The sequence below is a fragment of the Delphinus delphis genome, chromosome 12, assembly GCF_949987515.2.
Source record: "Delphinus delphis chromosome 12, mDelDel1.2, whole genome shotgun sequence".
NCBI lineage: Eukaryota > Metazoa > Chordata > Mammalia > Artiodactyla > Delphinidae > Delphinus > Delphinus delphis.
The window spans coordinates 81,807,494-81,942,397 of record NC_082694.2 but is presented as its reverse complement, the minus strand read 5'-3'; the positions used below and the strand labels follow the sequence as shown (position 1 = coordinate 81,942,397).

The 134,904-nt window shown below is 49.0% G+C and overlaps 2 protein-coding genes and 1 pseudogene across 2 annotated transcripts in view; 2 read left to right on the top strand and 1 right to left on the bottom strand.

Annotated features, from left to right (window-relative positions):
* Positions 1-22,651: 22,651 nt before the first annotated feature.
* LOC132434753 (guanine nucleotide exchange factor subunit RIC1-like) lies at positions 22,652-26,518 on the top strand (annotated as a pseudogene).
* A 29,668-nt stretch (positions 26,519-56,186) lies between these two features.
* Positions 56,187-124,780, top strand: GREB1 (growth regulating estrogen receptor binding 1). Its single transcript, XM_060027637.1, has 32 exons — positions 56,187-56,343; positions 61,231-61,350; positions 63,750-63,926; positions 69,302-69,484; positions 71,721-71,864; positions 73,212-73,340; positions 77,012-77,125; positions 77,564-77,707; positions 80,315-80,500; positions 83,345-83,695; positions 84,770-84,898; positions 85,617-85,745; positions 86,390-86,587; positions 87,344-87,524; positions 89,256-89,451; positions 90,895-91,031; positions 96,437-96,776; positions 98,583-98,698; positions 100,001-100,200; positions 102,336-102,425; positions 105,195-105,808; positions 108,516-108,618; positions 110,876-111,034; positions 112,317-112,459; positions 114,646-114,807; positions 117,047-117,251; positions 118,131-118,305; positions 119,950-120,168; positions 121,359-121,494; positions 122,701-122,901; positions 123,334-123,472; positions 124,617-124,780. The coding sequence occupies exons 1-32, from the start codon at positions 56,187-56,189 to the stop codon at positions 124,778-124,780; spliced, it is 5,841 nt and encodes a 1,946-aa protein (XP_059883620.1).
* A 9,254-nt stretch (positions 124,781-134,034) lies between these two features.
* Positions 134,035-134,904, bottom strand: part of NTSR2 (neurotensin receptor 2) — a 9,553-nt gene continuing 8,683 nt past the window's right edge. The window contains 1 exon segment of the mRNA XM_060027636.1: positions 134,035-134,904. This exon segment is cut by the window's right edge and continues 351 nt beyond it. The gene's annotated coding sequence lies outside the window, so the exon portion shown is untranslated.

Genomic DNA, 134,904 nt, shown 5'->3' with positions numbered 1-134,904 from the left:
CTGCGCGCCACAACTAGAGAGAGAAAACCCACACGCCACAACTAGAGAGAAGCCCTCATGCTGCAATGAAGATCCCGCGTGCCGCAAATAAGACCCGACACAGCCAAAAAATAAATAAATTAAAAAAAAAAAGGAAATCCTACTGGAAATTGTGCATTTACCCATCATCGAGTTCGATAAGTCAGTACAATGTCAGGTTCTTCCCTTTGTGCAGAATGAGACCAATGGTGGAGTGACTGTGAGATCTTTTGTTGATCAGGAACTCTGATTGATAGTTACAGATCTTGACTCAAAAAGATTTGGGAAAGAAATGATTAGATAAAATGTTTCTGAACTGAAGTATATGTAGGCAATTTTCATTAAAAACGAAAAAAAGAAAAGGTCGAGAACCACTTCATGGGACACACCACATTTGTCATTACATATTTATTTGTTTGATGTCTTATCTCCCCCGTGGCACATGGTAAGTGCTGTGAAGGGTCAAGTCTGCTTTACTCACCGTCCTGCCCCGGCACCCAGGACAATGGCTGGTCAATAGTATGTGTTTAGTAAATATTTGAGGAATGAATGAGCTTTGTTCTTTAGGGAACTTACAGAACTCTGGACAGAGCCAAGCCTAATACTGGTAGAAACAATTAGAGAACAATTAAGGGTTCTATTTTGAGGTCTTGACTACAGTGTAGGAGAATTTGAGCCAAAAGTTCAGTTAGTTTTATATTTGTCACATAAAAGTATCTATTATGTGCTTAGCAGTATCTTGGCCTCTGGGGAGAAGTATGGAAGGCAATACAAGAAAAGAGTAAAACAAGGAGCTCGTGCTAATACGACTATTTCATTGGTTGGTAACTACCTTGCATTCCAGTGCTTTCAGGCATAAGAGTTAGCCAAATAATAATAATTATTAGAGCCACCGCAATCCTTGGGCATCTACCACGTAAAAAGTATTTTATGAGAATCGCCTAAATATCTGTTCCCTGACATGAGCTTATTGGTAAATTTTGAAATTTTGTATTTTAACAAAATAAAAGCTCATTGATACCTTCATTTGTAAAAATTAAAAACGAGGTTAGAAAGTTGTTTCCAAAATTTAAACATCTGCAGACATCATGGTCTGTAAAGGTAACACGAGTTTTAGCATCATTTATTTAATACATACCTATCTATTGAGTATGTACCATGTGCCAAGTACTTGTCTAAGTGCTGGAGATACAGCAGTGAACAAATCAGGCAATTCCTGCCCTCCTGGAACTTACATTCTAGCGGTAAGATTGGCAGTGAACCTCTGTGCTGTAAGTGATTTTCATTTTCATAGAAAATGTGGTAAAGATTCTGTTATCTAAGATCACAATCTGGCCATCTATAAGCTGTAATATGTTACAATCCATGGAGACCAAGCAGACAGGTGTGGGCATTCCTGCTAACCCCTCTGAGCTGTGAGATGCCCACTCTTTCCTCCTGATACCTTTCCTACCCTATGTGACACATGCATTGGGGGTGGGGAGTGCCAGGGTCAATCCATTACCAAGGCGTAAAGTATTTATGATTTTTAAAGTAAGATGCATAATAAGAAAGATCCAATATTGCCTTCTTGCACTGCCCTGTATTAGCTTGGGCTGTCATAACAAAATACCATAGACCAAGCAGCTTAAGCAGCAGAAATTTATTTCTCACAATTCTGGAGGCTAGAAATTCAAGATCAAGTTTCTGGTTGATTTGGTTTCTGGTGAAAAGCTCTCTTCCTGGCTTGCAGGTGGCCACATTCTTGCTGTATCCTCACATGGCCATTCCTCACCTCCTCCCATAGGAGTGTGGAGAGAGGGAGAGAGAGAGAGAAAGAGAAAGAGAGACGGAGCCTTCTACTGTCTCTTGTAATAAGGACATTAACTCTGTTGATCAGGGCCCCACCCTTATGACCTCACTTACAACACACTGGGAGTTAGGGCTTCAACATACGAACTTTGGGGGGACACAAGTCTTCAGTCTATGGCACACTCCAAAGATTGCCCCCTTAGGTGAGCATTCTCAGTTTTGGAGCCTGCAGTTTTAGGGTTGGTTTGCAAGAGCACACAGGGGCTCCCAGCACTGGTTTGGGGGGTTTAGAGGAGGAACGAGACTCTTCTTCTGAAGTGTGTGAGGCTGGAGCACACATAGGTGACACCATTATTGTCGGTAATCTTTTTTGTACCTGGCAGGGAGACTGAGTGTGTATACCCCTGTGCAACCCCAGGGCAACACATGACAGGGTACTTACCTGTAGGTGTTTGTGGGTTGTTGGTAGACAGTTCTGGACTGGAGACAGCACACAAAAATTGCTAAGTCCTTCAGAGGGCAAGTTCTTCTGGATTTGAGCCATCAGATGAATTCCCTGCCATGCTAATAAGATCTACCACCATTATTCACACATTTCTTAAATGTCCTGGTTTATTTTGATGTTGAAGGCACACGTATAGACCACCCTTTACAAAGGATTCCGTTTGGCCCTCTCTGCTTCTGGCTTGACAAAGGATTCTGTTCATTTCCTGTGCCTCTGCTTCCTGCTGACATTCTTGTCTTCTGTTAGACTTGAATGTGACTCAATTTAGGAGTAATATATCACGAGACCCATCTGGACCTTGGATTTACTAGGGCTTCCTTGCTCTTTGGAATCCATCATTCCCATGTTTTAGATTGAGAAGGTGTCACAGAACTGGTCAATCGCAAAAGTGGGACCTGATCCTCAAACTCTATCTCCTAGGTAGTGAGGGATGATCTGTGTGCATTTCTGTGCCTTTCTCTTCACCCACATTCACTCTGAAGGTGATTCTGCAGGTGGCCATTCTATTGCATTGCTTTTGCAGTTTTGCCACCCAAGGGTGAGCCTGTGAGTCAGGGGTTAGAAATAAGAAAATGGAAGCCCAAAGAGGAAACCTGGGAACAGATTTGAGTAGCTAATTCTGGCGCATCTAGTAAGATTTAAAAATTAAATACCATTTAACTACTTGAAGGCATTTGAATAACAGGGTCCTGCAAAGTTAGTGACCTTCATTATAGGCTCCACTGAGTTTGGTTGTATTTTCACATTGTAAGAGTTTCACAGAGTTTTCATTTTAGTAGTGTAAATTTTTTCAGTTGTGATAGGAATATAACTTTGCAGTTATTTAGTTAGGTACATGGAAGTAAAACCCAGTTCCTCCTCTCTTATGATTTTGAGTGGAGTAAAGGCAATGGGAACTAACATTTCATGGCTGTTCTGGCCAGGTTCTGAGTTGGACTGATAGCACCTATGAGGTGTAGCTATTATCATTTCCATTTTATATGTGGGAAAAGCAAAGTCCAGAGAAGTTCAGGAACTTGATCCAGGTCATGTAGAGGTGAGATGCTGTACCAGATGTGAAGGCACATCTGTCTGACCACAAAGCTATACAACTGTGAAGCCAAATCTTAGCCCCACGCAAAAAGTCTCTGTCCATTCTGTCACCTGTCCAAACTGTCATCTGTTTCAAATTAATTCCTACTTGTACTTTTCATTTGTCTGTCATTCAGTCTCCCTTCTCTTAGCCCTGACCCCAGGGCTGGTCAGAGTAACAGCCATATCTCAGGATAAACATTCTGCCTTTATCCTTTCTATCATCTTCCCTGTTTCTTTCTGAGAACCTGCATTTTTTCACAGGCTTTTATGGGGTGTTAGCCTAAAAGAAAATCTTCATTTGGCCCTCTCTTTTGCTAAGATATTTGTTGGTTTTGTCCAGAGAATTAGGCATTATGATTTCTGTAGCTCTAAGATACCTTTGCCTGACTGTGTCCAGGATGCTGGCTTGATTTTACTTTCATCTTCTAATTACAATCTTTCTTCTGTTCATTCATGGCTGTTCACAGCATCTCTTAGACGCGAGTAGAGGAGAGAGATTCTTGGTTGAACAGAAAACCAGAACTACTATGAGCTCACATCTCTGAAGTTTAAATTGTCTTCCCAAAATGTTAGTTTGAGAGCAAATTCAGTCAGTGTGCTTGATCAATAACTCCATATTAAATGCTCACTGTGTCACTGTACATCGTATTGCATTAGGTGTGGCAAGGGACACCCAGGGGCAGTGCGGACCTTGCTTTCAAGGGGTAGTTTGTAAACTATAGACATATGAAGTATTGCTGCTATCCTTACTAATGGCTACAGACATGATACAAGTTTAGAAAAAGTAGTATTTGGGCTGGTGTGTTTGTGGACAGAGAGGAAGTGAATCTGATTGACAGCAGATGAGAGGAGAAAGGAGCAGGTAGACTTTGACCTAAGCTCGGTTATCTTACATGGGCCATATCACTAATCCTTACTCAGTGAGGTGGAGGGTTGGACCCATTGTAGACATGAGGACATGAAGGTGTGGAAAAGCCAGTGGACTTGCTCAAGGTTACATGGGCAACAAGTGGTGGAAAATCCATTTTTATCTGACTCCAAAGTGGGAGTGAGGCCTGCACAGAGCCAGGCTGATGAGATGGGCTTGTGTATGTGTGTGGGGTGTGGCCTGAGGGCACCCCAACACCAAGCCACTTCCCCCGACTTCTTACCACACAGACTGCAAAGACTTTAGCGTTTTAAGATACCTTCAGGATTCTTGGGTCCCACCCAGACCTTATGAATTAGAATCTTTGATGCATCTGCATTTCAAAAGCCCTCCAAGGGAGTCTTATGCATGCTGCAGGGTAAGAAGCACTGCTCTGTGGAGCTGCTCTCTCACTGCCCTGGCAAGAGGCCACTGGAAGGGCTCTTTGGTCTAGAAAGCTGGAGTCCATCCTGACACAGCTTCCTTAGTCAGACTTGCCTTTAGATGATGATGATCCTGCATCTGTTTACATGGCAGTGACCTGAGTGGTTAAGCTAATGAGAGTGTACTTAAGAGCTGGTATCTGGAGTCATGCAGACCCAGGGTCACATGTGGACTCGGCTATACTTGGGCAAGTGACCTAATCTTCTCTAGGTCTGTTTCTTCATCTATAAAATGGGGTCAGTGATAATAAACACCTAGTAGAGCAGTGGCAAGAATTCAGCGTGTTCCATGTCAGGTGTTAGAATATTGCCTTCTACATAGAAAGAGCCCAAACGCCTTCCCCTCCCCCTCCTTCTCCTGCTACTATTACTACTCCTCCCCATCTCCCACCACTTCTTCCCCTTCCTCGCCATCGTGATGACGATGATGATATTATCACCCACATCCTGTCTCTGGGTCTTAACACAGTGGTGCTCACTTCCCACCGCTGTCCACACCTCTTGCTCAGTTCCTACGGTGATGATGCCGGGTCATCCTGTGACCTCTAGGCTCCCCCCATGTGACACGGATCCACTTGATGGGGAACTGGGCCTGTACCATCGTCTGCTCATCTCACTTATTTTTCTTTAGCGCTGCTGCCTGTGAGCGGTGTTCTTTGAGCGTCGTAACTGGGAAGCAGTTGGTAGTTTCGCACAACTGGCTGCCGTGGTTTGTGAAGCTCCTACGTCGTGCCAGCATTTCACATCATCCCTGAGCCTCAGCACAGCCTCAGGATGTAGAGTCTGTGATACACATTCTACAGCTATGTAAACTGACGCCCAGAGGATTACCTGCTGGGAAGCACCATAGGAGATTGCTATTTTTGTAGATCGAAATAGTATAATGGCCACTTCGAATGGTTTAACCTAATACTTTCATCATACCGCATAAATGTTTTTCACACACTAAAAGAATGGTCCTGGGAGTTCCCTGGCGGTCCAGTGCTTAGGACTTGGCGCTTTCACTGCCGAGGGCCCGGGTTCAATTCCTGACGGGGAACTAAGATCCTACAAGCCATGCGGCTCGGCCAAAAAGGATATTTTCTTATTTCTTCTAACCAGAATATTACCTGAAAGGACACATTAAAAAAATTGTGGTCATGCACTTTTCCAAGCATTTCACAATGTAACTCAGTCCTCACAACAGCCTTATGAGGTGGGTGCTGTTATCGGCGCCCTCATCTTACAGATGCGGAGCCGAGGCACAGAGACGTTAAGGAGCTTGTCCAAGGCCACACGCCAAGAGGTGGAGAGACACAACATGGACACAAGCAGTCTGGGCCCGGAGCCTGGGCTCTAAGCCTCCTGAATCTTGGGGTAAGGGGCTTTTTCTCGAGTGAGCAGCATTTTTGCTGCTGTGGACTTTGGACAAGTGGGGGCAGGAAGGGCACGGGCCTCTGTGAGCACCTCTGTGAACCTGTGTTAGGTGCTCTGTGTACCCTCTCACCTAACTTTAGCAGGAGACTTGTGATGTTTTCCTCACCTCCCATTCTACAGGTGAGGAAAACCAGCTGGATTTCAAGCCTCCTGGTGTCTGACTGCAGAGCTCTGTCTGTCCTTATGCTGGGTGCTGCTTCCCTCTCCTTTCACTCCTCCTGTGGTGGAATTACCGCTGCGACCGTTGTCAGGAATCCGGTTTCTCAACCTCCTGCTCTTTGCTCTGTTGAGACCCAGCCCTGGCCACTGCGCTGCTCTTAACTCTCAGACTGGGATTCGGGTCGCCAATGGGGTCTTCTTTAAATGATTGGATCATCATGGTAGGGCACAAAAGTGCCTTGTTGGGATTTTATACGGATTTGGGTTCATTTACACGGGTGAAAATGAATAGAATCAGACAGGGCCCTTGGACGTGCCCTTCTAATCCCCATTAACACTGGATAAAGCCTGCAAATTCCCAGAGAGATTTCTCACGTGGAGACAATGGTAAGAAGCAGCAGTGCGTCTTCTCCAGCCTGTGGCCACACTCGAATGTCTTACTAACAAAGCAGGTGGTCTGGACAAGAGCTTTTTCTCCTGCTCAGGTAGCAGTGTTATGGCAACTTGCTAGCAAGACTATCTTTTGAAAAATGCTGAGAGATATTATTTATTTTTAATTAACATTTTAATTTTGAGGTATTTATAGATTCACATGCAGTTGTAAGAAATAATACAGAGCTCTCATGTGCCTTCTACTCAGTTTCTCCCAAGGGTAATATCTTGAAACTCTATAGTACGATATCACAACACTGATACAGTCAAGATACAGAATTGTTCCATCACCACAACCATCCCTCATGCTGCTTTTGCGGAGACATGGCTGCTTCCCTTTCACTCCTGCCATCCCCTATCCCTGCCCCCTGGCAATCACTGCTCTGTCCTCTAGTTCTATAATTTTGTTGATTCAAGGATGTTATATAAAGAGAATTATATAGAATGTGATCTCCTGAGATTGTCCCTCCCCACACCCCGCCCCAGCATAATTCCCTGGAGATTCATCTAAGTTCTTTTGAGTATTAATAATTCATTTCTTTTAAATTGGTGCAATCACTATGGAAAACAGTATGGAGGGTCCTCAGAAAAGCTAAAAATAGAGCTGCCGTGTGAGCCAGCAATCCCACTTCTGGGCATATACCTGGACAAAGCTACAATTCAAAAAGATACATGCACCTCTATGTTCACAGCAGTGCTATTCACATTAGCCAAAACATGGGAACAACCTAAATGCCTGTCAGCAGATGAATGGATAAAGAAGATGTGGTACTTATATACAATGGAATACTACTCAGCCATAAAAAAGCATGAAATAATGCCATTTGCATCAACATGCATGGATGGACCTAGAGGTTATCATACTAAGTGAAGTAAGTCAGAAAGAGAAAGACAAATACCATGTGATATTACTTATATGTGGAATCTAAAATATGACACAAATGAATCTATCTATGAAACAGACTCACAGACATAGAGAACAGACTTGTGATTGCCAAGGGGAAGGGGGGTGGGGGAGGGATGGACTGGGAGTTTGGGATTAGTTGATGCAAATTATTATATATAGAATGGATAAACAACAAGGTGTCCTACTATATAACACAGGGAACTATATTCAATATCCTGTGATAAACCATAATGGAAAAGAATATGAAAAAGAATGTATATATATGTATAACTAAATCACTTTGCTGTACAGCAGAAATTAACGTTGTAAATTAACCATTCTTGAATAAAATAAATTCAAAAAAATAACATTCCTTTTTATTGTTGAGCTGTATTCCAAGCTGTGGCTGGGCCACAGTGTAACCATTAACGTGTTGAAGAATATGAAAATTGTTTCTGGTTTTTGACTATTATGAATAAAGCTGGTGTTGACATTTGTGTACAGGGTTTTGTGTAAACATAAGTTTTAATTCCTATAGTATAAATATCCAGGAGTGCAATGGCTGGATCTTATGGTAGTTGAATGTCTAATTTTATAAGAACCTGCAAAACAGTTTTCCAGAGTATCTGTACCATTTTACACTCCTACCAGCAATGCATGAAGATCCGGTTTCTCTGCATTCTTGACAACATTTGGTATTGTCACTATTTTCTCTTTTAGACATTCTGATGGATGTATAGTGATATCTCATGGTGGGTTTAATTTGTATTTTCCTATTGGGCTAATGAAGCTGAACATCTTTTCCTGACTTACGTGCTTTCTGTTTATCCTCTTTGGCAAAATATCTCTTTTATGTCTCTTGCCCATTTTCTAATTGGATTTTTTTTAACTGTTGAGTTTAAGAGTTAAAAAAGTATTACAGGTGCTAGTCTTTTGTTGGATATGTGGTTCGCAAATATCTTCTTCCATTCTGTAGTTTGTCTTGTCTTTTCTTAACAGGGTCTTTTGCAGAGCAAAACTTTTAAATTTTGGTGAAATCCAGTGTGTCAACTTATCAATTTTTAAGGATTGTGCTTTTGGTGTCAAATCTAAAAACGTTTTGCCTAGCCCTAGATCATGAAGATTTTTGACTCTTCTTGGTTGTTTTTTTTTTTCCTAGAAGTTTTATAGTTTCGTTTTACATGTAAGTCTGTGATCCATTTTGAGTTGATTTTTGTATAAGGTGCAAAGGTTTAGGTTAAGATTCATTTCTTTGCCTACGGGTATCCAATTGTTCCAGCACCGTTTGTTGAAAAAGCTCTTTCTCCTCCATCGAGCTGCATTTGCAATGATTTCTTCTAAGATTTTAAGAACTGATATATTTGCCTTTTTCTTATCGAGGCAGATAGACTGGGCCACATAAGCGCCTACGGTTTGTACAATAAATTTGAGTTGCTCGTGTAGCTAATTATAGTCAGGCCATCCACAAGGGCATTTCAGCTGAGGGACCCTGGGGGTCAGGACTTGATGGCAGCTGTGGAGGAGTGAGAGTCAGGGCCCCGGGGACTCTGGATGGGAGGCTGAGCTTCTCCGGAGTTTTGCTGCTGCTGGGCAGCTGGGCCGCTTCCTATTCCAGGCAGGGGTGGTGACACCGGGTGTTCTGGGTCGGCCTGGGGCACGCTGACCTGCTGGTGGACTTGACCTTGTGGAAGGCACGGGCATGACCGGGTTAGGTTCCCACTTCGTCTCACCCGTCATCTGCAGCCCTGCCTGATCCCTGGTGATCTCAGCTGTCAGCTCCTGTGAGGTTTCCCCAACCCCGACCCCCAGTGCAGCCTCCAGCAGCTGGCGGTTTCAAAACTTGTATCTAGAACACGCAGGACTCCAGTGCCATCTTGGGAGTGTGGGTTTGCACTGAAAAATTTGTGATTATTTTTAAATGTTTTCTATTACACACAGGTGTTCACTAGAGAAAAAACTAGATAGCACAGTTCAGCAAAACTTATCTGTAATCCCCATACCCTGAGATAATCCCTGTGAACACAAAATTATTAATTTTGAAAGGAAGATTTTTTTTTTTTTTCTCATTTCTTTCACCAGCTGGACCATCAAGACACAAAGCTGGTTTGGAAAAAAAAGAAAAGAAAAAAAGAAATTGTTCTCTCATTGGCTGCATCTGGAGAGAGGTTTTGGCACTGCGGAGCGTGCCGCAGATGTGGCCTGTGTGTGTGAGGGCACAGGTCAGCACTGGCAAATGCAACTTCACCCAAAGGTGGGGTACCAAGGCCGGTGGGACCAGTGCTGCCAGAATGATCTTTTGTGTCCGCTGCTCAGCTGTCCAGGATCATGGCTGCGGACATCAAAGACATGTCTAAACACTGTTATCTGGCCCTATCCTTTGCCCTGACTGTGGAAGGGGTCTCCCCACAGGGAGCCCTGGAGAGCAGAGCCCCTGCCTTCCGTCCCACTATTAATTCCACGTAAGAGTGGATCAGTAGTATTTGCATTAGCCATGGACCTCCGTCTCTCTGTTTTGTTCTGAGAAAAAATTTGTTGACTTACCTAATTAAAAGCTTAAAAAGCATTTTCTTTACATTTCTTTACGTTATGTGTGTTAATTGTAGAAAAGTTATAAAACACAGAAAAATACAAAACCCCAAACTATAATTCCTCCACCTAGAAATAACCATTGTTTGCCTTTTAGGAAGTTCTTGTCTTTTTCATGTTCACATACAATAGAAATTTTACAAAAAAATGCTATCCTCCTGTACGTAGTTTCCCCGTAGGTGTGCTAGGCCTCGTCAACCATGTCATTGCTGCAAACATTCTACTGCACAAATTTTGATATCTGCAGAGTTCTATCATATATCATTTTTACACAATTTCTTTACATTTTAGAATTGTGGCTTAAAAATATTAAGATGGTATTGTTACCTTTTCTGCTTAGCAAACAATTCTTATTGTAGCAACTAAAACATTGTGTATACAATTACCTGCTTTTGTTTACTGTAGGAACTTTGTAAAGGTATGTTCAAGTAATAGATTGTTACTTTGCTAGTTCAAATGGTTCTGGCTGCTTGGGATAAGGGAACCACTGAGACTGACTCAGTTTTGCTGAACAAAGAGTGGATGCTTGACATCTTTACAGCAGGGAATGGATTCTGGTCAGACTTCTGAACACATGGGCACCTCTGTGGGGGAAAGGCTCACAAGGGGAACAGCAGATCGGTCCCCGGTGCATTTTCCTAGGCCAGCTTTTGGCTAAGAAACATTAAGAGAGAAAGTGTAGAGAGTGCTGGCAAAGTAGTTTGATTTCGGTGTTAGCCTGCGATGTAAATGTAACAGATCATGAGATACCATTTTACTCCACATTTTCATCTATGATGTGACTTGGCCGTGATGCCGGGCTCAGGTTTTTGGTCCCATCTTAGAGTCCTCGGTCAAGCGCTGTGCCAGGCTCTTTGTCCTGACCACACTGCATGTCATCGCCTGTTCACCTGCACCTTCCCTGCATGGATTACCCAGATTTTGAAGGCAGGAAACCAGGCTCCATCACTCGGGCACCCATGGGACCCCAGCTGAGTGCTGCAGCCTCCTGGCCAGTGAACATGTTCAACCCCTTTAATTCAGTGGTGTGCCCTAAGACTTTGCAGTTATTCACATAGGTCCCAAGCTCTTTTGAGTATATTGCCGTGGTGGTGGTGGGAGCTGAGAGGCAAAAGGATGTGACTGAGAGGACGGCATCTTGTTTCCACCATGGGATTCTTTCCGTGATGGGATGTGAAGAATTTTAGACAGGTTTCCTGAATTACTGTTACCCAGTTCATTACTAAGGGAAGGTGTTTTAGATACTATTTTATATTATACTTTTACCAAAGGAAAAGATAATTTTGAGATGCTTCTTGTTAGGTTTGCTTTATTTTGTTTTCAGGAACCATAATTTTTTTTTTTTGGCCATGCTGTGTGGCTTGTGGGATCTTAGGTCCCCGACCAGGGGTCAAACCCGGGCCCTCGGCAGTGAGAGTGCAGAGTTCTAACCCTTGGACTGCCAGGGAATTCCCAGGAATCATACTCTTAGGGTTCCCTTTCTATTTATGTTTGGGCGGAACTGATTTTTTTTTTTTTTTTTTTTTCCACTCATTAGAGCCTGGATTTCCTTGTAAGTTTACAGAACCAGTACAACTTGGCGCCTCCCTCAGTTCAGCTGTTTGCTCCTTTATTAGTGAATCTGAATAAAGGCAATAATAACAAATAGGATGAACATATTTACTGGCCACAAACATTGTATCAGGTACTTCATCTGTATCTCCATCTACTTTATGTATCGTTTCATCTGTAGCACTTCATAGAGTGAAGGCTTATAGGGGGTTCTGTAGGGCTTAGAGAAGGGCTGCATGATTTAATGCTCCAGCAAGCCCGCGGAGGTAAGTTTTATTGTCTTCAGAGTTGAGGACTAGAGGCTGAGAAAGCCCCAAGGACAGGGTCATGCAGCTTGAAGGGGTCAACTGGGATTCAAACTGAAGTCTATGCAGCCTCAAGGCTGTGTTGGTGCCACTGGCTTGGTCAGTTTCTGGGGCGGGGGGCGCGCAGGCTTCATAGACAGAGCTGGAAAAGGAGGGGCAGTGGCGCTGACTGATACAAGAGCTTTCCAGAGGGTTAAGGGACCACCTTGTGGTGGTAGGGGCCTCATCTCAGCCCCCAGCTTGGATAGAGGTTTCACACATGCCCGAGGTCAGAGATGACCTCCCAGCGCAGACACCCTTGTAGTTCTAAGGCTGTTGGACGATGTCATTTACTGTTTTATTGATTTCCTCAGAAATTCTCGTGAGGTACTTCTGTGGGGAAAAAATAATTAAAAAAAAAAAAAAAAAAAGGGCTACTTCCTAACCTTAGTAATTCCTGATGTGGTAGAAACAGACTCATCAGCCAGCCAGAACTGTTAGTGCAGCAGCAGCTGCTACTTATTATCTTAAAATTCTCTTTAGATCTTGATATACTTTAGTGGAATGACAATATTTCTTTCCAACTTTTAATTTTGATACAGTATTCTTTTTGCAGTGATGTAACAAAAACGTTTCCAAATCTCTGTATTATATATAATGAGTTTAGAGAAAGGCACACATTCACCAAGATCACGATCAATAATAGACACGGCACCAGAATATTGATTTTGTCCTTGAGGAAATCCAATAATAACAAATCGATGAATTATAACACATGATGAAAGTGGTTGAACTCACCTGTAAACAGACATTGGGAGGAAAGCAGTAGTAACGTATGCTACTAATAACTATTCAATTGGGGGAGATGATGATGTTTAGTGTTGGCAGACACTCAGGGGTGGTGCAAGGGGGCAGAGAGACAGAGCAATTTACCTGTAGTTCTGTGATGAAGAAGTGACAGGCTGGCATCAAAGCTGCCACGTTTGCTTATTGCTACAACAATTATTTATTGAACGCCCGCCGTGTGTCAGGCACCGGGGACAGACTGGTGAGCCAACCCCTCCCTGCCCGTGGCTCCTGTGTGTATGGCTGTTCAGCTGAGCTGGGGGAGACAGACTTTATCACACGATCCCTGAATGAATGAGGAGGGATGCACTCAGATAGGAAGAAAGTTCCAGAGAGCAGAGAGCAAAGAAACGTGACCTAGATTGGAACTTGATCTGAAGAGGACTTGGCAATAACTGCAGGACCAGGGGGTGTGGTGGTGGGTCTGGAGGAGGTTTGCCCTGACCCAGGAAGCAGTGCGAGCATTGCAGGGCTCAGCCCCCGCGGCCCGTGCCTGCGATGGAGGCAGTGGGGTGGATGTCTGGAGGGCAGAGGTGTGCAGCCTGGGGGGCAGGTGGGGACCTGCCCAGAAAACCTTTGGGCGTTTGTTAAAGATGAGAGAGCTTAACCACGGAGCGATGGGAAGCTGCTGCCGGGGCTTCAGGCGCTGGGGCGGGCCTGGGGAGCCGTGGCCGGGTCGGTGGGCTGTCCCCCGACTCTGTGTCCTTTGCGAGATGCCTCTGGAAACTTGACGTTCTCCACGAAGCTTTCTTTGAGGCCTTTGAATGTGACAGCAGATGGAGCTGAAGGGGCTGGGGGGCGTCTAGCCTTCAGTTTTCTGAGCTGGCCTCCAGGTGGTCTTCCAGGGGACCTCCAGTGGAGATTTAGCCACAGGGTTTGGGACTCAGCGGTGAGCTTTTTCAGACAGTAGCCATGATCGGTATTTCCACCGTGTGTTTCCTCTATTGCAAGCCCTGTAACATCGCGAGAATTTGAGGCACTGAGGACCGTTGACGGGGTGATGCCCTCTTGCTTGTCCACACCCTCCCCGTGTGAAAGTCCAGCAGAGTCCCGGGCTTCCAAGAAACTTCCCCTATGTTTGCAGATATTCACTGATCTCTCTTTTCTACTCTGTTTGAAGCTTATTGTCCACCCGATGATTTGGGGGAAAGGTAGCATTAAGTGTAACCGCATCAACACAAGTGAGCCCTAGGTCTTTGATGGCAGGGGAGGAAGGATTTACTCTGCACTTCCCAGCTCAGCACACCTGGGACCCGAAGCACCTGGCAAGCGTCTGTTGTGTTATACAGCTGGAGAGAAGCCAGCACCTGCTTCTTCCTTCGCTTTCCTCAACTCCAGGTCTCCTGGCTTCAGCTTCTGTGATGAGTCAGAGGACCAAATCAGAGGGTCTGGCATTCATAGATGCTGCAACTAGATTCAGATTTTCTCATTTTCCATCCAGTTCGACAAGAGAGGGAGCCTCTTTCCTCCCTGTCTTCTTCCTTCCCTCTGTTGTGTGTGTGTGTGTGTGATGGGTAGGGGGAGGTGGGGGGACATCTGTAGAGTCTCTGAAAGCGGGCAGTCTGGCTCCCCCTCCCATGAGCAGAGGCGAATGGAACAGGGGTTCACATCATTCACTTCCTGAATCCTGTTCCCAGGTGAGTTTCAGGGCCTTCATCTCTGGGCACAGACATCTCAAGATGGATGGATAATTAGAAGATATACATCTGTGCCCTCACCTTTGGGGTCACTTGGTAGATTAAATTCATTTAATCCTGAAAAGGTCAAGTAGGAGAGGCGTATTTGCCCACACATAAGGGCCCTCCTTTCTCCACAAGCCTGGGATGGCTGTGGTGTGTTTAAAAAGAAATTTAGAAATGTCCTTGTATATATGAACATGTGCCATGTACATCATATACATGGAAGAAGCTATTTTCTGAAAGTATAACATGAACATGTGTGCTGTGGATGTTCTTATATGTTTGTTTCCCTAAAGTGGCAGGGATGGGAAGCAGGCCTTAGGCAAGATTTAGTCACTGACTTCCTTGGGCTTCCCAGGGAAGCTCTTTGGATGGGATTTCCTCACCTGGAAAACTAGGAGATGGGACGAGGTAATGTCGGTCCCGTTCAGCGATACCATCCCCCGTGGCCTGGGAGCGTTGTTTCTAACCATGATGCATTCTTCCCTCAGTCTTTGCTTGAGTGAAGATGCTGGGATTTCCTATCCTTTGGAAGGGAGCCGGCTGTGTAAGCAGGTGGTGAACAAGCGGCTGAGCCAGGGAGGGAACTGCCGGGCTGTGTGCAGATGGCTTCCCTGGGGACTGAGCCTGTGTTAATGGCCTAAGGGGAACCAGCCACACTTTCTCATCAGTAAGGCCAATGATGACGGCCCCTCCGGCCCATGAATCTAAGCTTCTCTTCCCATGATTGATGGCAGGCCTTTTTGCACATCCTCCCCAGATCTGTGGTGTTTTGTTAATTAGGTTATGAGAAACCTACTGTGGCCAAGGGAGGACGTTAGGGCGTTGTGTGGTGTATTTATTATTTTTCCAGTAGACCAGATGCCTTTGCAATTAGTTAGGAATTGGTGGTGGCTTTCCCCAAAGTAAACAGATAGAAATAATCGTATAGTTCTCCCTCTCTTTCCTTTATTCATTTATTAAAAGTTCGTTATGCTTAGATGCTGTGACGTGTGCTGGGAGGAAAGAAAGAATGTGGCCTGGGGCTTGCAGCTTGGCTGGTAGGAGAAGGGGGCAAAGTACCATAAAGGGTAATGTGCAGATGCGGGGGTAAGAAGGAGCCCTTTTGGGTGAAAATGTCTCAAAGAGCTTCGTGGAGAAAGGTCACCTGAGTTAATACTTTAAAGAGATGTACTCTTGGGTTATGTGAAGGGGAAAGGACATTCCTGGTGGAGGTCCAATTTTTTAAAAAAAATTACGTGTTAACTGAATATCTTCAGTTTAGTTTACAGCCAGTGTTAACAGTGCTGAAGTCCTCTGGGGTCTCATTTTCCATACAAAGGAGGCGGTTGGACTTGGAGATGATGAAGGTGTCATCTCAGAGCAGGTGGCTGTCCTGAGACAGAGCAGGTAGAACGAGGAGGGGAAGACTAGCCCTGCTGCTGCCGCTGCCACTCCCAGCTCCTGGTGTTTGGTTCCCGATGTGAGCCAGGCATGGCTCTGAGCACCTGCCGATCGCTGTTTCTATTCCTAACAAAAAACTTGAGACAGGCCTTTATCAGCCCTATTTTCCAGGAGAGGTAAGGGAAACCTGGAGAGGTTAAGTCACTGGCTCGAGGACACAGAGTATGTGCAGCAGGTCTGAATCCAGGGCTCCTGACTCTGCATCCTTTGCATGGGTGTGGACTGTTCCAATATTCCAGACACACGGCCGTGCGTTGTGGTGGAATGTGCTGGGGATGTAACACTTTGGTTTTCAGAGCTTTAAGGATCAGAGAGTCACCCCCAGTAGACAGTAGTCTTTTTATTTTTATTTATTTTTGTTATTTATTTATTATTTTTGGCTGCGTTGGGTCTTCACTGCTGTACGTGAGCTTTCTCTAGTTGTGGCGAGCGGGGGCTGCTCTTCGTTGCGGTGAGCGGGCTTCTCATCGCGGTGGCTTCTCTTGTGGCAGAGCACGGGCTCTAGGCGCGCGGGCTTCAGTATTTGCAGCACTTGGGCTCGGTAGTTGTGGCTCACAGGCTTAGTTGCTCCACGGCACATGGGATCTTCCCGGACCAGGGACCAAACCCGTGTCGCCTGCATTGGCAGGCGGATTCTTAACCACTGCGCCACCAGGGAAGTCCCTATTTTTTATTTTTGAAGTATAATTGATTAACAATGTTTGTTCAGCAAAGTGGTCCAGTTATATATATATATATATATATATATACACACACACACACACACACATATGTATATATCTATTCTTTTTCACATTCTTTTCCATTATAGATTATTACAATGTATTGAATACAGTTCCCTGTGCTATACAGTAGATCCTTGTCACTTATCTATTTTACATATAGTAGTATCTGTTAATCCCAAACTCCCCCCAGCCATTGTCTTAAATGCAAAGTCTTTTTGTCACTTTATATGTCTTGTGTGAATTAGATATACTGATTTTGATACAAAATTACACATTAATTAATAATTCATTGAATCAAGAAATTAAAAATATACGATACCAGTTTTGCTGAGTAGGTCATATAACAAGCATTGACATTTCCTCTTGATGAGTCCATAGTAACCACAAAACCATAGTCATAGCAGCAAAGTGACTGTCTCTTCTGTTCTAGGTGCTAGATCAGGTGCCTTACATTTGATATTAAGAAACAATGATGGTGAGTATACATACCGTGTTTTACTATTTTAAAGAAGTTGCCCAGAACTTGCTGTTCTGTGAAGTGGGCATCATGATTTCTGATCCAGGAGTCCCCGGGCATGGAGCTCCCATCTCTACAGGCAGGGGCCCTGCTTCTCCAAGTCCCTCCCGCCTCTGAGGGCTGGGTCGAGCCCCACATCAGCAGTGGTCCACACCGAACCTGTCCTTTGGCTGCCTCCACTTGAGGCCGGGGTCCTGAGACCACGGAACTGTTGACTTGTTGCCGCGGTCGTCATGCTGGCCTTGGAGTGGGCAGGAAAAGGCTATTTTCTCCTTTCTGAAATTCTTCTAAGTGGGGACTCTGGCCCTTTAATTCTTTTCATTAAGTCATCTAAACCAGGGCTGTATTGCTTTCCAATAACGTATTGAAGAAATTATCCCAGGAGGGCACTGTAGTCTGGAAAACACAAAACCATGTATGAGAGATGTTTTCAGAGACTCCTGGACGGCTTCTAGGCCATTTCTCCAGTGGTGAAGGTTTGCCCTCTTCTCCAGCAAGTGGAGGGGGGAGGAGAGAGAGGGATAAAGAGAGAGAATGACCACAAGCAGGCTCCCCCAGGCTGCCTCACTGTCCCCATTGTCCCAAGTCCCAGGCCTGCTCTCCTAGTCCACCTTCCACCCCTAGATCTTCCTTCTCCAGAGATTCTTGGCGGTCAGAATTTCTCTTTCCTTTGGGAGGGAAAACCCCACTCCCTACAACCAGGGTTGTTGGCCTTGCCCCCAGCTGCCTCTCCCCACTCCCTGCATGGGAATGTTTCCCAGAGTCTTTGTTTTCCAGCAAACAACAGCACCCCACGGGCTCTTCAGCAGAAGAGGCTTTCTGAGCTGGTCTCCCCTCTGTCCTTCACCTTGCCTGGGGAAGACTTGTTTTCCCATCCTCCCTAACATCTTTGATGGCCACTCCCACTTTTGTGCGCCTGAACAAGAACACACAATCCTTCCAGGAACAAACAGTCATTTTCTAGGACAGTGTAGACTAAACCCGTATTTAGAATGGAAGAAAACAAAACAAAATAACAAAACATCCTTTCAAAGCCAACATAAACTATAGAGATTTGGCTTCAGCGTGTTGAAGACCATTTCTTTTCTAGATCTACACCATTTTACACCATCATTTGCCAGGTCAATCTTTCTGCTAACTGTTGCCCACCCAAAATGTCCTTTGAGGCTGTCTTCTGTACCCAGAGACTCTCTGCCTGAAAGGCAAATCCAAACTTTTTCCCTTTCCCTTTGATTTGCCAGAAATGACCATTTCCCTTAAGTCCAAAGTTTCAGGGCCAAATCTGCTTTTTCTCCTTTTCCACCTTTTATTATGGAATTTTTTTTTTTTTAATGTTGAGCCTTCTTTTAATTTATTTATTTTTATTTTTGGCTGTGTTGGGTCTTCATTTCTGTGCGAGGGCTTTCTCTAGTTGCGGCGAGCGGGGGCCACTCTTCATAGTGGTGCGTGGGCCTCTCACTGTCGTGGCCTCTCCCGTTGCAGAGCACAGGCTCCGGACGCACAGGCTCAGCAGCCATGGCTCACGGGCCCAGCTGCTCCACGGCATGTGAGATCTTCCCAGACCAGGGCTCGAACCCGTGTCCCCTGCATTAGCAGGCGGATTCTCAACCACTGCGCCACCAGGGAAGCCCTGGAAAATTTTAAACATACACAAAAGAAACAAGAATATTATAATGAACCCCTACATACAGTCTGGCCTCCGTATCCTCAGATTCCACATTCCTAGGATTCAACCAAGCGTGGACTGAAAATATTTGGGAAAAAAAATTCCAGAAAGCTCCAAAATGCAAAGCTAGATTTTGCTGCTCCGGCAACTATTTCCATAGTACTTACATCGTATTAGGACTATAAGTAACCTAGAGATGACTTAAAGCATTTGGGAGGATGTGCGTAGGTTACATGCATGGATTATGCCATTTTGTATGAGGGACCTGTGGATTTTGGTATCTGACAGGGGTCCTGGAACCAATCCCCTCTGCATACCAAGGGACAATTGTATGCATTTCCCACCTTAAAAAATTAGCAACACATGGACAATTTTGTTTTGTCAATCCTACTAACAGTTTTCTTTTCCCTGCTGGATTATTTTTACGCAAATCCCAGATAAACTGTTTCACCCAAAAATATTTTTGTGTGTCATCTCGAAAGGTATTCTCTTTTCAAGAAACCGTTATCCCACTGAAATAAAAAATTAACAGTAGTTCCCTATTATCCCAAATATCCGGTTAGTACTCAGTTTCCCCTGATGTTTCATTGACCTGCTTTTGCAGTTGATTTGTTTGTTGGAATCAGGATCCAGATGAGGTCCATGTGTTGCGTTTTATTGATAAGTCTCTTAGGACTCTTGATTGATAACAGTTTTTCCTTTTTCCTTGCCATTTATTTGTTGAAAGCAGCAGGTCACTGACCTTTTGCATTTCCCTTCTTTCTGGATTTTGCTGATTGCATCACTGGGCTGCTGTCTAGTATGTAACTTTGTCCCTGTATAATCAGTAAATGGGTGGCTTGATATAGATGCTCGATCAGATTCAGGTTCAGTGTTTGGCCGGAGGTGTCCGAGTGATGGTGTGTACCTTACGTCGCGTCTCGCTGGGAGGCACGTCGCGTCTGAGCGTCCCCCTTTCTGACGTTAGGGTTGGCCAGTGGGTTCAGGGATTGCCAGCCTCATCTACCCATTTATAAATTCCCCATCAGCCTTTCAGCGTGGGATTTAGCCACAAGTGACAGTCACTGCCAGTTCATGAGGGACTGCAAAATGATGATACGCTAATTTGGAATTCCTTCTTCATTTATTTGCTGGAATTCTTTTAGAAAGGACTCTTCATCATCAGCTGCTTGGCTACCCTGAAATACAGATCACACAGGAAAGGCAGCAGGAGTGCTTAGCTCTTCAACTACCGGTTTTCTGGATAATGAGTTGGTTCCCTAGTGTCCTCCAAAGCCGACCAATGAGTATTTTTTTACTATTGTTATGAAGGTATTGGCTTTTTAGCATTTTCAGTGGGCTCAGTTCTGAGAAGTAATTATTCTTTCTGGTGCTCAAATTGCCCTCCTCTGGCCAACGGCCCAGGTATGGGGCTCACCTCCCCACAGCAGTCTCTCTGAGAGCAAGGCTTCTCCCTGGTGGATGGCCTTGGGAGCGAGATTTCAATGAAGGGGCAGCAGCAGATCACCCTCTCTTCCCATCAAACATTTTTCCAGGGGTCAAAGCTTTTTTAACGTTACCCCATCATCCCCATCTGAGCTGAGGCTCATGGAAGTGAAGTTCTCCCCAAGATGACCTAGCCAGTAAAGGTGGAACTGGGACTCCAACCCAGAAAATCAGGGAGGGAATGAGAACAGGTGGGGGGATGGTGTTCCAGGTGCAGGGGAAAGATAGGGAAAGACAGGAGGGTGAATTCAGGGCAAGGCCAGCTAAAAGAGGGGCACATTGAGTGTGGAGTGGAAATGGCAAGAGCAGCTAGATCTCGGGAGAACCTGGATGCCTTTCTGAGGAGGGATCAGACAAAATCTCTAGGCGACTTGGGTGGCGGAGGGGCAGCTGGGGGTTCACACAGGTGAGCGTCTCCTCAGTCTTACCTGTGCTCCTAATACTCTCCCCTGTGGTGCTTCCTCCCCCGTATCCATTGTCTCCTCTGCTTCCTGAGCTTCTTGGGAACAGGACCCATTCCTAGTTAAACAGTGAGCCCACACCTGTCCTGAAGCAGACTCTCCTCGTAGATGCCCCAAGACACTTAGATAAGTATTCTCAGCTCCAAGCTGGGGTAACAACCATAGTCGCTTCTCTTAGCATTGTTGTGGAGATCAAATGAGCTAATACACCTCAGGTAGTGGCCCGGCACTGGTCCGTAGTGAGGACCTCCATAGACGTGGCCTCTGTTGCCGTCAGTGAGACTTTTCTCCCTGCCCGTCACTTTGGCACCTGTGTTCCTAGAAGAACAATCTTGCTTCAGCCTCCCTCGCTCTCTGTCACCAGGGAATTTCTAGCCTGCAGCTGGTGGAATTTCCATGGCACAAGGCGATGGAGTTGTACGTGAAAACAGGGTCAGAAGTGTAAAGGCTTTTTTTTTTTCTTCTAAATTGAGGTGAACTTTATATGACATAAGGTGGACCCTTTTTTTTTTTTTTTTAAGGTGGACCCTTTTTCAAGTGAAGGGTTTACTGGCATTCAGTACCTTCATTTGAAAAAGGGCTCTTTGCCTCTGCCATCTCTAGCAACAGCGTCTTTAAATTCTTTTATTTTCATTTTTAGAAGTTTTGGGAGGGACGCAAATGCTACATTTCTATGGATCAGAATGAAACTTTTGTATTTTTTTTGGCTGCGCTGGGTCTTAGCTGGGGCACGCGGGATCTTTTAGTTGCGGCACGTATGCGGGATCCAATTCCCCGACCAGGGATCGAACCCGGGCACCCCCTGCCTTGGGAGCGCGGAGTCTTAGCAACTAGATTACCAGAGAAGTCCCCAAACTTTCGTATTTTTGATATTTTTTCTACCCACTGTTTTTTCCACCTCGGGTGGCCGACCGACCTTTGCTTTGCGACCTCCATTTTGAATAACATTCTGTCCACGTTACAAGGCTTTTAGGCCACGCCCCACCCCACCCGAGGCACTCCGTCGACTCCTGGCTCCTGTGGAAGAGCTCATTTCTTAGAACCATCCTTCAGATAAGTAGAACTCGAAAAAAGAAACTATCATTTTTTATGGGGCTGAAGTGGAATTTTTTTAAAAAAATGAAAGAAGCAACTCTCCCTATAAATACAAATTGATTCACTCAACAAATATTTATTGAGTGCTTACTATGGGCTAAGCCCTGGGCATTTAGCGATGCATTAAACAGATGTGACTCCTGCCAGGATTTTCTTGGCGACACCAGGGCACGGGGAGATTTGCTGGGTTCCTAAGGCTTTAGAACAAAATTAGTCTTGAGCTTCTAGGCCCCAGGATTGTATTGGGTTGGCCAAAAAGTTCGTTCAGGTTTTTCTGCAAGATGCTGGCAGTCCACTAGCTTGTCCTCTGTTGTGTATATATTCACTACGTTGCTGTCATTTTTTAGATTCCACATAGAAGTGATATCATATGGGGGTCTGTCTTTCTGTCAGACTTATTTCTCTTAGCATAATCCTTCTTTTTTCTTGGGGGGTGGTGTTGAGAATTCCATTGTGTGCTGGGGGGAGGGGGGAGGAGGGGGGAGGTGAGGTGGGTGGAAGGGAGGCGTCGCATCTTCTTTATCCAGGGCATGCTTATTTGTGTTCCTGGAGGGAGATATTTATCTTTCTTTTTCCTCTCCATGGAGATCACGGTGGGGGCATACGTAAATAGGCATATGGAAAAAACGATTCTTTGTTCTTTCCCAAAATAAATACTGGGGAAAGTAGAGGCAAAACCGGAATGATCTTTTTGGCCAACCCAATAGAAGAGCCCCTAGTTTTGATGGGAGGCACAGTGAGGTGAGAGTCAATAACCTGGGTCGGGTTGTTTGTTCCATCAGCTGTCATAGGAGCAATGTATCTACCCCTGAACCTCTTTCCTTATGTGATCAGTGACCCGACGTTGGATCTGAAGGGTCCTCTCGAGAACAGAATGAAAGAAATGCTTCTTCCGAACAACTCCCCAGACATTTTGCACAGTTTAGCTAGTTTTATGCTTTACTTGAGCGAATATGATTTAAGTTTTATACACAAAGATAATAGGGTCAAAATGACCCTCCTTCAGTTGCTGGGGCAGCTTGGGTAAAGGAGCCCAGGGACTGTGGGAAGATGGCTGTGGGTTCTTTCATCACCCCATCTGCCTGGGAACGGACTTTTTGATAAAGTCAGGACTTCTCTGTTCTTGAGCGGAAAGGAAAAGTTTAAAAATAATAGGCTTAATTGGACCTGATTGTTTTCCTGTTTGTTTTTCATAAATGAGACTGTGTAGGTAGGCAGGGTATGGTTCCAGAAAGCTCTGCAGATTCATCAAATCTTTTTTTTTTTTTTTTTTTTTTTGGCGGTACGCGGGCCTCTCACTGTTGTGGCCCCTCCCGTTGCGGAGCACAGGCTCCGGACGCGCAGGCTCAGCGGCCATGGCTCACGGGCCCAGCCGCTCCGCGGCACGTGGGATCCTCCCGGACCGGGGCACGAACCCGCGTCCCCCGCATCGGCAGGCGGACTCTCAACCACTGCGCCACCAGGGAAGCCCCCATCAAATCTTTTAAAAAAAAAATATGCTTGTGTCATTTTTCTTTGATTTCTTATATCCTAAAGTTTTGCTAAGTTATATGGTTGCAATTTACAGCTTCATATATAGGATTAAATTTTTTTATTGGAGTATATTTGATTTACAGTGTAGTGTTAGTTTCAGGTATATTTTTTTCTGTTTAATTTCCCAAGGAAGGCTATTTTTCCCCCCATCCTTGGGTTCGATTAGGGACCCACAGCTTGTCTCCCTGACAGAGTGCTGGGTCTCTTTAGCTTGGTCCCAGTGTGAGAAGAGTAAGGGCCTCTATGTCACCTTTGAGGGATTTCGGTCCCAGAATTGAAGGATGGCCTTCTCAGGGAAGGAAGTTTTAGGTAGCTTGGCCATTGGGACTAAATTTTCTGGGAGCAACATTCAGGATCTCTGCCACAAATTGGACTCTCTGAGTCCCTAGCACAGACCTGGGTTCCTAGGGAACCTCTTAGTCACCCTTCAAGGCCCACTTCCTTCAGGACGCCTTGCCTGGTCCCCTTGGCTGATAGAATTTTCTCGCTTTTCTGAACTTCTGTAGCCCTGGGTTGGAGTTTTGTTCGGATTCACCAGAAACCTAAATTAATAGGAACATGCTATTTCCCAAGAATTCCAATTCATTGAGGGTTCTTGGTCTTGCTTTACAAAAATAGGAACAGTGGCTTCTCTGTAGTACTTCACACGTATTTAGCTTTTATGAAATAAAGCAGTGTATCTGAAGTAACTTCCCAGGCCTGGCTCTTCTTGGTACTGAGTGTGACGTGTTGGCGGGCATTCTGGCTTGGTATGTCCCGCTGCACTCGTGTGGGCTACAGCAGGACTGGTGGCAGCGGCACATTTGTGGTTTCATTCAGCCAGTATTTTCTGATTAGTAGCCTGTGTCAGGTACTGAACTGTGCTCGGGGGCTGAAGAGCCGAATGGGTTCTGGTCTCCGCGCTTAGGAGCTCATAGACTAGAGCGGGGAAGACACGTCTCCTTCTAACCCTGACAGAACAGGAGTGAGAATAACTCTGGAAGGTCCAGTTGGATCAGTGGGGATGGGTGGAGGAAGGAATATTTCTGATCGGGGGCCTGAGCCAGATGGTGTAGAGTTGGATCTATACGACCAAAGACGATGGGGAATGAATGGTGTCTCCAAATCCCAGGACACAGGTGATAAGCAGTGGACACTGAGAGCCACATGTGTGTGTGCTGCCTGCCGGGCCAGGCTTGTCTACCACAGGTGTCATGTAATCTTTTCATCAATCCTACTGTGTAGCTGTTACCATGTTAACCTATTTTGTATTAGGGAAGCCTGAGAATTAGAGAAAAGAAGTTATTTTCCCAAGTTATCTACTGCTTTGTTGAGCTTATAATTCACCAGCTGGAGACTCTGACTCCAAATCTTACACCCGTCCAGTGGGTGTCCACCTCTTTGCTCACATACCACGGCCATATTTCTATTATCAAATGTCAGCGTTGTGTCTTCAGATGTATGTGCTGTTTAACTGCTTTTTCCAGGAGGGGGTTGGCCCACAGAAATGCTCGTCAAGGAAAAGGGAAGGGGTATTGATTGATTGCACGGAGCTCGTTAGAGGGGAAGAACCGGAATGAACTCTTTGGAGATTTCAGTTTTGCCAAAGGAAGCCCCTGAAGTTTTGAGAAATCAGGGGCCGAATACAGTGACCAAGAGACACTAGTGTATCTTTCAAGACTCAATCTGTACAACCGATCACTATGCTGAGACCATTGCTCCTTCCCTTTGTGATAGCACTTAACATGTATTGATTTAGTAATATGGCATTTTGCCCTATTGGGTTGTGAGTTCCTTTGAAGTTGAGAGGTGCCATCCATCTCTATGAGTCCAGTGCCTAGCACTGTGCTTGGCACAGAGTAGGTACTTAAGAGCTGCTTGTTGAATCTATCCATCTACCCACTCAACCATCCATCCAACCATCCATCCATCCATTTGTTCATCATCCATACATCTACCAATCCATCCATCCGTCCATCCATCCATCCATCCATCCATCTACCATCCATCGATCCATTCATCCCATCCAGCCAGCCAGCCAGCCACCTATCTACCCACCCACTCACCTGTTCATCCGTCTGCCTCTCCATTGTCCGTCCATCCACTCACCCATCCACCCATCCATCCATCCACTCACCCATCCACCCATCCATCCATCCACTCACCCATCCACCCATCCATCCATCCACTCACCCATCCACCCATCCATCCATCCACTCACCCATCCACCCGTCCATCCATCCACTCACCCATCCACCCATCCATCCATCCACTCACCCATCCACCCATCCATCCATCCACTCACCCATCCACCCATCCATCCATCCACTCACACATCCACCCATCCATCCATCCACTCACCCGTCCACCCATCCATCCATCCACTCACCCGTCCACCCATCCATCCATCCACTCACCCATCCATCCATCCACTCACACATCCATCCATCCATCGTCTATCTATCCATCCATCCATCCACTCATCCACTTATTTATCCATCCATTCACTGACCTATCCACACATCCATCCATCTGCCCATCCACCCATCAGTCCATGTACCCATCTACCTACCCACACAGCCATCCATTCAACTGCCCATCCATCCATCCATCCATCCATCCATCCATCCACCCATCCATCCACTTATCCTTCCATTCACTGACCCATACACCAATCCACTCGCTCACTCAGTCCTCCATTAGGTATTCTCTGAAGAGTACAATGTGCCTGGTATTATGGCCAGTGCTGAGGTAACAAGAGATTGAGTCGGATACAGATCATGCTCTCAAAGAGCTCAAGAGTTTAAGGATAATGAGAAGAAAATGTGGCAAGTAGGGAAAAAAATGACTGAATGAAGACCATATCATCTCCAAGCCTGGGACTTTCCAAGAAGATAATAGGTTGCTTCTTTATCTTAAATGACATAGATATGAACGAGGCAACCTCTCCCTCTCTATCCCTCTTCCTTTGTATCTCAGCCCCTGTGAGGTTTTCTCCGGCACCATCTGGGCCCTTGCTCTGCTGGAAGCCCTTTGAGACATGAGGATCTCCATAGGAGCTCCGTGCAGAGGGCAGGGCAGGGGCCACTGATCTGGAGGCTTCAAGGTGGCCGTATCGCCATCCCCTCCTGTGTCTCCCCGACAGGAATGCTGCCTAAAAGGACAGAGCAGATGTTCTCTGGACAGAGTGATCATTCATCAGCCCCTCCTCTGGGGACAGGGGGTGACAGCACATTTATCTGAGAGCAGAGGCGAAATGCTCTGACATTATTCTTTTTTTTTTTTTTTTTGTGGTACGCGGGCCTCTCACTGTTGTGGCCTCTCCCATTGCGGAGCACAGGATCCGGACATGCAGGCTCAGTGGCCATGGCTCATGGGCCCAGCCGCTCCATGGCATGTGGGATCTTCCCAGACCGGGGCACGAACCCGTGTCCCCTGCATCGGCAGGCGGACTCTCAACCACTGCGCCACCAGGGAAGCCCTCTGACATTATTCTTGATTCATCCATCCTACTAGCGTTTTGTGAAACACTTCAGACTCCTGAGGGGCAGAGGGCATTTGCTCACCTTCTCCAGCCTTTGTGATCGAGAGGCCACGTGGAGATCTTAGTTAACCTCGCAGGACCATGCATCGGGTACGCTTTGGAACACAGCCCCAGAGAAGCCTAGACAGAGCTCAGTGGTCTATTATTTTCAAACTACCCTGGCAAATCCGTCACCTGGGCATTTTAGGTGGAAACGCGGGGTGACCTATCTTGCGGAACTTGGTGGGTTTCCTGACAACAGCACGACCAGTGCTGGCTGTTTTCAGACTCGGGTGTCCCACTCCCTGCTGGTGTCCCTGGCTGCGTGCTGTCCACAACGAACTCCTCATGGCCTCCCTGTCCCGGCTTCTCCTGAATGCGCTGACTCCGTCCCCAGAACCTGGGTGTCTTTCCTTGCCTCCACCATGGGTGGGTGCGGCGTGCCGTAGATGTCCCTGTCATCCTCTGTGCATGCCTTTTGGGGAGGGACCCGCTCTCTCTCTCCCTGTGACTGCTCTGGGGCAGGTCCTCGGTCTCTCTTCTCTGGTCAGGTCTCCGTGGTGGGTCACATTCCCACCACTGCACCCCCAGTGCATCCAGAACACGAGTCCAGTCTCATCACTCGTGGCCTTCAAGCCCTGCTGTGCTCTTCCGTCGGGACTCAGGGGCTGATGCCACCTTCCTCTCCTTACCCAGCTTCCAGCTGCAGTGGATGCAGCATCAGGCAGACGGAGACCAGAGTCTCACCTTCATTTCTGCCGGGGCTGTTGGCCTGTCTGTTTAAGGTGGGAGCCGAAGGCCTGGCTGATTCTCCCTGCCCGCTCCGCCCCTGGCCAGAGCTTGGAGTGGGTGGCTCCGCGTAAGGGAGGGCCTCACATTGGGGGCATCCAGGAAGCTGTGTCTCGGCAGTAGACCACGTGCCTGCTCTTTCCAGTTCTGCTCACCCTCTGCATCTCTTGGTTCAAACGTACAAGAGAGAGATTTGGCCCAGTTACTCCTTTTGAGTCATTCCATGCCAGTTCCTTCTCCCCACTCTGCAGGGGAGGTGGAGTCTCTTATTTGAAATGGGAATCCTACAGCAAAGGCAGGACAGGAGACCCCCTTCTTTTGGGAGCTTGGTCAATAGAATCTGAAAAGTCCTCCTGGTGAAGGTAAGGTTTAAGCCATTGCTATGGACTGAATTTCTGTGTTCCCCGAAATTCGTATGTTGAAACCTAACCACGATGTGATGGTATTGTGGTGGGAACTTTGGGGGGAAATTGGGGCGTGAGGGTGGAGTTTTTTTTTTTTTTTACATCTTTATTGAAGTATAATTGCTTTACAATGGTGTGTTATTTTCTGCTTTATAACAAAGTGAATCAGTTATACATATACATATGTTCCCATATCTCTTCCCTCTTGTGTCTCCCTCCCTCCCACCCTCCCTATCCCACCCCAGGGTGGAGCTTTCATGAAGGGGATTAGTGCCCTTATAAAGGAGACCCCAGAGAGCTCCCTTGTCCCTTCTGCTGTATGAGGACACAGTGAGAAGATGGAAGTCTGCAACCTAGACAAGAGCTCTCACCAGAGCCCAGCCCTGCTGGCACCCTGAGCTTGGACTCCCAGCCTCCGGAGCTGACAGCAGTAAATTGATTGTTTATAAACCACCCGATCTGTGGCTTTTTTGTTACAGGAGCCTGAGTGGACTAACACGGTCACTGTACCAGCTTCCCTGGGCTGCCGTAACAGGGTACCACGGACCGAGTGGCTTAAAACACAAAAATGCGGTATCTCTGGAAGTCCAGTTTCAGGGTGGTGCCTGAGTTCCCTCTGGAGCACTAGGGAAGGATCTGTTCCAGGCCCCACTTCTAGCTTCTGGTAATTCCTCGGCTTGTGACGGCATAACTCCAGTCTTAACACGGTATTCTCCGTGTGTGCATGTCTGTGTCCAAATTTCCCCTTTTATAAGGACACCAGTCAGATTACACCAGGGACTCCTCTCCTCCAGAATGACCTCATCTTGACGAATTACATCTGCAATAACCCTATTTCCTAATAAGGTCACATTCTGAGGCGCTGAGGGTTATGGATTTTAGAAGACACGTTCATCTCATGACAGTTACCTTCTTGACCTGAAAGGTGCTTAGGACTTTAATAGGCAGTGACATGGAAGAAGGGCCTTCCTGGGGTGGGGCGTGGACATCAGGGGCAAAAGCACAGAGGTGGGAGGGGTGCTTCTTCTCTTTCTCCCAAGGCAGTCAACCACCTTGTACTTGATCTGCGGTTCACTTCATCCTGCTGAGAAGCTTGTCCCTGGGGTAAACTTGGGCATCGTAATTACATATATTACTTCAGATTTACGGGTCTTCGCCCTGCCTCCTCAGCTGGACCTAAGGACCTCCCCAGATTGCATGCGGGCGGTGTAAACAGGGTTGGAAACATGGTAATTGAGTGACCCACCCGTTCACCGATAGGAGATGCTCGGCTTCAACTTGGATTTTGCGTTGGCTCCACATTCCGAATTGACCGTCTCTGGTGATCAAACCAAGAGGATATAATCAAATGCCCATGCTACTGGGAGCAGAATTTTTTAGGAGCGATGCCGGCATAGTTGAGATAATTTGCCTGAATGGAGAGTGAGCCGGTCAGTGGAGCTGTTCACTCGTTGTGGGCTGTGGACAGACATGGTGGGCCGCGCCCTGCCCCTCGCCCTCAGAGAGGATACATGTGGCTCTGGGCATGGCCCTGTGTGCCTACTGTGTTCTCTTCCCAGCCTCCTGGGCTCCTGTGGCCATGAGTTCCCACTTTTCTCCCAGGACCCCGGGTCTGTGACACCTGTCGCTTTGCCCTGTTTTTCCTGCTCTTGTCAGCCTGGTGAGCACACACTCATCTTTCACCCCTTTCACCGGCGCGTCCTCATGGCAGTTTTCCCTGTAAACTGGGCTTGATGTGGGACTCAGGCAGTCCACCTCTTGGGGGTCCCTGGAACATTTCTGAGTTTTAGCTCCTCACCTGTAGAATAATCTCCATTGTAGCACTTTCCTCAGGTGGCCCCTCCACCTGTCCCAGCAGGGCTCCCTCTGTCCTCCTGGGGGCCCCAGGCTACTGTCACAGGCATCACCAAGGCAACATGTGTTTTGGAACAGCATGGAGCCCTTTACTAAGACATTATACGGAATTATAGCATATTCGCTCGTCCATTTTTTAAAGTCTGTTCTTCAAGAAATTATCAGATTAGGGCTTCCCTGGTGGCGCAGTGGTTGAGAGTCCGCCTGCCGATGCAGGGGACGCGGGTTCGTGCCCCGGTCCGGGAAGATCCCACATGCCGTGGAGCGGCTGGGCCCGTGAGCCATGGCCGCTGAGCCTGCGCGTCTGGAGTCTGTGCTCCGCAACGGGAGAGGCCACAACAGTGAGAGGCCCGCGTACCGCAAAAAAAAAAAAAAAAAAAAAAGAAATGATCAGATTAACAAAAATCTATGCATATACGATGTTTTTCTTTTCTGGCTTATGACTGACGTCGTTCAGTAGGTGAGTGACTTTTCCAACACGTCCCTCTTGTGCTTGCAAACACTTTTCCACTTGCTTCTCCTTTTGGAAGTCCCCAAAACGTCATGGCTCCCTGAAAACTCTTAAAAAATACCTATAAGAGAGCATTTTATTGGAAACTTTCAGGCATTTGGAAAATATGCTATTGTAAATGAACGGTCCGGACATGTCCATTTTGTGAATTTTTTTTAAACTGACGGTGGAGCAGGTGTGCCAGAGTATGGAGTCAGTTACACCCTTGGTTCTACTGTCATTTCCTGTGTGTTCCTGTTGTGGCCAGGCTCAGCTTCTCTATCTGTGAAAAAGGGTGACAATGATTATAAAAAAAAGCCACCTTCCCAACTCAGTTATTGAAGACTAAATTAAAGTGCTTGGTGGGGACTTCGCTGGTGGTGCAGTGGTTAAGATTCCAAGCTCCCAATGCAGGGGGCCCAGGTTTGATCCCTGGTCAGGGAACTAGAGCCCACATGCATGCCGCAACTAAGGAGCCCATGTGCCGCAACTAAGGAGCCCGCCTGCCGCAACTAAGACCCGGCACAACCAAATAAATAAATAAATATTTAATAAATAAATAAGTAAAGTCAGAATGATAAAATAGCACCATTAAAAAAAAAAAACAAAGCGAAAGTTCTTGGTAGTTTATTATCACCCAGTATAAGTTGGCTTCCTGCCTTTATAGTCATTGTTCAAAGGGATCTTCCCACATACTCGTCTTGTTTTATATGTTAGTCTCACTCTTGTGCAGGCCTAGATCCTCTTGTTTTAATGTGCTAATGTAATTCTTGTTTCTGTTACATTTAACAACTGGTAGCAAAACACTGAGGAGTAATTAAAAGCTGCTGGGAACTTCTCGGGGACCCAGAGAGTTTTCCTAGGAGTAAATGTTTTTCTTTTCCTTGCCTGTGGGCATTTTACTAGAGAAAGTGATTTAGTGCTTTTTCTTCAAGAGCAAAGGAAAAAAAGGAACCCAGTCACTCTAACAAAATGGTACATGCATATTTAATCACTGGCAATGGCCCTCTTTTATCTCCTGCAAACAGGGGTAGAGGACCTGCCCAGGAAGCAGGGGGCCTCTTTCCAGGTAGGTGTGTCATGTCAAGGTCATCAGGAACCGGAGAGTCCGGTTAGGTGGGAGTTTATGACTTTACAGTCATTGAGAGTTGGAAATGAACACTTAAAAATAAATTCAGGGTAGGAGAAAGTCACGCTCATTTAAAGGTAAATTTGGATCCTCCGGGTAAGCGATGATGCTTTCCTTTCTTTTCAGTAGGATGAAGTCTCTGTTCTTTCTGGGGCCTCATTTGTGCCTCAGACATTGAGTTGAGAGTTTCAGAAGTCCAGGGTTAGGGCATCGGACAGGGTGAGGTTTGTCCGCGCTGCGGTTGGGAAGTGGCAGGGGTGTTGATTAATGCACGTCATCTATCCAGTCCGCCCTCTGACCGGTGTCCTTTATTTCACCAAGGCTAAAACCTACGGAAACAACTCACCTTAGAGGTGATCTGAAGCTCTGCCTGGCTCGGTACCCAGACGTCTGGGTGGAGAAGAACAGTGGCAGAATCTCACCCAGCTCCTCAGGCTGGTGTCCAGTACCCAAAAGTTAAACTGGACCAGAGGAAAGGTGGAGAGACCACAGGCTTGGGAGCATGATCGATCTGCATTCAGATGCCACCTGTGCCTCTTACTGGTGTGTGTCCTGGGGCAAGACATCCGTCTCTCTGGCCCTCGTGTTTCCTCTCCTGCTGGTCTCATGGGACTGCATGAGGATGAAGTGAAGTGATGTGTCAAATGCCCAGCAGAAGGGTCCTCTGGGGGCGGTTCGTGTGCCCGCCTTACCAGGTGGGTAATCGATACTTAAAGCGGCCGCCTCTGCAGGCTTGCAAACTAGCACTGTGATAGTTTTGCATTTGCCTTGCAGCACCATATCCTGTCTGAACATCCTCTTCTCCCCAGAAGGTCAGCATGACCTCATTGTCTGGGACAGATTTGGCCTTGCCCTGCTTTGGTCTTATCACTACTTTTCATGCTGTGCTTTCCAAAACACATCACACATCTTCTTGTCAGTGGCTGAACAGACGCTGGACTGATTGCAGCCCGTGGCAGACAGTTCTGTCCATCCCTTTCCTTATTCCTGACTAATGGAACCCTGATTTTGTTCAGGATAGCAAAGTGCCTGGCTAAAAACCCAATTTCTCAGGCTCCATTGCAGTGTAGGTGGCCCTAAGGCCAAGTTCCAGCCAGTGTTTTATAAGCAGAAATCTGTTGGGTGGGACTTCTGGGAAAACAGTTGTTTTCCTGGTGAAGAAACCCTGCTCCTTTTATCTTTTGCTTTTCTCCCTTCTTCCAGTCTGGACTGTGAACTTCAGTGGCTGCCTTCCAAGGCAGAAGGATCTCTGGTATTGAATGTCATTGTCAGAAGGCCACCCCGGGCTCTGGACTAGCTCCCTGCGGGCTTCTAGTTACATGGGAAGAGTGAGCTCCTCTTGGGTTGGGCCACTGTGGTTGGGTTTCTGTAACAGGCAATGAAGTAGTGTGATGGGTATGTGAGGTGCTTCCCTGAGTTCACACTGACATGACTCTGTCCATGTAAATGTGTTTCATGTGACCTTTTTTAAAGTTGTCCTGGTCACATTCTCTTACTGTGACTCTTTCCTTCTGGAATGACATACCCTAAAGGTTTACTCGGGCTTCTTTCATTAGCCATTTGGCAAAGACACAGGAGGCTGTGTTCATACGGAAACCCTGTCTCTAGTGCTGAGAGGAAGCACGAGCTGTGGTACAGCCACCTCTCCTCAGGCCAGGACTGCCCAGCCAGACACAGACCAGCCCCTTAGGATGTGGCATGAGATGGAGGCCTGGCACCAAGTCACATAGAGGGTCAGACACTTGCCAGGGTTTTATCGAAGACTCACTTTTATCAGTGCCGACTTAGTTTGTTCTAGTGAAAAGAAGATCCATGGAGGGCTTGAGTTCATGTGGATTAATTACTAATGTAACTCTAGTTTTATGAATGGTTTTAAGCACTGTCCTTCACTCCTCCTCATCTTCGCCACCTTTCTTTCTTTCTTTACATCCTATGGCGTTTTATGACACCACATGACTCTTTTATTTATTTATTTATTTATTTTTGGCTGCATTGGGTCTTTGTTGCTGTGCGTTGGCTTTTCTGTAGTTGCAGTGAGAGGGGGCTACTCTTCATTGCAGTGGGCGGGCTTCTCATTGCGGTGGCTTCTCTTGTTGCGGAGCAGGGGCTCTAGGAGCACGGGCTTCAGTAGTTGCGGCACGCGGGCTCAGTAGTTGTGGCGCACGGGCTTAGTTGCTCCGCGGCATGTGGGATCTTCCCGGACCAGGGCTCGAACCCGTGTCCCCCGCATTGGCAGGCGGATTCTTAACCACTGCGCCACCAGGGAAGCCCCCGACACCACATGACTCTAAGCTTTCTTCCTTTATGTCACAAGTTCCTTTAATAGGAGAATAAGAGAGAGAACATAATGTAGTAGAAAGATCATGAGTTTTGGATATCAGGAAACCTGCATTAAAATCTGAGCTTTACTTACTAGCTATGCGATCTTGGTTAATGTCTACAAGCCTTAGTTTTCTCATTAGTAAGGTAAGAATTTTAGTGGAGATTAAATAAGATACTGTACGTCAAATACTAATGGCAGTCTTATTCTCCGCAGCTGCCCACTCCTTCCTCCTTATCTTATTCTTGGGAGGCAATAACTTTCAATCCTTTTAACTGATTCTTTTAGTAATTCTCTTGCCATTTCTAAAGAACATACTTTGCTACTTCTCGATTCTTGAATTTTAAATAATATCTATTAACTTCCCAATGTGGAAGAGAAGGTTTTGCCCTCTTGCATATATGCCTCATTCTTCCCATACAGATACACACATCTTGCCCTCTATTCCTATATAGTTATTTATAGTGTTTGATAGCTCAATTCAATGTATGCAGGGATATGGCCACGTAAACAGTTTGACGGCTGAGCCAGGTATGTACTACTCTTAGTTTTATGTTTTTCCTACATAGCTTTTGTTTTCCCTAAAATTAGCCATTACTTATTTTTTGGAATGCATTTATGACTGTTTATCTGGTGATCAGTGTAAAATGGGGAAGTGATAAATAGTAGTAGACATATTATGAGAAAAGAAGAGACGTGCCACTTTTTCAGGCGAAAGGTCTCCCCTCCCCCATTAAAGTCTTAAATCAATTTCTACGGCGGGACCTCATATAAATGATATTGTGACACAGTGGACTTAATTTGATAGCAGATGCCAAAGCCAGTTCCATATGGCCGTTTTCCACGATGGTGTTGAGAAAAAGCCAAAGTTACAATGTCACAGTGCAACTCTGGGAAGATGACTCCATGAGGGACCGAGTTAATCCGGTTGAAAATGTCTTGTGGTGAAACTTGATCCAAGAGTAAACTTGGGCACCTGGTGGGTTGGATGGACGGCGTGTCTCCTGACCTATCTTTTCTGCTGGTCAGCCTCTCTAAATAGCAAGACTGCACTCATTCATTCAGTTAGACAGCCAGACATGGACTGGGCTCTGGAGAGTCTGTAATCAACAAAACGGATGTGGTCTTTGCTCTCATGGAGTTCATGGTCTTGTGGGAAGACAGATACTGCAACGTGCAGTGTTGGTATCATGAGTGTTGTGAAAGAAAAAGGCAGGATGTGTCACCTAATCCCAATTCCATCAGTAGTTGAACAGAGTCTGCCCCCTTGATCGTTCTGCTGATAAGGTTTCCCCAAATCCCTTAGTTTCCCTTTTCCTTTAACTTTTTTGAAGGCTTATATCTTTTCTGCATTGACAGGCAAACAGCTATTGAGTAGAGTAAACCCACAAGATTTCAGAATCAGTCTTCTTTCTCAGGCTATAAAGTCAACCTTCATCCAATCCAAAACTTGCTCAGAGAAATAGTGCAGCAGAGATGGGGTTGGACACGCCTGTTCTGGCTGTGCACACTGGGAAAGGGCCCTGAATTCATTGAGTGTGCTGCTGTGTCTGAGGACTGGATCACAAAAATCCAGGGGTCACTACTCTGGTAGAACAGAAGAATGATGACTTTTCAAGGTTGCAGACCTGTCACTTTACATCAAAGTTAATGAGTGGCAGAAATCTCTTTCAAATCCATCCATAAAAGGCAGGAATTTATAAAATGCAAGCACCCTAGTTGAAAGTAGCCGAATTATTTGTTTGGATTAAATGTCCTATTCCTTGCTTTTAAAATGATATACGTTTCTTATTATAAGGCAGAAGGTTGGACTGGGTGATAGTTTTAAGTACCCTCCAACTGTAAAACCTGTGATCATAGAATATTTTATTTAGTTCTTTGCCAAGCAATGCTCTGTCTGCAAGCATTAAGTGCTACTAAGTCTGTATTTTTGGGAGAAATCCTTAACACCAATACTCATATGAAATTATATGCGTTTGTCAAATTTCACCTTTTTCTTTGCTAGCTATAGATATTTATTCTAAAAGAATGACCAGATAGCTTCTTTTAGATCGGAAGTAATTAGATTCAGTAATTCGATTGGATGAAGAATTAGCCCTTGGCAATTTTTTTCAACTGGCTTGGACCATTCTCAACATTCCTCAAATGTGACTTTGGTCACTAGAAGTACAGAATTGTCTTGCAGTATAGTTATTACCTTCAAAAATAATCAGAAGACTCTAAGTATCTTTATTTTCTCCTACTTTATATGTTTGTTTTGCAGTGACTTTGAAAATTCCCGTTTGCCAAGATTCAGAAGATCTTTTTCATTTGAAAATAAAGGGAAGAAACTCTAAAAAATAATGAAATGGCCAAATCTGTATTAAACCTGTGAAGATGGAAGAGTTCCCTTCCCTTACCAGGGAAAACATCCACTGTTCACATTTCAGTGTATTTCCTTCCAGTCTTTTTTCTATGCATCTTAAAACCTGCAGCTGTAGTAGGTACTAAGGATGTAATAGACTTTCTCTGCTTTCTATCATTTTTTTCATGCTTTTTGTCATTTAAATGTGTCATATTAAGTATGTAAGGAACTCTCTTGCTAATGGGTCAACATTAGCCAGAATGAAGTGGGAGAGGTTCATTGACTCCTGGAGAGTTTAGCAACCATCAGATATTTAGGGTCATTCATTCTCTTTTTTCTTACTGCCTATAGGAGCACCTCATCAATAACTACTCTCATGGTTGTTATTTTGTGCTAGGAGCTTGGGAAACAGATGGGCAGGATAGGTTTCCAGGAGCTCCACCATGAAAATTATTCTTGTGTCTAGGAAAGTTAAAGATGGAGCATTAATGGCTTCCTCGACGGGGGCCTGCTTCTGAAAGGCAGAGCTGATCGTGTCCTGACTCCGAGCAAAAGCCACAAAGGAGCTATCTTTTCCTAAGTCTTTAGTTTTTGTTTTAAGGTTCACCACAGACTTTAGCAGTGAAAAAAAAAAAAGTGCAGTAACTGGGTCAGAATGACCTAGAACCAACCAAAATACTTCTAATTACTGCGGCAGACAATGATGAATCATACCTAAGCTCGCTTGCCGCCTTTGCAGTCATATGTGCTCATCATCAGACTCATTGTTTCGTCGCCAGTGGAACATTTGCTCCAGCCTGTTTGGGTCTGTAGGAGGAGAGGAGTTTGCGGATCTTCCCAGCGTAGGATCTGCTCGGCTGCACTCGTACGGCAGGGAGGGGTCTTCACGTTATAAGGGTTTAAGCTCCCTCAGAGCAGGGCTATGGCTTAGTCATTTTCATCATGGTGATACCAATGAAAGCTACCATTTTTGAGCACCGATTGTGTGCTAGACAGTGTAAAACGTGCCTTATGGTCCTTGTGTCATTTAAGCCTTCCAACAATCTTATGATATAGGTATTATTATCCTCATTTTGCTGAGAAAATAGGCTCTGGAAAATTAAGTCACTCAAATACCCAGTGTATGTAAGGTAGGCACCCGGCAAATGTTGAGTGAGTGAATGAATGATTACTCCAAGCTAATGGAGGGGAAAGGCAGAGTACGAGCCACAAACTTGAGATTGTGTACCACCCAGTTATTCGCTTTTGCAAGTTTTAACCTCCAAATTTGAGTAGCAGTGGGGGAGGTGAGAGGATTTCAATGTAGGCAAATAAGATAAGACATGGATGAGGGAATAAGTTTGTGATCAGCAAGAAGATCAGCTTGACCAGGACAAAAAAAAAAGAGAAAGAGAAGGAAAAACACTGAAGTGTCAGCCACCGTGCTAAATACTTTACTACATTATCTTATTTGAAACTCACAAAACCCCTTTGAAGTAAGCCTTGTTAATCTCCATTTATGGGGGAGGACACGAGCTTAGAGAGTTTAGGAGCTGCCTGAGGTCACACAGCAACAGGCAGGTGAGGGGCCGGGATGGGAACCCAGGCACCAGCTCCATAGCTGCTTCCCCATAAACAAAAGCCAGGAATGGAGATTTCATTAATTATGCTTGAATTTTATTTTGTATTTGATGGAGAGAAAAAACCCATATGATATACAAATTTCTTTTATACTGACAAAACCCAGCAACTGGCTCTACCCCAGGAAGAGATTCCAGTTCAGTCAGTGCAGGGAAAAGGCCAAGCAGCTGATGAAAGTTTTGGGGTTGCCAGAAAGAATGAGCTTGGCGTGACTGGTGTGCAATTAAGTGGTGGTGACCAAATTTTCCAAATCAGAATCGGCATGCCATGCTCTTTGTTTTCCCCCCAACTCCGCCACACCCCACATATCAGAGGAACTCCTGAAAATGTAGTTGGAATGCAGAAACACAGTCATATGGTCAGTTCTGAAATAATGAGACATATGTTTCTAAAAATCACTGAATCATGAAAAGTCGCACAATAAAAACCACAGGATTTGTGGGAAAGATGGGATTATAGGCACAGGACTCAAAAAAATTTCATCAATGACATATTGGAAAAAAAAAGGTAAACGCCTAATAGAAAAGGGAAGCACAGTTTTACATATAAGAAATGGTTAAGAAATACACAAATGGTGCAATAAATATGGAACTTTACCTAGAAGTGCAAGATAAATGGAGTTTTGTGTGGAAATGGGCATTGGAAGGGTTGCAGCTGTGAGTTACTGTGAAGTAGAGGAAGGAGGGAGATGTGGAATCATATGGAAAGTTCTAACACCAGCTGTGGATGGGCGTGGCTTGTAATACATGCAGAGATTGGAGGTGGCTGGTAGGTGTTCGAGGTGTGTGGTTCTGTGTATTCCTAAGCAGCTCACTTCAGCCGGGCACCTTTTTTCTGCATTCACCTTAGTGTTTCTTGCAGAGGAAATCACACCTAAGGGCACACAAAATTCACAAAATATTAATCCGTTGGTATTTGTGGTTTAAAAACAAGTGTCATAGCAGAACTGACAGTGTATAGGACAACCTAGCAGAATATACAGACTCTTACATATCTAAATGTGTGTGGCTTCCATACCTGTAGCTTTTCCACTCAGCTCTCCAGTTAGGGTCCCTACTAGAGACTAAATGTATGTGTCCCTCCCAAATTCATATGTTGAAACCTGTCCTCCAATGTGATGGTATTGGGAGGTGGGGCCTCTGGGAGGTGATTAGGTCATGAGGGTGGAGCCCTAAGGAATGGGATTAGTGCCCTTTTATTTATTTGTTTTTATTTTTGGCTGCATTGGGTCTTCCTTGCTGCGCGGGCTTTCTCCAGTTGTGGCGAGCGGGCGCTACTCTTTGTTGCGGTGTGCGGGCTTCTCATTGCGGTGGCTTCTCTTGTTGCGGAGCATGGGCTCTAGGTGCGTGGGCTTCAGTAGTTGCAGCACACGGGCTCAGTAGTTTTAGCACGTGGGCTCGGTAGTTGTGGCACATGGGCTTAGTTGCTCCGCGGCATGTGGGATCTTCCCAGAGCAGGGATTGAACCCGTGTACCCTGCATTGGCAGGTGTAGATCTTGGCAGATTCTTAACCACTGCACCACCAGGGAAGTCTGGATTAGTGCCCTTTTAAAAGAGACCCCAGAGAGCTCTCTTGTCCCTTCTGCCACAGGGAGAAGATGGTCCATCCATGAACCAAGAAATGGGCTCTCACCAGATACCAGATCTGCTGGCACCTTGGTCTTGGACTTCCCAGCCTCCAGAACTGGAGAAATAAATGTTTGCTGTCTGAGCCATCCAGTCTGTGGTATTTTTGTTACAGCAGCCTGAGTGAACTAAGGCTGTCCGTCAGCTCTGAAGCAGAGGATGGACTGGGTCATCTCTAAAAACTCTTCCTCTGTGACGTTTGGGTCGCTCAGTGAATGGACTGGGTGACACAGTGTGGCCCCCCAGTCTCTCAGAGGATAATAATTAGAGTTTTTTAAAAAATTCTTTATGTATCCTTGTTTCTTTCTCAGGTTGCTTTAGTATCTTTCCTTCTCCTGGATGTTCTTGTCATGCTTCAGTCCTTCTTCAGATGCCAGGTGACCCTTGGATTTTCATGTGGGTTTAAGAAAGAGCAAGGCGGCCGGGAGTTTTGCGTCCGTGGGTGGAGCTTGTGGACTGGCAGGTGTTGCTTTCTGGGTGCTCAGGACAGCATCAGCTTGTGTTTTGGAGCCCTCGAAATGCCAGGCTGTGTCTCTGTTCGTGGCCCTAGTTCTCCTCTGTTGATTCAATTTAATTGATTTCATGTGTTTTGCCAGTGGTGCACACTTGAGTCCTGGAACTCTGCATGTGGCCGTCGGGTGGGAGGTGGAGGGGTCAAGTGCTCTGTACAGAGTATTTCAAAGAAGTCCCCTGTTTTCAACTAACACATGCCAGAGGCCCGAGTCTGGGTTTCTGTAGGGCCAACCGGCTTCCTCTAGTTACTTGCCTTGTATTAGCCACAAGTCCTCTCTTTAGTCTGGTTTCGGGAGTTTCGTTAAACCTGAACAAAGACAGAAGTGCTCAGGTCTGTTTAGGGAGGTCAGGTCCATCACACAACAGAAGAGGTGTTTGAACTAGGTTTTGAAGGATGAATAGAAGTTCATATCATGAATGGGGGGTAAGGGCTTTCCAGGCAGAGAGAACACACAGCACGTGCAAAGCACTGGAGGCATGAGCAATCAGCCTCGGGCAGTACCAACCCCTCACAGTCTGTACCAGTAAAGCAGATCTAAAGTGATCTGAAAAACTCTCAGGGAAACATTTTGTAAAAGACAAGGCCTGGGCTTCCCTGGTGGCGCAGTGGTTGCGAGTCTGCCTGCCGATTCAGGGACATGGGTTCGTGCCCCGGTCCGGGAAGATCCCACATGCCATGGAGCGGCTGGGCCCGTGAGCCATGGCCGCTGAGCCTGCGCATCCGGAGCCTGTGCTCCGCAACGGGAGAGGCCACAACAGTGAGAGACCTGCGTACCGCAAAAAAAAAAAAAAAAAGCCAAGGCCTATTTGTTTGTTAATGGTAGTTATCACAGTCTCCAGGACACTTTGTTGGACAGGTAGAGACTTTTTGCTTTTTGAAGGTCATCACTTCGGGCCTTTGTGGTCACAGAGAAAAAGCCAACACAGTTGGCTGCTGGTACAGTGAATCTGTCCATGCTTGCCACATGTAAGGTGGAAGGGACTTGGCCGGGGGGTGGTGGGGGAGAACAGCATTTGGTATGGAACAGAAGAGAGTGAGATAGATATATATGGCAAGGAGATATATTGTCATTGAGCATAGATTTGCAGATGTAAATTCAGTAGGAAGACTCACACCACAAACACCATCAGACCTGCCACCGGGGCGAGCTCTGTCTCCTGTGCAGGCACCCCAATGTTATTTTCACATCCGAAGCCTATTTTGACAGCAATGGGAAAGCACGGTCAGTTCAAAGGTATTGTAATACAGGCCTGGTGAAGGCAGTTCCTTCTTTGCTAATTTTCTCCTCGTGATGATGATAATTTATGTCAATTTTAAATTAGCAAACTATGGAAAAGATTAAAGGAGCATTAAAAAATCTTGAATTCTTTCACTTAGAGGCAACCACTGTAGACTTCTTTTTTAATCTCTTTTAAGCATTTTATTTATTTATTTACAGGCTGAAAGCTTAGCAATGATAATAGTTGTTACTATTCTCATGGCCTACATAGTAAGTATTATATATGTACCATTCACTGTTCTAAGTACCCTCTGCATGTTCATTCATGGAATCCACACAACAACACTAAGAAACGGGTACTTTTATCCCTTTTATCAGATCGGGGAAACTGAGGCACATAAAGGTTAGGTAAGTTGCTCAGGGTCAGATGTCCAGTAAGTCAGGATTCAAACCCAAGCCTGGGCCAGACCCAAGATCTATCTCTCTTGACGGATCTCTATATAATGAGAGATCATGTACCAACACATTGTATTACATGTATGTGTGTACATGTGCTCCTCGCTTTATATTTCTATAAAAATTTAAAATCTTTTTCTTGCTGCATGCTGTACCCTAAGGATATCCATATCGTTTAAAAACTTCACGCACAGGGCTTCCCTGGTGGCGCAGTGGTTGAGAGTCCGCCTGCCGATGCAGGGGACATGGGTTCGAGCCCTGGTCCGGGAAGATCCCACATGCTGCGGAGCGACTAGGCCCGTGAGCCACAGCTACTGAGCCTGCGCATCTGGAGCCTGTGCTCCGCGACAAGAGAGGCCGCGATAGTGAGAGGCCCGCGCACCGCGATGAAGAGTGGCCCCCGCTTGCCACAACTAGAGAAAGCCCTCACACAGAAACGATGACCCAACACAGCCATAAATAAATAAATAAATAATAATTAAAAAAAAAAGTTCCAATTTCAACCGTCAGCTACTCTTACAAATTCCCACAATCAGAAAGAACAAAAAAACAAAAAAACCAAACTTCATGCACAAAGCCACATGCATGTGGATATCAGATATTATATTTTGGATAAAAAGTTCCAGTTTCAACCGTCAGCTACTCTTACAAATTCCCACAATCAGAAAAAACAAAAAAACAAACTTCATGCACAAAGCCACATGCATGTGGATAATGCATGTGCATTAAACCTCCCTTTCCTGTTGGACATTTCTGTGGTGTCCAGTTTCCCACCATTACAGACAGTGCTCTGAGCGGTGGACGGTGATAGGCACTCCATGCAGGGTCACCCCCTCTCCAGTCCCCAAGCGTCCTCAGACCTGAGCTGCCACCGCCCCGCCATGAGCGAAGCCACGCCAGGCTTTGCTTCGACTCCTGCAGCCTCATTCAAGCAGAGCCACCAGGGGGCGCGGCCCTGCCCGTCTGTGAAGGCCTGGGGGCAGGTGGGGTTTCCCCTCGCCTTGCTAGGGAGATGGGGCTCAGCCTGGGGAGGAGTAGGTCCGAGACATGGGGCTCTTCCTTCCACCGCATGGTGGTATTGAGGACGGGGACTCGAAACAGCTGCGAACTCTCTTTGCTGACTGGGGCACCAACAAGAATAATCCAGTCCTTTGGGCCTTGGCACAAAAGGCAGATGACGTGGATCTCCCTGGGTCCTACCCATGTCCTCTTGGTGGGCAAGTAAAAGACCGTGGAAAGAAGATAAAAATCAAAGTTAAAGGGATTTAGCGCAAATGAAGGGGGCTCCCATGATTTCTTGTCTTCCCTTTTTCGGTTAGGATTTGAGCACGATTCCCGGATTTCCAAATGTTAGTTGCAACAGGAATGTGTAGGAAGGTCCCGACAAGAGCTGGTGTTTTCATGATTTCCAGCATGGTAGAAATGACTTAAATACAATAAGTTTAAGAACTAGCCGCTGTGACTCTCAGGGGACTTCTCCTGGCCGGGTTGTGTTCCTTGCTATTCACAGAGGTGGTTGTTTGGAGGGCCACGTGCTTCTCGGGGTCAGTGCCACACCCGCGGTCCTCCCGTGGCCAAGCGGGCTGCCCGATTCCCATGGCAAAGCCCGTGCTCTTCCCTGACCCTTTGTTCTCTGCGCAGGAGGACACGGTTCCAGGCCAAGTACAAAACTTTCATGTTTGAAAAGACACGGTTTAACTGCTGGTGGTTAGACTGACAGATTGGTATGTACCTGCGTGGTGAGCACTTTGACCCAGTAAAACGCTTCAGCGCTAAGAAGATGGAAAACCATGGCATTTGCCATCTGACCCAGCAGGAGCCTGGGGCAGAGGGAGCTCAACTTGGAAAGTCTGCTGCTGGCTTTTTTTTTTTTCCCTCCTGGTTGTTGTCGTAGCCTCGGGAGCAGATACTGCCTTTGAAACCTTTCCCCTGGCTGGCTTGACTGCCTCTGCCTCTGCCTCCCAGGGCAGGGGCCAGGGAGCCAGGGTGTCAGGCTGACCGAGCGCTTGGCACTGTTCTTGGGGGCATTAAGGGCTCCCTGCACGATCAGAGGCACAGCCCGGGAGGCAGGGGCTCAGCAAGCGCTCGCCCTTCGCTGGGCTCAGCCTGTTTCTGGCTGGTTGCTTTCTGGTTGCCCGAAATGACCAGCTTCTTGTAAGGTACGGTGTGTTCGATGTTGGGAGCGGAGCACCGCTTTGGGGGGTTGGAGAGGTTGGCGTTGGCGTTCTGGCTGATGATAGAGGTGGCACTGGCCCGTGTCAAGCGGAATAATGGCAAAGCATTTGCCTTTTCAGTAAGCCGAGTGAATCCACTTAATGAACTCATTTCCTGATTTTGCTGTTGAAAATGGTATCTAAAGGGGTTAGAACTAATTAGTTTTGCACAAGGCAGACACCAAGCAGAAGCGAGTCTAGTTGTAAATGATGTGCTAAGGAAATACTCTCTGGAGCCTGCCTGGTGGGTTCTGGAGAGGTTTTTCCATAGTTTCTTCTTCCCTGAAAATCTTCCCTGGCTTTATTCAGAAGCTGCTTCTCTCCCATTCAGTTCTCCCTGCAACTGGGGGTGGGGACATCGTGCTTGCTTTGTCGTTCCATTCCAGAGAGCTTAAGGGTGGTCCCAGAGGAAGGCGTCATCTGACCTTGTGTGGACAGATGTCTGGGTGGCATATGGTGCTCTGGTGGCTGAGACAGGACAGTCCCGGTTAGAGAGACAAGCAGATTAGATAGAAGTCAAGCCCTTAGCCCGGCTTTTCAGCATTTCGTCATTAAACAGCACCTGTGGAGTTTATGAGTTCCTCCGGGGAAAATCTCAGAAATCTACATTAGAATGCTGTTTCCTGCCGAGAGGACCTCAAAGAGTTTGTAGGAGACCATCCTGCCGTCTGAATACGTTTATGGTCACATCATATATTCTTCCTCGTCTCCCAAAGCATCACAGCCATTCCTCATACGCGAGGGCCCACCGTGCCGCGGGAGGTACAGGAGGAGGTTGGAAATGCAGCCTTGAGAGGGCTTTGCTTTTGTTCTGTTTTCCGAAACTTTGGTCTCATAAGAAATAAATCACCATACTTGTGTGTCGGCTGAAGGATTCTTAACTTTTGCTGTAGCGATGTGGGAGAAGGAAGGAACAGGGGTTAGTGGCAGCTCAGATCTGAGCTGGAATTTGGGGCATTGGTGGTTACCTTCCGGGAGGCCCTGAGGTCAGCAGGGATTCCGGGGGAGGGCTGTCTCCGGAGAGGGTCAGGTGGGAGGGTCTGAGGACCACAGGTGTGTTTTGGATGTGATTCAGAATGGAGGCAGATGGCAAAGGGAGGGGAAGAGAGATCTGGCGGGGGCTGTGCATGGGTCTTCTCTTTCATGGACTTGAACTCCGGCTTTGACTCCAGGGCATGGACGCTTTCTTCTCTGCCCTCGGTCACCTCTCCAGGCGAGGCTGAGAGGAGACAGAGGACAAAGACAAGTGGGTACCAGCCCCATTTTGCACGTAGCTCAGCGGATGCTTGTGAGGGAACAGATGGCAAGCCAGGGGATGGCTGGAGGGTCCTGAGCACCCGGTGCGCGGGGCGCCTCAGACCTCCCACGGCCCCTGTCCTTCTGCATTGCGATGGTGACACCACCGACTTCCTCCTCTTCCCAAAGCCCAGTCTCCCCTCTTCCTCAGCCTCCACATGAGCCAGTCTTTGTGTCCTCCTTGAGTCTCAGTGCACTGCAATATTCTCCTATACTCCTTAGGAAGCCTAGGGAATCTCTCTCACGGTCTGATCCAGCCGTTTTAAAGTCCTTGCCTGACTCTACAGGGTTCAATCTGAATGTGTGTTCACAGGGCTTAGTCTAGACTGGCCCTCATCACCCTCCTAACCTGCCCCCCCTGCCCCCTGCCATGCTCCAGCATCTGGAAGGACCTGTGTTCCCCAATCACATGTGGGTGTCACCCCCGGGTCAAGCCTGGGTGTGTTGCCCACCTCCTGCCCGAATGCCCTTTCTTGTATTCAGCTGGCAAACCTGTGCTTATCCCCCAGATTCAGCTCTTCTGGGAGTTACCCTGAGATTGACTTGAGATAGAACCTTCCATGCCCATCTCTGTTTCCTTTGGAGCTGCCCTCTTGCCTAAATCCCTGCTAAGGCAACGGTCACACTGCCTTGTTGACCTGCACTTCCTCCCTACCTGTGAGTTTCTCCAGGTCAGGGACTCTGTGTCTTTCACTTTCAGCCTTAGCTCCAAGTAGGAATGAAATATTACTGCCTTGTCTCCAAATTAGACTATTTAAGCATTTAACCTGAGGGCAAAACCGTGAATCTAAGAGGAAGGTTCACTGTTTCTCATGAAGCAGAGAACAGGCTCGGAGTTGTCGATGTGTGGCTTAGGACAGACCTAGCTGTATGAACTTGGTTCTGAGACCTTGAAGGCCTCCAGCTGTGTCTTCTCTTGGAGCCCGGGGTGGCCCGGGTGGAGGGCGAGCGGGGTCCCTGGCCGCCTGGGGTAATGAGCCAAGTCAACGGCTGATCCTTTGCCATATCTGCTCCGAAGAAACTGTTCTGGGCTCCATGGGGATGAGTGAGCTTGGCGGCTTCATCCAGCAGTTCAGGCCCCCGAGGAGGGAGGGAAATGCAGACACACCCTGTGTGGCTTTAGGGGGAGAAACCCGGAGCCCAGTGAGGTGTGTGCAGAGCGCTGGGGGTGGAGGAGAGGAAGCCATGAACGTTGGCCTCCGTGTGAGCCCAGGGAAGAACAGGCACAAACAGGGCCCGCGGGGTAGCAGAGTGTTCATGAGGAAAGAACAGAAGTGCACATCTTGAACTTCGATGCTCACGGGAAGGGCTCCCCTCTGACCCTGCTTGGGATGGAAAACAGGTGAGTTCAGGTAATACCTGGGGCAGGGAGGCATTAGCTAATACACTTTCTGGAACTGGAACAGCGATGGCATCCTGGGGTCCGAAATGAAAACCTCAGGTGCGTCTACTTGGTACACCTGGGCCTTCTGAGTCCCCATGTGATGCTTTCACACAGGACCACGCTCCGTTTCTTTGCCGTCCTCACTATAACCTTGAACAGGTGGTCTCCCTCTCCCTTTCCGTCTCCCTCTGCCTCCTTTTAGGAGTTATTATCCGGGACCTGCAGTATTTATGGGAAATAAAGAAGTGACTACAATAGTTTCTGTTGTCAAGCGGCTTCAAGTCTTGAGAGAAAGGGGGATAAGCCGTGTGGAAATGCCATCTACTTGCATAGGCACATTGCAATTGGTGTACCCCTAAAGGAAGCCAGTTTAATTATTGCTATCGGAGTACAGTGAGTCAAGTTAAGTCAAGATCTCTGGTTAGCATCTAGAAATTAGAATTAGGATCAGTTAATTCCAATTTAAGAGAGAAAACTAGAGTTTATTAACACCTACCATGTGCCAACAACTCTATATATGTTAGTTCACTTAACCCTCATTACAACTCTGGGAGGTGGTTCGTATTATACTCATTTTACAAGTGAAGAAATGGAGGTTCAGAGAGGTTAGGTAACTTGCCCAAGGCCACACAGCTCAAAAGAAGCATAGTCATAAATGAAGCCCCTGGTGGCCTTATTCCAAAGTACATGCTTTTTACTACCCAGCAGGCAGATTATGAACGCTTTTGCATTTGAAAAATTGTTTGAAGTTGGTGAAGTCCAACTTTCCTGAGGGGTTTATTATCTTATAACTCAAAGGGACCTGCAGCGTCCTCTCTGAGAGTCTTCCTGGTTTTGATCTAAGTCGATACCATGACTGAGAAACCAAGAGCTTGCCCCCAGCACATCACTGGCCTCAGTCTCCACACACAGAGGGACCCAGCCAACGATGTGCGCCTCTGGACGTCTGGAGGAAACGGGATGGGGGTGAGGATCCGTCTACGGGTTAGCAGAGATCCCTCTGGGGGAGGGGAAGAGCCGGCTCTGTTGGGTGAACAGCAGGGGGAGGTGGCAGCTTTATTTTTATGAGCAGAATGGCCAGTGCGCAGCAGCCAGGGATACGCAGAGCTGGGCGGCATCCTTCGGAAGCGAGTTCCAGCCATTCCAGGAACCAATAACTGTTGTTGACAGATGCGAGCTCTGGGCTTAAGCAGAGGTGCCTCCTTACCTGACCGATAAAAGGCAAAGCTGAAGGTGCTCAGAAAGGAACAGGAAAGTCTTTGTGGACCCAGAGTTTAGCTGGACACAGAGCTCTTCAGGGTTCCCAGTGAGTGTCAGTGAGCTTTTTAAGTGAAATGGATTTTCTGTCTCTTGGGCAAAACTTTTGATATTCTTTTTTTTTTTTTTTTTTTGCCACACTGCGTGGCTTGTGGGATCTTAGCTCCCCGACCAGGGTTGGAACCTGTGCCCCCTGCAGTGGAAGCACGGAGTCCTAACCACTGGACTGCCAGGGTATTCCCCAAAACTTTTGATAGTCTATTCTTTAAAAAAAAGAAAGAAAAAGGAAAAAGGTCACTTCAAGGAGAGGCCGGAACGAGAATGTTTTTCTTTGAAAGGGCTGGAGTCTGGTTTAATCCCTGCTTTAATCTCCAGGAAAGGGCCAGTCGGGCTGTCGGGGAGGCGGACACTGTCCAGGCCCCGGCGGGCCGGCCCGCTGATTATTTGTGTGTTCTGCCTGTCTCGTGAAGCAGCAGTGAGCCTGCTCGCCTTCCTCCCTCGGGGAGACCTGTCTTCACGTAGCATTTTTAGAACGCTCTTGGTTTTCTTTGTCTGGCTAGAAATGTACCTTTTCTTTTTTGCCGTACGCGGGCCTCTCACTGTTGTGGCCTCTCCCGTTGCGGAGCACAGCCTCCGGACGCGCAGACTCAGCGGCCATGGCTCATGGGCCCAGCCGCTCCGCGGCATGTGGGATCTTCCCGGACCGGGGCACGAACCCGTGTCCCCTGCATCGGCAGGCGGACTCTCAACCACTGCGCCACCAGGGAAGCCCTAGAAATGTACCTTTTTAAATGGGGCTTTTCATTTGCTGATGCTGTGTTTTCTTGTCATGGCAGCCCCCCTCTTGGTAAAGTACCACTAAGGAAGAACCTAAGGCAGTCCTCTTCTAACCAAAAGTTTTGGCATGGCCGGACAAGTGAACACCGTTAAAAAAACAAAAACAAAAAACAAGAACTTTAGAAAATGCTCCCTTTTCTGAAGTCACCGACGTCATTGAAAGCAAAGATTCCCTTGCTTTGGGCCATTATTCGACATTCTAAAATTGTCCCAAATGTGAGACCTTGCACAAGTCACTTAATCTCATCCTGCCTCAGTTTCCTAATATATAAAATGAGAACCATGCTATGTGCATTTTAGGGCCATGGTGAAAATGAAATAAATGATAAATGTAAACTAAGAACGGTGTCTGCACAAAGTGGCCCTCGTAAGTGATGACTATTATTTTGATTATTACGTAAAATGTTCTTGGGGTTTCTGTTGCTAAAGGAAATAATAACGATGTGAAGACGATCGATGCTTTTAAACCCCAGACACAGTCTCTTCACCTGCAAAATGAAGACAATAGTACTTTTGTCACAGAACTGCTGGCACAAAGGAGATACTAAACAAATATTGGTTTCCTTATTCTTTCATTCAAACTCGGGTCGCCCCTCATATGTATGTATATATCTGTCTATTGATGCATAAATTGCATACATGGACCGCTGTATATTATTTACATTATAAAACATACACTGAAAAATAATATAATGGTTAGGTAAAATAGATATGAACAGAGGTTTTTATATTTTTTTTTGTTCACTTTGGATGTAATGCTGTACTATGTATGTAAGTACTATAATAGGGACTTTATAAGGTCGGTCATGTGGTTCAGTGAGTATAGGTAGAACCTTCTCCTATGAATATGAACCTCCTATGAACCTTCTCCTATGAATAATTGCAGCATTAATTGCTGTGTAATAATTGCTGTGTAATAATTGCAGTAATAATAATTACTCCCAGAGTACCAGCGAGAACACTTAGCCTGGGAGGATGTCCAACTTTGGGTGTGTGTGCATGCTTTGTGTCGTGAGGCCGACCCTCCAGTGCCATCCTCTAGAAGTTTTGAGGAATACCATAGCATTCTGTAAAATTGGGAAATGTCTTGATGCGACTGGAAAAAAACACTAGAAGGTAATGGTAATACAAGTTTATAACCTTTAAACCGAGGATGTCTGAGATTTTTCAATTCTACTAGTTTAAACTTCTTAAATACTACTTGTCATGGAAGAGATTCTTGGAGATGGGCTTTTAATTCCAGACCAGGCACTAGCTGTGTGTCATTAGACAGGTCTCCCAACCTCCCTGAGCCTTAGTTTCTTCATCTGTAAAATAAGGATACAAGTAGGGAGAGAAATAATGACCAGAAAGGATTGTTGCTAGGATTAAATTCAGTGATGCTTGTGGAGATGCTTAGCAGGGTGGCCTGCCTTTGCTGTAGGTCTGTAGTTCACCAAGATCTTCAGTTGCTCTCCTACTGAGGTGCTGTGTGATGTCCATCATCCATTATAAAAATGGAAATGCATAAAGCCTGCATTTCATTAATTTTTAAAAATGTAACCTTCAGCTTTTAATAAACGTAAAAATGCATACAGTCTAAAAAGTTAAATGTTATAAGCTTTAAAATGAAAAACAGTGATCTCCTTCTCACCTATTTCCACTCCAATGCCTGCTACGTAGAGGCAACCATCTCTTAATTCTTTCTTTTCTTTAATTTTCTGGAATTTACCTCTTTATTTACAAGTAATAACTGATGTTGCACTTTCTTGATTATTCCGAGACCATCTTTTCATTCTTACCGTGGAATGAGAATTGAGGGTTCTCACACCTCTTTCCTCCTCCCCACCAAACGTGTGTGTATCCATCTTTTTCCTTTCCCCATCTTCCAAAATAGTTATAGGCACACCTTGGAGATATTTCAGGTTCAGTTCCAGGCCACTGCAATAAAGTGAATCACATGAATTTTTGGTTTCTTAGTGCATATAAAAGTTATGTTTATACTGTAGTCTATTAGGTGTGCAATAGCATTTTGTTTAAAAAATGTATGTATCCCAATTAAAAAGTACTTTATTGCTAAAAAATGAGAACCATCATCTGAGCCTTCAGTGAGTCAAAATCTTTTTGCTGGCGGAGGGTTGGAAATATTGTGAGAATTACCAAAATGTGACACAGAGACAGGAAGTGAGCAAATGCTGTTTTTATTTTTATTTCTTTATTGAAGTATAGTTAATGTACAGTGTTGTTTCAAGTGTACAGCAAAGTGATTCAGTTATACATATTTATATATATATCTATTCTTTTCAGATTCTTTTCCATCATAGGTTATTATGAGATATTGACTAGAGTTCCCTGTGCTCTGCAGTAGGTCCTTGTTATTTGTCTCTTTTATATACAGTAGTGTGTGTATGTTAATCCCAAGCTCCTAATTTATCTCCACCAGGCCTCCTGCCTCTGGGTCTTCCCTCCAATTTTGTTCCAAACATCCCTGTCCAGCTGACCTGCTTAAAATATCACCTTTAGCAACATAAATCCCTAGTTCTGAAGCTTCAGGGCTGTTGCCTCCTAAAACAATGTCTAATTTTTACCCTCAGTTTTCGTTTTTTTCCTGTTGTGGTGCCACCTTTACTACTCATCAAATGCACTTATTTTCTTTTTCTAGAGCATGTGTATATTCGTGGAGCTTTCTTGCCTGTGTACCCTCCTGTTTCTTTCCCAAATGTTAGTCCCAATTTTTGGCTCAAAATATCCTACTCTTCCTTTTTGGCCCACTTTGGGTACCAGCCCCTTTGGACCGCCTGAGTTCTCACTGATTCTCCCCAAGACCCCTGCCCCCACCTTACGTTGTAGGAATTATGGACTATAGCACTTTTTTGTCCCTTGTCACTTCTGATTTGAAGTTCTTATCTTTTCACACCTGTTCAGATTTAGCTAGAAATGAATGGTCGTGCACTGACTACCAGGTGCTCTGCTAGGCACTTTCACACTCTGTGTCTTCTGCTCTCTGTGATGACCAGTGAGTCCTTCAAAGAGCCCATTTTACAGATGAGAATACCGAGGCCCGGTGAGCCACACATGCTCTCTCTGTCTACTATACCAGGCTCCTGTGCATTAAGGTGAAGGCCGTGGTCTGACCGTCGTCGCTGTGGGGATGGGCGCTGCTTCAGATTCTGTGGTTGAAGAGCGTCACACACCAGCATTGGGAGGGGCTGGGCCAGGCCTTGGAAGGCAGGCAGCAGAGTGTGACGTGTCAGGGTGGGAAAGGAATCCCCGCGGTTTGCAGACTTGAGTAACTGCAGCAGGAGATGAGCAAAGGGGCCGAACCCAGGGAGCGAGTGGCAGAACCCAGTCCGGGAGGTCACAGGTGTCGCCCTGGATCCACGAGGCTTTGGGGAGGAGTTTGGCTTTGGTGTTTTGACCCTGAGCGAGGCTGTCCGCTCTCTGGCTCTTTAGTTCCCCGTGTGACAGTTATGGGATCCCAGCACGCCAGCGGGCCTCCATCCCAGCCTGCTCTGTCTGCCCTCTGAGCCCTGACTCCTCACTGGCAGGTGGTCTTGTCAGTGAGCTGGGGCATTGCCAGGTGTAGGTAGGAATTTTCCACACCATTTGATTGCGGTCCAGTAGGACTAACAGAAAGGGCCAGAGCATTGTCGTACGATTCTCAGTTTCCTTCCCCATCTCCAGTTACCAGCATTTACTCAGGATTTCAAATGCCTCATTAGATCGGGAGTGGGGTCATTGTCTCTCTCACTTTTTGCTTCTAGACATTAAAGCTTTGATGTTTGCTTAAGGTTGTAAAATACAATTTCCATTTTTTTTTTTTTGTTTTTTTTTTTTGCGGGACGCGGGCCTCTCACCGCTGTGGCCTCTCCCGTTGTGGAGCACAGGCTCCGGACGCGCAGGCTCAGCGGCCATGGCTCATGGGCCCAGCCGCTCCGTGGCATGTGGGATCTTCCTGGACCAGGGCTCGAACCCGTGTCCCCTGCATCGGCGGGCAGACTCTCAACCACTGCGCCACCAGGGAAGCCCACAATTTCCATTTTTTTGAGTGTGAGCGCTCTTCTGTCTATGCCCTTGTCCCTTTTGTGTTTCTCCTTCCCTCCTACCCTCCTTCCCTCCCCTTCCCCTCTCCTTCCCCCAACCCCGAATTCTGTTTTCTTCCAACAAGAGTTCTTTCAGGTTACTTATCATCTCTGAGACTAGGATTTGCCATCTTTATGATGGGCTTCGTAATATCCCTCACACGGCTACCAAGTGTATTGAGCAGGGGGCCTGGCACACGGGAGCCGGACAATATTAGTTTTCTTTCGTCCTCTTTCCTGCTCTGTCCACACCAGGCATTGCTCTGCCTTAACCGCTGGAGCCCTCTGGGCTCAGGGTGCCAATCCGCTGCCAGGTGAGCGGCCCAGGACCTTGGGAAGGGAGGGTCTGGATGCCCCGAGCATTTCTTTCAACCGTTGAGCATCATTCTGCAGGGGCTCCAGGTAAAATGGGCCAGAAGTAGAGCTGCTTTCTGTGTGCGTTAAGCTCTTCAGACAAAGATCTATAGAAACAGGAGGCATTCGTGATGTTATTAATTGGCGGCAGCTTTCCATGGACCACCCTGAATGGAAACAGACACAGGCGTCCCCACATGTGGCCCGTAATCCCTCATTTACGTACTGAAGGAGGCTGCGGGTCAAGAGAAAAGGCAGAGGGCCTGGGAGCCTCTTCTGACTCAGGCTATTAGGTGGCTCCAGCCGCTCCCCTCTCTCTTTCAGGAGCGCTTTCTTTTTGTTCGTGCTAATTCCTGAAGCAATCCTCCCACCAGCTCATTTCCCCAGGCTGTAAGCAGGGGCTGACCGAGGGGAGGCCCTGTGCTCAGGAATTATTGCCCCAAGCAGGAAGTGTTTAATGGTTTCCATTTACTTTTAGTTGGAAGAAGGAAGCCTGAACCTTTCTTACAACAGAGGCAGAAAATCAACCTGACGACACCCCCATTTTACCCTCAGGAGGGAAACCAGAGCTCCTCAGGGCACCAACGGTCCCATCTTGAAATTGCTTAGCCACCTACGAACAAGAACAAGGGGAATTTCTTATATACGTCTTAAGTCAGAGTGATGTGTAAGGAGGTGCCTGGGATGTGAAGCCAGTCTCACAACTTGTGTGACCGAGTGTGTGTCACCGTAATGAAGCAGGAAGCCAGTGTCCTGTGGTCATGTCGGGGATGGCATCTGTGCTTTTTTTTTTTGGCTGCAACTTGCGGGATCTTAGTTTCCCGACCGGGGATTGAACCTGGGCCCTCTGCAGTGGAAGCGTGGAGTCCTAACCTCTGGACCACCAGGGAAATCCCCACCTTGTTCTATTTTGAAGTCAAATGGCACTTTGGACATTAACAGTAGAGGAGGCATGAAATATATGAGGATGTAGAAAAGTTGAATAGTCTACTTTCATACCTTGAAGAGAGTTTAATCTTTTCTCATATGACAGCATATTTGTAAAAATGCATCTGGCACCTGTCAAAAAGAAACCCTTAACAAATTTTAAAAGTCGAGTTTTTAAAGGCCACAGTTGTGATTATCCAATAAAAATTAGAAATAAATAATATAAGGCTAATCCTTCTTCCTCCCAAATTCAGACTATTTAGAAATTAAACCTATGTTCCTGGATAATTATAGGATCAAAAAGGGACTCAAAAGGGAGATCATAAACTGTCTAAAGGGGAACACTTTACACTAAACCTAGGGGCCACAGCACAAGAGGCGCCCAGAGGAAAATGTATAGCCCTAAATATCTTCCTTATCAAAGCAGTAAGATGGAAAATAAAGATGATGATGAAGGAGTCATTTTTAGACGTTTGGTAAAAGTACAGCAAATTAAACCAAAAGGAAAGACAAAAAGGGAGATCTAAACCAAAAACGAAATGAAATAGAAACTAAACAGAAAACGTTAGGAAGGAATATACATTTAAATGCCCGTTCTTAGGAAGCACTAAATACAGGGGTTTAACCGTATGTCTGATCCCAGAGAAATGTCTTAGCAAATACCTGAACCTTCACTCAATGGAATGCGATGCAGCCATTAAACTGCTTCTGACAGCATTTGTAAGAGGTTTGGATGAAATGTTTATGTCAGATGAAAAGAGCAGAATCAAAAATTGTATCATAAAGGGATTATTACCATGTGGATACAGTCTCCCAGCTCCCTCCTGTGCCCCAGAGAATTAAGTCTGGAAAGAATACATCAAAGTATCAGAGAGAATGGAGTATTGACGCGTGCTTAACACAGAGGAATGGTAAAGACGTTGCGCTGACGGAAGGAAGGACCACATACTGTATGATTCTGTTAATATGTCTAGTAGACATAACGTAAATTAGTGGCTGCCTATGGCTGGAGGATTGGGGACTTAGGGGTGACAGCCAAAGGGTATGAGATTTCTTTCGGGGGTGATGACGGTGTTCTAAGATCAATTGTGTGATGGTTGTGCCACATGGGAATATACTGAAAACCATTGAGTTGTACCTTTTTTTAAAAAATTGAGGCGTCGTTGATTTACCATGTATTAGTTTCTGGTGTACAGCAAAGTGATTCAGTTATACATATATATCTTCTTTTTTGTATTCTTTTCCATTATAGGTTATTACAAGATATAGAATATAGTTCCCTGTGCTATACCGTAGGACCTTATTGTTTATCTCTTTTACATATAGCGGATGAATGGGGTGTTATGTGAATTAGATCTTAAGCTGCTACCAAAAAAAAAAAATAATCACAGTGTTTATCTTGGGGGGATGGACATAGTGATTTTCCTCCTGCTTTTCCACCCTCTTGTGTAATTTCCAGATTTCCAGATGTAATTCTGCATCGCTTGTCTAGTGGAAACATAATAAACTAAAAACATTTTAGAGGAAATGTTCATAATTGGCCTTTTAGCAGAGGAGGCAATGAGGGGAAATCTGTTTGCTAGCCTTCCTCCTGAGAAGGTGAGGGGAGGCCGAGTCCCGTAATCCTGAAACTGGGGACTGGTGGTCATGGGTCGCTGCATTGTCAGCCGCCGTCACACACATAAAGTGGCACAGGGCTATTCTTCTTCAAGTCAGGGAAAAGAAAGCGTCATTTGTCTGGGGTCTCTCAAAAGCAGGATCACCACTCAGGGAAAAGCTGGGGGTCTGTGAAACCTGCAGATGACTAAGAGCCAGTTTCTAGTAAGATCTCCTAAGAGGTGTCAGACTCTGCTCTCTGAGTGCTAAATTAGAGAAAGCTGTTACTTATATAACTTCCTGTAATTGCCCGGCAGTAGCCGTAGCTGAGAGCCGTCTGCTCCTCCTTTTGGCTAAGCCGGGGATACGCGGCCCTCTCCCCTCCTTGCAGCGGGGATCCTTTCTACCTTTGGGCTTCATGCTCGGGGTCAGGCTTTTTAACTGAAACTGAAATGCCATTTTAAACAGAAGACTGCTTCGTCTCTCTTGGAGATGGGAAACTCTTACGCTGGACAGCTGAAGACGACGCGGTTTGAGGAGGTCCTGCACAACTCCATCGAGGCCTCTCTGCGCTCCAACAGCCTGGTACCCAGGCCCGTCTTCTCCCAGTTGTACCTGGAAGCGGAGCAGCAGCTTTCCGCCCTAGAAGGTAGGAGATGCGTTCCTGCCTTTCTTTTACCGTGTGTGAGAATGTTAGCAGTGGGACTGGAAACTCTTTCCTCTTCTGAGGAAACTGTAGAAACTGTTAGGTCTGGAAGAACAGAATTATTAGAAAAGAGAAAGGTGCACGTGCGTCCCATCCTTACTTGGCTAAAACTAAGGTCAGTTTCAGCCATAAAGTTGCAAGGAATAAAATGGTTCATTGGACTAGCAGGAGAAAGAAAGCCATGCCAGCCTGTTCTGAATTGGTTGTTACTTACACTCTTATTAAAAGGTTTGATGGTTCACTTGGATAAGTAAGACATTTTAACATGCTTGGGACCCTCAGTTATATATTTTTTCTCTTTGTGATTCGTGGCCATATCTTTTTTTTTTTTTTTTTCTTTGGCGGTACGCGGGCTTCCCACTGTTGTGGCCTCTCCCGTTGCGGAGCACAGGCTCCGGACGCGCAGGCTCAGCAGCCACGGCTCACGGGCCCAGCCGCTCCGCGGCATGTGGGATCTTCCCGGACCGGGGCACGAGCCCATGTCCCCTGCATCGGCAGGCGGACTCTCAACAGCTGCGCCACCAGGGAAGCCTGTGGCCATATCTTTGCAAGGCAGCGTAGTTTTTCTTTGTGATAGCAGTTACAAGAGCTCTCTAGAAACTGTTAAAAACCAAGAACAAACCCTTATAGATTTAACGTGTGCTAGGAATAAATTATCTTCAGGCATGGGGTTAAGTTTAGGGTTTACTTAATTATCCAGAGAATAAACTGGTTGTATTTTGCAATCTTTCGTTTGTTTGTTTTGTAGTCGTGTATTTTCATGTCAAAAGTAACCCACAGCAATCCGAAGTATGAGAGTTATTGCTAAAGGAAGTTCTTTTTGTCACTTTGTCTTTCACGTGAAGTTACCTGCACGCTTCTCTTAGCTTTTGAAGTGAAAGAGGGCTGTGGTTTAAAACAAAAGTTAACAAATTAACGAAGCATGCAGTATGCCGGGTCCTGTCTTGGGGTGGTCATGTGTGTGTGTGTGCAGGGTGAGGATGGTGGGCTGGGGACGGTTGCACATAAGGGAAAATGAGGCTCAGAGGTCCTCGTGTGATGTCTGAAAGTCCCTTTTTCTAGCAGGGAGGCATTTCTCGTGTCACTATTTAAAACGTCCTTACAAAATTAACCTTGCAAATAGCGATCGCTAAGGACCTAAAGGAACTGGATCTGGGTCTGGGAGAAAGTAGATTGTGATCCAAAGCACGAATTAGGAAGCCCGAGAATTCTCTGGTATTCAAGTCGAAAGTACCAAGGTTTTCCGGCACAGGAAGCATTACTGTGACCTTGGGGGCATTTGAGAAATTACTGGGGGATCTCTTGTAGATTGTGTGTTTTCAGCTAGCTGAAAGACTTCTGTGAAATATATATCAAATGCTCATCCTTAACTTCTTGTAGTATTGAAAGGCTTTGCTGCTAATGATAAGTGAACAATCTAATGATAGATAATTTAGTACATTCGAATGGCACCTTAAAATCAACAAAGTGCTTCTACCTCCACCAGTAATTAAATCCCATGATTTGGGAAGATGGAAGATGGATTTGACGTTTTGAAGGATGTTGGCCTGGGGACAGGCGGGGAGAAAGCCCTGGAGTTTCCCAGTCAGCTTTTCCTGGGGTTGAAGCTCTCCATAGACAACCTTTGCTGGCCTCTGAACGGGAGACTGCATCCCGAACATTGCCTCCTTGGGATGCCCTCATCTGCCCTCATCATGTGTTGCTTTCCAGGGACAGCTTAGAGGCTTGCGCGGCCCGGGCCCCCCATGTTGAGTGCCGCAGGCTCCCTGCCAGCTGGCAGCCGGCTTGGTCGGCCCCTCACGTTGGTATGAAAACCAGAGCCAGCCCTCTCTATGATTTTCCCATCTGTCTGGCAAACAGCGTAGAGGAATCCTCCGAGACTTTGTTTCTCTAGTACTGGGAGGATGGAGGAGGCGGTTGGTGAAAAGGGGGAGACTCTTGTCGATTTGCTAAATGTCTCCATCAACCAAGCACTGGGCTTGAGCCCCTGGTTTCTGCCTCATAGAACGTGGTGCAGAGGGCTTGTTTTGTCAGTCTGTCTCTCTGTCAGGTCTCTTATCTTAACTGCTGTCCTTCCTCAGACAGCAACATTAAGGATGCTTTTAATGACCAGGGTGCTGGTACCCCAAAACACCCCTTGATCTGTTAACATTTTCTGTATTTGTGAGGGCGATTCAGAGGGCCCTTGTTACTTTGTTCTACGTATTAGGGGTATTACCCCCTCCTTCTAGGGGAGAAATCTTTTACGTATTATTTGTTTTTTAAAGGAAGGCCAACCAAACAAAACAAATACAACCCCAGTATTTGGGGATAAGTATTTATTTATTAAATAAGATGCAGGTACATTCCTGTAATCCTACCCACTCAGAATGTCATACGGTTTCTTCTCATGGAAAGAAAACAAAATTTACTCTAATCATTAAAACACATGCCCTCGTCCTCTATGGGGTGCAGTGCAGCCGTGGAACCCCTGGATTCCTGTGGTTGAGTTTTAAGGTCCTGAGCTCCCAGTCCAGTTGGTTTTGTCTAAGGCCATTTTAAAGCTCTCATCCTGCCAGGAGACCTTGGTAAACAGTCTGGTTTAGTCTGGCCCCGGTTAGGAAGTCTCCTTGGGCTTGTTGCTGGCTGAAGGATCCCATCAAAGACCCTGGAATGTCTGATGTAGACCTTTGACCTTTAATCCTGCTTTCTTAGCAGCCACGGGATTTTGAGCCCTTTCTTTGACTTGCAGAGGCTTAAGACCCTCTCCTTTCATTCTCTCGGACAGTCTGGATTCCTGTTCTTTTCGGTGGAGCAGAGTAACGTGCAGACATTCCTGTGTGTGCCCTCAGAGCGCCGAAGTCCCCGGCTTCTCCTTTTCACTCTAATTGTTGGTGCTTTGCTGTACCCCCACCCCCTCCCCCGAGCCCCTGGAGCTGAGTCTCTGGCTTACAGACTAGTCTTGATTTTGCAGACAGCCTTCTAAGCCACCTACTCCATAGACGGCCAGAGGATGGTTTGGGCCCCTGTGAGGACCCGAGCGGCATGGCTGGCATCTGGGGTCTGGGCGTGACTCCACCTTCTGCTGAAACCGTCCCTGCCTGCATTTAACGGCAGGAAGGAAGCGGCTGAAGGAGGCTCTGCATTTTTCCCCTCCAACGCCCTTTTGTGTTTTTCCCGGGTAAGCTTTTCACAGTCTCCCCGCCACCTCTGTGTCCTCTCGTCCTGGAGGGATGGAGACACTAGGAATTCTTGCTCACTTCCTGCCGTGACCTTCCCAAGGTCATGGGCCTGGGCCGGCCTAAGATGTTAGTTTCTTCTGCCTCTTGTCCTTCCGGCACCTTTCAAATGGTGACCACCCTGAGGTTATGCTCCCAGCACCCTGTACTGATTAAATCACACCTGGAATGTTCTGTGCAACTCTGAGAGCCACATATCCCCACATAGACTGTCACAGCTCAAAGTGACCTTCTGTGACCCCCGCATTTTAAAGATGCAAGATCTGACGCACAGAGAGGTTAAGTAACTTTTCTGTGGCCACACAGACAATGGCAGACCCAAGGACTAAAACTCGAGTTCCCAGATTTCTAGTCGATCTTTTTCTGCTGCGCACAATTTCATCGTTAACCTAAAGCCACGTAACCCACTGGATGGATGGAGAGTGTGAGAGCCAGCTAAGATGAGAGTAGGATTGGCAGCAAAGGGGTCAGCACTAGAGGAGGATACGGAGAAACCAAAAAGGAAGAAGCATCTGTCTCCCGGCCTAGGGTATCTAAGGATGCTTGTAACGACCCTATTCCACGAGGAAATCTGGATCCTATTTCTTAAATGACATTTAAAGATAGAAGGATTTTTTTACCCAAAGAAGTTAAAAGAAGTTAGAAGGAGTTTGTAAATTCATTGATGTGAAACCCTCTTTCTCTAGCAGGCTGGGTAAATAAGGTATAACTGTGTGTGCTCAGACCAGTTGGGAAGTAGTTTCCTGCACGAGGCATTCTGCTAGGTGCCTGGGTTACAGAATACGGGCTGGGCCCACACTCTCCAGGAACTGAGAGCCTGTGGAGAAGACCAGCTCTTTCATTGCTGTGATGAAGCTCACACACAGGGGGAGTGGGATTTTCCTGGCCAATTCCTGGCTCTCCTGGCTCTCCTGGCCGTTTCCACACTTGCCATTACTCCTAAAATACTATTTCACTTAAAAAAAGTTTCTTAAAGTCGCTTGGCCTGTTCTGGGATGGCTTCTTTTGGTGAGTGGGGTAAATTCGGGTGTTCGCATTTCCGGTTTGTATACATCCAGTCTTCCCTTGGGGATAAATAAATGTAAACGTTGTTCCCACCGGACTTTGGGTTCTAAAGCAAGCGATGCAGTTAGTGGCAAGAATGGCAGCTTGGGTGTCGGGTGTAACTGGGAACATACCGGCTGTGCTGCTTAACGGTTTGTTGAACCACTGGGTCTCTCTGAACCTCAGTTTCCTTAGCTGTAAAATGGTCCTTATGTTACACCGTGGTTCCTCTCACACAGATGTTTTTGGAGAGCCTGCTCTGTGCAGGCTGCATGCTCAGTTCTTGTCGACAGCTATGTCCGCGCTGAGCCCTGCTGCTCGTGCACACGTGTGTGGCTCTGGGGGCTGGGAGGTGACGTGGACCTGCGTTTGAAGTCACAAGGCCAGGCTTGGAGCCAGAGTCTGTGACCTTGGGAAGGACTTCCGGCCTGAGTGAGTCTTGGCCTTCGCCGCGAGTAAAGGAGGGTGGTAATGCCCTCCTTAAATCGTGTGTCTGTGAGGCCTGGTTAATTACTAGCTGCCGAGACCCGCTGTGGACTTACTCATTGCTCTCCTTTCCCACGTCTAGGTGGAAGCCGAGTGGAAAATGAGGAAGAGGAAGAGGAAGGGGAAGGGGGGCTGGAACAGAACTGTCCCCCAAACCCCTACCAGATGCAGCCCCCGCCCGAAGGATGTTGCACTACGGACGGTGAGATGCCCGCCAGGCTGCGTGCTGAGGGGCCCCGAGGTGTGACCGTGCCCGCGTCGCCAGCAGGCCGTGGCCCGGCGGGCCCTCGCGTCCCGGCGGCACTGGCTACGCCACGTGGGGCCCTGTCACTCTTCGGACAGCCCCACCGTTACAAACGCATTCCGATCCAAAAGTTAATTTTTCTCCATCGGCCGTTTAGAAACCAGAATATCCCAGCTGAGGTCAGCGTCCACCGTGTATTTATATCAGCACTGATGAGTAGGCGTAATCTTTCACATCTGTGGCTGCTTTACCGTTGAAAAAGCAGATCAATACGTTATCTCAGGAACTCTGCACCGTCCGTGAGGTTATCCTCATTTTGCTGTTGAGGAGCGAGGCTTGGAGATGCCGGGCGCGGTGGCACCTTTGTTCAGGGATGGGAGCCTGTGCTCTGCGCTTGAGGGTCTTGGAGTGCACTTCTGGTCTGCTGCTCCCCCGCCTGGCAAAGTCACTGAGCAGTTGGAAGTTCACCTGACCTGTCACCATACCAGTCAAGGAGTGTCACTACTTAGTTGGTCAGTTAATTGAGTAAAATAAGTATTGAGGCCCTGCTCTGAAAATATGGAGATAAAAGGTCCAAGAGCTCCCAGTGTAGCAAAGCTATGTGAGCAGACCCTCTGCATGCAGTGTAGAAAGTGCTGGGAGGTTGGGGTGGTCTGGGCCAGCAGGGGTCCGTGGGAGCACGGGAGAGGCTTCTGGTGCCGGTAGAGCGTTTGGGGAAAGGCCTCCTGGAGGAGCTGGCCCTTCCTATGGGTTTTGGAGTGTCAGCAGGAGTTAGCCAGGAGACCGAGAGGGCTGGGGGAGAGGGATATTCCCGACAGGAACAGCAGGTGCAAAGGCTTAGAGGAGGGGGAACACGGCCCATCTGGGGAACTGCTACTAGTTTATGTAGGTAGGGGCCTGAGGGGTGGCCAGGCAGGGCTTGGATGAGTGATGAGACCGGCCGTGGAGGCCCCATGCACCCTGCCTGGGGGCCTGGACTTGACCTTGTGCGCGATGGCCGGCAGGGGAGGGAGTCAGCCCTCCCTGGGACTGCTCTTCCAGGAAAAGGGCAACAGATAACAGTAGCTCTTTGTGATATAGGACTTCTAGTGTCCAAGAGCTAAAAGGCCGCCTAATTAAATAAGAGAATGGCAAACTCTCTGGTGGTCACCACCATGATTTTCAAAGAATTTCCAGGTGGACACAGTGAACATGGACTGCCCACGACCTTTTTTCCTCCAGCTCTTCAGAAGGAAGCGGCTGCTGTGCAGAATGGGAGGGGCCTGGGTCATGGAGGTAAAGACCTGCTGGGCCCTTGACCTCACCTGTGGGAACTGGTTTGACGTCCCCAAGACAACGCAGGGGGGCCGCCCCAAGCTCCGTCCTGACCCCCCTCCCAGCAGCTTTGAGCAGATGACTTGACCTCTCAAATGACAAGTTTCCAGGGCTTCTCCCACCTGGTGCTGTACAGAGTGGGTGCCTCTTACTGCTTCGCCCAGGGGCAGATGCGAGAACTCGGAACTAGTGCCTTGTGAATGGTAAAGCAGGTACACCAGAGGAGAGGCTTCTTAAAGTACCACAGAGTTTTGCAGGGAAGGCCTTGGGGTCATCAGGGTTCACGTTAACTCTCATCGTCCCTGTCGATAACTAAAGATGGAAAAGCCACAGGGCATCCGGCTCCGCATGCCTTCCGGGAGGGAGATTCCCAGAAAGGGCCCCTCCAAATAAATCTCAGCTGTTTCCCTCTTCTCCATTTTTTTCCTAAATATTTTTGGACACTTAAGTTTTAAATAGGAAATATATTTTAAAGCTCTGAAATATGAAAGGTTCGTGTGTATAGAGTGAAAGTCTCCCTCTGCTGATGAGGCCCCTGTGAGGCCACCAGCGTCAGCCGGTCCTCAGCCTGTATTCCTGCCATGTGCCCCTGCCTCGTACACATAAAATATAGGGTGGAGAAGACATCGACTCACTCACAGTCCCGTATGGATTTATCTTGTCTACGTTTTAATTTACCGTCACTGGTCTACCCTTCTTTCCTGCTGGGCTTCATTTTACATGAATGTGTATTATACGGTGACACCGATAGTCAGAAAAGCAGCATGTGGTTAAGTGTCATGAGTAATGAATTAATTTAATGTTTTAAATTTTTTATTCTTCCTAATCACTTTATTGTTGTGAATGGTTGTAACTGGCAAGTGAAAAGCATGTAAGGGTAATGTACTTAAGAGTGTTCTCAGAATTAATTTGCAAGTCAGCCGGGTCCAGCGGCACGGTGGTCGCTGACAAGACCAAACTGTTGTCACCCCTTTGCCTGCGTGGATCCTGGCTCTGTGGGAACCACTCGCTGGGCAGCGTGTGAGCCTGTCCGTCCCTCCTAGGGTTCTGCCAGGCAGGGAAGGACCTGCGTCTCGTCTCCATCTCCAGCGAGCCCATCGATGTCCCCGCGGGCTTCCTCCTGGTGGGCGCCAAGTCCCCCAGCCTGCCGGACCATCTCCTGGTGTGTGCCGTTGACAAGAGGTTCTTGCCGGATGACGATGGACACAACGCCCTTCTTGGTAAGTTGCTCCTCTGCTCTTCTCTGCGGCTCCGGCCGCCTGGCGGGTGGGCACAAGGAGAGCTGTTGGTCCCCTTGGGGGACAGGCCACCTTTGAAACTCTTCATCAGCATGTCACACAGCCCTGTTTATTCATCACTCTGGGCTATTTCTTTGTGGAATGGAATGCAAAGGAGAGTTACTTTTAAAACCTGACTACCTTCCTGTAGAAAACCCATCAGCACTCATTCTTCTTGTACACGTATTCGTCAGACCTTTCCAAAGTGCCTACTGTGTCAGAATTGCGATCCAAACCCTGTCCTAGATGCTCTCGGAAGCCAGCAGACACGAGGCAGGGTGAGAGGAAGGCCGAGCGCGTGGCCCTGCCTCCTGGACGGTCACGTCCTGAGGGACGCCCGGGCACCCTCTACCGTTCTCTCCTTCGCTCTACCTTTCACCAGCCCGTCATTCTTATCCTGGCTTAACAGGTGTGCTTGGACCTGTTAATGCACTTGCCCAAGGGCGCACAGGTAAAGGAACAGAGTCAGGATTCAAACTCAGGTCTCCCTGGTTCCAGATGGTACCCTCTAACTACCACGCCCCACCCCGTACCTGGTCGAGGTCAGCCTAGGGAAGCCGTGGCTTTGATCTTTGGACCACCGCTGGCCCAGAGGGTCCCAGCTGCAGTGCAGAGTCGAGACCAAGCCTTATGAAGCCCGGCTCCCCTTTGCTCGGACTTCTGTTGAGCTCCTTCTGTGTGCCTGGCCCTGTGCTCAGCTCACTCCCCCATTAGTGGAGCAAAATCAGGGGAGACGTGAGGTTTGGACCGAGAGCCCAGCAAGCTGGCTTCCCCTGCTCCCCAGTTCCTTCTGCGCTTCCCACGTGTACAAACATTTAAACCTCACTTTTGTGCTTGATACGGCCCCCCAAAGCTGGGTAGGTAAACGCACCGCAGTGGATATTTATTGAGGAGGTATTATGTCTGAAGCTCTGTGCAAAGGACCAGAGGGTGGAGGTGGGGAGGGGAGAGTGAGGATCGACCCAGAGAAGAAACAGAAGTGGTTCCTGCCACGAGGGCCGCAGGGACACAGTGGTGTGTAAACTCTGAAACACAGCAGACGAACGCTCACTGGAGGGATGGACATGGCTCTGGGGCAAGGACCAGGGGGAGAAAAAGTTGTGGCCAGTACTCCCTTAAGGCAGGTCCATGGGCTTATCGTAACTGGTTTTTGTTTTTTTAAAATTTTTATTGGAGTATAGTTGATTTACAATGTTGTATTAGTTTCAGGTGTACAGCAGAGTGAATCAGTTATATACATATATCCACTCTTTTTTTGTGTGTTTTAGATTCTTAAGGTGGGGGAGGGATAAATTGGGAGATTGGGACTGACATATACACACTACCACATATAAAATAGATAACTAATAAGGACCTGCTGTATAGCACAGGGAACTCTACTCAGTACTCTGAAATGGCCTGTATCGTAACTGGTTTGTTTCTTTTTTAAATTGGAGTATCATTGCTTTACAATGTTGCGTTAGTTCCTGCTGTACAATGAAGTGAATCAGCTCTATGTGTATATATATCCCCTCCCTCTGGGACCTCCCTCCCCCCGGCCCATCCCACCCAGCTAGGTCATCACAGAGCACCGAGCTGAACTCCCTGTGCCCTACAGCAGCTTCCCACTAGCTATATACCCTACCATGTGTAAAACAGATATCGTAACTAGTTTTTGAAAGCAAGAATAATCCAGAAAATTCACTCTACCAAGGAAGCTCACGGAGTCATTGCGTCTCAGATTCAATTTGCTTATTGAGGCCGCTTAGGACAAAATGAGTGGGGAAGATGGCCTGGTGACTTGGTTCGTGTTTGATCTGGCCACGGCTGGGGGTTTGCCTGAATGAATTCCTCCCCTTTGTGACTGTAAAGGAATTGCCAGGGTAGTAAATCAAGGAGGCTCTGGGTCTCGAAATGTGGAGACAAGAATCTTTCAGTTCATTCACCACCAGCCCAGGAACAACTTCAGCCCCTCAGGCGGGGAGCTTAGAGGAAGTGGGGTCTTTGTTAATTGCTTGCCAAGAAGCCATCGGAGGTGGGTGACAAGGGCCGGCTGGTAATAACCGATGCTTTCTTCTTTGAAAACAACTTTATGCTCTCAGCTTGCACACTTAGCGCTGTTTAGGTTTCCTGCAATTAACCCTGATGGCTGCACAGGACAAGGTGGCCCTGCAGCCCTCTGGGGGCCGGGGCTCAGTGCTTTTTAGTGACCTATGAAGTGGAGGCTGTGGAATATCTTGGGGGAAGCCACAGCTTGAGGTGCCTCTCCCCACCCCGTAATTTATAATGAAGGGAGCGTTGTTTTAGTGAGTTTGAATCAACTGTGAGGGATTTGGTCTGAGAAAGTGAGAAAATGAAAACCTAGATGGGTGTTTCAGTTTTTTGATAGTAATTCATCGAAATTGGCTGATAGCTAAGACATAGGAGAAGAAAACATCTAGCTAGATTGTTCATTTCTGCGATGGGAGTAAACAAGCTCTTTGTGCATCTAGAACGCAAATAATTAAGCATTTATGGAATGTATAACCCCAAACTGAAGGTGAACTTTAAATTCAACCCAGGGCCCCAAAGCCAAGTGGGACCTGGTCCTTCCTGGGAGCTCAGGGCCTGTGGGAAGACACGGGCCAACCAGGACTCAGCTCGGAGATCGCACCCACGGCCACAGAAATCTCTGTGCAGCAGGTCCCAGCCTAGGGCTTAAGGCGCTAGAGGATCCCGAAGGATGTGCCAAGCCCCAGGGATGGGAGAGTATCTCAGAGTATGTGGTGATGGAGTTGAGTCATGATAAATGGGTGGATTGCCAGTGGGAGAAAGACAGCAGCAGCAGCAGCAACAAAGGAACCTGACAGCGGCTACTTTCCTGAGCGCTTCTCATGTGTGAGAAACTGTTCTAGTTAAAATGAGGCAGGTGAGTGAGGTGTTACTACCTAGCATTTAGATATGAAGAAAAAGAGCCACGGACAATAGAACGAGGTATGCCTGTCCTTACTATCCTGGTAGGACCAGGGTTTCCACTTTTATTTCTGAACCGCAAGGAGGAGCCCCTTCTCATCTGTGGCTCCCCTCCCGGCTTCTGGAATGGAGCCGTGGTCCCACAGTCCACAGTTCTCATAGGACAAAAGGCCTGTAGCTATTTAGCTATTTCTGGAAAGGGATGGCGGTGCTGGCCTTGGTGAAGCGCTCCGAGCGTCCTTGGTTTTGCAGTTCTGCTTCTTGTTCATCATCTTTTGAACCCTCAGGGTCAGAATCCCTTCCGGGGAGCGTGGAAGTTTTCTCAGGGCCTCATTCTTAGACGACAGTTGAGCTGTTTATCTCAAGGTGCCCAGGTTGGAGACCAAAGAATAAATAAAAACATTAGATTATAAAGTTAGAAAACATTAGAAACATTAGAACGTTAGAAAACAAAAGCCTGTCAAAATGTATGCGGAGATGCTAAGTGTGCACTTGGATAGTTATCTTGTTTCCTGTCTCCTGTTCCTTCCAGATATTTGCTGCCTCTCCTGTGTCAGGCACTAGTTTGGATATACACACTTACACACACTTACACACACAGACATGGCCCACGCCTCCCCACAGACATACCGTGCTCCCGGTCCTTTGGAAGCGTGGGGATATTTATGGGGGAAAATACACAAATGTCAGTAACTCTGACACTAAGGAAGAAGGTATGAGAACTGTCAGCAATATAAAGTCCAGTTGGGAATTCGGCATAGTAGTGGGAGGAGAGGGAGATAAAGCAGGAGACGAGGCTGGAGGGCATTGGGGGCAGCCTTGAAGGCCGTGCTTCTGGGTCTGCACTCCATTCTCATGCTAGAATCCACACGTCACTCTCTAGATCTACACACTGGACAACTACTTAGCCTCTCTGGCTCTCATTTCCCAAAAGAAGGTTTTGCTGTCCTGACGGACTGGTGGTCGTGTCAGTTAAGCTGAGTGCCCTGTTTGGGTGACAGTGAATGGCAGGAAGGCTGTTGGTTTTCTCTGCATGGTAGTTTCCTCCCTGTCCCTTTAACAACACGTAAACATAGAGCATGGTGCCGGCATTTCTTTGGTACCTTACCTGTTTCTCTGGTACACAGGGGGCAGGAGTTTGGAAGGATAAACTAACCTGTGCCTGCCTTTTAGACCAAGAGATTTGTCTTTATTTCTAGGGCCTTTTAAGGAATATTAAATTTGCTTCAAATCGGTCAGAGAACCCAGAAGGTTTCTGTAATGTAGATGTCTTCTTTCTCTGTGGAGAGATGTTTTGAACCTTCACAAACTAATGTTATTTTGGACAGTAGCCAGAGGCCTCAGAATTATCCCCTTTAAAGGCAGAGCTTATGCACAGAACCCCACGGTCCTCCTGGCCTGAGTTGAAATGCCCTTTGTAAACTTGTCAGCCAGAGCATACGATAAAATAAGTTAGTCTCAGCTTCAGGGTCTCTCCCGCCGAAGAACCTTGCTCCTTAGAAACCAGACGTACCAGTGGGCGAAGCAAGGTCACAGGGAAGACCTTTGTGAGATAGTGAAGTTAAACCAGAAGGGTCACCAGATAGAAAACCTAAATCATCACATTTCTCTGGTATTAACCAACAGTTCTGTTGAGTCCGGTTTGAATAGACTTTACAGTATGTAAAGGTCTTTCAAGCACGTTCTCTGGATTTTAATAGTTCATGGGAGGTGGTTTTGTCATTGCCTCTATAAAGCCAGCCTTCCCAGAGCCTCAGAGCTGAACTCTGTCATCTCCCAGAAAGGCCCCCTCTGGCTTCAGGCAGCAGGATGCTGACATAGACCACCACGTTTTAGCCGAGTGTCTCCACTCCGTGGCTGTTGGGGCCATAGATTTCACTCACCACCACCCTGGCCTTGCATGGTGGAGCTCTTGATTTCTCCTCTGCAACTCGTGGGATCAACTCACTTGATTCCTGGAGGGAACTTTGGACTCTGAAGAGGACTCCCAATGCATCTAGTCTCAGGGGTCTGATTGCTTTGAGATTCTGCGACTGGCCAGCCCTGAAGGAGATGCGGACGCAGCAAATCATTGCAGGTGCCCGGTCAGCGTAGACAGTTGAATGGGACAGTTCTTGTCCTGTGCCGTAGGACGCAGAGGCTTTAAATGTGCTCCTAAGCGAGTTCAGTCTTCCAGGCTTGCCTGGGCTCAGCTCTACGATGAGTCCACTTGGTCCTCCTGTTGGCATCAAGGTCATCTTGACCCCTGTCAGCAGGAGCTGACAGGGACCTTTGCCCCGTGGACTTCCCTACTGGTGTGGTATAGGATGTGAATGCCTAGTGGCCGATGTGTCACTTGGAGGGACTTTGGTGTAAGATGGGGATGGTCATGGTTTTTTCCTCCCCAGGTTTCTCTGGGAATTGCGTTGGCTGTGGGAAGAAAGGCTTCTGTTACTTCACAGAGTTCTCCAGCCACATGAACCTGAAGGTGACCACCCAGCCCAAGAAGCAGAAACACTTGAAATATTACCTGATCCGCAACGCACAAGGGGCTCTGACCAAAGGGCCTCTCATTTGCTGGAAAGGCTCAGGTGAGCAGGGGGTGGGGTGTGAGAAGGGGACGCCTCCAAGCGAGCCAGGGGCCTGTCGGCACGACTCTGGGCCGACACTGCTCTGCAGTAGACGCGGTTTCGGGCAACACGTCAGCCCTGTGAAATTTTTTTTGTTTCGAATTTTATTTTTTTATACAGCACGTTCTTATTAGTTATTTTATACATTTTAGTGTATATATGTCGATCCCAGTCTCCCAATTCATCCCATCGCCCCTCCGCCTGCTTTCCCCCCTTGGTGTCCATACGTTTGTTCTCTACATCTGTGTCTCTATTTCTACCCTGCAAAACGGTTCATCTGTACCATTTTTCTAGATTCCGCATATGTGTTAATATACGATATTTGTTTTTCTCTTTCTGACTTACTTCACTCTGTATGACAGTCTCTAGGTCCATCCACGTCTCTACAAATGCCCCAATTTCGTTCCTTTTTATGGCTGAGTAATATTCCATTGTATATATGTGCCACATCTTCTTTATCCATTCGTCTGTCGACGGGCATCTAGGTTGTTTCCATGTCCTGGCTATTGCAAATAGTGCTGCAATGAACATTGGGGTGCAAGTGTCTTTTTGAGTTATGGTTTCCTCTGGGTAGATGCCCAGTGGTGGGATTGCTGGGTCATATGGTAATTCTACTTTTAGTTTTTTAAGGACCCTCCATACGGCACTGCACGATTCCGCAGCATCCCTGGCCCCCACCCACGGGATGCCAGTGGCTCTCTGCACTCATGACGATCAACGGTGTCTCCAGACATTGCCAAATATCCCCTGGGGGACAGAACCACCCCCGGCTGAGAACCTTGCCCCAGATACTTGCCACAAGGAGGCACAGCACAGTGTTGGCCCTGTGTCAGCTTTACTGTACTATAAACTAGATGCTACAGTCCTGGGAAATTACAGCGCGACTTTGCACTACGGGCGTCTAGTTTATAGCATCGGCCTAATTGTATGGGAGCTTTCAAAGCTGACACAGGGCCAACACTGTGCTGTGTCTTCTTGTGGCAAGTATTTGGGGCAAGGTTCTCAGCCGGGGGTGGTTCTGTCCCCCAGGGGATATTTGGCAATGTCTGGAGACACTGTTGATCATCATGAGTGCAGAGAGCCACTGGCATCTCGTGGGTGGGGGTCAGGGATGCTGCTGGATCGTGCAGTGCCTGGGGCAGCACCCCTCCAAAGAATTGTGCAACCCAGAGTCAATGGCGCTGAAGTTGAGAAACCCTGACTTAGAGAAAACTCAGCTCAAATAGGCCCCCTTCCTGCTCCACAGCCTGTTAACCGTGAAGAGAAAGACCAGCTTCCTGGTGCTGGTGCTTGCAGAAGTGAGTGGGCTCCCGCTTTAGGAATGGGCCACACTCCGCCCTTCTCTCTCTCTCCGTATTCTCATGGCTGCAGTCAGATTATAGGGGCAGAGGGGCTAGATTTCCCAGGCCCAGGTACTCTCTGAGATCCCCCCCCATCCCCTCACAAACGGCTGGGGAGGGACGTGTCCTAGGAGCGGTCTCCGTGAGGTGCCCGGGAGAACCAGACTGTTGTCCCTCACCTGTCTGCGTAGGTTCACTCTGGTCACCTGGAATCTCCCAGCCAGCTTCTGCAAGTAGGGCAGAGGGCTTCAGGAGGGGCTGGCTCTGGACGTTCTTCCCCTGTCCCCTCCCATCACTCCTCTCCCCGCCCCACTCCTGTTCTTGCATGGCTCAGTAAATATTTCTTGAGCTCCTACTGCATACATGCCTGTCATTTTCTACGTCCTGGGGAGGCAGTGGTTCTTCCCCTTGTGGGACCAGATAAGAGCCTTTGATCACTTGCTGTGACCAAGTACTCCTGGGGGTTAATCTTCCGGACAGAGAGTGATTTAGGGCTGGAGGATGGTATTAGCTGTTCCATTACCTTTGAGTAAAGCTCTGTTCTTCCCTTGGACTTGAAGGGCGGTGATGGAAGGTTTCGTTTGTATCATGAGTTCCTGTCTGTTTCCCAAATGGTCGCTATTGTTCCTGCTCCTGGCAGAAGAGCTGTCCCTCTGCTGGATCCCCTGCCTTTGGCACCGAGCCTGGGGCATGTCACATCCCCTCCTTCCCCGGACGAAGAGACTAGGATGGGCTTGGCACCATTGTGGTCATCTCTGTAGCTGGCTCTCCTACAGGACAGCTTCCGGTCTAGGAAGTCATCTCACGCTGCTGGGGAGGAGCAGTGGCTGGTTTTCACGTGTGCATCTTCCCCACAGAGCTCAGAAGCCGGCAGGCATCCGCCAGTGCGTGTTCCAGCTCTCTGTTCCCACCGCTGGAGAGCTCTGGGCTGCCAGCTCCCTTCCCCAGCGAGCCTGGTCCTGGGACGACCCCGAGCATCCCGCTGGGAGCACCGCAGGCAGGTGAGATGATGGAGCAGCGCCGGACGTGCCGGGAGTGGGCTTTAGTTTCCCCAATGTTCTGACTTGGAAATTGAGGCACAAAGATGCTCGCATAGGATCTCACGGGCAGTAGGATTTGATACAGGCATTTCTGGTTCATGAACTTGGCATTTGCCATGACAAACAGACCTGATAAGCACGACAGCTGTTACCAAGGAGATAGCAGCCTCCTTCCCAAGGCCTCTGGTGGCTTGGTGGTCGTTATTCCTCCTGCCCAGGGGCTGTGCCGAGGGGAACCGGGCCCTTGCCCCGTGTGACTCGTAATCCACAGCGAAGAGGCTGCACCTGGGCTGGGAACACACTGTCCTCCGGAGGCACGGTGTCCCCCGGTCCACGTGGTGTCTGCTGTTGTCCTCACTGTGCCCGGGCCGCCTGGGGCCTGTCACACCTTGGCAGCTGGAGGGATCACTGCTTTTGTCGTCAGAACACCTTGGTGAGTTCCAGCGCTGCTGCCTCCTAGCCAGGTGACTTGGGGCCACTCATTTTAACTCTTTGAATCTCCGTCTCCTCATCCGTACAGATGGAGAAAATCTTTTCTGTCTAATCTGCAGGGTGATCGTAAGAATTGAGTACGATGATAGTAATAGCAGATACTTTGTGCTTATGACCTTCTGTTAACGCATGTCGTCCTCACAGTGGCTCTGTGATTACCTCCATTGTCTAGATGAGAACAATGGGAGGTGACGTAAGTTAAGGAAGGTTGCACAGCAAGTACGCAGCAGAGCTGGGGCTCAGACACGGGCTGTCTGGCTTCGGAACCCACCCTTAACCCCTCACCATGCCGCCTCAACACAGGAGATGTTTTGTGCTACTCCTGAGTCTGGAGTGCCTTCCAGATCATTCTGGCTGATGTGGGTGACTTACAAGACCACAGCCCCCGATGGCCCCCAGAATTCTCCTCGGGCCCGGGGAGCCCCAGGCCCTGTGGGCAGCTTGGATCTGGGCGATGGCAAACCTGCCTGCTTTCCTGAGCATGTTTGACATGCCCCTGAACTCAGGAGGGTGAGCGAGAAGGTGGAAGGAGGGTGGAGCAGATGCAGCGGTGCTCCCGGAATCCAGGGGCCCCGCTGGCCCTTCTCTCACCAGGCGTGCTCAGTAACGCATGCGCAGGAGTGTGTGTGCCTGTGTGTGCCTGTCCGTGTGTGTCTGTGCTTTCTCCGGGGGGGGCAGAATCACTCTGGCAAGAGCTCCGACTCCCGACGGGCCGCATCAGTGAAAGGCTAATTTGTAAAATGGAGGAAGAGTCATCTCCTGCTTGCTGGGCTCACAGAGTGCCCCGCTCTCTCCCCTCTTTCTCTCTGCTGTCAGGACCAGCCCACGATCATGCGTCGCTAACCACAGCCGTGGGTCCGGCTGTTTTCAACGGCAAAGACTCCCTGAAGCACCAGCTGCTGGTGAAGCACAGCCTGTCCACCGCGCCGCGTCCCTCGGCCTTAGGTAGCCTTGCCTGTCCTGTTCGGGGGCCTTACTCTGCTCTGGGTCAAGACGGTGGCGGGGTGGGAGGATGGGGGAGCCCCCGTGCCGAGGCCCCCGAGCCTCCTGGAATTGGGGGGCTTGGAAGGAGAGTCAGGCCAGGTCAGCAGGTGCCTCCTGAGTCCATGGGGCTGTGCTCAGGCCCTGGCGCCGGGGGGGCCCTGGCTTCGGCCCCCGACTTGGGTGGTGGGTGTGTCTGCCCAGCACAGTGGGAGCCCCGTATGGGCGGGTGACCTGTTGCATTGTGGGCCGCCCACCATGAGGGCTGGAGAGTTCTGGAGAAATGGGGCCACGTGGTGTCATGGGAAGATAGGGGCTCCAGAATCAGATGAACAAGAATTCAAAACCCAGCTCTGTCAGGGGATCAAGTCTCCTGGCTAAACATTCCCTCATCAGGAGATGAGAATTCTGCTCTGCGGGCAGTTGGAGGTTAGATGAGGTGCTGTATGGAAATTCAGGGCACAACTGGCAGCTCACTAAGGGGCGCCATTATCGCCACCTGCATCAACACCATCACTGAGCTGGTCTTTTCAGGGAGGGCTTCCTGGCGGAGGTGACAGCTGAGTTGCAGCTGACAGTTGGGGAAGCATTAATTAGAGATCGTATGGGAGGAAGTGAGGAAGAGGGATGAGGCGGTGAGGGTCCGAGTGAGAAAAGCGAGTGAAGGGGTGAAGTGGGCCTCCTGCTGGAGCAGAGGCTGTGGGTTGAGGAAGGGTCGGAGCGGTCCGGGGACCCCACATTCAGTGCTCTCCCTCCGTGCTTACCTGGAGCCATTTAATAGGCCAGTCTTACGTCTCTCCTCCCTCCTGCGTGCACACAGCTGAGTGGAACATTAGGACCCGAGAGCTTCACCGGAAGAGGGCCCAGAAACCGTCTAGTCCAACCTGTCTTACAGAGAAGGAAAGTGTGGCCCAGAGAGACACCAGCCTGCATGCTAGGCCTCCCTGCTTCCGCGACACGGCTGGCGGAGGACTCCCCTGGTGCGGGAATTGTCTCCCTCTTAGTTGAAGGAACGATATCTTTTCTGACTTGGATCTGAGCTTTCGTAGTCCTGACCAGAGTGTCCATTCTGGAGTCAAATCCCTGTAACTTCCCCAGTGTGAGGAACCCCAGGCAGGCACCCGCTTTTCCTCCCAAGACTGTTTCTTCTCGGCTAGGTGCTAAATTGAGGGCGACCAGTGGCTGAGGACTGAGCCTCTGGGGACGGTGACGGGAGACTGTGCTGCTGGTACCTCCCCTCCCTGCACTGAGGCCTGGGTGCGTCCACCCCGGACAGCAGGGACAGAGGACATCCTTCGGCCTGGGCCCTGTGAGTTTGGCTCTGTGGACCCAACCGGAGGCTCCTTCTGTGGTGAATGAATGTGTTTCCTTGGAGGGGCATGAGAAATAGAGCCCCAGTTCCCTAGCGTGGTGCTGGAAACTTCCGGAATCTGGCCCCAACCAACCTTTTGAACTCGCTCATTCCCCACTCTTTCTACTTAAGAACTCGTACCCTGGCTGCATTGGGTACAGCTCAGTGCCCTCCCCATCCTGTCTCTATGCCCTGGTCACACATCCGTGCCCTTGAAGGGCTCTCGCCACCCACCTTCTATACGTGCCCTTCAGAGCTTAGCTCAGGTGTCACCTCCTCCCTGTAGGAGGGCTCCCTCCTTGTGACACTCAGGTGTCAGGCTTTGTTCCGCGGCCATTTGTGTCTGTCGGGCCTGTGAAGTTCCTGGGAGCAGGGCCGTCATCGTGTCTTCTGGGAGCCCAGATACTCCGCAGAGCCCGGCCCAGAGGGCGTGACGATGCTGGCGGAGTGTGGTTGCACCGTTAAGGGCACAGCTGGAGCATCAGAGGTCCTGTGCCTCACGCCTGCTCTGGGGAGAGCTGGAATCAGTTTTAAGAAACTGCTTCTGAAGCTACAAGGAGTGTTTAACCAGGGCTTGGGGGCTGTCGCTCAGTGGTTCGCAGTGGAAGTGCTGCCCCTGCGGGACGGGGCGGGGGTAGGGTGGGAGAGGGAGTAAGGAAATGTGCAGGATCCTTTTTTTGGTTGTCCCAGCTCAGGGTCCGGATGTGCAGTGCCTGCAGGAAGTGGGCTATATGATGAAGACTTGTCTCCCCCAAAGTGCCAAATAGGGTCCCCCTCCCCACTACCAGGACACATGGCCAGAAATAGATGGTCCACAGGGGCAGCTCCTGGTGACATCATTTTGGCAGAAATCATGAGCTTAGAGTCCACGTAGAGACAGTTAGTGTTAGCATCCCAAAGGGAGAAAATACCTGTAGATCTTCCATCCTTAGTACCGAGACCCAATCCCATTGCCCTCCCTGCTTTGGTAGTTTAACGTGGTTTTTAGGGGAGCTGGCATCTCAGTCTTTGTGGGAGCTCTTCTACTGGCTCTTGAGGACAGATATTCGGGGAGGTGAAGATATGGTTCTAAATGGAACAAACATAGCAGAAGCTGCCTCAGAGGTTGCGGGGATCAGAGGAGACCACCTGCTGGAAAGCTCTTTGCAAACAAAGAACTTCACGTTTTTAACATTTTATTCACTTCATTTCATTCATTTTCAATCGGTCTAAAGAAGAGGTGAAAATAACTTTGGATTACTTTTAAAAGACTTTAAAGCAATGATTCTCAAACTGCAGTGCGCCTCAGCATAACCAGGGTGCTTGTGAACGAAGTGTTTTCTTTCCCTCCCAGAGGTCTGCTTCTGTAGGCTGAGGGGTGTCCGGGAGCAGACACTCTGAACAAGCTCCCACTGGTTCTGTCCAGCTTTGTCTCAGGCCAGACTTGGAGAAACATCGCTCTAAACCGGTGGTTCTCAACCCTGGTGCGGTTTAGAATCACCAGGAGCTCGTGGGGCGTCAGAAGGCATCTGGGGTTCTGGTTTCCTTGGGATGGGGTTGTCTCTGGGAATAGAGAGTTTTAAAATTTAAACTTTAATGTGTCATGGTTGAACGCGGAGCTCTAAATGTAGGGGAACTTTTGTGTTGGATGGGTCCCAAAATATATGGTAGCCAATTCTTGATACTTTGAATAATCCCAGAACAGAGCATGAGTCATTCTCATGCTGTTCCCTGCCGTGGGCCGGGATGACTCATTAACAGCAGTGGGTACCAGCTTCTGTTCCCCATCATTTTGTTAGTCTGAAATTAGCTTACCGAGGCCGGGGGTGGGGAGAGGTGCACAGGTGGATCGGTACTGCCCCCAAGTGGTGAAACTGTGGCGGTAAGTTGAATGCAGTTGCAGCTTGTCTATAGAAACACGTACTCATTTACTGGAATGTGTAGACGATGATGGTGATGTGGGCCTTGGTGGCTACCATTTATTGGACCCAGACTCTGTGCTTTACATATATTCTCTTTAGTCCTGATCAAACCACCTTTCAGACTAGGTTTTCTTATCCCACTGTAAAGATGCAGGAGGTAATGCTCGGAGAGCTAGAACTTAGACACTTGTACAGCTTTGGAATAAAACATTTACCAAGGTCGATGGGATATTTCCTTAAGCCTAGATACTTCACTAGATGCTAAAACCCATTGTGAAACTGTGATTTAAAAAGTTACAAATAAGTGTGCTCCAATTCAGGGGAACGTTGTATTGAAGCTCATCCCTAGTGACACCCTAATCCACACTCTGAATGTGGCCTAGGTATCTTATCAAACTCCGGGCCCCCCAAAAAACGCCACAAAGGATGGTCTCCAGAATCTCCATCAGCTGCGGATGGTGGCCACCCCCAGGGTGGCGGGAACAGAGCTAAGTACGGTAAGTGACGAAATCCTTGCCCCAAGTCCAAGGCTTGGGTGCTAGCGGTGGTGGTGCTGCCGGTGGTGTGTGTTCTAGGGAGGCAGACTTGGGTATAACAAAAGATTCTCTTTCTCGTACATTAGACTTGCTTAACAAAGCCCAGGATCTATGTACAGTATTGACTTCTCTGATCCTAGAGGAATTTTTTAAAAGGCTTGCCTGTCACTTGGCAGGGATATTGGGAGGAGGAGACTAGGTTGTTTGGTGGGGAAGGGGGACCCAGTGACCTTTAAGATGCTTTTGACCGCAGGAATCTGTGATTCCCGGACTTGGATGCTCCCATAAGTAGGGAACTGGTCAAGTTGTAGCAGATGTGTTGGCCAGCCTGACGGCAGGTCTGCCGGAGGTGGATGCTTTGTCTGACGTGTCTTCCTAATGCTCTCGGCATGTCCCTAGAGAGCACAGGCGTGACCTGCATGCCCCAGGTTGGCTTGGTGGGACCGGCCTCAGTCACCTTTCCTGTTGTGGCCTCCGGAGAACCAGTGTCCGTTCCCGACAACTTGCTGAAAATATGCAAGGCCAAGCCAGTGATCTTTAAAGGCAAGTACAGCAGTGTGACGAGTGGTGGAAGTCGGGGAACCCAGGGAACGCACGAGAAACAGGCAACATGACACGTCCTCCCAGTCTGACTCCACACCAAGGGGTCCTCCTGGGAAAACTCTAAAATCCTTTCCGGGGCAATGAGAGAACCAAGCAGACTGGTCACTGGGGTAGCCCCTGATCAGGCGCCAGAGTTTCAGAGCTTGTCACCGTTTTCTACGATGAGCCCAAGTGCGACGATCCTGTCCCATGACGACCATTTGCTTGTTCATTTGTTCCTTCAATCAGTCCCTCTCTCAGCCTCCCTCGGCTCCTGCCATGGTACCAGGCCCAGGGCTGAGCACCATGGGTGAGAGATAGGTCATCAACCCCTTGCCGATTTGTCAGGCCCCCGGTCTGGTGGGTTGTCCTGTGACCACTAGTATTTTGGGGCCATGAAATCTGACTTTGGGCAAAGATAGCCATGGTCACCAGGCAGAAGCATGAAACAAGACCAGATTTGACCTCTATTCTGTGGGCTTATGTACGTGGTTGGAGGTCAATTTGTGGCTCAACTAAGGAAATTCCTTCCTAACGAAGCGGGAGCCCTTGAAACGTGAGGATTCGGCAGGGCTTGTTTGATGATGGTGCTGGCCAGTGCCGTGGGCTGGCACGGAGTCACACACACACACACACACACACACACACACACACACACACTCACACACACACACACACTCACACATTCAGGTCCTTCTTAAATAAGGGCAGACTGTGGGGTGTTTTTCATGTTTTTATTTTATTTTTTTATTTTTATTTTTTCTGTTATTATTAGATGGCATAAACTTAAAAAAAATTTTATAGGAGTATAGTTGATTTACAATGTTGTGTTAGTTTTAGGTGTACAGCAAAGTGAATCAGTTGTACATATACATATATCCACTCTTTTTTAGATTCTTTTCTCATATAGGTCATTACAGAGTATTGAGTAGAGTGAACACTATTTGGTATCGTGTTTGTAGGAGTAGAGGAGAGAGGGTGGTAGGAAAGTGGGGAGGTATCTTACTCTTAATTACGAAATAGGAGAGGATACTCCTTTCTTTATCCTAAAAAAAAAAATGAACAGGATATTCAGGAAGAAGGGTGCAGGTCTGGGTTTTGAACTGGGCGTGAGGCTAGTTGCAGCGAGCGGGGCCTACTCCTCATTGCGGTGCGCAGGCTTCTCATGGTGGTGGCTTCTCTTGTTGTAGAGCATGGGCTCTAGGCGTGCGGGCTTCAGTAGCTGTGGCACGCGGGCTTTAGTAGTTGTGTCTCGTGGGCTCTAGAGCGCAGGCTCAGTAGTTGTGGCGCACGGGCTTAGTTGCTCTGCGGCATGTGGGATCTTCCCGGCCCAGGGCTTGAACCCGTGTCCCCTGCATTGGCAGGTGGATTCTTAACCACTGCACCACCAGGGAAGCCCCTCAGATTCCTTTTATCTGGGCCCCGTTGTAGCTTCTCTGTGCCTCTTTCATGACAAATTTCACATCCTTCTTTTAATAGTAATTCTTTACATTGCCTCTTATAAACCATAATGTTTGTGAACAATGCTACCCAAATTGTGGTCCCTGGACCAGCAAAGCCAGCGTCACCTGGGACCTCAGTAGAGGTGTGAATTCCCATGCCCATCCCAGAATCCGAATCAGAAGCTCTGTGGTGGGGCCCAGCAACCTGTGTTTTAGGAAGCCTTTCAGGGGACCCTCATGCACCCTCAGGTCTGGGAATCAATTTCCTGGAGGACATGAACTGTGTCCCAGTCCCCAGATCTTCCCCTAGAGCCGAGAGTGAGGCCCGTACATAGCACACGGCAGGCGTCCACTAAGTGTGTGTTTGGTGAATAAGTGGAGACCTTCTGAGTACAAGATGCCACACCCACGCTGAACCACGTTTGATCATCTCAGCAACCACATGAGGGCTCGATTTTCTCCACCCCATTCTACAAAGGTGGAGACTGAGGCTTAGGGAAGTTAAGCTTCTCGCGGAGGGTCACATAGTTAATAAATGGTGCAGAGGCGATTCGGAACTGGCCTGGGCTGACCCGCCTCTGAGAGTTGCCATCAGAATTAATCTTGTAACGTTCACTAAAGCATTTGTCAAGTTCTGTCAGTATTCGGAGTCTCTGGTCTGTACAGTGATTTATTTTCCTAACTCAGCTTGTCAGAGAGTTCTGGGAGACTGGGAGGCAGAATCCAAAACGGGGAGCTGGGGAGACTCGGGCTGGCGCAGGCCTGGCAAAGATCTGGTAGGCGTTGCCCGCGTGAAATTCCTGGAGTCAGAGCTGAAGGAGCAGCTCAGGCGATGGCTGTTCAGCTTTGCCAGTTCCCTCTGGGCCTGAGCTTGCTTGGCTCTAAAATAGGGGGTTGGACTAAATGAACAAGCAAATGCTACAGCCCCTGTCTGTTCTCAGAGCAGGTGCACACATCAGCAAGGGCTGGGAGTCCAAGATTTCCTTGGAAAGGAGCACTCGCGTTACCCCAGGTGCAACCAGCCTGCCTGTTTTCACTCCCTGGCATTCAGAGACCGCCCACACGTGGGGACCACGCCTCGTGCCCGAGGCCAGGGGCCAAGCGGGTGCTGTTTCTCGTCCCCCAGGGCACGGGCACTTCCCTTACCTCTGTGGGAACCTGAACGATGTCGTCGTGAGCCCTCTCCTGTACACGTGCTACCAGAACTCCCAGTCCATCTCCAGAGCGTATGGGCAGTATGGGGCCTCCACGATACAGCCCATCTCAGAGGAGATGCAGCTCCTGCTGACCGTCTACTATCTCGTCCAGCTGGGTGAGTCTCCCTCCCATTTCGTGGGAACCACTGGTGGAATAATCGCTAAAGACAGGAACCGCACAAGCCTTGATCGCCGACCCTCTCTTTGAACCCTGGTGAAGACCGCCTCTGCTGTCAGGTCACTGCAGTGCTCTCCACCCCGAGGGGCTGGGAAGGCCTTCAAGTAGGTCAGAATCTACAGTGAGAATTCAAAAATGATTTCCCTGCCCTTCTAGGCGCAGAGATACAGCAGGAAGAAAACAATGGCTTTGCCCTCAAGGAGATTGTATCCTAGTGGGAGAGAGAAACAGTAAACCAGTGGAAAATAAGCAGAGGGAGGTGGGGTATGTCATTGTGGGGTTGTTTCAAGTTGTCAGAAAAGGCCTCTGTGAGGAGATGGCGTTTGGGTCGAGACCCGAGTGATGAGAAGGATCCAGCCTTATGAAGCTCTGAGGGAGGCAGAGGCGGGAGGATGGGTGGGCGGCGGGCGGGGCTGGAGCATGGAGCCCCAGGTCAGTGGGAGCCAGGGCGGCTGCAGAGTGAGAGCATGGCAGTGAGGGTGCTGTCAGAGAGAGGGTAGGGCCTCAGGCTAAGGTCAAGAGTTCGTATTTTAGACACATTGAGAAGCAATTTGTATTTGTCGGCTCGGGCTGCCATAACAAAATACTACAGACTGCATGCTTAAACCTCACAAATTTATCTTCTCACGTTTCTAGAGGCTGGAAATCCAAGATGAGGGTGGCAGCAAGGTTGGGTTCTGGTGAGGCCTCTCTTCCTGGCTTGCAGACGGCTGCCTTCTCACTGTATCCTCCTCTGTGCATGTGTGTGGGGACAGAGGGTGAGCTCTGGTGTCGCTTCCTCTTCTTAGAGTGCCACCAGTCCTACTGGCTTAGGGCCCCACCCTTCTGACCTCACTTAGCTACTTCTTTAAAGGCCCTATCGCTAAATAAGTCGTATTGGGGGTTAATACTTCAACATACAAATTTGAGGGGGACACAATTCAGTCCATAGCACCACTGCAATGTTTTGGGCAGGGGACAGATATGATCTGACTTTCATTTCAAGAAGACCACATGGGCTGCCATGTGTGGCCAGATGGTGCAGTCGTCCCAGTGAAGGCAGGTGGTGACTTGGACCACTAACAGCCACAGGGGAGAGATTGAGAAGGTCAGGATGGTGGGCTGTCTGTCTGAGGGACGTGAGGGAAAGACGGTGCTTGCATTTTGGCCTGAGCAACCAGATGAGCCATGGTGCTGGAGGATGAGCCGAAGTCCTGTCTCGGCAATTTCAAGTTTGAGCCGCTGATGGGGCAGCCAGGTGGGCCGAGTCAAGGATTTGGAAGTGCAGGTCTTGAGCCCCAGGGAGACGTTGCAGCTATAGGTATACATTTAGGAAACACCAGCTCAGTGACGATCTATATTAAAGCTGTGAGGCTGGATGAGCGACTGGGAGGGGTGGTGGATGGACGAAAGTGCCAGGGTTTGAGCCCTGGGACACTCGGTATTCAGGGACCTGGAGGAGATGGAGATGCAGCAGGTAGGGAGGAACCCTCAAGGGTGCTGCTTAGGACTGTCTGGAATCTGGGAAAATGTGCATGTGTTTCTCTTTCTCACTCTTACAATCCACATCCAATCCGTCAGTAAGCCTGGCTTCATCCTGAATCCAACCTCGCCCACCTTCTCCATCAACACCTCCCTTGCCCAGGGTACCACTCTTACTCAAGCTAAGACAGCTCAAGGCTGCACAGCTGGTGCCGGGTGGAGCTGGATGGGGACACGTCTTCTACATCGAAGCGTGGTGCTCTTTCCTCCAGCTCACCCAAATTTGAAATGTGGACGCATCAACCAGAAAATACCCGTAGGGAGGAAAGCATTGAAGGTACTCAGTCTCACTAGTCATCAAAGAGACGCAAAGTTAACACATTAAACAAGTGATGCTTTTCTCAACTAAACTGATGGTAACAACCGGAACGATGCTATCCAGTGGAGCTAAGGGTGCAGCAGAACCAGGGTTATCGCGTGTCATTAGTGTTGTGGTACATTGAGACATTTGAACCATCTGGAGACAGTCTGATGATATGTATTAGTTGGCTCTGTAAGCCCAGTTTAGAGCATTTAGGCTAAGGAACGTCCTATACGTAAAGCTGTGTATTGCAGAAGTGTTTATAAATGTGCTTATCTGGAAGCAGTACAGGGGTCAACAGTAGATCAGCATCGCCCAGTCCATGGTGGCGCCTCCACGTTAGCAGTGCCCGTTAGCAGTGCTGTTTATGAAGGCCGTAAACGTCACGCAAGCATGATTGTGGCGTGATGGTGAGGGAAGCAGACACGCCTCAAAGTCATAGGCCCGCAGTCATTATAACGATGTAAAACCTGCACGTGGAAAAAAAAAGATGGAGAGGGGCTTCCCTGGTGGCGCAGTGGTTGAGGGTCCGCCTGCCGATGCAGGGGACACGGGTTCATGCCCCGGTCCGGGAAGATCCCACATGCCGCGGAGCGGCTGGGCCCGTGAGCCATGGCCGCTGAGCCTGCGTGTCCGGAGCCTGTGCTCCGCAACGGGAGAGGCCACAACAGTGAGAGGCCTGCGTACTGCAAAAAAAAAAAAAAAAAAAAAAAAAAAAAAAAAAAATGGAGAAACACACAAAAATAGTAGTGGTTCTGTTAGGATGGTGAGATGAGGGCTGCTTTCATCACCTCCGTCTATTTCCCAGCTGTCTCGCATACCATTTAACGTTAATCATTTAGGTTGCGTTATTTGAGAGTTCGTTTACACGCATTTCCCCAGCACGGCCCGGTTATATGGCGTGAAGTTGCCGCGTGGGGCAGGTGCTGAAGCCCCTTCTGCCCGCCTTGTCGTTGCCAGCGGCGGACCAGGTGCCCCTGATGGAGGACCTGGAGCAGATCTTCCTGCGCTCCTGGCGGGAGTCGCACCTGACGGAGATCCGGCAGTACCAGCAGGCGCCACCGCAGCCCGTCCCGCCGGCGCCTGGGGCCGTGGCGCCCGTCACCTCTGCGCAGCTGCCCTGGCTGGCCGGCCTGGCCGCCAGCTCCTGCAACGACAGCGTGCACATCATCGAGTGCACCTACTCCCTGGCCGAGGGCCTCTCTGAGATGTTCCGCCTGCTCATCGAGGGCAAGCTGGCCAAGACCAACTACGTGGTGATCATCTGCGCCTGCCGGAGTGCCGCCATCGACTCCTGCATCGCCGTCACCGGTGAGGCCGGGCCCCGCCGCTGGGCTGCCGGGAGAGCAGTCTGGTGGTGCCCAGAAGCCCTCCTTTGCCGTCGCCCCCTTTTGCCTCTCGTGGCCCCGGGTTTGCAGCTGTGCTGGTTAGTAACAGCCATTTGCGCACAGTAGCCCCTGGTGTGCCCTGAATAGTGCGCTTTGGGAAAAATTCCATTCCTCCTGGCGTCGAAGGTGAGCCGTTTCCGTTTCTCTGGAGAGACGGGGGGCAGGTTTGGATCTGGTTAGATGCAGGGAAAACCTGGGTCCCCCGTGCACCTGCTGGTCTGTGGTTTAATGACTCTGGCCCTCAGCTTCTTCAACTACCTCATGGAGATGAAAACAAAAAAGGCCTTCTTGTGTTTGTGTGGGTTAATGAGCCAGTTAGCTAATTAATTATAAAAACATGTATTGAAGCCCTACTATGTGCAGTCACTGTTCTGGGGGCTGGGGACACAGGAGTGATGTCCCTGCTTTCCTGGAGCGTGTGTTCTGGTGGGGAGACAGACACCAAACGGCGCAGAATGTCCCGGGGGGAGGGGGGAGGGATGGAGGATTGCAGTAACTCTGCAGCGTCCCAGTCATCTCTAGGCATTCCTTCGTCTTAAACACCTGTGTTTTTAATAAATTCTTTACATTGATTTCAGTAATATCTTTAGTAATAAACCTCGAGCCCCTGCTGTGTCAGGCACTGGGCTGAATATTTTATAAACACTGTCTTGTTTTATCCTCACAACAGTCCTGTGAAGTAGATGGTACTTTTAGCCACGAATTCCAGATGAGGAAGCTGGGTCAGCCTAGGTTACACAGCTAGTTAAGCGGGGAGAGAGTCAGGTTCCAAAGCCCGTACTCGGGGGTTTCCCTCTTATTGTCCCAGCTACTAAACTGGGCTGGGGGTGTGTACCCTTTATTCATTTCACCAGCAGGAAGCCCTGCTCTTAGCCAGGCGTGGTGCTGGGCTTGCGGGATGGACGGAGAAAGAGATTCAGGCACGACCCTGCCATCGAGGAGCTCACGTGCTAATTCTAAGCAGAGGGCCCAGTCCAAATTGTTGTTTGTTTTCCAGGAAAATACCAAGCCCGGATTCTTTCTGAGAGCCTTCTCAGCCCTGCCGAGTACCAGAAAGAAGTCAATTCTGAGCTGGTTACGGGGAAAGTGGACTCTCTGGGGGCCTTCTTTAGCACCCTGTGTCCAGGTGGGCTCGTAGTGAGACAGGTGCAGACTCATAAATTGATGAGAAAGACACAAAGGGCAAGGTTGTCTCGGGATGGAGCCCATCCCCCGTGACCTGCTGAGGCTGGCCCGGATTTACATGTGTGGGCGGCCCTTCCATCTGTGGGGTCTCTGGCTGGCTGTTTCCTGCTCTGGCTGTGGGTTCTCTAGGGGGCGGCTTTGTGGTTTCTGTCCTTTGGGGGCGCACAAGGGCCTTGTGCCTGGTTCTCCGTACCTCTCCGGCTCTGTCCATCACCCTCCTGCCTCCCCCTCTGTGTTGCTTAAAGCTTCTCACTGGAGAAGTGTATTCTCTGTGCCTCATTCTGTGTCTCCTATGCCTTGAGTGCCCGTCTCCCTTCTTTTCCTGGCCACTCACCCTACAAGACTCACCCCATTTCCTCCCAGAAACTCGTGCTGGCCCCTCCTTCTCCAAGATGTGCTCAGACCCCTACCTCCTGACCTTTGGCACCTTGCTCTTCTTTCTTTCTGTCCTGGCACCTTCTGGGTCATAATGTAATTTTCTTTAGCACATACATCTGCCTTCCTGGGCTGTGGGCTCCTTGACAGGACGGGACACCCTATCTCTGGTGCCCCAGGCCCAGGACAGTGCCTGATACGTAGTGGGTGTCCCATAGATGCTTGCCGAGTTTCACTGAGACGGACGGAAAACCCATTTCTGTTATTCTCTCTGTTTTGGGCAGAGGGCGACATTGATATTTTGCTGGACAAATTTCATCAGGAAAATCAAGGCCAGATTTCTTCCTCCCTTACTGCCTCCTCCATCACCAAATCAGCATCCCTAGATGTCGGCGGGACACGGGTATGCACAAGTGAGTGATGCCGGGGCGCTGGTGGCCAAGCTCTGGGCTGGTGAGGCAGCTTCAGGGCCCCCAGGGGCTGCAAGGAAGCAGAGTTAGAGGCACCTCCAGCAGGCAGGGCAGCTCCTTAGAATCGAGCAGACCTAATATCTAATTTTAGTTTTAGTCTTTGACGATAACAGTCTCATTTTACCCGGAAATGTACATCTGTACAGTTTTCCTGAGATAGCACATTTCTCTGTTGATTTCCAGTTTATCGATGCACTGTTGAAATACTTTATTCATTCTAAGTTCCTGAAGGGCTGTGATAGTCTCCTCCTCTTCCAGAGAACCCGTAACCTCTTCCAAAATCTAATCTCAGCATCAGCTTCCCTGGGATGCCGTCCTTGTCCCCTCCAGGTGGAGTAGGTCACAGCCTCTGTGCCCCCCCGCCCCGAGTGCTGTTCATCCTTTTATTTTTCAATTAGGAAAAGGGTGCGAAATGACCATCGCGGTGGGTAGCCCGGAGCAGGCGCTCAGTGAATATTGGTGTTTTCCCCATTCCCTCATCCCTTTGTGTGCTAGACGGGGGCCCCCTGCTGGATTCCCTAGCAGAGGGCCAGGGCTGTAGCCATCCGCTGGCGTGCACCTCACCTTGACGGGGACTCTGGTTCCAGGTTACCATCTGGAGCCTCACCACATCCGGCCCTTCCAGCTCGCCGTGGCCCAGAAGCTCCTCTCCCACGTGTGTTCAATCGCAGATTCCAGCACCCAGAATCTGGACTTAGGATCCTTTGAGAAGGTGGACTTTCTGATTTGTATTCCACCCTCAGAAGTGACCTACCAGCAGACCCTGTTCCACGTCTGGCATTCAGGTATGGGCCTTTCAGGGGCAAGTGTGAAGTCTGTGTGGAGAAGCTTTGATCTGTTTGCATTCAGGTTTGGATTCTAACACCATCTTTACTTCTAAAGTAGAGGGTGCCGTATCAACACCCCAGTTTCATAGCTCATGAAACTGATACCCAGAGGAAGCGACTTGTCCACTATTTTATAATCTGTTAAATGTAGAACATGACTTGAGTGTTCCCTCTGTCCCACTCAAGTCAGTGAAGTATGTCCCGATATCTGGCGTCAACTTAATGTATTTTCCCTGTGCTTTCAAGGGAAGTAAACATGAACCACACAGAGAGTCAACGTCTTCACTCGGAGGGTTCACTCTGAGTGCTCTAACCTACGGCCTGGTGGCGTTCAGGCTGGAGATGATTTGGGTGGGTGAGAGGGGACCTTTGCCTTTCTTTCAGTCACCCACGCTGGGATCAGCTGCTTCACGAAGGCAGCTTTGCTGTGCCCCTGGGTGGGCTGTGTACATAGCACACTGGGGAGCAGACCCACCTCCAGGCCCTGCTCCTGCAGGCAGTGACACGACAGTCGTTTGCACGGGAATCGGCCTCCCTGACTCACACGTTCCGCCTGCATCCCTGTAGCCTCCAGTCCCAGCGAGGAACCTGCCATATGGGAGATGCGCCTCAAGCGTCTGCTGCTGAGTGAGAAGCTCATGACCGTGTTTGGAGTCACTGATGTATTTTCATGACCGTGTTTGGCGTTACTGATGTATCTTCACTGTGTTGCAGGGGTTTTGCTGGAGCTCGGCTTGCAGAAGGAGCACATGACCAAGCAGAGGGTCGAGCAGTACGTTCTGAAGCTGGATGCCGAGGCGCAGACCAAGTTCAAGTCCTTTCTGCAAAACTCCTTTCAGAACCCACACACGCTCTTCGTCCTCATCCACGACCACGCCCACTGGGATCTCGTGAGGTTAGACTGGCTTTGGCACATGGCAGGGCTGGCATTTCCCTTCTTTGAATGAATATGTACGGATAATACCGTGGGTATAAGTGTTAAAAAGATGAATGGTGTTGGGGGCTTGGCATTTGTAGGCAGAGGCTGCGGGTGTATTTCAGACCTTAGGGCCGGAACTTACCTGAGAGATCATCTAGTGCAGCCTCTGAAAGGTACCATTATGGCAACGAGAGAAGGGAAGCACCTCGCTCAATGTCGCAGGCTGGGGTAGGGGAGGGAGGGTATCAGTGGCAGAGCGACAGGTGCCGGGAAGGGATCCTGATGGGAGTAGCTCTGCCCAGGCCCCTTCCTGATGGAGCCCCACTGGCTCTGCACACCATGGGTCACAGCTGGTGCCCTTCCCAGGGGAGGTTTTACTTTCTCACTTCAAATGAACATAAATCGAGATGAATTTCACATGGTGTCAAGCCTGGAGTCTGGCAGGATTCCTGGGTGTTCACCAGGATTGGTCATGTCCATGAGACTGGCCTTGGGGTTGTGTGTTTAGACACTGCCGCTGACATGGACGAGGGGGGAAAGAACATTGTGGGTCGGGTATCGGAGGAAGGCTTTGATTTAGCGCAGGACCTGAAGCTCAGGGCTGGCCGGAGCCTTAAAGTTCGCCCAGTTAAAGGGTTTACATTCTCGCGTCCATGCACGGGCGCGGGGGAATTTGAACATTCTGAAGTATATAAAAAGCTAAATTGTACACATTCATTTGGTGGGCAGGTTTCTCAGAGTGGCTACCTGCCACCCGAAAGGTGAAGCACTGCTGTTTTCCTGTCCCCCTAGATTTACAGACAAGAATGCTGAGACCACTGACCCACTGAGAAAGGCTGAGATGCACTTGTCTCCTCGGCCCCGTGTCCGAAATGCTTCCCATTCCTGACCCTATACTTTAAAATTTAGTACAGAATTTACCATGTTATGTCCTCTTTGGGGCATTTCAAGATCAGTAGGAGGGCTTCCTTGGTGGCGCAGTGGTTGAGAGTCCACCTGCCAATGCAGGGGACACAGGTTTGAGCCCTGGTCCGGGAGGATCCCACGTGCCGCGGAGCACCTAGGCCCGTGCACCACGGCTACCGAGCCTGTGCTCTGGAGCCCGCGAGCCACAACTGCTGAGCCTGTGCTCCTGGAGCCCATGCCCTGCAACAAGAGAAGCCACCGCAGTCAGAAGCCCGCGCACCGCAGCCAAGAGTAGCCCCCGCTCCCCGCAACTAGAGAAAGACCGCACGCAGCAACGAAGACCCAATGCAGCCAAAAATAAATAAATAAAATAAATAAATTTATTTAAAAAAAAAAAGAAAGATCAGTAGGACTGTTGGAGAAAAGGATTTAAGGAGGCAGGTGTACAATCAGATGGGGCCGAGGGAGAAACGGCGAGACTCATTGACAACTCCTGGGTGAGCGTTCCTGTGCTAGAGAAGTGGGTGGATTGTGTATCTTGCAGGCAATCCTTTACAGACACTGTTCCCCCAGCCAAGCTTTAATAAGTCGTGAGCGTTCAGGGGAGTCCCTGACGGGTACCCGAAGTGCAGTCATATTTAAACTTTCATTTTGCTGGTCATGGGCAGAGCCCTAAGCTTCGATTGCTCCCGGCGTTGGGAGGCTCACAGTCAATTGATCCAACTGCCTGATTGTCGTCGGATGACAGGACAGTGCTTGCCATTGCACTTATCATTTCTTCTCCCTCTTCTGCTCTCTCAGTAGCACTGTTCATGACCTCTACTCCCAGAGTGACCCGTCCGTGGGGTTGGTGGACAGATTGCTCAACTGCAAGGAGGTGAAGGAGGCCCCCAACATCGTGGTGCTCCACGTGACCTCCTTCCCGTACGCACTGCAGACGCAGCACACCCTCATCAGTCCTTACAACGAGATACACTGGCCGGCCTCCTACAGTAATGTGAGTGTCCCAGGCTGCTGGGCCCACTGTAGCAATGACCTTGCGCTGGGAGAGATCCTGTTCACTAAAGACTTGACTGACTGGCCCAGTTGAGGCTCCGTGGGTTCCAGCTCCTTGGCTTTGATTCTACCCAGGGTTAGATTTAAACCCTTCTTGGTCTTTAGAAACCTTCCTGTGTGCATTCGTCGGCTCCCTGTCTCAGAGCATGTAACGCAACACAGTCGGTTTACTGTTTCTCTGGCGACTGAAGCTCTCTGAGCAGCGTTCTGAACACCTGCTCTCCTGGTGTTGGACGTACAGCCCTCTAGGGCTGTGGGGATTTGGACTCCACATGGGGTGACTCTAAGTTTGTCTAGAAGCCCTGGAAATGTTCCTATCTTTCCTACCCCTGCATCCTTCAGCAGCGAGGTTCAAAATCTCCTTCCTCAAACTGAACGCACGTCCACAAACCCTGGTGAGCTTTATTTCAGCTTATCACCTGCCATTTCCTCATCAAAATAGAAGACAGCAGTCATTCTGGTAATTTGAGAAATCTGGTGGTTGGATTCCACCTAATTACACAAGCAATAAGTAGACATCAAGTTGCGGACTTTTTCGGAGTGTCTCGGAATCATCCAGGGAACTTCTAAAGGTGCTAATGCTTGGGTTCCTTCCTGCCGATTCAGAATCAGAGGTAGCAGCGGCATTTGTTTTTATGTAGCGCTTACCGTGAGCTAGGCAGGCACTGTTCTAAGTGCTTTATCATATGAACTCAGATAAGGCACAGGTGCTAGGATGATTTCTGATTTACAAATGGGGAAAATGAGGCAGAGGGGAGGGGTTAAGCCACTTGCCTAAAGCCATGCAGCTAGAAGGTTCTGGAGCCGGGATATGACCCAGTCCAGCGAAATCCATGGCCCTCATGTTTATCCACTGTGCTACTTGAGGATGAAGTTCATGCCTTTGTAATTTTAGCATCCTCCCACAACTTTGCCGTGCTCTGAAGTTTGATAAGCTCTGATGCTAGTTGGGGAGGAATTTTATATCAGTGTGGGTAAAATTGGTTGGATAAATGCATTTCTTTCTGCTGATTTAATAGCAGCTGAATGCAAAACAGTTGATTTGTCTATTCCTAAAACCAGCTAAAATTGTTGGAAAGAAGCAATTTTAACAAAGGAAGTTGTGTGTTTAAAAAAAAAAGAGTCTGATTTTCTTCTTGGCGAAGGCACTGGGGTCAACTGAATGGAAAAGTCTTGACTGACGGGGAGGCACCGGCCCTTACGCGTGGAGTGCTCTGTGCTCTGGGGCGCAGAGGAAAGACAGTTGTAAAACGTCACCCAGGGGATTGCAGAGTCAGCACAGTTCAGATCAAGATGCCTGTCCAGCTCATCTGTGCGCCCAGCATGTGACCCCTTCAGTCCCCACAAAGGCAGTGTTTGCGTGACCGATGTGCTTGTGTTTTAGGGAGTGGACTTGTATCCTGAGAATAAGAAGTACTTTGGGCTGTCCGAGTTCATCGAGTCCACCCTCTCAGGACACAGCCTCCCCTTGCTGAGATACGACAGCTCCTTTGAGGCCATGGTCACCGCATTGGGAAAAAGGTACCCGTCTCTCTTGAAGTTACGAAAAATGCTCCGTAGTCAAGTACAAGGTGAGGGATGTGCAGCCAGGGAATTCCAGGGAGGGGCCACTGCTCTCCCTTCCTGGGTGACTCAGTCCCTCCGTTAAAGGGATCCTGGTTTATTTCTCGTCTTGCATTTTGGGCCGGTGATGTTGTTCCAGAAAATTTGAGAGATGAGAATGGGCAGAAATATGCTAGAATGTGGGATTGCATGTCTGAGACTCAAGGGAAGGCAAGAAAATGGGAGGTGAGATAGCAAAAGGTGTCAAGGAAGAGAGAGTGGCGGTCAGTTGGCTTTGTCTTTATTTCCTTTGCACATCATCTACTGTGTGCTTATTTCTTGCCAGTCACTGTTCTTACTTTCATTATGTTATTTAGTCCTCCCGACCTCTCCGAGCCAGTTGCTACTATTATTTCCATTTTGCAAATAGACTGAGACTCAGGGAGACCCCATGGCTTTCTCAGGCCACACGTCTAGCGAGTGACAGAACTGGGTGTGAACCCAGAGTCAGCGCTACCTTTTCAGCCCTGTCACAGCAGACCCCTGAGGTGGATATCAGCACTGCCGTCTTACAGATGAGGGAACTGAGGCTCAGGGGGGTTAAGTGCCGACATCCACACAGTTTATACGTGGAAAAGCCAGGCCAAGTTTTACAGACTGTCTAATACAAAACAAAGTGAATGGCTCTGCCGCCAGTTGTGGGTGTTGAGCTGAGCTCTGCCGTCTCCCCTCATGGTACCTCATTTGTCTTGCTTGCTGACAAAGGGATTGAATTAGACGTGTGCTTCCCAAGCTGTGCTCCAGGCTATACTGCTGGATCCTAATAGTTGTTATGTCACGAGGGGTTCCATGGTCACGTGTGTTTGATAAACCTTACATTTAACAAAGGATTCTTCTCGCAATGAGAGTTCTCAAAGCCTTCAGTGTGCCGTGTGTGCTATAAATCTCCAAGGGACGGCTAGAGCGTGCGGCATCTCCGTGGTCTCATGGGATTCGTGTTCCCCAGAGCACCCTTCGGGGAGCTCAGTCCCTTTCAGCTCTGATGCTGAGGGGTTTAATCAGGCCACTTCTCCAACTCATGGATCGTCAGCTGAGCTCTCGTAACCTTGCTGAGGGAAGACACCCGCCAAGATTTTACACTAAGGCTGTGAGAACTGACCTTTGTCCTGCCTCTGCTTCTCTGCCTGGCTCCCCAGCTGCTCCTCGTGCAGGAAGCATGTGCTGAGTGCTTAGTGATCTGCAGACGCTGGGCCAGTATTTTCCATTTATTGCCTAATATAATCCTCACAATGGCGCAGTGAGATAGGAGACACTGTTATTCCCCCACTTGACAGAGAAGGAAACAAAGACTTGGGTTAGGTCACTTGCCCAAAGTCATGTGGGGGGTTTGTAGTGAAGCCAGACCAAATCCTGGTCACTTAAGTCCAAAACAGTAGACCTACTAAACTGTACGGAGCGAGCTCGCACACTGGTAGAAGGCCAGAGTGATCGTGGCACCATACCTCCTGGCTCTACTCTTCATTACTTTTAACTTTAGGCAAATCATTGAACCTGCCTGAACAGTCTGCTTTCAAGCGATACTGTGCCACTTCCTGTATAAGATTCTTACAATAGTATGTTTCCATTGCTCTCCTCCTAGGCTTTGTGCTTTTGTTATCATACATTTCACTTATATATGTTACAAACTCCCCAATAAATCACATTTGCTTTAGGCAGTCGGTCATCTTTTAAAGATATTTAAATAAGAATATTTTTTAAGACCTCCTTTTTTATTTATGCACATAGTTAATACTTCCAGTGCTCTTCATTCCTTTGGGTAGATCCAGATTTTTATCTGGCATCATTTTCCTTCTGTTCAAAGGACTTTCTTTAACATTTCTTGGAGGGAAGGTCTGCTGGTGATGAATTCTTTCAGTTTTTATGTGTCTTTAAAAGTCTTTATTTTGCCTCATGTTTGAAAGATATTTTCCCTGGGTATAAAATTTAGGTTGACTTCTTTCTTTCAAAGTATTAAAGATGTTGCTCTACTATCTTCTGACATACATTGTTTCAAACCAGAAGTCTGCTGTCATCATCACCTTTGTTTCTCTCTGTGTAATGACCTCTCTTCCCCACCACTCCCTCCCAACCCTGGCTACTTCAAAATGTTTTAAATTTATCACTGATTTTAAGCAATTTGATTAAGATAGGCCTTGGTGTGCTTTTCTTCATGTTTCTTGAGTTAATTGAATTTTCATCAAAGATGAAAAAATTTTAGTCATTATTTCCTCAAAAATTTTTTCTACATCTCTCCTTTCCCCTTTTAGAGTGATCCAATTGTACATATATTAGCCTACTTGAAGTTGTTCCATAGCTCTCCGATGCTACAGTCATTATTTTCTGTTTCCCTCTGTTTCATTTTAGATCCTTTCTATTGTTATGTTTTCAAGTTTACTAGTGTTTTTTTTTCTGCTCTCAGTCACATCCAGTTTATTTTTATTTTTCACAAAAGCAAAATAGTCATATAACAAGGTTCCTAAGAGAAGAAGAGAGGCAATTTCAGGTAGCACATACATGAAGGTACACACTGACAAATTGATAATAAATTGTTACTTGTGTTTGTTTATTAATAAGGACTGTTCCTTGCAAGTGACTGAAACCCAACTTGAACTACTTTAGGAAAGGGAGAGGAATGCACTGACTCATGAAATAAAAGGAGAGGTTGAATAAATAAACCACAGAACCAGATGCAGCTGGTTTCAGGAACAACTTAAGTTAGGTATTAAACACTGTCAAGACTGTGTTGTCTTGTCTTTGGTATTTTTCTGTGTTAGCTTTACTGTATCTCATCACACACTGGTTTCTTCCATGTGCTGACAACATCTTCCCTAGCTGCTGCTGAACTTCATATTCTCCAGCTTCTAGAAGGGGACTGATTCTTATAAATAGTTTGAAAAATCCCAAGAAAAGACTGATGACCCATCCTGGGTCAGGTAGCCATTCCTGAACTGATCCATTGTAGCTGGCAGGGCCGGGCCAAATACCAAGATGGTAGCTCCCATGAGAATTCAGGATCCAGCTCTTTTTCTGTCTCAGACATTTTAGTTTTCATCTCTAGAATCTGAGTCTTTTTTATATTTCCATTTAAAATGCTCAATTTTTCCTGTATCTTCTTAAACATATGGAATATAGTTATACCAATTGTTTTAATGTTCTTCTCTACCAATACTGTCATCTGTGTTGTTTCTGGGTCAGTTTCTATTGGTTGATTTTCCCCCTTCCTTATTATGGGCTGTATTTTTCTGCTTCTTTACATATCTGGTAATTTTTGAGAGGATGCCAGACATTGTGAATTTTACCTCGTTGGGTGCTGGATATATTTGTATTCCTATAAATCTTCTTAAGCTTTGTTCTGAGATACAGTTAAGTTCCTTGGCAACAGTTTAATTCTTTCAGGTCTTGCTTTTAAACTTTGTTAGGCAGGACCAGAGCAGTTTTTAGTCTAGGGCTAATTTTGTTCACTACTGAAGTGAAACCCTCTAAGTACTCTGCAATATTTCATGAATTTTGATGTCTTCCACACTGGCGTTGGGAACGGGAACTATTCCAAGCCCTGTGTGAGTTTGAAGTCTTGTTCCCTCTCATCCTTTTGGATGGTCCTTTTCTTGGCTTTGGGTAGTTTTCTCACATATATGCACGGATCGCCACTTAGCTGAGGACTTGAGTGGGACCCTCTGCGGCTCTCCTGAGTTCTCTTATCTGTGCAGCTCTCTCCTCTTTGGTAATTTCCCCCATGAACTCTGGCTGCCTTGGTTTCCCTGGACTCCAGATCTTTTCTCAACTCAGGGAGACACTGGGGCTTGCCTGGGTTCCTCCTTCCTGAGCAATCCTGGGAACTCTTTCCGGGTGGAGACCGGAGACTCACCTAATTTCTTTCCCATTTCAAAGGATCCCTGTCTTTCGTTGCTCATTGTCTTGAAACACTGTTGTTTCATATATTCATCCAGATTTTTAGTTATTTCTGATGGAAAAATAAATCTGGTCCCTGTTACTCTGTCTTGGCCCGAAGCAGAAGTCTCTGCTTGTCCTTTGAGCAGAGTGGAAAGCGGATGTTGGACGTGGGGAGAAGAGTGTGCTGCTCCCTAAGGGACACCTTGCTCTTCTTCCCTTGCTCAAGGTGACGAGGGGCCACCACAGCTGGGGCAGTGCTGTAGAGTGGAGACAATGCATTTTGCACTCTGCTCTCTTTCTTCCTGGGCACTACTTGGCCAGTGCACCAGGGGCAGGGTAAGGCAGTGCTTGGGCCACTGGTCCCCTTTGTGTCAGAACCTGCAGACCCTTAATGCCTTCCCAAGACGGCACTGGTATTGGCAAGTCTGCCAGGCCAACTCTTCAGTTCATAGACGCCACAAAGTAGTTGAGTGCTAAGGAGAAAGAATGAACAAAAGTATAACGATGGGCAGAAGATATCAGAGATGCTGTTGGAAGGTGAGCTGGCTGCCCTGATAGAACTCACAGGGTGACACGGGCCGTGGGAATGTTCCTGTCTTTGTAGGTCAAGAAACTACTTTATCTTTGCTCCAAAAAGCCACTGAGTCAAGGGACTCATTCCATCTAAATAAACCGCCGAGAGCATTGCCTATAAACGGAACATCAATTTGTCTATTCCTACTGGAAACACAGAGCGACATCCAGTGACTTGGGTTTTTCTGGTGGTGTTCTGGGGTCTGTCTCTGGCACAAGGGTCAGAGCTGTTCTGGCAGTGCACGTAGTTGTGGGACGGGTCTCCCCCTTCGTGTGACCACAGCTTCTGAAACAAAAGCTGGGATTCTTGGTTTGACCGGCTGTGTTTGGATCTGTAATTCATCTGTCCAATTAAAATCACATTAGTTGCATTTCTGATAACTCACTGTACATGAAATGAATGATATGCCTTTAGGATGGTCCCCCAAATCTGGGGTAAGTGGTAGCTGCACTTACGTACTGATTACTGATGGTTCTTCTATTGCCAGTGGGAACCTGGGGCAAATTACCTAACTCATGGAAACATAAATTAAGCTGATGATGGGCATTTATTTTACTCATTCATCTAGTCATTGAACAGATCTTTATTGAGCAGCTAGTATGAGCCAGCAGCAACAGCAAAACTTTGCTTCTGTTTCTCAGCTGGAAATGATAAAGCAGTTTTTGACTTGACTTCTAAGGAAGACTTCAATTTCGGGTTGTAAACAACCAGCTTCAAAAGGCAGCACCACTTGTTTGTGATCCAGGAGTTGCCTGTGCCCGAGATGGCAGGTGTCTGGGTCACTTGTATGCCCCGGGAAGGCCTTTCTGTCTCGGAGCTCTCCCGGCATCCTTGGGGGGTGCAGCCCTGGGTCACGACGTGGTCTCTCTGTTCCTTGCAGGTTCCCCCGCCTGCACAGTGCGGTGATCAGGACCTTTGTTCTCGTGCAGCATTACACGGCCGCGATGATGGCCGTGAGCGGCCTCTCTCAGATGAAGAACTACACATCGGTGGAGACACTGGAGATCACGCAGAACCTCATCAACTCCCCGAAGCAGTGCCCCTGCGGCCACGGGCTCATGGTCCTGCTGCGGGTGCCCTGCTCCCCACTGGCGGCCGTGGCCTACGAACGGCTGGCCCACGTGCGGGCGCGGCTGGCCCTGGAGGAGCACTTTGAGATCATCCTGGGCAACCCCAGCTCTGGCATCACCATCGGGAAGCACTTCTTGAAGCAGCTCAAGGTGGGACAGGAGTGGGGATAGACTCCTGGGAGGGCAGTGGGGCGGGACCACCAGGGGGAGGGGAGGAGAGGGAGTGGGGTGGCGACAAACTCCTTAAGGTCCCATTCGGGTCCATAGGTCCATCGTGGCCTCTGCATACCGGGCCACCCCTCCAGCTGCCTCTCTCGCCACATCCCTACCTGCAGCTTTCAGTCCAGCTGCACCACATTACTTATAAAAGCTGCACCCCCCAAAAAACACACTGCCTTGCTCTTTCAAACTTCTGGGTTGTAGCTTGATTTTATTTCTTTCTGGGGATTCATTTCTTCTTCTTCTTGTTTATTTAGCTGATGCCTATCAATCTGAAGAATTCAACTCAGTGTCTTTTTTTAAAAAAATTCTTATTTATTTATTTATTTTTGGCTGTGTTGGGTCTTTGTTGCTGCACGCGGGCTTTCTCTAGTTGTGGTGAGCAGGGGCTATTCTTCGTTGTGGTGCGCGGGCTTCTCATTGCGGTGGCTTCTCTTGTTGCGGAGCATGGGCTCTAGGCACGCAGGCTTCAGTAATTGTGGCTCATGGGTTCAGTAGTTGTGGCACGTGGGCTTAGTAGTTGTGGCATGCAGGCTCAGTAGTTGTGGCTCATGGGCTCTAGAGCGCAGGCTCAGTAGTTGTGGCACAGGGGCTTAGTTGCTCCGCAGCATGTGGGATCTTCCCGGACCAGGGCTCGAACCCATGTCCCTGCCTTGGCAGGCAGATTCTTAACCACTGCACCCCCAGGGAAGTCCCCAGAGTCTTTTTTTCTTTCAGGAAGCTGCCCTTCCCCCTACTTGTCCCCCTGCGCCCCCCAAACCGGGGCAGGTTCTGCTTTCCCTGCCTGTCATCTTGCTCCTCCCCCAGCAGAGAAGGGCAAGGACAGCCCCACACATCTCAGACTCCCAGACTAGCACAGTGCCTGGACCATAGTTGCCTTTCACTAAATGTACAGGTGACGGAGGATGCAAAAGGATTAGGGTGAGAATACTGAGAGAACAATTGGGAAGGCACTGTGAAGGCACAGCCCCACAGCGGAGAGAGCATAGCACCGAATGTCAGGCAGTTGGGGATATACTGTCTCGCACCGAATGTCAGGCAGTTGGGTATATACTGTCTCTCAAAGAATCAGTCAGGGGCTTCCCTGGTGGCGCAGTGGTTGAGAGTCTGCCTGCCGATGCAGGGGACATGGGTTCGTGCCCCGGTCCGGGAAGATCCCACATGCCGTGGAGCAGCTGCGCCCGTGAGCCATGGCCGCTGAGCCTGCACGTCTGGAGCTGGTGCTCCACAACGGGAGAGGCCACAACAGTGAGAGGCCCGCGTACCGCAAAAAAAAAAAGAATCAGTCAGTCTGTTGGCAGATATCTCTTGAACGGCTGATGAGTGCTAGGCAGTGTTCTATGTGGCTGGGCGTCCCGTGGTGAAGCCAGTGGTATGCCTATTTGCAGTTTAAATTTGATAAAAATCCAGCGAGGCATTGCAAGGGCTTTATATCAGCAGAAGGACATCAAGGTTCCCTTGGAGCTGGGCTGGTTGGAAAGTAAGAAGTCTTACAGCTTTCTTTTTTTTTTTTTTTTTTCCGGTACGTGGGCCTCTCACTGTTGCGGCCTCTCCCGTTGCGGAGCACAGGCTCCGGATGCACAGGCTCAGTGACCATGGCTCACGGGCCCAGCCGCTCCGCGGCATGTGGGATCTTCCCGGACTGGGGCACGAACCCGTGTCCCCTGCATCGGCAGGCGGACTCTCAACCAGTGCGCCACCAGGGAAGCCCACAGCTTTCTTTTTAATTACCTGCAGATGTGGCAGAAGATTGAGGATGCGGAGTGGAGGCCTCAGACGTACCTGGAGTTGGAGGGCCTGCCGTGCATCCTGATCTTTAGTGGGATGGACCCGCACGGGGAGTCCTTACCGAGGTGAGTGGGGAGGGACTGTGTACCTGGGGGTCTCTGAGGAGCCAGTTGCCTGGGCTCGCCGCTGGGGGCTTTGCCAGGTCAGGCTTCCCCTGCCCGACTCTTGGGAATGCATTCACATCAGAGTCATCATAGATGTGTATCTTCATGGTGACCGTTTTCCAGCAAATGTCAGTGAAATGCGTCTGAGGCCTGGGCAGCTTTTCCTAATTCTCGGACAGGCACCCCCCGGGCTCGTGCTGGTGGATGTGGGGACTCTTGCCGGGCTCCATGGGTGGAGGCCGCGTAGCTGATGAGGAAGCTGAGGTTTACAGAGATTAAGCCAGTGCGCTGCATGGCGGACACCGGGGCCTCCCGGCTTCTTGCCGTTTGGCCACACGACACTTTCGTGAGGGCCACCTCGCGCCGCGTACTCATGGGCCGGGTAAAAGTGTCCGCACAGGGTTCAACCTCAGTTGTTGCCGTGCCACGGATCAAGTCTTCTATTCCTCAACTCCGTAAGGGCTAAGACAATGCCTTAGTCTATCTTAACGTTGAGCAAGCATTTACTTTTTGTATCAGGCACTGGACTAGACTTTTAATCTAGCATTTGCACCTTACGACCATAGTATTACTACCCTGTTTTATAGATGAGCAAGTGAAAGGTCATTTGCTTTAGTAAAAGCCTACCTGCAACCCCCATCTGCCTCTCTCCAAGCCCTTTGCCGTTTCCCCCGCGCAGCTCCGAGCCCTGCCCCAGCCTGCCCTCTGTGCCCCCTCCTCCACGTGTGTCGTGACTCATTGGCATGTCTTCCCAGGCAGACTCTCGTTTCCAGTATGGCGACCCCTTGATGACCATCCTCTCCCTTGCATGGGGCATAGTCTTGGGCACATTTTAAATGTTGATGGAATCATCAAATATCCACTTATTACATATATTTCTCCCAGCAGTGCACGTAGATGGTTATTAATATTCACGGCCGTCTTTCATTTGAAAACAATCTGAGCCTCCAAGACGTTGCCCAGCTTGTTGAGGGTCTGTCGCCAGGAAGTGGCAGGGCTGGGGTTCAAGCCTCCTTTTTGTCTGACCTGAAAGTCAGTGTTCTTTTGATTCCAAGCAGCGCGGGGCTAAATCCACGGCAGGGGCCCCCAGAGACTTGCAGTCAAACAGACTGTGTTGCTCAGGGGTCGCAGTGATGCTGTTTGCTTCTCCGTTTGCATGAGTCCTAGGGGCCTAGCGAGGAAGGCAGCGTGCTGGTCCCCAGCGCGAGCAGTACCTCTTCTGTAGAAGGCAGTCGATAGAGCCCTTCTTCCGTTTCCTCCCAGGTCTCTGCGGTACTGTGACCTGCGGCTCATAAACTCCTCCTGCCTGGTGAGGACGGCACTGGAGCAGGAACTGGGCCTGGCTGCTTACTTTGTGAGCAGCGAGGCTCCCCTGGAGAAGCGGGCCCGGAGTGAGGCCTTGGAGAGCGACGCCGAAAAGCTGAGCAGCACAGACAACGAGGATGAGGAACTGGTGACGGAAGGTGCGGAGGGCCGGGCTGGACACCTGTCCCGTGCGCGGCGCAGCCCTGGGCCCACCTGCTGGTCAGCAGCTCCCCATGAGAGACATCTACATACGTCTTTGGGGGAAATCCCTCAATGATTTCAGATTTTGCTTTCTCCCCCTCATTTTTGGTCATGTGAGAAAATGGAAATCCCAACAGGTTCTTTGTAGCTCTAGAATTCTTAAAGAGTAGGAAGAAAAATGGACATTTCCTAGGCTTTAAGTTCATGCCTTGTTTGAATTGCTGGTGGAATTACTGCCTGGTTTAAGGTTCACTCGCTTGTTTCCTCTACGTGAATTAACAGGACCTGTCCCTTATTGAGATTTATGAAAACAGGCTAGTTTCGTTTGCAGACATCGAAGTTCAACGCCACGTATTTTTTTATTTATTTTTTATTGCAGTACGCGGGCCTCTCACCGCCGTGGCCTCTCCTGTTGCGGAGCACAGGCTCCGGATGCACAGGCTCAGTGGCCATGGCTCACGGGCCCAGCCGCTCCGCGGCATGTGGGATCTTCCCGGACCGGGGCACGAACCCGTGTCCCCTGCATTGGCAGGCGGACTCTCAACCACTGCGCCACCAGGGAAGCCCAACGCCATGTATTTTAATAGGACACATAAATCGGAGCAATGCAAGGCATTTGGCTGTCGTCAACAGGATAGCGAGAGAAAATAAAAAGCTGCTACTACAAATATGCAAGGCATTCGTGGGGTTTGGTGTAGCAGAGAGAGAGATGGAAGGAGAGCTGGAAGATGAGGACTCTCTTCCCCCTCCATCTCTGGCTGTGTGGCTTTGGACAGGTCATGTCACCTCTCCAAGCCTCAGATGACTCATCTGTAAAGTGGGGTGGAAGGACCCGCCTGGTGCTGTGGGAACCTTTCGCAGACGTGAATGGGACCCTGACATGGAATTGCCCGTGGAGTGAATCCACACTCCTGGAATCTCCCGACCCACCTCCTTCCTTTCCCCATTCGTTCCTCTTGGCTTCTGGCCCCTATGCCACACCCCGGGCTCTTGGCCACACTCATCCCATGAATGTGCTCTGCTCTGTCACCTCTGGGCCACACAGGCGTTCTTCCGTCCACTCGAGTCCCCTCTGCTCCGTGCTTCACCTGGAGATCCCTGCTGGCCCTTCAGAACTGGGATCAGGGTCACCTTTCCCAGGATATTTCCCTGCTCCTACTTCTCCCTGCTGGGTGGGCACCTGGCCCCTGGGCTCCTCCCTCTTTGCTCTCCTTACTCTGTCCTGTAGCTGTGACCCCTGGGCAGGAGCCTCACTGACCCACCAGTGCCTCACTGGCCTGCTCTGTCTTCTCAGTACTCCCTCAGAGGAGGCCTGGGAACGTGGATGGATGGAGGGATGGATGGATGGAGGGATGGAAGGATGGATGGATGGATAGAGGGATGGATGGATGGATAGAGGGATGGTTGGATGGATGGATGGATGGAGGGATAGAAGGAGGGATGGATGGAGGAATGGAAGGAGGGATGGAGGGAGGGATGGAAGGACGGATGGATGGAGGGATGGAGGGATGGATGGAGGGATGGATGGAAGGAGGGATGGATGGAGGGATGGAAGGAGGGAGGGATGGATGGAAGTAGGGATGGATGGAGGGATGGATGGATGGATGGAAGGAGGGAGGGAGGGATGGATGGATGGATGGATGGTGGATGGATGGATGGAGGGATGGATGGATGGATGGAAGGAGGAAGGGATGGATGGATGGATAGATGGATAGAAGGAGGGATGGATGGAGGGATGAAAGGAGGGATGGATGGATGGATGGATAGATGGATAGAAGGAGGGATGGAAGGAGGGATGGATGGATGGAAGTAGGGATGGATGGAGGGATGGATGGATGGAGGGATGGATGGATGGATGGGATGGAGGGATGGATGGATGGATGGAAGGAGGGAGGGATGGAGGAATGGATGGATGGAAGGAGGGAGGGAGGGATGGATGGATGGAGGGATGGATGGGTGGATGGGTGGGTGGGTGGGTGGGTGGACAGATGAGAGATGATATGTGTGAATGCACTTTGTAAACTGTGAAGTGCTGGGGGAACGTACAGGACCATGATTACGAGGCCTCTTCAGTGTGTGTGTTTTGAAACAGGCTCCACATCAGAGAAGAGGAGCCCCGTGAAGAGAGAACGATCTCACTCCCATGACTCTGCGTCTTCATCCCTCTCCTCTAAGGCATCCAGTAAGTCTCCAAGGGGTAAAGATCCCACAATTGGACCGTTTTTGTTTTTTGAGATTTCAAAGAATGAAAAGAGATCCTTTATTTTCAACTAGAACTGGAAAGAGAAGGGATCTACGAAGAACTGGCCTTTCTAGAGAGTACGCGTCTTTCTGGACTTGGGCGGGGAGTGGGGGGTCCTTCCCGGGAGGAGGTCGTGGCCTCTGCCCCTGCAGGGCCTGTGCCGGGTGGTGTCAGAGGGCCCTCCCTCTGTGCTCTGCAGGCAGCTGTTGGAATCAGGGGAGAGGAGCTGGGTGAGTGTTCTTGTCAAGTCTGAGGGCAGAGAGAAGTGGACACAGAAGACTTCCCTGGGGGAGAAACGACAAAATTTAGCAAGTGTCACTGACCCCTGGACCTGGACCACACTTTGGTGGAGGGGGCGGGGAATGTGGATGAAGTGCTCCAGGTCTCTGCTCTGAGGGATGCCTCGGCCTCAGGAGCAGTCAGGACGGGCACACGTGAGACAGTATGGCACGTCTTCCCACCACAAGCATTTACGGAGAACCTACTCTCTACCTGGCTCAGGGCATTGAGAGACCAATTAGATACGGACCTGCTCTCAAGGAAACCATTGTTCCCTTGGACCAGGTTATGTCGCAGTAGGGGCTGCTGTATTTTTTCTGCACACATATTCACACCTGTGAGGTGTTACGGTTATGCATATGAGGAAGGAATTCATTTTGTCTCAGGTGAGGCAGATTTAGCGGTAGGGTGTGATCCCTGCAGGTTTCAGAGAGCAGCTGGCCTTTGGGCCTTGCAGGAGAAGGCTTTCCAGTGCGGGAGAAGGTATTCCAGGTGGAGGAGACTTCACAGGTAGAGGAGGCTTGGGCCTGAAGGTGTGTGTGGTGCTTGGGTGCAGTGAGTGGTTCCAGGGTTACAGCTCAGGGTCAGGGCGTGGCTGCAAAGGTCAGAGCACATCAGGGGCGTTGACTTGGGGCCTTCTTTGGTTTCCTTTCTCCTTCCCCCTCCCCACCTGCCCACGGATAATAGTGGGCCAGTGGTGGGGCTCTCCCTCACAGGTGTGCACAGAGGGAGTCAGACGAGGCCTCCTTAACGTGAGCCTGGTCTCTGTGATAGAAGAAAGGTCTGATTTAGAGGCTGGAGTCAGTCAGAAAAGCCAAATGCTGCAGCTTGTCATCCTCCTGCCCCAAGCAATAGAGGGAGCCCAGGGCACCAGGGGGGTATCTGTGCTGTTAGAGTAGAGAGGTGTGGTGCTTTGTTCTTCCCTCATCCTGGGCTGACAGCTTTCTAGAAGGTTCTGGGACACGCAGGTCTGTGCAGTGTCTTCAGGTGGAGTAGGATGCCCAGGCTGCCAGCCAGCCTCCTCTTCCGGTGAGGTGGCTTTTGAAAATTCCACAGAGGGTCCTGGGATCTTAGGGGTCTCTGATGAGATGCTTCCTGTGGCCTTCAGTGTAACTCACGTTTCAGGAGGTCCAGGGAGAGGAGACTTGGCCACAGGAGTCAAGAGCCGGGGGCGGGGTCACATGAGTCAGCCTGGGAGGGGCTGGGTCCCTCTTTTATAGACTGACAGTCCCCCTGGATTCAACCGGGGCAGAATGACTGAGGTCAGGGCGGGTGGATGGAGAGAAACATCAGTGTGGGTCTCCGTCCTCCGGGTCCTCCCAGTCTGGGCTTCACAACCTAGGACATGGGTGAAGACATTTGGGTCCCCATGGTCTACTTTTGGAACCTCCTGCCCCTTTCGTGTGCTTTGTGTTCACCTGTCCCTCCCCCGGGCCAGATGCCCAGGTCCTCACAGCCTCCCCGACCCTGGTCCTTAGCTCCTCCGCTGCCTCTGAGCTGATCACCTCTGGTGGCTTGCCCGGGGAAGAGGCATTTTAGCAGGAGTCAGGCCTTTAGCCCAGGGGGACAGGCCGGTGCTGCCTTTCCTCTGTCCACGAGCAGCCTGTAAGCAGCCTGCCAGGCTGCGGGGTTGAGTCAGAGCCTTGCTGGGGAGCTGGGATCCGGTGGGGAGGTTGGCTGAGCCGTGTGGTGAGCAGCGCAGGCTGAACCAAGTGTCGTGGGGCGGGGTCTGGGGAGGGTGGTCTGGGAAGCAGCTCCCCTCGTCTCCAGGAAAACAGCAGAGCTAAGATGGAGATGTGGTTCCCGTGGAGCCTGAGGTCCTTGGGGTTGCTCAGAGCTGGCACGCCTGCCCCGGGCAGATGTGGCTGGATTGATATGAAAGACAGACAGCGCCGCCCCTCCGTGTCCAGGGACCCACACTCTTCTTGCCTTTCAACATGGTCCACGTGGGGAAAAGGGCAAACGAAACCCCGTATTTGGGTAGCTGCTGTGCGTACTGCATTTTCCGTCTTGAGTTCTTCTAGAAGCTAAGTGGTTGTAGCATTAGAGTCAAGCCTTTTCAGTCCTGTGAGTTTTGCTGCTTTGAACCAGAAGCACCGCTACGCTGTGCAGAGGGGAGTTCAGAGCTCCAGGACCCACCCGCACAGAAGCAGGAGTGTAGGCTGGGCCCTGAAGGTGAGGGTTCTGGAACAGATCGGGCGGGGGGTGCCGAGGAGAGGCCTTTGCGACGTGTATGGGGCCAGGGAGCGGGGCTGGCTGTCTCCCCGCAGTGCCTCTTGGCTTTGTCAGAAGGACAGAGGGGTCTGTATTTAACCAGAGGTGGGATGGCATTGACGAAAATTCCCAGTCGTCGCAGGTAAGGGGAGTTGGTGCTGCAGAAGCAGGAGCGGCGGGTGCGGGGCCCTGACTGACGGGACCCTCTCTCCGCAGGCTCAGCGCGGTGCGGCGAGTCCCCGGCTCAGGCTCAGCCGGCGGGGCCCTCGCGGGGGGACCGGGCCCGATCGCCTCAGCCCTGCGGCCCCGCGGAGGAGGGCAGGGCCCTGGGAGACAGACAGTGGCCCCGGGCAGGGCGGGGGCCGCCGTCGGTCATCAGCAGGTGCAGCCCCGGGCTGGCCCCCCAGCCGGAGCCCGGCCTCAAGACCGGCCAGTGGAGCATCCAGGTGTCAGTTCCCTCATCGTCCTCCTCGGGCTCGTCCGCGATGCCCGCCGCTGGCCCGCTCGTCCTGCAGGCCGCACAGTGCTCCATGACCAAGGCCTGCCGGCGGCCGCCTGTGGTCTTCCTGCCCAAGCTGGTGTACGACATGGTCACGTCCACCGACGGCAGCGGCCTGCCCAAGGCTGCCTCGCTCCTGCCCTCGCACTCGGTCATGTGGGCCAGCTCGTTCCGGCCCCTGCTCAGCAAGACCATGACGTCCACAGAGCAGTCACTGTACTACCGGCAGTGGACGGTGCCCCGGCCCAGCCACATGGACTACGGCAGCCGCGCCGAGGGCCGCGTGGACGGCTTCCACCCGCGCCGGCTGCTGCTCAGCGGGCCCCCCCAGGTGGGTGCCGCCCCGTGCGCCCGGGCTCCGCGGGGCTTGTGTTCGCGCCCAGAGGCAGGTCTGGGGCTTATTCACACCTGCCTTCCCGCGGTGGAATCTCAGATGGCCCTACGTGGGCAGGTGGACGGCTGGGTGACCTCCATCCTCTGACCCCGGTTTCCTCCTCTGCGTGATGTGTGGGTGGAGTTCCCTGCGGGTGCCTGTTGCTCCTTCAGACAACGATTCTGCATTTCCCACACTATTGCATTCGGTCCTCATGGTCAGTCTGCGGTTCCCTCCCACTCTGACAATGGAAGCCAACCCCTGTTTCTGCCCTGCAAGATTTTGGTGAAACTGAACAGGGAGATGAGAAACCTGTCACCATCTCCCAGCTCTCTGTGTTTTTCTGACAACAAAAGACTGTTTCACCTGTCAACATGGCAGGAACCTGGGCGGTGTGAATGTCAGGTGTCGTGAGCGTGTGAGGAGGACGCACGAGGTTGGTTTGGGGTCTTGGGAGGGGGCTCGGCCAGACAGGGCAGGGCTGGGGGGTGGGCCCTACAGTGAACTGCCTGGGGTTGGATTCGGACTAGAACATCACCTGAGCCCTGGGCCGGTTCCAGCCTTCTCTGTGCCTCACTGTTCTCATCTGAGAGTGAGGAAGATAATAGCCTTGTGATAAACTCTATCACAAACACAGGAGTGTTAAACAAGAGAATAATTGTAGGGCACCTGGAACGTGGCCTGACCCCTGGAAAGCACTGTTATTGTCACCATCATCATCACTGTCCCAATTCAAGACGTGTTTCCTTTTCACACCAGATGTTCATTCCCCTGCCAGGTACCTACCCCAAGAAACCCAAACCCACAAAAATATGTATAAGAATGCTCATTTTTGTATTGTTTACAGTAGTTAAAAAACAGACTGGAAACAACTTAAGTTGCATTGGTCAAGTTCGGTTGAAAACATTTGGGCACAACAATATCATGCAATTCAGCACAGAAAGTTTGAACTATTCAATAGCTCTTTATATACTGACGTTGAAATTTCTCTAAGATATTTACATTTTAAAGATCAAGTTGCAGAATAATATATACGTGGTGTCATATCAATTATGAAAAAAATCAGTGTGTGTATGTGTCTGCGTGTGTGAAAATATCTAAAAACTCCCTGACAGGAGAGCTTGGAGGAAGCAGGGGACTGGAATTTGTGACCATTCTACTTTATTATTGATCTGTATTTCTTGAACTTTTAAATGAGTATATAGTACTTTTCATAATTTAAAAAAATAGGAAAAAATAAAATGTTTTTTAAGAAGGATTCCTGGTTTCTCCATACCCCTCACATTACTGAATGTTATCAATCTTTAAAAGCTTTTGCCTTGGGCTTCCCTGGTGGCGCAGTGGTTGAGAGTCCGCCTGCCAATGCAGGGGACACGGGTTCGTGCCCCGGTGCGGGAAGATCCCACATGCCGCGGAGTGGCTGGGCCCGTGAGCCATGGCCGCTGAGCCTGCGCGTCCGGAGCCTGTGCTCCGCAACGGGAGAGGCCACAACAGTGAGAGGCGTGCATACCGCAAAAAAAAAAAAAAAAAATCTTTTGCCTTTTTGATAGGGGAGAAATAGTATATTTCTAGTATAATAGTAAGGGTGAATATATTTTAATATATTTATTGGTCATTGGTACTTCTTTTACAGTGACTTTCTGGTTTTGTTTCTCTATTTTTCCTTTAGTCCATTTGACTTTCATTCTTTTGCTTTGTTCTTTAGATTATAAATTTTAATCGTTTGTCAATTATATGTATTGCATATATTTTCTCCAAAGCTCCCCCCAGTTGTGTTTCATATTTTCTTTTTAAACGGGTCAGTTATTTCCGGGACTTCCCTAGCAGTCCAGTGGTTAGGACTCCGCGCTTCTGCTGCCGGGGGTGTGGGTTCCACCCCTGGTCGGGGAGCTAAGATCCCACATGCCGTGCGGCAGTGCCAAAAAAATAAAAAGTTAGTTATTTCCATTCATCAGCATTTGTCGAATACTTGCTGTGAACCGGGCGTTGAGCTAAGAACTTGGAGAGCACATTCTTAGCGCACCAGGTTGGAGGGAGGCGAGGATAGCCCACAGGTACGCATGTAACCAGTTGTGACCTCAGTGAACTAAGACCAATAGTATACTGGCCTGGTGCTGGGCTTGAGGGGGCAGGGGATTTTCTAAAACAAGAAGAAAGAGAAGGAAGAAGAGAAAAATCATTTTATTTCTTTTCCTGGCCTTAGGAGGAGAGAAATGTGATGCCAGCCTTTTATGTCCCGCACAGTGAATTTTGTTGTCTTCCTACAGCCATATCAGTTAATATAAGATAGCAATTTGCACTTACGCAAGACTCTTAAGATATTATTGAAATGTCAGTTCATTCTTTTTTGAAGCAACCTTTGTTCAGCTCCTGATGGAGTCCTACTTCTAATGGCTTAAACCATGTGGCCAGTTAAAATCTGGAAAGACATTTGCAATGATTTATAAGCAGGTGGGTCTCCTGCCCACTGGAGTTCATCTGTCTGCCTGCCATGCTTCTTCAGGCCACATTTTCCCTCAAATATCTTTGCATCCCCCCAGCCCTCCTTCTAATTAGGTGAGATGGTTAAAAGAGGTGGCGGTGTGGAGGCATGTCAGGTGCTCAGTCAGCGCCCGCACGTAGGCAGGGCGTACTGAGGCTGCCTCCTGTTCTGCTGTCTCTACAGATCGGGAAGACAGGCGCCTACCTGCAATTCCTCAGCATTTTGTCCAGAATGCTCATCCGGCTGACGGAAGTGGATGTTTACGATGAAGAAGAGATCAATATCAGTGAGTTATCTGCTGATGACACTCGGGCTTGGAATCATCTTTAGTCGGTTTCTCAAGTGACTTCCCTGTATCTTTTACTTTGAAGATGGAATTCTCAAATTAATGATCTGACTCCTCCCAAGGGCCTTGTAGGGCTGCTTTTATCTTGCCCTTGTAGCCATTTTGCTCAGTCCTAGAATAGTGCCTGGGAGGCCTTGGTGGGAGATAAAATTACGATACTAAAAATACCCGCTGTTTACTGCGCACCTTCCAAACGTCACCCACTGTGCTAGATGGTTTACGTAAATCACCACATTTCGTTTCCTATGCCACACCAAGAGATGAATACTGTTATTCGGTTCCAGAATAACATGTTCAGGAGTCCAGCTGGGAGGTGGCAGAGCTGGAACCAAACTAGATTTCGCTGCTGCCTCTGGAAAGCGGGGTTGTCCATCAGGGGAGGGTTTCCCTCTCAGGCTGCTGAGCACATAGGTCAACATCTTGGGGCAAAATGGAAACATATGCTATGCAGGGAATAGCCTTTTCTTCTCATTCACAGAACAGAATTTACCCTGATTAAGGTAAGATTCTTTGAACAGCTGGTTCATGCTTATTGTAGAACATCTCCTCCATTTCCTCTTCCAGCGCCCCTCCAGTGGCTCAGAAACTTGGTCTGGTAAAGGAATCCATTGCTTTGGGAATGAAGATTTGTGTAAGGAGTCGTGTGTCGTAGAGAAGGGGCCTCAGTAAGCTTGTAACAGCGCTTGTATTATGTACGTTTAAGCTGTACGGCTGGCTGATTTGATACACGTGTACACTGTGAAGTAATCACGCAATCACGCTAATGAACACATTCGTCACCTCACATAGTCACCGTGTTCAGCAGCGTTATTCACAATAGCCAAGGTATAGAAACAACCGTATGTTGTCCATTAATGGACAGACGTCCACCAGCAGTTGCGTGGATAACGACGGGGTATGTATGTACTGGCGATGTACTCAGCCTTGACAAGGAAGGAAATCCTGTCATTTGGATACACAGAACTGTTTTAGATGCTCTTGCTGTGTTTGAGTTTTGACTTGGAGAAAATTGAGGACCAAGGAAGCCCATCCAGTCCTTGGTCTTTCCTTTGAAGGAGAAGGGAAAGAGGCTTTTCATCGAAACTCTGAGCTTTCCACCGTTGCCCCACAGTTGGAAACCATTTTTCAAATGAAAGTCAACAGGTCTGCTGAGTTTCTGTCTCCTCATTTTGTTGGATATACCAATGATAAAGATAGGGTTTGAATCCAGTTTGTTAAACTTCAAATCCTTACTTTCTTAAATGCTCCCTTATTGCCTTGGGTTTCTCTTTGGCAAAACGTGTGTAATTCCTGTTTTACAGGATGTTGTGAAGATGAACGGATGTTACGCACATGAAGCACTGAGCACCTATTAAATACAGAATAAACGTTCCTCTCCCTCTTCTTTCCTTATTTTTTCTGTTTCTTATGGACATGTACTCTGCCTGTATATATATAGTAGGATACACTGATCTAGATATATATCAGTATCGTCTATACTGTATATATGTCATATCAAATATGTAAAATCAATATGATGTAAAATGATATTGATCAATTGATGTAAAATCAATATGTTACATAAGTTTGAGTTGGACCAACTAGACTTTTTTACCTTTTAGCCAACAAGCATTTAGTGAGCCCTGTAGACTACACCTATTATAATGTAGGGTGATACACTGCAAATGTGCAAATGTGGGTCGGGCCATGAGTAGTGGTGGCATTCAGAAGGAGAAACCAGTGTACCTGAGCATTCAGAAGACGCCTTCTAGAAGTGAAGTGATAGGAGTTGGGCCTTACTGGCTGGGTAGCATTTAGACGTAAGAGCAAGAGAGAGAACTACATTAAGTTCTGCCGGTCGTGTGGACCAGTGTGGTATATTTGGGGGACGGTGCTGGGGAGAAGCCCAGAGCCCAGGGGTAGGTATACTGCCAGGAGTGGAAGTTAGTGTAAGTTAGAAGAGCAACTCCATCCCATAGGAAACACAGCATAAGGCTGTTTGTCTGGATGGAGATAGATCTGAATGCACCTTCTTGCTGAATTAGAACAATCCTGAAAATGGGACGGGTGCCAGAGTATTTGAGATCCAGTGGAGTTCCCCAGGTAACCTGTAGACTCAGTATCAGTTCCACTCCTACCATCATCCTTGTGCACATTTGACATAAAGCCTTCTCACTTCCTGTTTTGTCATATATCTGTGTTTCTACTGATGCTATAGACCTCAGAGAAGAATCAGATTGGCATGACCTCCAGCTCAGTGACCCCTGGCCGGACCTGGAGCTGTTCAAGAAGTTGCCTTTTGACTACATTATTCACGACCCGAAGTATGAGGATGCCAGTCTGATCTGTTCACACCATCAGAGCATAAAGAGCGAAGGTCAGATTTTTAAATCTCTTGCTGCCACCTTCTTCCAGAGTACATGGGAATAGCCTCTCAAAGGGAAGAGCTGAATTTTGTTAGTGATGAACTCATCTGGTGGTGGTGGGTGAACCGACAGTGCCTGGTGGAGAACTGAGGTCGCCACCGCACCTGACAGGAAGGGCTCTTCACAGACCTCGCGAGGGAAGGCTCGGTTGGTGCTGAATAACAGTGAGGACCCTCTTGGTTTATCGTGATCGGAGTATTCTGAAGGTTCTGGTTAATAGAGGAAAAAGACATGTATGTTTCTCTGTGAACTTGGATTGTAACAAAATGCACCTATTTCCCTTTCTGCCCTTGGTCTCTCATTTTCTCGCTCCTTCTTCAGAGACTGCTAACTTCCACAGTATTATGACCCTGTTGGGTTTCAGGGTCACTGGCAGCAAACATCGGACATGAGTGGCCAGTGTGATTACAAGCACTGACTAGGGAAGTTTGGTGAATGCTGCGTGAGAGGAAAATACTCACCAGTCTCCTTGTCAAACCAATCATTTTATCTTCGTCGCTCTCAGAGCAGATCACTTTTTTTTCTTTTTTTTAAGATTTACTTAATTAATTAATTTATTTATTTTATTGGCTACGTTGGGTCTTCTATTGCTGTGCGCTGGCTTTCTCTAGTTGCAGCGAGCGGGGGCTACTCTTCGTTGTGGTGTGAGGGCTTTTCATTGCAGTGGCTTCTCTTGTTGTGGAGCACAGGCTCTAGGCACGCAGGCTTCAGTAGTTGTGGCACACGGGCTTCAGTAGTTGTGACACATGGGCTTAGTTGCTCCGCGGCATGTGGGATCCTCCCGGACCAGGGCTCGAACTCATGTCCCCTGCCTTGGCAGGCGGATTCTTAACCACTGCGCCACCAGGGAAGCCCAAGCAGATCACTTTCACTTCAGGTTCCTTCACATAGTAGACCTTCTCGAATGGAGGCTGACTGTGAAAATCTTAATTTTGCTACGTCATTTGAAAACCTGGAGGTGATTCATGTGCCTTACAGTACTTGCATATTACGTAGCGAATCCTTGAATATGTTTAGGAACCATGCATAGGTGCATGCGTAAGACGCCGTGTGAACGTAGCCTTCAGTTTATCCCACTGAGACTCTTCCTTTCTGACCAGCTGCGTCACCTTGGGGCAGACAGGTGAGAGGTGGTCGCACAGAGTCCTGTTACCGTGGTTCCCCGTGGGTAGGCAGGGGAGAGAACGTGGGCTGGGCCTCGTGCTGCTCTTTAATGCTGGGGATTTCGTGCAGACAGAGGGACGCGCCGGAAGCCAGAGGACGTCTACGTGCGGCGCCAGACGGCGCGGATGAGGCTCTCCAAGTATGCGGCATACAACACGTACCACCACTGCGAGCAGTGCCACCAGTACATGGGCTTCCACCCCCGCTACCAGGTAGGACGGAGCCCCCGCTCCAGCGGCAGTTCCCATTTTACACTTAGTATTTCTTTTCATCTCAGGCCCAGATGGGGAAAGAGGAGGAGGGGGCGGCAGGAGCTGATGGGAGCCAGTCAGACACCTGTGCGGCCAAGTTTTTTTTTACATTCTTCCCCCCGTAAATTATTATGTACTTCGTGCTCATATGTATGTTCACGTATACGAGCACATACGCATCATATCGTACACGATACGTAATGTGTATAATCGTGCATTACTTACCCCATGCTCATATGCATTTACATTAAGTCATTGGTATACATAGTACATATATTTATTAACTGTAAATAGCTCATTAAGTCCAATCAATTCCAGTCAACATGCACATCCTAATGATTTATTTACAGTTCAGCCACCACCATATTATCACTGTCACACGCATGAAATAAAATACCCCTCATCACAGCCCTTATTCTCACTGTGATCCTATCAGTAGGAGGCCTTCCACTGCTGTCAGGATTTACACGCAAATGAATACTCATCCAAAAAACAACAAAAAATAACATTGTTTTACCTACACTGATAGCTGTTACAGCATGAGTTAATTTATACTTCTCTATACGACTGACATACTCATATATACGTGAGTGGATGCCCCAGAAAGGCCCAAAGGTGGCGAGAGCGCTGGCTTGCTCTGTCCGTCCCCTCTACAGAGGGAAACAGCAGACGGTAGCTTTAATTTTCCCGAATCTGCTCGGCCTTGAGCTCAGCTTCCACTGAAGTAGCACCTGTCTTCTTTTAGCACAGATTTTTTTAAACGATGTAATTTTACTGTAGACGAAATTAGAAAATACATATGAGCAGTTTTTCAGAGGATTAAAATAATCAGAAATCCTATTTGCTGCAGAATAATTCTCCTAACATTTTTTCCCTCGGAGATGAAGCTTTTCTTTCAAGGCAGAGAAACCTATAAGTGAAAACATTGTCTTGATTTTGAAATTTAAAGATCTGGAGAGACTCAGAGGGTTCAGTCCCTGGTCACTTCAGGGTCTGCAGTGAAGGAAGGAATGAAGCATGGGGGGAAGGAGGAGGGCGGGTTTGAGCTCTGGCCGGCGGGCCGGGTCTGTGTGCAGGTGCGCGGGTCCGGGGGGCCGCACTGGAAGGGGACGTGAAACCAGGCCTGCGAGGAGCACTGAGGGGCACACGCTGGCCCCCTGCTGGCATTTCCCTGCCTCTACTTGTTCTGTTCTTCCTTCATCGCTCAAGGCTCCCTGAGAGGAAGTCTTAGGAGACTCCTCAGTTACGGCCCTCTGTGTTCCCTCCCCAGGTCAGAATCTGTTTCTCCCTCATCTCTGCTCTCAAAGTAGAACCACAGTAGGACTTCACAGCCGGTGTGTCCTGGCCCGCGTCGGCCCTGCCACCCCCGTGGTTCCTGGGAGGGCACAGTGCAGGCTAGCTGCACGTCTGCAGGAGAGGCTGTCAGATGGAGGGTGAGGGTCAGGGAAGACCCCTCTGTGGACGCCTGAGCTGAGAACTGGAGGGGGCATGAGCATGGCCTGGGCAAAGCTGGGCTTGGAGGTCGCACCAGAGAGCAGTGCGGGCACGGTGACTGGGTGAGGGAGGGCTCCTTGGACAAAGTGACTAGAGGTGAGGCTAGACTGGGGATCGGAGTGAGCCCAAGACCCGTGGGTGTCACTTTCCACGTCCACCAAGTGGGGGTGAGGACATAGGGTTGTTAATTGCTTCGTAGATGGTTAACTTTAATGCCAAGCGGACGGGAGGGGGCCTGGACATAGTGCGTGAGATAGAAGTGCGCAAGTTCGCAGTTATTGTCTTATTAATATGCTGTTACACATGTTACCTACGGTGGGAAAATAACCTTTGTTACAATTTAAAATGTGATCTGGCACGTGAATGCTTTAGTTGGTAACCCAGCGCACCTCTGGGTCGGGTCCAGCGTCGGGAAGGGCTGGGCGGCCGACGTGGCGTTGCTGGGTGAAGCACGGTCAGCACCGGGACGGGAGCGGCCGCTGGCCCAGTGGGTGTGGCCTCAGGTGTGGGCGTCCACACTGTGTCCTGGCGTCAGCCTGGGGCAGAGGCGGCAGCGACCTCTGTGTAGTCATGGCCACGGCGGGCCTGGGTTCTTCCGGGAAGTCAGGCCGGACTCTGATGACAAGCTCTGTCCTTTCCCCCTCGCACCTCAGCTCTATGAGTCCACCCTGCACGCCTTTGCCTTCTCTTACTCCATGCTAGGAGAGGAGATCCAGCTCCACTTCATCATCCCCAAGTCCAAGGAGCACCACTTCGTCTTCAGCCAACCCGGAGGCCAGCTGGAGAGCATGCGGCTGCCCCTCGTCACAGACAAGGTACCGGCTTCGAGTCCTCGGGGGGCAAATCAAAGTGGCTGCAAGGGCCCACCGAGCTGGAGACCCAGAGACTGTGGTTCTTGACGAGTCCGGCACATGGGGTGGGCGTGGCGGGGAGAGACGAACATGGTGACTCAGCTTGGAGGGGACTGGGGAGCACAAGGGCTTTGTGGCCACTCAGAGTCAAATTTGAGTCAAGTTTGGCATCATACTGTCACTTGATGCCTCTGAGCCTCAGTTTCCTTATCTGTAAGCTTTGGGCAATAATAACTCTTGCAAAAGCTTGTGGTGAGAATTGTATGGAATAACCAACGTCAGGCACCAGCACGGTACCTAGAAGATAACAAGGGCCAGTAAATGTTCGTCCCTTCCACTATCTTTTCTTTCATGCTGTCTCTTATGGAACATTTTTTTTTTTTTTTTTTTTTTTTGCGGTACGCGGGCCTCTCACTGTTGCGGCCTCTCCCGTTGCGGAGCACAGGCTCCGGACGCGCAGGCTCAGCGGCCATGGCTCACGGGCCCAGCCGCTCCGCGGCACAAACCCGCGTCCCCTGCATCGGCAGGCGGACTCTCAACCACTGCGCCACCAGGGAAGCCCTCTTATGGAACATGTGAAACAGGCTAAGACGGCAGAATAGTATCATGATTCCCCCGGGGCTGCTTACCCAACCTCAACAGTTATGCACTCAAGGCCACTCTTGCTTCATCAAGCCATCTCTCTTCATCTGCCTTCCTGTGTTACTTGGAAGCGAATCTCAGACATTGCATCATTTCATTTGTAAATATTTCAACGTATATCCTCTAAAGGAGAAATTTTCTCTCTTCCGAGGAGATTGTTCCCAATGATCCATCGTCTCTCTGGCCGCCATTTTTAGGGGCGCTTGGTTTGACAGTTCCAGCCTGACAACCTCAGAGTCAACCGGCTGCCCCTTCCCCAGCCCCAGCCCCAGCCCTAGCCCCACGGACCTTGTGTACAGCTCTGCTGTTCCTTCTCCAGAGGGCCAGGCATGCCCAGAGCTGAACCCAGCCTTGCAGACCCAGCAGGCTATTATCAAGAATGGAAACATTTGTAAAGGCAGTGAGGCCTTTACTATAAGGTGCTTGAGACTTTATCAGTTACTGCACTAGCTTTTCCAGGCGGTTCCCATCAGAACTGGTTATGAGGGACTTCCCTGGTGGCACAGTGGTTAAGAATCCTGCCAATGCAGGGGACATGGGTTTGAGCCCTGGTCCGGGAAGATCCCACATGCCGCGGAGCAACTAAGCCCGTGCACCACAACTACTGAGCCTGCGCTCTAGAGCCCACGAGCCACAACTACTGAAGCCCGTGCACCTAGAGCCCGTGCTCCGCAACAAGAGAAGCCACCGCAATGAGAAGCCCGCGCACCGCAACGGAGAGCAGCCCCCGCTCACTGCAACTAGAGAAAGCCCCTGCGCAGCAACAAAGACCCAACGCAGCCAAACATAAATAAATAACTTTATTAAAAAGAAAGAACTGGTTATGAGCACCAGCTGTATGCACAGCTTTGTAGCAAGTACTTTGAGGAATCGAGAAGGAACAGAAGACGTAGCTTGGCCAGCGGAACTATTGTTGAGAAAAGAGTGAAAGAAAACACAGTTATTTATATAAAAGATTCATAGCCTGCGTGTATGAGTATGGCTATGATAGAGGGATTTAAGTCATAGAGGAATAACGTGTACTCAGAGCACGATATTAGGTGCTAATAGGAGAGGTTAATGAATTTGGGTAATCGATATACGCCTGTTAGTTTTGCTCACCTAACAAACCATTTCCGAACAAGCATGTACTTAGCTTCCGATTCTGTGGGCCAGCAGTTTGGACTCAGTTCTGCTGGGTGGTTATCCTGGGGTGGCTTGCTCTCATTTATGTCCGAGGTTAGTTACCAGGTTGGCGGGGGGCCGGCTGGGCTAGGGACGCCCATGTCTGTTCCCTGCGGCCTCTCCTTCTCCAGCAGGCTAGCCCGGGCTTCTTCCTGGGAGGGTTCCGAGAGAAGGCAGAATGTGTCAGGCCTCTGGAGGCCAGGCTTGGAACTGGCGCGCTGTCATTTTAACTGCATTTTATCCATAAAAGCAAGTCCCAAGGCTGAGCCAGATGCAGGGAGTGTGGAAATAGATGTCATCTCTTGTTGGAAGAGGCTGCAAGGTCACATTTTAAAGGGAGGGGAATCGTTGTGGCTGTGCTGACAAACACTTGCTTCTTCATGCCCGTACTCTCCAGAGTCATGAATACATTAAGAGTCCAACGTTCACTCCCACGACGGGCCGTCACGAGCACGGGCTCTTCAACCTGTACCACGCGATGGATGGTGCCAGCCATTTGCATGTGCTGGTTGTCAAGGAGTATGAAATGGCGATTTATAAGAAATACTGGCCCAACCACATCATGCTGGTGCTCCCGAGTATCTTCAACAGCGCCGGAGTCGGTAGGCCTTTGTAAACGTGCCCTACTCTGTAATATTTCTGTGCATGGAGACTTGGGAGAATGTTCTAGATGTCGACGCACAGCGTGAGAGTTGTGAGTTAAGTTTTATTTGGGGCAAAGTGAGGACTAGAGCTTGGGAGATGGCCTCTCAGATAGCTCCGAGGAACTGCTCCAGTGAGATAAGGGGGGAGGTCAGTGTATATGGGACTTTGGTGGAGGGAGATGCGTGCAGTCAAGCACACATGTTGGCAGAGGGATGCTACTGGTCACTGGGAGCAGATATCTCTGTGAATGATTTTAGTGCTTTTCTAGATAGGAGACGATGCAAGAAATTGGGCTCATAAAATCGCCTCCTGAAAAATCTCTAACTCTCTGAAGGCCTGTTCTGCCAGTTTTGCCCAGAGCACAGACTGCCTCCTTCCTGATCGCCACCCTGACCTCCTTTCAGGGTGTGCTGAAGGTCAGCGACCGCCGTGGCTACTGACCGCATCCTTGTACAGGCAGATGGCGAGAGACAGTTTATGTCCGCGTAGAGAGGAAAGACCTTTCTCATTAAGTTTTTTGGCTTTTAAAGCTATTTTGATTTGACTCTTCTTTTTTCTTCGATGTTTGGTTATTGATTTATTCATGTTCTCAGCTGTTAGAAAAGCAAAGATAAATCGACGTGTGTGCAAATTGGAGAGGAGTGTTTTCTGCCCTAGAATTCTACCAAGTCAACAGCCTATGGTGGGTGGGTGAGGGCTGCAGATCAGGACCCCCAGGAGCTGGCGGGGCTGGGGCCTCGATGGGCTTTCATCAAGTTCTCTTCTCACTGGGGCTTTGTCCTGGGTGGTCGTCGGCATAGGACTGGCCTGAGTCGGGGGTCGTTTGCCCATTTCAGGTGCCGCCCATTTCCTGATCAAGGAGCTGTCTTACCACAACCTGGAGCTGGAGCGGAACCGGCAGGAGGAACTGGGGATCAAGCCGCAGGACATCTGGCCCTTCATCGTGATTTCTGATGACTCCTGCGTGATGTGGAACGTGCTGGATGTCGACTGTGGTGGGGAGAGAAGCAGGTGAGAACCCACACACTCACCCCACCAGTAAGACAAGTGCACGTGCTCTCTTCTCAGTGGGGGATTCTCGTCCACCCTTCGAGGACCCCAGAGTGCGCCTCACGCTAGAAGGTGTGGTGTGCAGTGGACAGAGTCCGGCGTGTGGTGGGCTCACGTTCCAGGCTTTACTTTGAGTTCTTAATTTAAAAAATGTTACTGAGGTGTAATACATACAGGAAATAATGCAATATATATTCAACATTAAATATATACGAAAAGGAAAGTATAATACGTATCCAGGTATTTTCACAAACAGAACACACACGCTTGACAAACTCCCTGATGAAGAAACAGACCATCACTGGCACCCCAGAACCTTCCAGTCCCTCCTCCCTCCCCCCAGCCTCCTCCTAACGTGAAGCTGTATTCTTATTTGCTGTGTGACATTAGGGAAATGACTTTTTTTTGGGTTCTAGATTCCTCATTTTTCAAAGGGCACTTAAACTTGTGCTAGAAGTTTGTTACAAGGATTAATTAAGTGCCCGGTCACGGGCAATGGAGCCGCGCAATGTAGGAAAGGCTCAGTAGATACGGCTGCAGCTGAGCATCGTGGGTAAAATATTTCTGTGTGGTTTCACCATGAGTGTTTCAACTTAGCCTTTATTTCGGGCTTGATTTTTTTTTTTTTTTTTTTTTTTTTTTTTGAGAAACAACTTGATTTTTTGGCTTGTTTTTGTGAGAGGCAACTTTTGAGGTTGGTTCACCTCTTCTGTGTTAGTGAGTCCTAATGTAACCATCACCAGTAACACCACTACCCTTCTGGAAAAAGCTGTTTTCTGTCTGATAGAGCTGCACGTGCATGAGGACAGCAGTCACCGTGCTTTCCGTGTTCTCACTGTCATGCTTCCCAGGGCAAGAGCTCGGCCAGGGCAGCAATGAGGAAGAGAACCAAGCTTTTCCCTCTGCCTTTCTGAATTTCATTCTGCAGCAGACGTTCGAGTCCTGGCATGTCAGAGCTGGCTGGGGCCTTAGAGAGTTTAGTTGAAGCCCCTCAGTTGGGGAAAAGGAAGCTGAGATGCAGAGAAGTTGAGCCGTGTCCCTGGGTCTCGCAGACAGAGCTCTCGTCACCCCAGCTCCTCGCCCTGGGGTTACTCCCTTCAGCAGCCCTCCCTGGCCGTCGGGTGTTACTCCCTTCAGCAGCCCTCCCTGGCCGTCGGGTGGCCCCCACTGTCTTCACAGACTTCAGTCACCGGCAGGGTGGGGTGGGAGGTGTTTACACGCTGCCTCCTTCCCTCCCCCCACCTCGCTTGGAATTGACACTGGAAACGCAAGGTGGCTCGGCAAATGCAGAGACTGTGGGCTCCGGACGCAGACAACAGCGTTCAATCCAAGCTCTGTCACGTGACACTGGGCAAGTTATCCAGAGCCTTTTTTTCCTCATCTGTAAAATGGGGATGCTATGCCTATGTCATAGGATTGCTGCGAGGATCAATGACAGTGAATTTGAAGTGCTGAGCACGGTGCCTGGCGGTTGTGATGGGTTCCTTCTGCACCACCCCGCCCGGCATGTTCAGGGGAGAGCAGCATCCCGGCCAGCCTGGTCCAGAGGCCCTTGCTGTTGTCTGCATGCCAACCGAGGGATGTCCATCTCCTTCCTTCGAACAGGGAATTTTCCTGGTCGGAAAGGAATGTTTCCTTGAAGCACATCATGCAGCACATCGAGGCTTCCCCCAACATCACTCACTACGCCCTGATCGGCATGCGCAAGTGGTCCAGCAAGACCGGGAGCCGCGAGGTGCGCGAGCCCTTCTCCCGCTGCCACGTGCACGACTTCATCATCCTGAACGTGGACTTGACCCAGAACGTGCAGTACAACCAGAATCGGTGAGCTCCTGCGCCGCCTTGGCTGTCAGCTCCGCCCGCGGTCCCAGGGCCCTCCGTGAGGGGCAGCCTTACTCCTGGCAGGGGCTGCTCTGTCCTTGCCCTTCAGGGCCAACGAAACCAGAGCCTTTTCACCCATAGCGTTGGCCTGGTCCCTTGCTTTCGGCCCTCATGGGTTTTTCTGGTATTTTTGTTGTATAATTTTAGGGCAGATTTGCCTAAGACCATTCAGCTTCCTTCCTCAATTCACGTGGTACCTTATTTAATGACTTAAATGCTGCTGGTTGTTGTTTCTCTTGCTTTTTTGCTCCTTCTCTGAACACATCACTTTTTAGGAGCGTTAGCACTGAAGGAAACTGTAATTTCCCTGTGTCACTCTCTGCAGACCTATGCAGAAACGCTCACGTCACGAGAAGAATCTAATCACTAACGTTTATTGAGCCCTCGACGTGCCAGGCCGTGGGCACACCCCCAAGAGGGCCCAGGCAGGAGTGTCAATTCTGGAGCCAGACCGACCTGCCAGGAATTTGGGTTCTGCCACTGTCAGCTTTGCAATTTAGGCAGATGACCTGCCATCTCTGAGTCTTGTTTTTTTTTTTTTTTTTTTTTTTTGCGGTACACGGACCTCTCACTGTTGTGGCCTCTCCCGTTGCAGAGCAACGGACGCGCAGGCTCAGCGGCCATGGCTTATGGACCCAGCCACTCCGTGGCATGCGGGATCCTCCCGGACCAGGGCCCGAACCCGTGTCCCCTGCATCAGCAGGCGGACTCCCAACCACTGCACCACCAGGGAAGCCCTGAGTCTTGTTCTATTCAGCTGTAAAAAGTGGCTAATCTTTTTACTTTGGGAGGTCGGTTGTTTTCTTTTCAGCAAATAGATGAAGTGGTGTTTGTCGAGTCCCCCTCACGGTGCCGGGCGTGTCGTGCCTGGTCCTCAGGTGGCAGTGCTTCTGTAGTGTAAGCCTGGGGTGCACCCTGCTTTCCTGGTGCAGGCGCATCACAGCTCTTCCTGTTTTCCTTCTCGGTTTGCCTTCTGTGCCTCCCAGAGGAAGGTCTTTGGCGCAGGAACGAGCCTGCTCTGCCTTCCCAGCCCCCAGTACAGGGGTGCACACTCCACGTGTCTGGTAGGGGCGTGACTGGGGGTGTGTGAGCTGCCTCCAGTCCAACCCGCCCCCTCCTCTGGCTCTGGGCAGGTTCATGTGTGACGATGTGGACTTCAACCTGCGGGTGCACAGCGCCGGCCTCCTGCTCTGCCGGTTCAACCGCTTCAGTGTGATGAAGAAGCAGATTGCGGTGGGCGGGCACAGGTCCTTCCATATCACGTCCAAGGTGGGTGTGGCTGTGTGCCTAGAGGGGGCTGCTGTCCGTGGTGGGAAAGCTGGCAGGGAGGCCACCCGGGCGCCTTTGAGTCAGTGGGGTGGGCTTGACTGCTGGGAAGTATTAGTAAAGGTTTCCGGTTGGGAGCGCTGGGAAGGGAAATACTCCATCAGGTTTCCCTTCTGATCTCCGACTCTAACTGGTTTCCTGTGCGTCCCCCGCAGCACACACGCACCACCAGCCCTCCTGTGCGCCCTTGCCTGCCCGCACTCTCTCTCCCCATTGGTTTCCTGAGCTCATCTCTGTCACTGTCTTTGCCGTTCACTTGTCCGGCTTTTCCGCTGGACAGAGCCCCTTTGGGGAGGGGGCAGGTGCGGTGCCGTGCTCTTCTCGGAGCCCCTAGGACAGTGCCTGCCAAACACTGTCTGAGTGGCTCTGACGGGCTAGCCTGATGGCTGAGCCGGCCACCAGGTGGGCAGAGATGTGATCTACTTGTGTCGGTCCTGGCCGGGCAGACCTGGGCATTTCAGATGCGAAGTCACGGTGAGCCTTCGGAGATCTGTGTCTTCCAGGAACCCATGCGGAGCCGGCACACCCCTGCCTTGAAGGTCCCTCCGATCCATGGGGCAGAGTGTCAGAGATGAGCTGGAGAAGTAGGCAGGACCTTATCTGCTGTGGGAAGGTTCTAGACTTTTCTGTAGGAGTAACGAGAACCCATTGAAGGGTGTCCAGCAGAGGGTTTGATTAGTATGATTTACATCCACAGTCTCTCTGGCTATAGCATGGGAAGTCTGTTGGTGACGGGACACGAGATGGTGGGCCCAGATGGCTGGGCCATGGAGAGCAGGGGCCACGTGGCTGGACAGGAGGCAGATAGGGTCTGGGGGTCAAGGGGAGATTGGCCGTTCCCAGAGGTTTGCATCCCTGGATTTGGGGGAACGTTCCCAAGGTCCGTGGATTCCCTTATTTTTTTCTAGACCAGGCAGCCAATTTTCGGCGTGGAATGGTCAGTGTCTACGATTCTGATCGATCACGTGATCAGTTTTCACACGTCCCACTTCGGTTAAACCTAATTTTTCTTAATGGAGAACTTCACAGTGGAAGTTATGTGTTCTCACATCGCTGCTCCATGACACAGCCTTCCACGACGGCGCCACCCACCCTGGGTCCCTGCTCAGGGTGGCTGGGAGTGGCTGACACCCGCCCTTCCCCGCGCAGGTGTCTGACAGCCCCATGGCCATCGTGCCGGCCCAGTACATCTGCGCCCCCGACAGCAAGCACACGTTCCTCGCAGCCCCTGCGCAGCTCCTGCTGGAGAAGTTCCTGCAGCACCACAGCCACCGCTTCTTCCCACTGTCCCTGAAGAACCACGGCCACCCCGTGCTGTCCGTCGACTGCTACCTTAACCTGGGGTCTCAGGTAACTGTCAGAGGGGGCGCTGTCGAGTCCATAAATCCGGGAAATTCCTAAACACGTGTGCCAGAACCCAGCACTTGGAATGAGAACCACTCCACTACTTCCGCTCCGGTATGACCCCACTTTACAGCTGATAAGATAAAGGCTGAGAGGACTGAAGTGGTTTGGCCCCGATATAAGAAGTTACGAATAGAAACCCACTTCTGATGCTAAACATTTCTGATTCTCAAATGAATTAATGAATTGATAAATCTGGATAAGTCTTGGAGTTGAGTTTTAGGATATAGATTTGGAAATAACATTAAATACTGTGTCTGTTCCTCCAGGTCTGAGCTTGACCTGGCGGTTAGCATTTGCTAGATGCCAAGCGCTAACACAGTGTCGTGGGGTATTTCACGGAGAATGACGTTTTCTCTTGGATTCCTTTCTTTCCAGATCTCTGTGTGTTACGTGAGCTCCAGGCCCCACTCTCTGAACATCACCTGCTCCGACTTCCTGTTTAGTGGACTCCTGCTCTACCTCTGTGACTCTTTTGTGGGAGCTGCCTTCCTGAAAAAGTTTCATTTTCTGAAAGGTAACTTCCCGTACTCTTACCACAGACCTTGCCTTGAGTGGCTGTCACCACCTGGCGCCTCTGCGGAGGTGACCTCTGGTCCTAGTCCTTGGCAACAGGTAGACTGAGGCTCAGGGCGCATGACGTCCCCGACCATCCAGGGAAGCGCAAAGAAGGCTGGGATGGGATCCCAGGGCAGCTCTTTCCCCTCTACCTGTTTGCGTAGAGACAAGACACAGCCCCTTTCTTTTCGGTGATTAGCAGATAGTTTCAACTTTTCTGTTGCTTTCCAATCCAGGCTCCTAGCCTAAGCTCGCAGATCCCCTCAGACGTTTTTCCTTCTTGGTGGGTGAGTTCTTCTTCCTTGTCTTGGGGTGCCACGTGCGTCTTTACTTCTCTTCTAATCTTTCTCCCTCTGTAGGTGTTTTCGTGCGAGTGGTTGAGAGTGAGAGACATTCATTCTGTATGACTTAAACACATTCTTCCCAATCCAGCTGGGACCCCTAATCGAGCTTCACTTTTCCTTGGCTGGCCTTGACTCTGACCTTCCTCTCTACCAGGTGTTTAGTGAGCACCAGCATTGCATAAGCTTTGGGGAACTAGTCAGAGGTTTCCACAACCTTCTCTGCTCTTGGGAAACATTTCGTCTAATAGGAGGACAGGATGTGTAGGGAGGGAGGGAGGTAGCTAGAACGAACACCCGTGATTGCCGATCAACGCTAGGCGTCGAGAGGCGGGAGAATCCTCGTTGCCCAGCAGAGGAAGAGTCAGGAGGTGCGCGGGGCCTGGGCGGGTGGCCGGCTGGGATGGCTGGACAGGGAGGGTTGGGCTGGAAGGACCGGGGGAGGGCGCTGCCCAGCAGGGTCTGGAGCCGAGGATGTTGGTTTGTGGTCCTGTGAGTCTGTCTCCTTCTCCCCCTCTGCTTGCTTCTTTGCCAGTGTTTCTTGGTTCCGTGTTGTCTCATCTGCCAGACCTGCCCAATCACAATCTCACCGTCTTGCTAAGATTAAGACGCATCCCCAAGGCACCGAGAGCTCGCGCGGACATCCGGTCCTTCCCTTCCAGGCAGCGGCGTACTTTGTTCTGCGAATAGCAGCCAGGCGGTACCTTTCCTTTGGAGAAACTCCCCTCTTTTCTTCACATGCCTCTGCTGTCGTCCACACAGGTGCCACCTTGTGTGTGATCTGTCAGGACCGCAACTCACTCCGCCAGACGGTCGTCCGCCTGGAGCTGGAAGATGAGTGGCAGTTTCGGCTGAGAGATGAATTCCAGACCGCCAACGCCAAGGAGGACCGACCCCTCTTCTTTCTGACCGGACGACACATCTGAGGGAGACACACCTGAGGGTGGGGCCTTCAGAACCTCAGGCTGCTGAGGCTAAAGGAAGAATAGGAACCACGGAGTGTCTGGACTGGGGCAGGACCCAGAGGTGTCTGTTGGCCACGCCCTCACGGTAGGTGCCAGGGAACCGAGGCCCAGAGGTGGACCGAGACTTACTGAGACCCACGGGGATGAGTGAACGGTGAGCAGGAACTCAAACCAAAGGCCCCTAAGTTCCGGGGCAGACCCCATCGCCCTGGCCTGTGTTGAAGTCCATCGTATGAAGAACAAAATTTTGCCTGCTGTCACATCGTCCATATGCTTCCACGGACAGACTTGACTTTTCTCTTAGCTCTGAAGGATCCCCCTTGGCTTATTGTACAGGCGCCAGCGTTTCAGATGATGGATATGATGTTGGCTATGTCGGTTTCTCTATAACCTACTACAGAGCAATATTCCAAAAGAACCTTTTAACTGTAAAGGCTGGAGACAAGAAAAAATGAAGTAGGTTCACTTAATAAGAATTATGTAAGTTTACTCTTTTAGAAGCTAGCCCAAAGGCATCAACTTTAATAAAGTAAAACAAATAGTTTCACTTCAGAGCAAATACGATTCTATTAAAATAGTATAGGGTAAATACCCTACCTCTTAGAAAGGGCAAAAGTGAAAAGAAACTTTTTTAAAAACTACAGGGGTTTCAGGAAGGAAGTTAGGGTTACAGAGATTGACCTTGAGAAATAGAATTTGCCTTACAAAGGAAAGAGGACCAAATGGCTTACTTGAAACAATGAGAACAACTAAAGCGATGTGGAAAACAGTTGATAAGAACTAGACTTGTGACTCTAATTTATTGAAGCTCAGTTTTTAGTTCCTTGAATCGCTTGTCTTCTCTTACGAATGTTTGGTCCCTGACAGGAGAGGAAGGGGGACAGACAAGGCAGCAGCGATGTTCTGTGATGCGCCCACACTCTGGCTTGTGCTGGGATGTTTTTTAAACCAGCGTGTTAGAGGGCCCCCTAGAGGCTGGGCCTTGGGCCAGGTGCTTTCACAGTTACGATCTTGCTTAACCCTTCCAGCAGACCATGTGCGTGGAATTATTCTTCCCATTTCAAAGATGAGACAGTTGAGATGTAGAGAGCGCATGTCACCAAGATCACACAGCCGGAGAGAAGCAGAGTAGACTCTGGGGTCTGTCTCCCCACCACGCTGCTTGTGGAGTGGCCTGTAACCAAAGGAAGAGTTTAAAGGTCGTCAGAAATGAATCAGCAGAATGCACTCTCATCCATCCATCTTAGACGTTTAAAGCACTCTAATGGATAGCAATCCGAGAAGAAATTCTTTTCAAAGATGATGCCAAAGAGTTAATGTCAATCTTTTCTTCCTTAAGAAAAAAAGTCCATGAGTATAAAAGATTTAGATCAGTGTTTCTAAAATGATCACTTTGTATATGTCATTATTCCTATCTTGGAATAAAAACTTACCTTCTTTAGTTCTACTTGTCTTTTGTAAATGGTGGCTTCTGGTGGCTTCTGGGCTGCTTTCCTCATTTGATTGGTTAATTTAAACTTGGGAAAAAAACCCAAACGAGTATTCGTATTTGCTCCAGCCTTATTACAAATAGAATTTGTGATGCGTGTATTGTTGCTTTGCTGGGAACGAGTTGCATTGTTTTGGGAGGAAGTAGTGTGGCCAGTGGTCCTGGGGGGCTGATACCTGCTTAAAATCTCAATGAATGACAGAAGGACAGTTTTGGAAAGGCAAGAAGAACAAATCCATAAAAATAAGGGTATATTAAGGTGTGGAGGAATCCCTGAAAGAGAAAAGACAGGCAGAAATGGAAGAAACAATGGCCCAAAGCGTGCAAAGCGTGCAAAGCCACACAGGAGGATGGTTTCCTCCTGTGCCCTGAGCTTCCGAGTGACTAAAGAAGCAGGCGGGGGCCTGGGCGTTTGGCAGGGTCGTTCCCAGGGGAAGCCGCTCGGAGCAGCCATGCTCTTTGGCGCCTCGCAGCCCTCCCTGCCGCGCTCTGCACCCCGCAACCAACCTGGGCTGAGCAGCTGATTGCGTTGAGGCTCAGGCCCGGAATGTGGAGCCCCAATCAGGGGGGTGGGTCCCCAGGCCTTTGTGAAGACAAGCTGTCGGCACCCTGTCGCCACCGCAATGTCCTGTGCCCACAGTCACTTGCGGCAGTAGATAGCAAACAGGAGCTCCCTAGTACGGAAATAAACGCACAGCTAAAACTCATAACAAAATACAGGAAATGTTATAGAGGGAGAGGTGATAAGCTCCCTGAAGAGTCAATACAGCAGACGGAATCCCATCAACAAAGTATAGTTAAATTCAGGGAAAAAGAATATACTGCATCCAGAACAAAAAAAGATCAGGTACAGATCTCGGAAATTCAAACCTCTATAGGCGGATGAGACTCAAGACTGAAAGAGACATGGGCTTCCCTGGTGGCGCAGGGGTTGAGAGTCCGCCTGCCGATGCAGGGGACACGGGTTCGTGCCCCGGTCCGGGAGGATCCTGCATGCCGCGGAGTGGCTGGGCCCGTGAGCCATGGCCGCTGGGCCTGTGCGTCCGGAGCCTGTGCTCCGCAATGGGAGAGACCACGGCAGTGAGAGGCCCGCATACAGCAAAAAAAAAAAAAAAAAAAAAGGAGTGAGAGAGACAGCTGGAAGGTGCAGTTGAGAAAGTCTCTAAGAAGGCAGTACAAAGGGATGTTCCTGATCTCTGCTGACCCTTAACTTCTCCCTTTGCTTACTGTGTGTCAGCTGCCTGGCCCTCCTGGACCACCTTGGCCACTGCCAGGCCAGCACCCGCCTCTGCCCGGAGTGCTTCTCCCTCCCCTCACATCCGCTTGGGTCCCTCCCTCGTTTGCACTGAGTCCTTACTACTCAAAGGCCACCTCCTCAATGAGGTCATCCCTGATTGAGAGTACCTACTAACAGAACAGTTTGTTTAGCTGTCTTTTGTTTTTTGGGTCTTTCCCCACAAGAGCAGGAATTTTATGAGACAGTTCCACTGCTCTGTTCCCAGAGCCTTGATTGTGCCCAGCGAATTGTAGGGACCGCGAGATGCCCATTGAATGAACGAATGAATCTCTTCTATCTTAGCTGGTCCCAACATGGGAGCTGGGGGTGGGAGTGGTCCGTGATGGGGGAAATGATAAAGTGAGTGAAATTGAGCAAAAATTCTTGGTTTAATGGGGCAGAATGATTAACATGTTAATGGAAAAGGAATATTTAAATATACGTGTTAAAAACTTTTAGAGAAGCTGCTAGAAGGAAAAACCAGGGTGTCCAATATCTAAAACATTAAAGGGAAAGGTAGCACTGACAAAATCAGTGTATGAGGTAAGAGCAGGCTGGGGAGGGGATAAACAGCAAGAAAGCTTGGTAAATAGAATACACATCCAAACCTATCAATAAGCAAAATAACTATAAATGAATTAAAGTCACCTAACAACAGATTGAGGCTCTCAGATTGGGTCAAGACGAGATATTTTAAGTTAAAATTTAGAGTTCTACCCAGAGGGATGAGACTGTCCCGACACGTTGTAGACATGCCAACATCGCTATGAAATATAAAGAATTGTGAGAAATACGAGAAGATGGGTAAATGGTGTAATCATAAATGGAGTCTAGCATGTCTCCTGCAGAAGCAGACAAAGGAGACCCACAGAAATGAGAGTTGGTTGACACAGTAATATGTTTGGTCTAAAGTAATTAACCTTCAAAGAGGAGAGAATTCGTGTGTAATAAGAATTCCAGAAGATGTACTGGAACTAGATAGCGGTGAGGCTCGCATAACATGGTGAATGTGCTAAACGTCACTAATGGCCAATTTTATGTGTATTTTGCCGCCATAAAATAAAAACTCTCCCAGAACATTGGGAAATACGGAATCCTGTACTCCTGAAACGCCAGATATAACAGTCACCCCCAAACCAGATAAGAATAATAAGTACACACCAAAAAACTGATTCTTTTTTTCCTGAAAACTTTCAGCAATTTACGACTCTTGCAATAAAGGAGGAGAAATCATGCTACAAGAGCAACATTTATATGGATGTCAGAGTTCTTGACACCGGATGTGGCGGTGCAGAGGGCACGGAATCTGACATCGGGAGACTTGGGTTCATGCCTTGGCTCCTTTGCCAAGTCACCCAGCTCCCTGGAGACTGTGTTAGCTATGAAATCAGCAACAGTGAGTAGCAAACTTTCTTGAGCATCTACTATGGTTAGTCATTTTACTAGATGGCTAATTGTCCATTATTTCATTTAGTCATCACAGTCACACTTGAAGTAGGTATCATTGGTATCATTTTCCGGAGTAAGAAACTAGGGCTCAGAGAGGCTGAGTGACGTGTCTGAGGTCACACACCTCTCAAGTGCCAGAACAAATCTGGATTCATGCCTGCAGGTGTGAGGATAGTTTCACTAACATCACAGCTGCGTGCTATCTTGAGTTATTTACTTCCCCCAAATGCTGTATATTGGAAGGCACTATGGCTCCTAAGACTCTGTGTGCAATAGAAATACTGATCCAGACTTTTCTCACTGGGTTGCCTGTTGCACGTGGTGCTGGATTCAGGCATGTTCCAAATGCACCACATTATGTGCCGTCTAGAGTCTAGGCAATCCCAGCATTAAGGTTTAGAAACCACTTTCAATTAAGAAGTTTGCATGAAACCTCCCACGTCTGGCTTCAGCTTCTGCAGACAGCTCTTGAAGGGAAAACCATGCACCAAGGGCAAGTCCAGTGTCCACGGCTGCTGATTCTTTTTCAGTCTACTTGCTTAGGCAGACTTCCTGCTCAGAAGGAATTAGCATTTTAATTAGCAAAACAGTTGGGAAGGCCAGTGCAGAGTTTTCAAGCCCTTCAGGTCTAGAGAAGAAACAGAAATTCTAAGACTGCATTTGTCATTCACTGAATAGACTGTCCCAGTTTCCTTTTGCCTTTCTTCTAAAACTCGGGCGAGCACCAATTTTTCTCTCTTAGGATCTTTTGCTCTATGAAAGGGTGTTTCCTAGGGGTGGCAATCCGCCCTACCAAGAAGGGTGGGCTTTGGGTGGTGGTGTGAGTTGAATTGTGTCCCCCAATGAGATATATTGAAGTTGTAACCCCCAGTCGTTGAGAATGTGAGTTTAATTGGAAATAGGATTGTTGTGATGTAATTAGTTGAGATGAGGTCATATTGGAGTAAAGTGGGGCCCTAATCCAGTGTGACTGGTGTCTTTATAAGAAGACAAAGAGAAACAGAGGGAGAACGCCATGGGCTGTGGAGACAGAGACTGGAGTGATCAATCTACAAACTAAAGAATTCCAGGGATTGCTGGGAACCAACAGAAGCTGGGAGACAAGGAAGGATTCTTCACTAGAGCCTTAGGAGGGCATAGCCGGCTGACACCTTGATTTTGAGCTTGTAGCTTCCAGAACTGTGAGAGGATAAATTTCTGTTGTTTTAAGCCCACTACCTTGTGGCACTTTGTTACATGCAAGCCCTAGGGAATCAACACAGGTGGGCGATGCATACTTCATCTGTCAAAGTTTGGCAAAGGCTTCCTAGGATCCTGGTATGAGGTAGTTGTGGCTATAAGACTAAGACTTAGGAAAGGAACACTTTTGGGGTCTCTTGATCTTGGCCAAGCAGGCAAACAAGTAAACCAAACAACCACACAAATCGATATAGCTTATTTTTTTAAAACACAGAATTTAGGACTTCCCTGGTTGGGGGCGCAGTGGTTAAGAACCCGCCTGCCAAGGCAGGGGACACAGGTTCAATCCCTCGTCCGGGGAGATCCCACATGCTGCGGAGCAACTAAGCCCATGCGCCACAACTACTGAGCCTGCGTGCTGCAACTACTGAAGCCCACGTGCCTAGAGCCCACGCTCCACAACAAGAGAAGCCCGCGCACCGCAACGAAGAGTAGCCTCCCTCACCACAACTAGAGAAAGCCCGCGTGCGGCAACGAAGACCCAACGCAGCCAAAAATAAATAAGTAAAATAAATAAATTAAAAAAAATACAGAATTGTAAAGATCGGCTGCATTCAGGAGCCAGGAGCTTCCCTTTATGTTAATAACGGCTGCTATCCATTGAGCTCTTTGAGTGCTACATACACACTTTTCCAAGCAGTTTTTCATATGTATGATGTCATTTAATACTTAACATCCAGAGGGTAGTGGTTATCATATCTGTTTCACAGATGTGGACAGGAGGCCCGAGCAGGTGAAGGAATTTGCTGATAAGTGGCAGAGGCAGGATCCATCTTCAGGCCTGTCTGAGCCTGGACTGCAGGGGCTGGAGTCAATGCCCAGTGCTTCTACCTGGGGCCCCAGCAAGGGGAATTTGATTTCTATTTGAAATTTGTTATTTAGATATTATACAAACAACATTATGCCAACCAATTAGGAAAAAAAAAAAAAAAAGGTTTCACAGTCCTTTTTCTACCAGACATTTACTAAACTCAGATCCTGGGATGAAGGTGGCAGAAATCACCCTTATTCTTAGGTCACTCATGCCTCCATGGAAAACTCACCATCTTCTAAGTGCCTCATTCTAGACCTTTTCTCTGAACCGGAATGACTTGTGCATACTATAATTTGGCATTCTGTTTCCCTGTTTAGTTAATAGCAAGACCACAGTATGTTTATACTGCTAAGTAAGTCTTATTATTTGTTTATGGTGGCCTAACACATAGGATTTGTTTGAATAAATGATCATGAATCGTTCGATTCCTTAAGGCGGAGGCTTTCGTTTCTTATCATCTTTTGTCATCAGACTCTTGGGAAGCGGTGTGATGCAAGTAATGGGACAAGACTTGTCTTCACCTCTCTTTGCTTCCATTTCCCCACATGTAAAATGACAGAAGTAATAACAGTGTTTCCAGGCAGGATGTAAGGGGCAGGCATCATGAGTGATTAACCTGCTTGGTCCAGAGCCCGCTGGTAAATGCCCCATGAAGAGCCTGGCAACACACCTGTGTGCCCACAGAGAGGCTTTTCTTCCTTGGCAAACTGCCTTAAAGGAAAGTTCCAGCGGGTGAAACATAGGCTCTAAGTTTTTGAACATTTCTCTAGCTTCCAAATTTCTTGTCTATTTCCTTTCTAGGAGGGCACTCTGATTTTCCCTCCCTCCACTGTCTGAGCACATCGGTCACACCTGGCTTCTGGTGGCAATAGGGGCTCTTGTCACTGACGTTTTGAAATGAGTGTATTCGCCGCAAAATGCTGCATCACTATTGTTTCGATCGTTGCTTCTTTAGGAACTTTTGAGGCTGAACGTATTTCCTCTGGTGTGTTTCTTGGCCTTTGAGGTCCTGGTGTTTTCCTTAATGATTTGCGTGACATCTTTGGATAACATGTAAAGTAACTCCTTACGTATCGTTCATGTTTTCTTAAATTGCCTTCTCAATATGTTTTTGTTTAAATTTTGGTCCTGCTGTTCTTTGCTATTCACAGGGCCTCCTGTAAGGGTTTACCCAGTTACCAGGTTTTACCCGGTTTGAGGTCTAGAGTGATGACAATGACAATAGTGACGACTAGTATTTATTGGGCATTTACTGTATGCCAGGCACTGTGATAGGAACTTTTCATTCTTTCTCATTACAAATTGATTATTAGGTACTATATATGCATAATCTCTTATCTGAAACCCTTGGGATCAGGTGTATCGATATTTTGCAATTCAGAGTATTTGACTTTTTGAAAAGTAGCGTGGTTCATATGCCACTTACCACAGCAACCCTAACAGGGTGTTATGGACAACAGGGTGTTGGCATCCCTCAAAATTCATACGTTGAAGGCATAACCCCCACTGTGGCTGTATCTGGACATGGGGCTCTAAGAAAGTAATTCAGGTTAATTACTGATGAAGTAAGGTCATCATAATGAGGTCATAAAGATGGGGCCCTGATCCAGCAGGATTAATGTCCTTGTAAGAAGAGACGCCCGAGGGCTCTCTCTCTCCCCCGACACATGCACAAAGGTCATGTGGACACACAGCGAGATGGCCGCTGCCCACTAGCCAGGAGAAGCCTCAGAATGAAATATAAACTCGTCGGCACCTTGATCTTTGCAGCCTCCAAAGCTGGAGAAAATAAACGTCTGTTGCTTAAGCCGCCCAGTCTGTGTTGTTTGGTGATGGCAGCCCGAGCTGACACGCAGGAACTTGGAGCATTCACGTTTCTGCAGCAAAATGTACCTATACTTCTATGAAGAAGGATGACTAAGGGCTGTACGTGGCTTCAAATCCAAGTCAGTTTTTGCTGATCTACATTATTTTTAAAAACTGGATTTAAGAACTTCTGCTCCATCTGTTTTCTAGATGAAAAAACAGGCTCAAGGAAATTCCTTTGCCCACGGTGGGCCCATCCAAGTGATGAGGCCAGGCCCCAAACCGGGTCTGCCCCAGACCGGGGCCCGAGTCCTGGGCCGGCTGGACCCCGCTGGTTCAGCTGCGTCTGTGCCCCTAACGGAGCTGCACCAGAGTTTGTATCTTGCGCTGCTTCTTGCTCTTTCCTACTTCACGGTGCTCTGTGAGCTTTCGCTAGAATGAAGGGGGTGCCCTCCCCCGCCTTCACTAAGGAGCTCCAGAGATGGACCTTTAAGATCAGCCCACAGGGATCCTCAGCCAATGCGGCGGAGCCCAGGCACACGGGGCAGAGAGGGGGCACCCACCCTCCACGTGTCGGTCTGGAGTCCGTCCTGTTCCATCCCCCGGGCGATCTCGTGCCCGACCCTCGGAGCCACCTGACAAGAGGTTCCCAAGACCAGCCCCGTGTGGCTCCTTCTTTCCAGGTGGCCCTTCCTCTCCCTGGCAAGGAGGGTGGTGGGCTCTGTGTAGGCTGTCTCTAAAGTGTGTTGTCATCGCCTCTGGCCTTTTCTCAAGGGCTTTGGGGCTGGGGGCTGGAACGGTCACCTCCCACTCATGCAGTGGCCACTGCACAGCACCCCAGGCCGTGTGCCCTTCCTCCTGGCACCTTTCCTGTCTTCCTTTGCCTGTTCTAGCTTCTCACCTCCAACAGGGTACTCGTCCAGGCACGTGCGCGTGTCGTGTGTGGCGTGATGTGTGCGTGAATGTGTGTGCACGTGATGTGTGTGTGATGTGTCTGTGTGACTGCTTGCCCGTGATGTGTCTGCACAGGTGCTGGTTCCAGGACTGGGGACCAGGGTGAGTGATGGACGGAGTTCAGGGAAACATCAACACAGTTAATCAGAAAGAACCTTTTTCTTTTTAAATTTTATTTATTTGTTTATCTTTGGTTGCGTTGGGTCTTTGTTGCTGCGCGTGGGCTTTCTCTAGTTGTGGCGAGCGGGGGCTACTCTTGGTCGCGGTGCGCGGGCTTCTCATTGCGGTGGCTTCTGTTGTTGCGGAGCACAGGCTCTAGGCGCTTGGGCTTCAGTAGTTGTGGCGCACGGGCTTAGCTGCTCCGTGGCATGTGGGATCTTCCCGGACCAGGGCTCAACCCGTGTCCCCTGCATTGGCAGGTGGATTCTTAACCACTGCGCTACCGGGGAAGCCCCAGAAACCTTTTCTTCGTCCGTCTGCTCTGCGCTTCACTTTTCTCTTCCTGCCCCTTTGCAGATCTGTGGCTTCAACGGCGACAGACAGGAAAGCCACCCTTTCTCTCTGGGCTCAGGCCTCACAAGCCTTCAGGAGCAAGGCTGGCTGCGTCAAGCAGGACTTGGCCCTGTGCAGGCAGCAGAGGGGCTGAGGCCTGCGGGGAAATGGAGGGAGCCTGCTCTGACAAAAAGAATGGAAATGCAGCCTTTCCGAACACTGCTGGCCAGAGCACATCTGTGGGGCTGTTCTCCAGAGCAGGCAGCCCTGCCGTCATTCCACAGCTGCACCGGCCGCCTCACGTCAGGCAGACACGCAGGTCTGAGGCCAGAGAGGGCAGCTGGTGACTCCAGGCTCTCTAGAGCCCACAGAACGCTCCTGCTGGGGTAGACGGCTGCTCCCTTACTTGGAGCGACTGGACGATTTTACTGCAGCTCATGTGATCTAACAAGGCAGTCAGCTCTGGGCACTGTTGGTTTGTCATTTGCAGAAATTCAGGAGAGCAGAGAAACAGCAATAACAATAATAATAATAATAGTAATAACAATAGCAACAAAAATAATGCC

Coding starts and splice junctions, on each gene's coding strand:
- GREB1 (XM_060027637.1), top strand. CDS start 56,187: ATGGGAAACTCTTACGCTGGACAGCTGAAGACGACGCGGTTTGAGGAG. Junction 83,696..84,769: donor CTCCTGCATCGCCGTCACCG/GTGAGGCCGGGC, acceptor TTTGTTTTCCAG/GAAAATACCAAGCCCGGATT. Junction 87,525..89,255: donor GCCCACTGGGATCTCGTGAG/GTTAGACTGGCT, acceptor CTGCTCTCTCAG/TAGCACTGTTCATGACCTCT.